The sequence below is a fragment of the Kogia breviceps genome, chromosome 9 (assembly GCF_026419965.1).
Source record: "Kogia breviceps isolate mKogBre1 chromosome 9, mKogBre1 haplotype 1, whole genome shotgun sequence".
Taxonomy (NCBI): Eukaryota; Metazoa; Chordata; class Mammalia; order Artiodactyla; family Physeteridae; genus Kogia; species Kogia breviceps.
The window spans coordinates 112166247-112308133 of NC_081318.1; the positions used below are offsets into that span (position 1 = coordinate 112166247).

General features: G+C 48.2%; 3 protein-coding genes and 2 long non-coding RNA genes across 17 annotated transcripts in view; 4 read left to right on the forward strand and 1 right to left on the reverse strand.

Annotated features, from left to right (window-relative positions):
• Nucleotides 1-204: 204 nt before the first annotated feature.
• Nucleotides 205-91362, forward strand: DDC (dopa decarboxylase). Of its 4 annotated transcripts, XR_010842350.1 has the most exons (16): nt 205-370; nt 23574-23802; nt 26188-26301; nt 28400-28519; nt 43786-43920; nt 45746-45889; nt 57030-57096; nt 62283-62377; nt 67170-67237; nt 75066-75142; nt 78595-78614; nt 80009-80107; nt 82280-82381; nt 85623-85830; nt 89918-90090; nt 91331-91362. XR_010842350.1 is itself a non-coding variant. In XM_067042958.1 (15 exons), the coding sequence occupies exons 1-15, from the start codon at nt 216-218 to the stop codon at nt 89929-89931; spliced, it is 1647 nt and encodes a 548-aa protein (XP_066899059.1). In that variant the 5' UTR covers nt 205-215; the 3' UTR covers nt 89932-90319. The 4 variants fall into 4 exon arrangements, 3 of the variants coding, with proteins under 3 accessions (XP_066899059.1, XP_066899060.1, XP_058930687.1); XM_067042958.1 differs by lacking the exon at nt 91331-91362 and having other exon boundaries at nt 89918-90319; XM_067042959.1 differs by lacking the exons at nt 205-370; nt 91331-91362 and adding an exon at nt 11635-11642 and having other exon boundaries at nt 89918-90319.
• Nucleotides 91363-98238: 6876 nt separating this feature from the next.
• On the forward strand, nt 98239-105686 carry FIGNL1 (fidgetin like 1). Of its 2 annotated transcripts, XM_067042960.1 has the most exons (4): nt 98239-98486; nt 99030-99060; nt 99831-99910; nt 100633-105686. In XM_067042960.1, exon 4 carries the CDS (start codon nt 100643-100645, stop codon nt 102674-102676), a length of 2034 nt encoding a protein of 677 aa, XP_066899061.1. In that variant the 5' UTR covers nt 98239-98486; nt 99030-99060; nt 99831-99910; nt 100633-100642; the 3' UTR covers nt 102677-105686. The 2 variants fall into 2 exon arrangements, with proteins under 2 accessions (XP_066899061.1, XP_066899063.1); XM_067042962.1 differs by lacking the exon at nt 99030-99060.
• Nucleotides 105687-113908: 8222 nt separating this feature from the next.
• LOC136794881 (uncharacterized) lies at nt 113909-131555 on the forward strand. 2 transcript variants are annotated; one of them, XR_010842352.1, is made up of 7 exons: nt 113909-114271; nt 115284-115432; nt 118219-118281; nt 122898-123603; nt 123728-123802; nt 127297-127509; nt 129014-131555. It is a non-coding gene; the product is annotated as an uncharacterized lncRNA (long non-coding RNA). The 2 variants fall into 2 exon arrangements; XR_010842353.1 differs by lacking the exons at nt 113909-114271; nt 115284-115432; nt 118219-118281 and adding an exon at nt 119738-119806.
• Nucleotides 131556-133909: 2354 nt separating this feature from the next.
• Nucleotides 133910-141887, forward strand: part of LOC136794880 (uncharacterized) — a 12049-nt gene continuing 4071 nt past the window's right edge. Inside the window, exons 1-5 of the long non-coding RNA XR_010842351.1 lie at nt 133910-134044; nt 134822-134895; nt 135439-135700; nt 139709-139887; nt 140999-141094. This is a non-coding gene — a long non-coding RNA (uncharacterized lncRNA). The remainder of the gene's footprint in view (nt 134045-134821; nt 134896-135438; nt 135701-139708; nt 139888-140998; nt 141095-141887) is intronic.
• Nucleotides 141228-141887, reverse strand: part of IKZF1 (IKAROS family zinc finger 1) — a 90041-nt gene continuing 89381 nt past the window's right edge. For all 8 annotated transcript variants that reach the window (XM_067042965.1, XM_067042964.1, XM_067042963.1 and 5 more), the window contains one exon: nt 141228-141887. This exon is cut by the window's right edge and continues 3651 nt beyond it. The gene's annotated coding sequence lies outside the window, so the exon portion shown is untranslated.

Sequence of the window (141887 nt, forward strand, 5' to 3'; positions counted from 1 at the left end):
AATATTTTATTATTGCACTATTTCTATCGGACATAAAATATGACTGCACTGCACTTTCTGGGATAATCGAGGTATTTTCTAAGGTCATTTGGAACATTGACAGTTTTCTGCTGCAGTGCTGAGTTGACAGCTGAGCCCTGCTGTCAGGGTGGACTGCACGGGCTGTACCAAACCTGTGTTTCTGACACTTCCTCTCCAGAATGGACACCTTCAAGATGATGCCGGGCAGGTGTACTCCTGGCCTTACTCCCAGGGGTCCTCATTCGGAAGGTTGCGTCGGAGACAGAAACGTGCCTCTGTACCAGGCCCAGCATGATCCGATGCAGCTCCCACCGGGAAGGAGAATTCCAGAAGCTGCCCAGAGAACCAGGTGCGTCTTCTGCCCGCTCGTAGCGGCGTGTCCTGGGGAAATCACTTAACACGCTTGTGAAAGGACACTACTGGCTCAGAGCAATGGGTTTCACCCCATCCATTCATCAGAGTCCCCTGTAGGGCTTTGAACCTGCATATCTTCAGGCCCCTCATAACCCTACAGAATTAAAACCTCCGACTTGGCAATAAAAGCATTTGCCCGTAGACCGGCACAGGTGGACGAGACAGTCCCCGACTTACCGTGCGCCCCGGGAATGTAGGGTCCGTGCACCTGCTGTGTTTTGATCCCTCCCAAGCCACCAGGGACTTTTTAGCTTCTACGGTAGTGGTCTTGGTAGAATGTGGTGGGAAAGGCCTGAGCTGTCCCGTGGAGTACCAGTGAGCAAACGGCCAGCCTACCTGGGAAGGTTGTGGCGAACGCTGGCCCTGGGAGGACGCGGGTGCCTCCGGCCCCTCACTGCCCGCTGACAGGCTCTGTTTGGCCTCACGTGGTAGAGGTGGTGCAGCCCCTGCTGTGCCCTTTCCCGGCACCCCACATGCCAGCCCGATCGCCACCCAGGTGGGCTTGTTCAGGTGTACATGGCCGGTCCCGGCACGGCCAGGCCTGGCCTCCCACCTCTTGATTCTCTGACTGGGGTTCCTCCGGCGCCCTCCGGCCACTCTCTTTGTACTGAGTCACTCCAGAGCCGGGCAATGGCCTTCATTACATTGCACGGAATCCACGGCTGGTTCTGTGCTCAGGTAACTGGGCAAAGACAGGGCTTCTCGAAAGACTGAACTGTGCTCTCTCTCCCACCTGCCCACCTGTGCACCAAGCAGGAACCTCTTCCGGCCTCTACCCACCCCTCTTCTCCTTTGCCAAACCAGGCCACTAACACCACATCCGCCCCCCTCCTAGGTGAGGCTCAAAAAGACAATGCGAGTGGTTAAGAATCTGCCTGCTGATGCAGGGGACACGGGTTCGAGCCCTGGTCCGGGAAGATCCCACATGCTGCAGAGCAACTAGGCTTGTGCACCACAGCTACTGAGCCTGCACTCTAGAGCCCATGCGCCACAACTACTGAAGCCCACGCGCCACAACTACTGAAGCCCATGTGCCACAACTACTGAAGCCCACGCGCCTAGAGTCCGTGCTCCGCAACAAGAGAAGCCACCGCAACGAGAAGCCTGTGCGCCGCAACGAAGAGTAGCCCCCGCTCGCTGCAACTAGAGGAAGGCCGCGCAGAGTAACAAAGACCCAACACAGCCAAAAATAACAAATTTGAAAAAAAAAAAAAAAAACACAATACGATAGGGAATTCCCTGGTGTAGTGGTTAGGACTCAGCACTCTCACTGCCGGGCCCAGGCTCGATCCCTGATCTGGGAACTAAGATCCTGCAAGATCCTGCAAGCCACACAGCTCAGCCCCCCAAAAAAAAAAAAGACAACGCAATGAAACCCACTGGACCGTATTAGCTTAATTATAATTAGAGCAGCGAAACTGGTGGCTTTGCCTCCGATCCGCCGAGCTGACTGGCCCCCACAGAGGGCTCCGCCGTGGCCCTCGGGTCCCACCGGCACGCCAGCCCTGGCCCCCTCCCAGGCCCAGTCCTGGTCACTCCCGAGCTACAAATAAATAATACAGTAAACGGAAGCCCAGAATTCCCAGAAGAAAACTGCAAATAGCTAAGGAACATATGAACATCAATTTTTAAGTGAAATGAACAACAATGACAGGAATAGCTGCTTCCTCCTGCTTGTGTGGTCACTGTTGAATCCTCACCTGCACATATGTTACAAATCTCGATCTCCTTTATTTCTCCAGAGAGAGCGTATGATCTTTAGTGGCATCTGCTGTCTTTGATCGTAACCTACGGTAAGAAACGCTGTCATCTTGCGGCCCAGCACACATACGCCCATACATCATCGAAACAGACATTTCAGGAAACACGATTTCTCTCGTTAGGTGCAATGGCCCCTCTTTCCTAGTCTATTCTGTTCTGTTCTGTTGGCTTTCCTTTTTAAAAATGCTGCTCACGAGATCTCTAAACTGGTTTCATGACCCAGCGAGAGGTTGATCCCAGTGATTGGAAAAACAGATGAACTGGAGAAGAACTGAGCTGGAGGTGTGACACCCCAGATTTCAGACCTTCTCTGAAGCTGCAGTAACCAAGGCCGAGTGGAATTGATGAAAGCAGAGAGAAATGGATCAGCGGAACAGAGCGGAGAGGCCAGAAACAGACCCACACAAATAGAGTCAACTCTCTCTGACAAAGGAGCAAATGCAACACAACAGAGCAGAGACAGTCTTTCCAACAAACGGTGCTGAAACGACTGACATCCCCATGCAAAAGACAGGCCTCACACCTGCACAAAAACTAACTCAAAATGGATCACAGACCTGAACGTAAATGCAAAACTATAAAACCCCCAGAATATGACCCAGGAGACAATCTAGATGAATAGAGGGTTTGGTGATGACTTCTTAGCTACAACACCAAAGGCGTGATCCACAGAAGAAAAGCTAAGCTGGACTTCATTAAAATTTCAAAACACTGCTCTCTGAGTGGCAGGGACATATACACACTACCAAATGTAAATTAGATGGCTAGTGGGAAGCTGCCGCGTAGCACAGGGAATTCACCTCTGTGCTTTGTGACCACCTAGAGGGGTGGGAGAGAGGGTGACGAAAGAGGGAAGAGATATGGGAACATATGTGTATGTATAACTGATTCACTTTGTTGTAAAGGAAAAACTAAGACACTATTGTAAAACAGTTATACTCCAATAAAGATGTTTAAAAAAAAAATTTCAAAACACTGCTCTGCAAATAGGATGGAATTGACATTCTCATCTGCTCCTAAGCAAAGTGGCTTTTCCAAGAAAATTTGATTCCGAGGACATTTCTCCGCTGCAGATCCGGTCACAGGGCAGGCCTAAGCAGGTGTGTGCCTCATGGCTTTTCACCCCCGACTTCACCGCAGTCTCCGGGGCTCCACTTTGCTTCAATCTCCACAAAGTGGGAATACCGAAGTCCCTGCACCTGTCTCCAGACCAGATGATGTGGCTTTGACACTGTAGAGATTTGCTCAGTGTAACCGAGATGTACGACTCACTGGGAGAGGAAGAGGCTTTCGGAGACCCATGGGGTAGGGCGGCTTCACTGGCTCTGCCCACCAGACAGACCCAGATCCTCCTCCCCAGGGAGGCCTGGGTGTCCACATGTGACATCGCTACAAGGGGTTCTTTAACTCCAAGCTGCATTCGGTTGAAAATGTAATGTGTTCTGTTGAAAAGCTCGAGTCCACATGGTCTAGTGAAAGGTACCCAGAACTTCTACTCTTGCGTCAACGAGCCTCCAACGCAGACCTGCCGACGCAGGACTTGGTTAAGCGGCCTCGGCCGACGCCATCCACGATCCATCGCTTCTTTGCACCAGCCGCGGGGTCTGGTGACTCTGCCCGCAGCCGTCCCCGGGCACCAGAGCTTGCTGTGTCCGAGTGAGGGCGAATTACCAGCCCTCTCAGGTGGACCCCCCCCATCCCAGCTCCCAAAGTCCTGCCGCAGGGTCCCTGCCCACCAGGCCACCAGGCGGGTAACTGGCTTGGAAACAAGCCTGGTACTGCCTAACAAAATAACAACGAACAAAATAAGCAACTGGCACGTGAGTCTTTGTCTCAGGAGCAGCTCTGGGGGAACCCAAACTAAGAGGAGGACGTGCCCAGAGTTAGACGGTGGGGTTGTAGACGGGAAAGCTCACTTCCTAAGAGGTCAGCTCCACAGCTTAACTCCGCACCAGTGTGCTTGCAACCCAGACCTCAGTAGAATTTTTGAATGTAGGAACAGATGATTTTAAAGTTCCTCTTGAAAGAGAAACATGTGAAAGCAGCAAGGATTTTTTTTTTTTTTTTTTTTTTTTTTTTTTTTTTTTTTTTTTTTTTTGCGGTACGCGGGCCGCTCACTGCTGTGGCCTCTCCCGTTGCGGAGCACGGGCTCCGGACGCGCAGGCTCAGCGGCCACGGCTCACGGGCCCAGCCGCTCCGCAGCACGTGGGATCCTCCCGGACCGGGGCACGAACCCGCGTCCCCCGCATCGGCAGGCGGACTCTCGACCACTGCGCCACCAGGGAAGCCCAGCAAGGATTTTTATTAAAAGAAAACTGATAAGGGAACCCTTGCCCTTCCAAGTACCGCAATGCATTAGAAAGTGATCAAAGTTTACAGTTTGCTGTACACCTGAAACTAACACAGCATTGTAAATCAAATTTACTTCAATAAGAAAATAACGGAAATATGTTTTTTAAAAAAGGAAAGAGATAAAGTTTAAATGCTGTAGCCCTGGCGCAGAAATGAAAGAACAATTAATTCCACAGGACCACAACAAGCTCAAGAAACAGAAATATTTTTCAAAGATTCTGTTGGAAGAATTAGCTTACTCTATGGGGGATAAATTAGAACTTTACCCTAAAGTAAATTTCAGATGGAGGAAAGCTCTAAAGGTAAATATCTCAAAGTAGAAAATGCAAAGAGGAAATCGAAGTAAATGTGTATACATTTTGAGTAGAGGATAGTTTCCTAAATTCCCCAGAGATGAGCTGTTCTCTGTAGGTTTTCTCAAGATTTCCTCGACCTTTACCACCATTAGAAATTAATATTTAACCAGCGTATGTGACTGAACAAGCTCGGCCTTGTGGATCTGAAGTGGCAAGAAGAGTGCGGGGCTACAGGCTGCCCGACTCCTCAGCGGCTCTCCCACGTCCTCCTCAACCCCCAGAGCTGGCCAATCTCAGAAGGGAGCCCGAGGTCCCAGAAAGTAAGTCCTGACTTTCTACTTAATCAGTGATGATTGTTGGAAACGGCACCGCCTGGACCTTGACTCTGCTGCCCCGGTGCCGGATGTTTTGGTATAAAGGTCAGCTCGCTTGGAGCCTGGAGAAGACAGGGTCTATCTACACGCCGTCTGTGGGGCTACAGGCGCCACGCTGTGGTCGGGGGGTGGGCGGGGATGCCGGTGCCCACAGGTGCTCACAGGCACCCATGTGGGATAAGGCGGGGGCGGGAGCCCATCTCGGGGCCACCGCCAGCACAGCAAACACAGGGCACATGTGTGGATTCCTCTGCTTTCTACCACTTGCCACCCACGTGGTGGGGGCCTCTGAGCCTCTGTTTCTTCCTCTCTAAAATGGGGATTTTAATGGTACCCACCTTGTCAGGTTCTGGTGAGCCCCGACTCTCATAATATATGGAAAATACCCGGCACATGGGAGATGCTGAATGGATATTAACTCTTCCCTTACCTTCACATCTGTGACTCTGCAGAGGCTCTCCCTTCATGACATATGGTGTAGTCTCCCCACAGGTAAATTCAGAGTCTACCTGTGCAGTGGGATTTGAGAGAATTAAAGGATCTCCCCTGCCAATCTAGCAGGCTCATTACAATCCCGTCGGAAGATACAATTCTTGAGAAGGAACGTTTGCTCCTCCATCAGGCTGGAGTTAAACCAGTAACTTTTGGTAGTTTGCTGTGTGTTGGGATTCACATGCTTAGCCTCTATTGTATCCTCATCTCGCAAGGGAGAAAACTGGGACAGAGGAGGTGAGGAAGACGGTCCAAGACCTCACAGCTCGTGACCACGGAGGTAGAACTTGGATCGTTCTTGCTGTACCACCTGGCGCTTTCTGCCCTGCCATTCTGGGAAAGTGGTGCCTATTTAAAGCACTTACCATGTCCCTGGCCCTGTAGTGGGCACCACAGGAAGGGTCTGGAGATCAGGGGGCAGGATCTGGAGGGACCAGACAGGAGATGCAGGGCAGTTGATGGGGTCGAGGGTGGGAGGTGGAAAGTGCAGGGCTGCACACGGGGCGGGGGGGCTCTGGGCTCCGGAGGTGGCTGAGAGCACAGAAGGCGTGGTCTTCTAGGGAAGTCTCCCCACGCTGCACCTGGGGGGTCCGGTGGTCAGTTCTGAGGGCCTCTCCGCGGAGCAGGCAAGCCCCTGGTGGCCTTCTGCCCTGAGGACCTCGGATGGCTCTTGGTCAGCCGAGAGACCCAGCGTGATGGGGCCAGATGACAGGTCTGGAAGGGTTCCTCCCTGGATGGAGGTGTGGGACAGAGATACCCCAGAGAACTGTCTCTCTGCATGTCCTCAGAGTGGATGTGTGACATTTGAAACCAGGAAAATGTTGGTGCTGCTGAAAATTTAAATCGTGACTTCCAGACTTTAAAAAATTCCTAAATAATGTGCCAAGAAATAGAGCCCTGAGCTTCACTGCACCCCCAGCCTCTGACAGCTGAGGGAGAACAGGGGTGATTCACACTGGAACAAGGGCACTAACAAGTAATCTGTTACGTAACATTACTTTATTAAATGATAAAAGGTTCAGTCCACCAAAAAGCAATACAGTTCTAAACACATACAGACCTAACAGAAAAGCCCTAAATGTACAAAGCAAACCTTGGTACGGCTATGTGGAGAAATTGGCAAATTCCCCACCCTAATAAAAGATTTCAACACATCTTCAGCAATGGCGATAGAGCAAGTTAACAGAAACATTAGTGAAGATGTAAAGCACTTCAACAAGTGACAGTCTCGGTTTATTGGATGTATATGGAACCCTCCACCTAGTAATTAGAAAATACACTTTCTTCTCAAGAGCACATGAAATGTTTATAAAAATTCAGGATGTAGCAGGCTGTAATGCAAGTCTCAGTGTCCATCAGAGAACTGCTATAATACTAGCTGCTCTCTGACCACAATTCAATTCAATTAATTAAATTATAATTCAAGAAAAAGATAAGTAAAAATTGCTATATGTGTCTGGAAATTTTTGGAAAGGTACTGCACAACTCACGAATCAATTTAAAAACATAAAAGAAGTTAAGTAATACTTAGAAAAAAATGATAATGAAATATGCTAATTTTAAAACTTGAGCTATGTATTGAAAGAAGTACATAGAAGAAAGTAAATAGTTTTAAATGCTTACATTAGAAAGTAAAAAAGGCCAAAAACTAATGAGACAATCACTCAACTAAAGATGTTAGAAAAAGAACAACAGGCTAAAGATCACTGAATGAAGGCAATAATAAAGACAAAGAGGATAAATTAGTGAAAAAGAAAATACAGGTAGATGAGGGAGGATCAATGAAGCCCAAGGGCTAGTTTTTTTTTAAGACTAATAAAATAGACACAGTTCTGGCAATATTAACTAAAGACAAAAAGAGAGCAGAATAGGTTAAAAAAATATGATAATAAAAGGGGATATAATTAGAGATCCAACAAACTAAAAAGGTAATGAGTATATCATTAAAAAATTCTTGGGGCTTCCCTGGTGGCGCAGTGGTTGAGAGTCCGCCTGCCGATGCAGGGGACGCGAGTTCGTGCTCCGGTCCGGGAGGATCCCACGTGCCGCGGAGCGGCTGGGCCCGTGAGCCGTGGCTGCTGAGCCTGCGCGTCCGGAGCCTGCGCTCCGCAACGGGAGAGGCCACAACGGTGAGAGGCCCGCGTACCACCAAAAAAAAAAAAAAAATTCTTGTCATTAAATCTTTAAAAATTGATGAAATAATATCAAATTGGGTTCCAAGAGAACTAGAAATCTTAAATAGTCCTATAGTAATAAAAAATTGATTTGTTGATCAGCTCGGTGCTTGTGACCACCTAGAGGAGTGGGATAGGGAGGGTGGGAGGGACACGCAAGAGGGAGGAGATATGGGAACATATGTACATGTATAACTGATCCACTTGGTCGTAAAGCAGAAACTAACACACCATTGTAAGACAGTTATACTCCAGTAAAGATGTTAAAAAAGAAAAAAAATTGATTTGTTAATATCAAATATTCCCTCAAAAATAAAAGGGAGGCACAAATGATTTTATGTATGATTTCTTATACTCTTTTAGTGACCGGGCAATTCCAAATTTCAAAATTATACGACTGTTTCAGAGAATCAAAAAAGAAGAAATTACCCTCAGAGCAGTCTATGATACCATAGAATCTGACACTAAAACCAGAGAAAAAATTCTATGCAAAATGTTAATACACCAGACTTTTATCCCAAGAATAAAAGGATACTTGAAAATTAGAAAATTTAATGTGATTCATCACATTAACAGTTCAGAGGAAGAAAACCATAAGATTTTCTCTTTTTTTTTTTTTTTTTTTTTTTTGCGGTACGCGGGCCTCTCACTGTTGTGGCCTCTCCCGTTGCGGAGCACAGGCTCCGGATGCGCAGGCTCAGCGGCCATGCCTCACGGGCCCAGCTGCCCCGCGGCACGTGGGATCCTCCCGGACTGGGGCACAAACCCGTGCCCCCTGCATCGGCAGGCGGACTCTCAACCACTGCGTCACCAGGGAAGCCCCCAGAACAGATATTCTTAACAATAATGTAGTCAGATTTGTCAGTCTCTTATGGTTAGCTGATTAAGTGAATCATTTAAGAAATCCTTCCTCTCCACAGTAATGAAAATATACTTCTCTGTTGTCCTAAGAAGTTTGCCTTTCACAGTTAAGGATTTAATCTATCAGGAATTTATTTTTGTATATGGGGTGAGAAACAGATTCAAGATCATGTATTTTCCAAGTAGCCAACCAGTTGTTCTAGCACCATTTAATAGTTTATTCTTTCTCACGCGTTCTGTGATTCCACATATGTCCATTTTCCAAATCTTTTGTGGGATTTTTTTCTGGGCTGTCTATTCTGTTGGATTGGCCAGATGTCTATCCTTGCATCAGAACTGTTACATTTTTACAGGTTCACCTGTCTCACAAGTATAGAGCAAGACTGCAATATTCTTCTTTCTCAAGCGTATGCTGGTCGTTCTCAGACTTTTGCTTCTGCGTTCATATTTTAGAGTCAAATATCTATGTGGGATTTTGATTGAACTACTACTGAATCTGTTCATCAGTTTGAGGAAAATGGAAATGTTTTGATACTGGGTGTTCTTTATCCATGACTGGACATTTATTTCCATTTATTCAGGTCTTCTTTAATGTCCTCTCGTGAGCTTTTATAAGTCTCTTCATACAAGTCTTGCAGACCTTTTGTAAGGTTTTGTTAGGTCCATTCCTGGTGTCCTGTTCCTAAGTCAGAGCTTGTCACTGTCCCTGGGACGGGGAAGCAGCTGTCCCCAGTCACACAGCAGGTCCTGTGCCGCATCTTCAGACCATTTCACACCTCCTTGTTCTACCTCCGGATAACTCTCAAATCTATCTGTTCTCTCCCCTGCAGTTTGCTCTCCAAGCAGCAGCTGGCGTGACTTTTAAGCCCCCAGGCATGTCAGTGCTCTGCCCCAGACCCTCAAGGACTGGATGTCCCCCCAAGGGCAGTCGGGCCCCGAGCTGCAGGCTCCCCTCTGGGCTACTCCCTCTTCACAGGCTTGGCTCGGCAGCCCTGGTCACAACTGGTCACTGTGGCTTTCTCTCTGCTTATTGTTTCACCATCTGCCTCCGACCCTGGGTGCCACACAGCAAAAGCTCAACTGGCAGTGCCCACATGGGGGCCGGCGGGCCTGGTGAGGGACTCCCTGCTCAGCCATGTGCTAGCTGTGTGACCTTGGGCAAATTTCCTAGCCTCTCTGGGCCTGCGTTTCCTCATCTGTAAACTGCAGATGATGATAATCTACCTTGTGATGAGAGTTGTGAGGGTGTGAGTGATCCTGTGGTAAAAATGCCTGAAAAAGAACCTTTATAAATGCTAATTATTATGACTGTCACTCTTTACAAAACGGAGTTCCATTCTTTTCTCACAGCCCCCTCTCGCAGAGTTCCATCATCACACCTCTACCCCGTCTGCACAGCCTCCACGAAAGATGCAGGGTTCACCTAGGGTCTGCGCTGGGCCGGGCGCTGTGCTGGGTCAGGGGCCCTGCGCCGAGGGCCCCGCGTCCAGAGCCCGCTGGAGCCCTGCGCAGGCACAGCGTCCGGCCCAGCTCCGGCCATCCCTGCAACCTCGCCCCCTCCCTCCCCGGCCTGTCGTCCAGCAGAGCGGTGCTGGGGGCTGAGCGCTCCTCTGCGGCTCCCGGAGACGTGGTGCGGAGCTCGGCGGGCCGGCACGGAAGGGCCTGATCCCCGCACCAGCCTGCGGTCGTCGCTGGGCGGAGGGAGGGAGGAGCTGCGCGGGACTCGCCCGCGGGTCCCCGCAGACCCCGCCCACCCGCCCCACCGGCCCCGCCCACCTGTCGCGAAGGCCTCGGCCCCCGCCAGCTCCACAGATGCTTCAAAGGGCAGAGGCTCCTTTGAAGAGATGCTGCTTCGTTAAAGCCAGGGGGGAATGGCTTTCCGTGGGAAGTTCCCAGCTCGTGGCTGTGCCACAGGCCCTGAAACTGTGTTGTGTGTCTGTGTGTGCCTTGTGTGTACGTGTACGTTTACGATGGTGTGTGCACCTGTGCGTGTGCGCGCGGGCGTGGCGCGTGTGCGTGTGGCGCGTGCGTGCGTGTGTGCGTGTGTCCAGGGTGAGTGTGAATGTTGGAAGCGGGAATCCGCGTGCCCTGCTGGCCTGGGGGCCTCCCCGCAGGTCCCCTTTCCAGGCTCTGAGGCCGCCTTAACTGAGGAAGGGGCACTGCCACATAAGGCCCGGGTCAGCCTGCCCAGCCCGGAGGGTGAGGAGGGAAGGAAGCCCGAGTCCGGGTTTGAGGAAAAATCTGTGTTTTGAATGCTGGTCGGCATCAGGGCTAAAAGAACAGGACTCTGAATCGGGTGAACCTGGTTGCAAATCCTGGCCCGCCTCTGCTTCTCTCTCCGCCTGGGCTCGTGGGCTTGGCACTCGGCGGTCGGCTCAGCCCCCTGCACGGCGGCGGCACAGCAGGTCCCAGTGGCCCCGAGCAGGTACGGGTACTACGTCCGCGGCCCAGCGCTGGCACAGAGCGAGGCTCCTCGCTTGCCTTGCCCGGGCCAGCCCTTCTTCAGCCCTTGAAAGAGCCTGGAGCCTCCCGCCGCTCAGAGGTTACCCGGAGAGACCCCAGGAGAACTGGCCCCAGCCTGGGTGTCGCACAGGGCACTGGGACACACAGCGCCTTTCCCTTTGCCTTCTAGGCCCGCAGCCCTCGCAGGCTCCCCGTCTCTGGGCCCTGCTCTGCCCGGCCGACCCTCCCGTCCTCCACGGAGCAGGAGGCCGGGGGTGGGACGTGCTGCCGGGTAAATAAGCAGAGCAAGCCGCTCTGATTGGCTTTGGGAAGGCGGACGCTCTGTCTACATAAATGGCAATCGCAGCCTCTGTGCCTTTTAACTGTCACCGAGGAGGAGAGAGAGAGAGAGAGAGAGAGAGACACGGACAGAGAACGAACACCTCGGGCTGCCTGTGAGTACCGCTGTTTGTCCTCGGAGCCTGGGGGTCCAGGCTCCTTCCCGGTGGCAGCGCCCCTCCGGTGTGGGGACTTTGGGGACAGGAGGTTCACCTGTTGATTGCAGCTGGGTGGGCCTCCTCAGGCCAGCTGGGAGGGTGGGCGTCCGGCGGGGTGCAGGTATGGTACGCTAGGGGAACTTTCTGAGAAAAGAGGCGTCAACCTAAATCACCCGCTTTTGTGTGTGTCGCGTCTAAGTAACAAGTCAGATGAAGAATCAGAAAGTTCTGAGGGTTTTTTTAGCCCATGATCTCTGAGCCATAATAGCAACATAACAGAGCGAGTGGAAATTCTTTTCCAGGCTGGTTCATGGTGCATCTGGAGCCCACAGAGGCCGGGAGATGGCAGGGGTGGGGGAAGAAGGTGGACCCCTCTGGTCCTCTGCCGTGAAGGACATCCTCCCGCACGATGCTTGTAAAAATCAGTTGGGTCTGAAGTTTACGAAGGCTGAGCACACAGTAGGTGGTCACTAATGGGACCTCTATTATTAATAAGCAAGTAAACTGCAGGTGGCAAAGTGGGAGAGGGGTCCATCTGCCCCGAGTATGTTGTTTTCTCCAGTTTCCAAGGGAAATTCAAGCAGGTGGCTTGGGTTTTTCCCTTCATCCTATTTCTCTGAAAGGCTCCAAGACTTGGTTCTTTACAGTTGGTTTCTCATTTAAATCAGCAGTATTTTCCTTCTGAGACAGAACCACAGCAAAGGGGACAATTGCGGCATAAAAACTGGCCAGGGCAGTGGTCTCCCTGGAACAGTTAACATGTAGGCAAGACAAGGAGCATCTGGGTGTATCTGAAAGAGAGAAAAATCATGACGTTCACAGCAGGCTTTTCTGTCTCTCCTCGGCCCATGGCAGGTGGGCTGCTGCACAACGCCAGTTTGCTTAAAATAATGAAAATAAGAGAAAACCCATTTAAACCTCCACAGATTCAACTAAATAGCTGGGGGGGGGGGTTATTTACATATTTCCCCCTCTTCGAGCAGTTGTTTATTCTGCAGGTTTTACCCTGTTAACTCTCCATCTGAGTCTGGTGGTAAGTCTGGGGAGAGACCCCAGGAAAATTAGACTCCCTTGATATTTTAAAAGAGTGGCCTCGAGGTTTCTCTGGGTCTCGTCGGCATTTCTGGAGGAGGGTGCCCGGGGCGCACAGGGGCGGCGAATTGGCACGCGGCCTCCGAGGAAAAGCTCAAATCCCCCTGCATTCTCCGAGTGGCTGGGCTCCCTGTAAGCGAGGGTCGTGGGGGACCCCAGGCCAGAGGGAAGTGGTCCGGTCTTCCCAGTGCACAGACCCACGTGTGAAACCGGTCGTGAGCTGCGTGGCGTAGTCCGGCCCCCGCTTCCCTGAGCCTGTCTCCTCATCTCTAGAGTGGGGATAATTTCGCTTCTTTGCAGAGCGGCTGTGAAGACAGAGAGAACAGAGATGAAGGGTTCCCCCAGGCCCTGCGGACGGTCACCAGCCGGCATTTGTCAGGCTTTGGAGGAACTGGGGAAGCAGCGCTGCTCCTGGGTTGCTCAGCCTCTGCCTGTTTCCGTTTGCGTTGGGGACCCGCCCAGGCGGGGGCCTGGTGCCCGCACCTGGAGAATCCTCTCCGGGGTGTGGTGATCAGGTGGGACCCCGACCACACTCTGGGAGCCAGGCAATGCCTCCCCAGCCCGGGCAGGGGCCCTGGGGTCTGACCCCTTGGGCCGTGTGAGGGCACAGGTGGCAGGCGGCCCGGGTGTGCCCCGATGCCCGGCCGCGGAGGTTAGGGAGAGGCTGGCTTCAGAGTCAGAAATGCCGGCACCGCTGTTCGCATTACTGGTTCTCTGGCCTCCGTCAGGGCACCAGCCCCTCAGAGCCTTGGTGAAACAGCAGTAATCATACTGGCAGGGGTGATGAGGGTGTTAAGGGAATAAGGCATACGGCAAGCTTAGCAGAATGTCAGGCGACGCAGAGTTGTTGGGTTTCTTGGACCGTCGGATGTGGCCACCAGGGTCCAAGAGTTCTCAGGATTTGGCTTGGGGGGAGCCTCAGATGCGGGCCTCTTAGCCATGCGGGTGACAGGCCTGCAGCCATGCCCAGGGGGTCGTGTTCACCGTGAATCCAGGAGTCAGTATTTACTGCTGACCTGACCGGTGAAGAAGAGCGGAGACTCCCCAGAGCATGTGCTAGAGATGTTGCCTAGGCGCCCAGCGGCAGGTGTCCCGTGTTGACTCTCGCTGTGTCGTATGTGTCGTCGTCAAGGGGCATCCGGCTGTCGTGGAAAGAAGCAACCAACTAGGACATCGCTTAATAGTCTCAAGTCTATAGGAAAAGCAGATGGTTGTGAGCTTTTATCAACGATTATGTGACTTCATGAGAGAAGGCGTTTGGAAAGGATTGAGGAAAAGAAAGAGGAAAAAAAGTAAGGGGCAGGAGGTCTAGTGTGACACCAAATTAAAAAGGAAACAGGGGAGGAAAGTTCAAATTAAAATTACTGATCATTCTTAGGTAAATGTTTTAGGAGAGCAAACGTGAGTGAAAATGATAAAATTTCAAGCTTAAACTGAAACTGTGAGTGAATGATACAAGCTAGCAGAGAGGGGGTGTTGGTCACGCCTACCCAGCCTGACGGTGGGTGACATTTTTGTATCATTCTGGTTTTTCTGGAAAGAAATTTGCCAACATGCAAAAGAACCGTGAAACTCACACCTCTGGATCCCACTGGGGACTTAGTATATTTGAGGGACAAAGTCAATAGGGGGATAAAGTGACAAGCGCCGTGACAGGTAGCACGCGGCCACTTTCCCGTCGGCAGTGCTGTTCGCAGCAGCCAGTGGCCCTCAATCCACGCGGGAGATGACACTGCGAAATTGGCGGGTATTGGTAAGGGTACGTATGCGCACGGTATTAACGTAATTATGCACAGTGTAATTAGGCTTATGGGGAAAATAAGTGAAAAGAGGCTACCGAATGATACACATAGCCTGATGCCAGCTGTTGGAATGGTCTGAGCTCAGGGGCAAATTGGAATAATATCAACCAGTTTATTGTCACTGATATTTATCAACTTTTGAAATTGCCTCAGTTGTGAATTTTTCCGCCAGCTTTATAGTCCAGCACAATCCGTTTGCAGGGATGTGAGTGGAAACAGTAGTATCTTCCCACGAGAGTAAAATTGAAAATCATGGTATACATGTCTTCATGGCTGCATCCCATAGAGAACTGTTGGCCAGGAAAATACTGAGATGGCGATTGTCTATTAATCAGGGACCGGATCGGAAACAGACGCAGAGTCCCTCTCACGTCAGAGGAGCGAGGCTTTCCCCTTGAAGTTTGATCTGGGTGGAGGGTGGGGGCCCACCCTGGAGAGCATCCCCCGATGCTCTCCTGCTGCCCTGGTGCTCTGTCTGACCCCATGATGATCCGACCTGCCTCTTCCCTAACATCAGGATCCACAGATGCCAGACACAGACAGCTTTACCGTCCTGAGTGGCTCCTGCCTGCAGCAGCTCGCCGCCCCGTTACGAGGGGCTAAACCGAGACTCCAGAGGCCACCGGAGCCGGCCGACGGCAGCCCAGCCTCTTGCAGCAGAGCCAGGGCTCAAGCCTGTTCGCTCTGACCTTAACCCCTGTTCTTTCTAGGCTGCTGGGAGGAACAGCCCTCACTGGCTGAGGGTTGCAGTGTGGAAGAATCTCATTTTGAAAGTGTAGCAGGGAACCTCTGTCATCCAGACCCAGCCGGCCGGAGAGGAGGTGCTTCCTGGGTGTCCAACCCTGACCGGGGAAAACCCACTGCCTGTCTGCTCAGGCTTCTGTGGGATTTCCCCCCTGACAGCAAACTCCCTAGAGGTGCCGCCATGGCGTGGACCACCGGCCATATAAGTGATTTTGTACCCTGTTTAGAATTCTCTGTAGTCACCTCACAAAATGTTGCGAGCTCCTGGTCTCCCTGGTTACCATTTGTCAGGAGCGAGAGAGGCGCCCATGGAGGTTGCCTGGCCCCTCATGGCCTCTAGGGAGCATCTGGGAAATCACTCCTGCAAGCTCAGGGAGAAGCTTGTTTTTCAAGTTTCTAATCTGGAGGGTTAGTCATACTTTTTTTTGCAGGAAACCCCAAAGCTGTCGGAGATGCACTGCACCTGTGTTTGAGTCCAGTGCATTCAGGATGAGGCAGGTCGGAGGTCAGAGCGCTGGGTCCTGCTTCTCTGAGCCTCAGCCTTTTTCATTTGTTCAGGGGGGTGATAATAGTCCTGATAAGGTTGTTATGAAGATTAACTAGAGCATATGCAAAGAGTTGGCGTAGCACTTGGTGCATGTAAGTGAATATAAAGGTTGACCATGAAAAAAAAATTGTATTGAGCTATAGTTGATTTACGATGTTGTATTAATTTCTGCTGTACAGCAAAGTGACTCAGTTATACACATATATACATTCCTTCTAAAAAATATTCTTTTCCATTACGGTTTATTACAGGGTATCGAATAGAGTTCCCTATGCCGTACGGTAGGCCCTGCTGTTCATCCATTCTGTATATAATAGTTTGCACCTGCTAATCCCAAACTCCCAGTCCTTCCCTCCCGCACCCCTCCGCCTTGGCTACCACAGGTCTGTCCTCTATGTCTGTGAGTCTGTTTCTGTTTGATAGATAAGTTTATTTGTGTCGTTTTTTAAGATTCCACATACAAGTGACATTGAAATGGAACAGGACCCTACGGTCCTTGGCCCATGTCCTCAGCCTGACTTTCGTCTGGGGAAAATCTCTAGCCAAAGAATAAGTTTAATCAGAGAAGTGAGAAAATGCGGAAACAGAGGAGACCAAATCATAATAGTTTAGTCATTAAGCAAAGTCAAGGACTTTTAGCTCCTCCTTAAGGGCTAAAAGGGCCATCTACAGTTCTGAGCCATGTCCTGTGAGCCGTCTTACAGATACTGAAACCTCTGCCAGGTGGAAGAAGTGAACTACGTAATGACCAGGCTGTAGCCATGACATAAGCTGCCACAACTCCGAGAACTGGCCTCAAAGAAATGGGAACAAAAAGACCCTGGAACTACAGATTAACTGTACCTAAAACAGTCAAGATGATGCTTGTCAGACCACTGATGACCAAGTTCAAGATGCCTGTCAGAGCGGACCGTGCTGTTTCTGCACGGAGCCCGCTCCCTCAACCTATAAAAGCTCTTGCCCACTGGTTGTAGGAGGGAGGGAGTCAGCCTTTGGACAGGTGACTTTCCACCCCCGCCCCCAGTCCCCCGGTTGCTGGCATGCTAAATGAAGCAAACTTTGCTTTCCACCAGCCTGACCTCTTTATCGTCTTTTGAGTGGCAAGCAGCCTGCCCCCACTTTCAGTTACGAACTCGTATGATGTTTGTCTTTCTCTGTGCGACTTACTTCACTTAGTATGATCATCTCCAGGTCCATCCATGATGCTGCAAATGACACTATTTCGTTCTTTTTCATGGCTGAGTAGTATTCCATCGTATCTGTGTACCACATCTTCTTTATCCTTTCATCTGTCGACGGACACTTAGGTTATTTCCATGTCTTGGATATTGTAAATAGTGCTGCTAGGAACATAGGGGTGCATGTATCTTTTTGAATTAGAGATTTGTCTGGGTATATGTCCAGGAGTGGAATTGCTGGATCATATGGAAGTTCTAGTTTTCGTTTTCTGAGGAACCTCCATACTGTTCTCCATAGTGGCTGCAGCAATTTACACTCCCACCAACAGTATAGGAGGGCTCCCTTTTCCCCACACCCTCTCCAGCACTTATTATTCGTAACGCTGACCATCTTTTAAACCAGTGAGAGAGCCTGTATTTCAACGAGAACACCCCAGTTTAGGTAAAGCAATTGTATGAGCGGAAGAAAGTGGTAAGTGTGCGTGTGCGTGCACGTGTGTTCGACGAGGTACCGGGCTAACGATTTGCAGGGACAAGTGGGGGCCCCTTGGCTTAAGGAACAGACTGCTCGGTGGGACACATGGGCTGTGCCTCAGCTCTGCCACCCCTGGCTTCACACCTGGGAAGAGCCTAACACCTCTTCCTCCTGTAAGATGAGGGTAGCAATAGCGCAGACGTCATAACGCATGCAGTGAGTTAGGGTAGCCCGTTTGGGTCTCGATTCCTATCTCTCCCTGCCCCACCCTCAGACCCCCACAGGCTGTGTTTCCCCGGCTCCCAGGACACCTGGATCCTGGTAGCCTTTTGCCACCGGGAGGCTCTGGTGGGAGGCCGAAGAGCAGAGGTATCCACCTCCGCTGTGACGCCGGCTGTCTCCTCTGCGGTGCCAGCTCCTTCCGGGCAAGCCTGACCAAGTTGCGGCTTTGCACAAATGACCCGGGTACCCCTGCCCCTAAGGCTCCTAAATACCTCGCTGTTAACTAGAGTCTTAAGAGGGACGAAAGATCTTCGAGGGGTGGGGGTTTCTTTTGTTTTGTTTTGTTTTGAGGCAAGTTAATAGACCGCCATCCTTACTGTTAGAAAGCTCTCATTGTTAGAAACTTCCTGAGCATCCCGGTTAGAAACATTTCTCCTGTTGGGTTGATTTACACCCTTTGTGCCCACAGAGAAGATGTTCATCAAGAAACCAGTCGATTCAGAGGAAAATCAGCCAATTTAGTTTTGCGCCTAGATTGATACTTATGTGTTTGAGGTTAAAAAAAGAGACAAGGCCTCAGAGTCCCAGAGGGAGAAGTGTTTTTTGAAACATAAATTGCGGTTTATTTTTCCTGGAATAGTGTAAAAAGAAAATGTAAACACTTTTCTTTTTATCCAGATAGAGAAGGAAAACCAGGAAATGTTGAGTGAAGGGCCCAGCATCCCAGGGTTTGAAACAAAACCAGCGCTTGTCTGTATCGATAGGCAGGACCATGGACAGACACAAAGCATCTTGATCCTGGCCCTCTGTGCCCCCAGAGGGGTGGCCTCGCTCCGACCCTCGTGCATTGGGCGTGGCTGGCCCTGTGCTGCCGTGCAAGTCACCACACAAGCGTCTGCACCAGTCCCACCCGCCTCCACTGCCGGGAAAGCATCAGCTAGAGCCTGGGTGGGGTTCTTGTCAAACACCTGTGGCAAAGGTAGGGTTCCAGGGGTCCGGAGAGGGGGATATTTCCAGCCAGGACCACAGGGACTGCTGGGGCCAGAGCAGAGGGAAGCCCAAATCCAAGATGAACTTCCGGGGCCAAGACTGGGGAAACCGAGTCGGTTCTGAGCCTGCAGGGTTAGAGGCTAGGCATGAACTGAACGCCAGAGGCCCGGGGGTGGGGGGTGGGGAGCGGGTCAGGATTCCCTGGGGAAGGGGCCCGTCGTTTCTGAGCCGCGGTCGTCCCCTGTGGCCTTTTTGTGGCGGGTATGTGATGGGCTGTTGCCTTAAAGGTAGAGAGTAGGATCTAATATGCCCTATGTCAGAAGCAAAATGTTCCGAGGGCAAAAAGATTTTCTGCTCGTTCGCTGGTTCATGAGCTCATTCATTTATTCATTCCCCATTCAGCAAACATTCATGGTGCTAACTGGGGCCCAGGGTCTGATTGGTCCTGAGAAAGCAAAATAAAGAGTCGAGGACTCTGCTTGGAGAAGCCAACAGTTAGCAAAGGATGTCGGTGGAATGATAAAGTTCAAAAATGAATGACCCCCCCCCAGGTCAGCCAGGAGGTCCAAGGGCCTGCAGTGGGGTTCATACCTCCCCGAGCAGGTGGGGTTCACCAGGCACTTGCGTGTCCCACAGGGGCTGCAGCTGCTGGCGGGGGCTACGATCAGATTATATCAACAGGCGCCGTTTCAAGGCCTGGAAAGACATCAGTCATAACCTTTATCATCATCTACATCTTTCAGCCAATATTTGCCCAGCTTGGAGGCATGAAATATCAAACAGCTCCAAAATGAACACAAGATTCTCCGTGGCTTTGCACCAAAAGCCTTCTGGAAAGGTCTCTGTGGGAAAGAATTGACAAATAAGTGACAGAATATTCGAAAATAATAATTAGGTCTTATCTTACAATTTGGTAGTGTTTCTTTGGGGGGGGGGCAAGTTGGTGTGTCTGTCAGTTTATTTTTTTCACGAGGCATCCCGTTTTGGCCATCGTACTCTTGCATTCTCATTAGAAGGAAGCAGCTGATACTCAAGGAACCCAAGCAACTTGCTTAATTTTTGCACAGCTCCTCCCCTGAGGCTTCAGCTTGTGCAGTGCAGGTGCTGCCCTTTAATAGGGCAGACAGAGGTCGCGCAAATATTTACTCTAAAAGGCATTTTAAATAGTCATACACAAGGAACAAAGAAACAGATCCTGAGATGTGACTGCATAAAAATTAAAATTCTTATAGGTCGGAATAAAATTAAAAGCAAAACTAGGTCAAATAACAATGAGGAAAATGTCTGCAAAATATATCACACACTTAGGGTGCAAGTATTTATGATATTAGAGCTCTTGCAGTTAAATAAGAAAACATCTAACACCCTAGCAGAAAAGAAGGCAATTAACAAGCAATTCATGAAAAAAGAAATACAGAGAAGTGTGAGAAAACTATTTGACTTCATTAATCAAAGCAAAATGAATTCATGAATGCCTGCCAGACTGGCACATCTTAAAATGTATCTCAAACCCTAGTATAAAACTAGGGTTCTCTCACACTCTCTGTGGAAGGGTAATTTGGTAAAAATATGTTCTGGGGACAAGTTTGGCCATATAATCTTAACCCGCTAAAATACATGTCTCTATAATAATTTGTTCTAAAGAAATTATAAGATAAATGCTTTTTAAAGAAAATTTTAACACAAAATAAAGTGTGCAGAAATAAAAGTATGAGGTTGTATATTTCAGTGCTTTATAGAAAATCTAACAACTATCGTGTTGAACGCTTATTTTGTGCCTCTACTCCTTAGCTGTTCCCACGTACTTACCTAATTATCACACAAAACATTATTTGAGGTAGAACTTTATTACGGTGTTTGTTTTCAGTTGAGGAAAATGAGGTTTTTACTGCAGTGGCATCCATGTCAGGCTGTGCAGAGTCTTTCAGTTCTTGATCATGAAGTGTTGGCCATTGGGCTACACCAACTCTTCCCACTAACATAGGTGAGAACCGAGAATGATGTACATGGTCAACAGTAGTGATGCACATCCTGAATATAGCACATTCGCCCTGTGACACACCACGCAATCGGGAAAAATCACGCAAGAGAAAAGTATCTATCAACGTGGGAAATGTTCTCGTGATTGCTTTGTGAAAAAAACAAGCTAGCAAAACGATCTGCCATTTGATGCAGTTTTGGTTGAACTTGAATCAAGTCAACTAAAAATACTTCAATTTGAGGTAAGACCCAGTTTCACTCTATGTGCGACATTTGACATAATCAGAGTCATTCCAAATGAAAAACTAATTTAGAAGCCTGCAGACCCAGGGAATTATAAACCTGAAGCTTGCAGACCCAGGGAATTATAAACCTGAAGCTATATGTATAAAGCTTCATAGCTTTGCACTAAGAGCCTTTGGAAAATCTGGGCATGATATTTTGAATGATAAGCTTCCTTGGCCTGCAGCTTACGAAACACAAAGGTGCAATGGAAACTCAAAGACTCACTTTGGTTTTTCTCATGCTGTTATTTTAGCATTCGCTGTTGCTATGATTTAGAATTGTATCCTATATTGTATCCAGTCCCTGTCACTGGTGCATTCACTACCCCCAAACAATAATATGGAAATGGGGGTTTGGTCCAGTCACTGAGCTTGAAGAAACCTGGAACCTTCCATGGGATGACTTCTATGCTGTTCAAAGAGAACATCTGAACAAAGAACATTGGAGAGAATTCTGAGAGAGGAAACAAATTGTCAAGCTGATTCCCTCTGATGAAGACTCCCTCCTTGGTCAAACCCAGTCAGGCTCCAATGAACCCTCTTCCTGACTAGGTACCGACTTCAGTGAGTTGAGCCCAGCTGTAACAGAGAATAAGTCAGTTTCTCGAGGAAGCCTCTACCCTTGGGATACAGTCCAGCTCATCTTCCTCCGCCTGGACACCCAGCCAAGCTGCACTTAGTAATGTCCCATCTGTTCCCTAACCCTACCTGTCGGCTATACATCCCCACTGGCCCTTGTGATATTGGGAGACAGTCTCCCTCCTCTATTGCAATAGTCTTGAATAAAACCTGTCTTGGTGTGTTTAACATTAAAATTGTCAAAAAGCAAAGCAAAGCAAAGCAAAGCAACAAGAAAAGAAAAGAAAGCAAAACGAAGTAGTACAGAAAGTGGGAAGCAATGGAAGAAGTATTGGGAACATGATATCAAGATCAAGGTTTATGCTAATGACAGTGGAGGTAGAATCACCCCCCAGCACTTTCTCCCATAGGAAAATTACTCTTGACTTATGAAGTTTTGAACTATGGGAGGAATTCAGAAATGCATTCCTGGCTTAGCACACAATTGACTCATAAATGTAAGAAACAATCTGGAAGGGCGTGTGCCAGAATGTTGAGTGGTGGGATTCTTGATGAATATTCTTCTGTGTGTTGTCCAAGTTTCCTGTTTTGAAAATACAGTCTGTGCTTATTGTTCACAGATTTTCTGTATTCAGGTGTCACTCTGCTACAATTCATTCGTAATCCGCACATCAGTACTCGTGGTGGTTTCGTGATCACTCACGGATGAAACATCTGAGTTGCCCAAGTGCACTTGTTCCCAGCAGAACCTAACAAGGCAATGCTCTGCCTAGTTGTTTCAACAAGTGGGTCTATTTAGTGCCACATTTTTGTGTTATTCTTGGCTATTTGACTATTTAAAATGGCCCCCAAATATGGTGCTAATATAGCGCTGAAGTGCCTTCTAGGGGTCCTACATGCAAGAAGGCTGTGATGTGCCTTAGGAAGAAATCACGTGTGTCTGATAAGCTTCATTCATGAGTCAGAGAGCTGTTGGCCAGGAGTCCGAAGTTCATGAGTCAGTGCATATTAAATAAAGTGTCTTTAACAAGAAACACATAAAAAAGATTGTGTATTGATTGATTGACAAAAACGTGACCAGGGGCTTCCCTGGTGGCGCAGTGGTTGAGAGTCCGCCTGCCGATGCAGGGGGCGCGTGTTCGTGCCCCGGTCCGGGAAGATCCCACGTGCCGCGGAGCGGCTGGGCCCGTGAGCCGTGGCCGCTGGGCCTGCGCGTCCGGAGCCTGTGCTCCGCAACGGGAGAGGCCACGACAGTGAGAAGCCCATGTACCGCAAGAAAAAAAAAAGTGACCAGAAACGCACAGGAATGTAACCTCGCATTTCCCCGGGAAAGGCCCAGTGTTTTGCTAATTCATGGAGACTTTATGGAATGTTACTACCACAGAGGACCAGTATCACCTGTACATTGTTATGTGATGAGGAAAGAAAGCATGATTTTTGAAAAGCAGGTTGTATGCAGGGGTGCAGTTCCATCTGGTGATGGAGTCAAGATAACAGAAGAAGACTCACTGATGGGGGTTATGCTGCCTGGGCTCTGGTCTGAGGGCTGTACTCATGCCACGTGACTGCTGTCATAGCTTCCGGAGAGATCAGCACTGTCATATGCTTTTCTCAGATAAAGAGAGAGGCTCAGAGAGCCCCTGTCCCACAGCTGGTGAAGAGCAAGGCAGGACCTGGGCCAAGGCTTGTTATTAAAGTTGGGATGGACCATAGAAATTAACGTGTGCCCTGGTCCATTTCACAGTTGCACGTAGAAAACAACGAGGCATGGCACTGTCTTCAGCCGAGTAGCTGGTGAGTAGCGTAACAAGCACTTTGCTGCAGTCTCCAAATCCAGAGAAGGAAGGAAAGTGCTGCTGACTTGGGGTCTGGTGGACGCCGGGGTGTTTGGGTCTCCACCCAGGCAGCCCCAGCTGCTGTCAGCTTGCTTGGAACTGCCCCGCTCCAAGTGAAACCTCATCAGGTTTGTAAACTGGTTTCTTCTCTCTTTGCGCAGGTTTTGCCTCCGAGGAGACCCGGTCACTATGAATGCGCATGAGTTCCGCAGGAGGGGGAAGGAGATGGTGGATTACGTGGCTGAGTACTTGGAGGGCATCGAGGGGCGCCAGGTGTACCCCGACGTGGAGCCTGGCTACCTGCGCCCCCTGCTCCCCACCGCTGCCCCGCAGGAGCCAGAAACGTTTGAGGACGTCATTAAGGACGTCGAGAAGATCATAATGCCAGGGGTAAGCCTGCATCCAAGATCGGAAAACAGCAGGGCTGGTGCTCATTTAATATTGATACTTACTGGGCGTCAGGCAATTCACATGAATTATTTCACCTAATCCTCACAACCATTTCCTTGGATAGAAACTTTTTTATTTCTATTTTATAACTGGGGCAACTGAAGCCCAGAGAGGTTGGGTGATCAGCCTAAGGTCACACAGCTAGTAAGTGATGGAGCCAGGATTACAACCCAGATCGTGTGGGCTCCAAAGGCAGTGACTGTGCTTTCCCCCCAGCCCCACAGTTTGTCACCGAACCAACTTGGGTCCGCTCACCCACATGCAGTAAAGCCGATCTACTGACACCAGGTTGTGGTGAAGAAAAGTGCAGCGTTCATTGCAGGTGCCAAGCAAGGAGTCGTAGACAGCTAATGCTCAAAAACCCCGAGCTCCCCAATGGGTTTCAACAGAGCATTTTTTTTTTTTTTTTTTTTTTTTGTGGTACGCGGGCCTCTCACTGCTGCGGCTTCTCCCGTTGCGGAGCACAGGCTCCGGACGCGCAGGCTCAGCGGCCACGGCTCCCGGGCCCAGCGGCATGTGGGATCTTCCCGAACCGGGGCACGAACCCGCCTCCCCTGCATCGGCAGGTGGACTCGCAACCACTGCGCCACCAGGGAAGCCCATCAGCAGAGCATTTTTAAGGCCAGGTGAGGGAGGGGAGTCCCGGGTTAAGTCATCAGCTAGTGCACAGTTCTCTGATTCATTTGATGGTGAGGTAATGGGGCAGGGTCACAGGGGTTAACATCATCAATTCTCAGGCGCCAGTAGGTCTGGGGGCTACGTGCTCATGGTCATCAGGTAGTTAATTTTTTCCACCTGGTGAGGGTTTTAGCATTGGTAAAACAACTCAGGAAATATGTGCATCAGATACTGTTATCTGGGTACTTTAGAGAGGAGCCACAGCAGAGGACATGGAGGAGGGGTCTGTCCCCGGAAGGCCCCATGGGGTCCTGCTCTCTTACAAGGTCAGACCCCTACCCCGAGACCCTGGGAGGGGAGAGGGTCGTCACGTGACTGTTGAGGAAATGACCCCCTGGAGGCTGGTTTCAAGTTAGTTAATTGCTCCAAATAAAGCACACTCTTACTATCCTGTGCTCAGCAGAGGGGAGATCACGCGTGTGGAAGAAACGTGTCCTTTATTTTCTTTGAGAATATGGGCTGCGTGCTGCCGCGTCCTCTGAGGTCAGCGTGCCTCCGTGTGGGGTGCGCCAGGGGCCGCAGACAGGAGTGGGGAGGACACGGGACATTTTTCCCCCCGAGAGTCACTTGGAGGGGAGCAGAGAGCTCCAGTTCAAAGGAAACTCCCCGGCGGCTTCATGTTTGCGCGGTGAGATGTTCCCTGCCCAGGACTCGCCTGAGATCACGTTCACTGCTGTGGCAGGAGGGCTCCCAGACCCACAGCCTTACCCTCTCATCTGCAGTCAGGACCCCGGGGCCTGGGATCTCAGGACCCGGGGCTCAGGGCACAGAGCCCCCGCCCACGGGGTACTGGGCCTCCGGCCTCAGCTCCCTGATAGGTCCCTCAAGCCCAGGGCGTCTCCCCTCTCTCGTCCTCCCTGGAGTTCCCGTGACATTTGTGCTTTGAGCGGAGCACGGGATTCCGCTTCTCGCCTGCCAGAGGTTGTCTGTGCAAACACGAGAAGCCGCGCAGCATCAACTCCCTCCCGGGAGTGTGGTTAAATGTCAGGCCCCGGGCTGTCCTGGCTGTTCTGCGGCTGCAAACACCACTGCTAGCGTCTTGGATAGCGCGTCCACTTCTCACGGGGCCGAGGCTGGGCGTCCGAGGTCAGGGTTTCTGCAGATTCCCCTCCTGGGAGGTTCTCATCCTGGCCTCTCCTCCCTGTGGCGGTGAGGTTAGGGGCGCCCACCCTCACCATCTCATCCTACCCACCACCTCCCAAAGGCCCCAGCCCCGGGCACATCACACAGGGTTAGGGCTTCAACACAGGGATTTGGGGACACACACTACAGACCGTGACGGGGTCGCAGGGAGGCTGTGGAACCCGGAGGCTCTGCTCGGTTAGCAAGGAAGGGATTGTACGGGAGGGTGAGGGGGCAGCAGTAAGGCGGCTAAAGACACCTCGAAAATCAGACCTCTTTTTTTTTTTTTTTTTGATATAGCCTATTTTTTTGGAGTACTTTCAGGAAAAACAATCTCATAACAGGGAGAGATGGGGCCTCAGGGGCACAGTCCCCCCCCCCCCCGCTGGCATGTGCTCCTGGCCAGGGTTTAAAGCAAGGTTGTTCTGAGAGACTTGGTTGGCCTTGGCAAACCCAGCGCCCTGGTTCCCCTGCTTGTGGGGCCGGCCTCCCTGGCCCCGAGTGACCCCGCCATGTCCCGTACAGGTGACCCACTGGCACAGCCCGTACTTCTTCGCCTACTTCCCCACGGCCAGCTCGTACCCGGCCATGCTTGCGGACATGCTGTGTGGGGCCATCGGCTGCATCGGCTTCTCCTGGGTGAGTGTTGTCAGGGGCGCCCTGGGGGTCCTGCACGGGGACGTGGAGCCGGGACTCAGCCGGCGAGCAGGTGGCAGTGCCCCCGCGGGAGGGAGGTGGACTCAGGCCTGGAGGCGGGGCCTCATGAGGGCATCTGGGGAGACAGAGGGGGAGTGAGGTCCACGTGCCAAAGCCGATTCTGCACAGCGGCGTGTTTAGAGGTACCTGGCTTTGCCTTCAAACCGCAGCCACGGCCCTGGAGCTTCTGCAGCCCCAGCGTGTCTCCCAAGCAGAGCAGGGATCTCTGTACAATCTGCAGTTTGAGAAACACCGCTGCCCTCGTCCCATGGCCTCTGTTCTGGGCCACGCCTGCCGTCCCGAGAGAGAGACCCCAGCCCAGCATAACGGGAAAGAGTGCTGCCTTCCCAAATGCAGAGCGCTCGGAAGGAGGGCTGCTGGCTGGCTGTGCCGGGACCCCGGGGCTGCCCACACGCTGGGGCTGCTCCCCGGGCCGGGGTCTGCTCTTGGCCTTTTGGGCTCAGTGCCTGCCTGCTTCCTTGTGCCTTGGAGCCGAGCGGACTCATGACTCCTGCCCGAGGCCTGCAGCAGATGTGGGTCCCCGAACGCACGAGCAGGGCTGCCCGCTGCCCCTGCCACCTTCTCCTCGCGCCCAGCTCCCCACCTCCGCCCCCCACCGCTCCTCTTTTGCTGGGGGACTGGGCCTCGGCGCCCCAAAGGAGCGGGGTTGGAGGGTCACCCCTGGGTCCTGCTGCAGTTCTCAGTGGAGAGCGGCCTGGGGCCGCCCTGCATGGCCTCGGGGACCTTCCTTTGTCTGGGCTGAGCGCACCCTCCCCTAAAGGAGTTCCTAACATCAGACACCACGGCAGATTCCACTCAGCCCGCCCCTGCAGAGCCATCCAGGGTGACGATAGCATCTTTCCAGCTATGCCTGTTCTTCCCGAGGACAGTCTGACGGTCTGGGGCCTTGGAGGGCTTCCTTGCTGTCTCTAAGGTGTGCTGGCCGAGCCCCGGGTTCTGGACAGCGAGGGAGGAGGTCCCCGTGCCCGGAGCCGGGCTCGGCCAGGATGCAGTGGGACCCTCCGCGTGGGGCTGACCAGCAGTGCGTGGGGAGCTGGAGAGCTCTCGGACCACCGCAGTGAGACCCACGTGGACGGGAGGTCCGTCCGCCCTCAGGCAGAGTCTGGGGCCAAGCCGCCCCCTCCTGAGCGCTAGGAGAACCCTCCCCAGAGCGTGGAAGGCAGGATCCGAGGCCTGCGGGGGCTCCCGGGGCCGCACCTCCTCTACTCAGCGCATCTTACTCCTCCCGCTGTGGCAGCAGGCCAGGGTCCACCAGGGAGCCCTTCTGGCTCCTTCTGTAAACAGGTGGCTGAATGAGCTCCCGTGTGCGTCCAGAGTGGCTGGGGAACAGGTCATCGCGATGGGCAGCGCCTTCCTGCCCAACCGTCCTCCTCGAGTCACCGTCAAAGAGCATGTTGGACGCTTTTGGGGGGCATTTGAACAGCATCTTGGATTGGGAGATTTCAGTCTGGGTGGCATTCGGTGGAAGATTTTCAGCAAGACCTGGGCCCTTGCTATGGCCCCACAGCCCTTAGAGGTTTCTGTTGGAGAAGCGTGGGGTGACGTCAGAGTCAGAGGTGACGTCACCAGGGACCCGTGCCTACGGGTGAGGCATGTAGAGACATGCAAACCCCTGCAGGCAGTGACCTTGGACTTCCAGCGCCGACCTGGGCCCCGGGGATGGTGGCTCCTTCCGTGCTTCTCCAGGTGCCGGGGTCGGGGGGCGGAGCTGAAGGTCACGGGTGCCGCTCTCAGCACCAAGTCCCCCGCAGTGGCCCTCGGTGATGCCTTGGGGTTGCTGGGGGGAGGGGTCCAGCCTCTGCCACTGCTTCTCCGGGAAATCTGTGATGGGAGAGCCCACCTTCAAAGGGGTTCCCACCCAGGGATAGGCCTTTTGAAAATGTTGAAAGCTTTTTGCTAAACCGATCCATCAAAGGGAGGGGAGTAAGGAAGCCTCCCTGTTTGTCACTCCGCTGGACCCCAAGCTGGTGGGGAGCTGAGGGCAGCCAGCCTACGGCTCACCCTCACCTCCCGCCCGCAGGCCGCCAGCCCGGCGTGCACAGAGCTGGAGACGGTGATGATGGACTGGCTGGGGAAGATGCTGCAGCTGCCTGGGGTGTTCTTGGCTGGAGAAGCTGGAGAAGGGGGCGGGGTGATCCAGGTAAGGCACAGAGGGCGGGGGTCCCACCTCTGGGGTGCGCGGGCTCCCAGAAGGCGGACAGCAGCAGGTAGGCAAGAGGCCCTCAAGCTTCCTGTGTCCTCATGTTTCTTCTGGAGAATAAGCAGCGCTGAGCCTTAGGAAAGCTCTGGATCTGGGTCTGGATCCCCGAGCCAGGCCCCTCTTTAGGGTGGACAGAATAGTGGCTATCGCTTGGCTGGTGCAGAGCGGTAAAAACCACAGTGGAGATCTGCGTGGTTCCCCATTGCCCGCCAATGTGCTGGAGCACCTCCCGGGCCCGGACTCACTTAATTCTCACAACGCTAGGATTAGGGGCCATTTTAAGATTCCCATTTTACAGGTGAGGAAACTAAGGCTCAGAGCAGTCAGGGAACTTGCCCATCGGTTCCCAGCTGGTAAGTTCTAGAGCCCGGGTCTGAGCCTACACCCGTGTGACCACCCCTCAGGGCCATCCTCAGTGGCAGCTGTGACCACCTGCTGCAGAGGCTACTAGAAACGGCTGCATCTATGGGAACCCACCGTTCACCTAAAGATGCTGCCTTTTCTATGCGCTGATTTACTTCATTCTTCACCTGACGTGTACCTTTGAGCGCGATTACGTGCCAGAGGGCCCATCAGGGGACAGGACACGCACAAAGACAGTCATAGTGGAACATCTGCGGCACAAATGCCGCTAAGAACACTTGGACTTCTTGGCTTTCTTCTTCTCCAGCAGGGAAGAGGGATATGCTCCTAAACCCACCGCCCTCCCAGGGAAAGCAACCTTTACTTGGGAGAAAAAGGAATTTCCTTTTTCAGACGCCATCTTCTCTCTAAGAACCTGTCACGGCGGTTGATTGATTCTGTCCACTCGACGATGAGAACCGAGGTCCCGATGCCTCAGCGTGAGGTCACCTGCTGGAGTGGCCCAGTGGGACAGGATGTGAGCCCCAGCCTCCAGGCCCGAGGCTGCTCAACCGACCAGGGTTTTTTAACTCCCACGTGTTTATTTTCTGACAAACCTATTATCTTACAGTTGTGTAGGTCGGGAGTCTGATGTGGATCTTACTGGGCTACGATCAGAGTGGACAGCTTGCAGCTTCTGTCCTTGCCTTTTCTAGTTTCTAGAAGTTTCCCGCATTCCTGGGCCATGGCACCTCCTCCATCTTCGAGGTGGCTGTGTTGCATCTCTCTGGCCCTTCTTTCGTGGCCACCTCTCTCTGACCACAGATGAGGAAGGTTCTTCATGTTTCGGGATGCATGAGATTAGATCAGGTGCATGCAGGTAATCCAAGATAATCCCCCTCCCCTCCTGTCGAGGTTCTTAAATTAATCACGTTGGCAAGGTCCCTCTTCTTTGTAAGGTAGAGAGTCACAGCTTCCAGGATGAAAGCATGACATCTTTGGGAGGCCCTTATTCTCCCAAACACAGCCAGTACGGCTCAGGGTCGGGGTGGGGAGGGGAGTCTTCCTCTACCCTCACAGATTCAGATTCAACAAGTCTTAGGCGGGCCCAGGAATTAGCATCCTAACCTGCACGTCAGGTGATTCTGATGCAGAGACGCTGACACGCACTTTGATAAATACGCCTTGTGCTGTGACCCACGGCTGAGTTCTCTGTGACCCACGGCCTATTGACTCTCTCACAGTAAATCTTTTGTCAGAGTTCTTCTGTTTATGGCGGGATGCCTGAGGTGATGAAGGGTTGTGAGTCACAGGGCAGGTGTTAGTGGTAGACAGGCTTCTCATAAGAGGTATGATATAGGTAAGTTCAGCTGGAGTCCTGGCTAGCGTGCTTGGATTCATAAAAGCAATGGTCAGGAGGAGGCCTTTGAGAATGAGGTTGGCTGTGTATCATTCTGGCATGTAGGGATTATGGAATGCTCCCAGGATTAGGATGGTTGTGAAGATGTTTATGATGATGATATTGGCAGATTCTCTGGGAAAACCAGGGCAAGTGGGCCTGCTGCATGGTCCCCGCTGAAGCCGGAGAAGAATTCTCCCTCTGGCAGATCGACTGGGGCCCGGTGGTTTCTGCCCGCGTGGAGATAAATCACATCATGGCTCCAGGTCGGGCTGGGAAGGTCAGTCACAGATGCTCTTGTGTAACTAACGATTATGCTTGAGAGCGTCCCCGATCCGTTTATCAGTAGGACTGGTAAGAGGATAACTGCTGTGTCACCTCTTAGGAATCAGCCCCACTCACTCTGTCCCCTCCTACCTCACCTCTTCGGTTGCAGCACTTTCCCTCCTACATCAGCGATTCTGAGTGGGGCTGATGAAAATGAAGCATTAGCCAAGTTTCCATGAGATGCTGTGAACGGGACTTAGACGTAGCGGCAACAATGATTCTTCTCACAACTGCAAACATTTCAGCCACCCCGGACAGTTTTCTGCTGGTCAGAGGTGATGCAGCCTGGGCAACCTTGGAAAAAACCACACACAAAGATCTGAGTTCTCAGCTGCTTCCAGCCTTAGGGAGGGGACTGCTGTACATGGCCCCCTTCCACCCCTCCGCCCCCACCCCGCATCAGTCAGCTGCGTCTCACCTTGCAGTGGGGAGGGGTTCCGGTCCCCAGCACGTGGGTCCTGACGCTCTGGGGCTCCACTGCCAATGGAGAGCAGAGCCCGGCTGAGGGCAGAACAGCAAGTGGCCATAGTAAGAGCAAGAGAGGGGCTGAGATGGGGGCCTTGGTGCTGAATTCTATTCGACTCAGTTCCGGGCCTGGGGGGGTGATCTGATAGTTCATGACAACCTGGACCCTTGCGGTAGACTTACTTTTTCTTTGTAATTCCACACGTTTTGCCGAGATCTACTTTTTCCATTTGTGTGGTTCATCTTGACCCCCACCCCCAGCATCTGGGAAGCCCTATTAATCCGAGACTCAGCTCTTCTCTCACCTGGGGACATTTTAGTCACTGCCTCTGGGCCACTTCACTCGGTTTTTCAGGAGCTTCCATTTTCCACGGATTGGGTACCTCTTCCATAATTTCTAACTTTCTTTTGTCATTTTCTCTTATGTATTTTTGGGGGACTTTCTCATGGGTTTTTCTACATCATCGTCTCCATTTTCCACACGGCCAAATGATTGCCTTCGATGTCCATTTTGGTTCCGTTTTTCCGCTTAAAAGTATCATCCCCTTTCTACCTATGAAAGCTAGACATCCATTAGCAAAATGGAAGAGATGCAGAAACATTTAGGGACAGCTTCCTTCCGGTGTTATTTGAATACCTGTGTGTGTGTGTGTGTGTGTCCATATATGTGTACATAATATAAACAAAACTGGGATAATGCAACACATCATACAGATTTTCTGTGTGGTGTTTTACTTGCTGTTTTATTGTGAGCATTTCCCATTGTTTAAATAGTCTTTGAGAATATTATCATTGCATGATTTTCTATGATGTGTCACAATGTATATAAATAGGAGATACAGTATATATATTGTGTCACATCTTCCACTCTTATAAATCATATTTCAAAGGACACCCTTTAGGATGAAGGTTAATAATCTCCTAAGAAGATCCGCAGCTTTCTGCTGGGACGGCCCTGGTTGAGTCCATGCTCACCACACATGCTCCGCCAAAAATCAAAACCGAACAGAAATAAAAAGTGTTTCTGGGTCACTGGAGATTATAACTAAAATAATTTCACATTCAGTTCTTTTCAGCAGCCCAAGCTGATTCCTCTAGTTTGATGCTTCTCAAAAATCTTAACAGCTACCCCGTCAGTCGAGGTGTGTGTATTATAATCATAGCTACTTTGTATTGCACACCCACTCTGAGCAAGGCTGTGCTTTAGCTTTATTTCTTGTGTTTAATATGCTCATTTTTCAACCTCCAAATATTTATCAGGCTTGCTTGGACTGTCAACAACCTTTTTCATAGATGAGGAAACCGAGGCCCAGGAACGTCACGCATGGGACCCAAGGGCAGGAGCTATTTAGAGGCAAGGCTGGTGCACGTGTGAGCTGGACCCACGAGTGTTCCACCAGCCTGTCCTTGACCCTTTGCTTGGGTGAGGGTGCAGAGGTGGGCATGCTGCCGTGGGCTCGTATCTCTTCTTGGAAAGACAATCCCATTTTCCAGAAACAGCAGAAGCCCCGGCATTTGGTTATAGGAAGAATTCTGACATCACTCAGCCCAGGATTCAATTCAGTTCCCCTTGGAGCCCACCCACCCAGTATGAGGCAGGAGTCCCGCCCTTCCCACCGACAAGGCTGATTGTCTGTAATTTGTGAGGTCCTGGAGCGCCTGAGCCTGCGGACAGACTGGGGGCCCGGATGCGGGGGATGCGCGGGCGGGGGGGCGGGGCGGTGCCTCAGAGGCATAATCACAGCTGCTGGGCGCCTGCATCAAACGGCAAATCATCCTTTGATCTGGACAAACGGGGCCCTGAAAATGGTCTCTTAATTGGGTTTGAAAGCTCTCTTGGAAGAAAAGCCCATTTCCCGCCGCGTATGGGGTGACACTTGAAAACCCAGAAGATGAAAGGACATTTCTGCTCGCAGCATTCACAGCGCAGCGGCCGCGCTCACCGCATTTCTTTCTGCCTCTTAGAGGCTTTGCCATGGCAACCTTTGTCTGAGGCAGGAAAGCAAAGGTATCATCACTGCTCTCGGAGCAAAGGCAGCTGCCCCTGCCCCTACCTCGGCCCAGATCTGCTGCCAGCAGAGGCCCGGAGAACCGCGCATTCTTCTGTCCCGGTCACCAAGCCACACTGGCCTCCCCGAGCCATGACACTCACGGGTGCCTGGCTGACAAGGATTTCACTGGGCAATTTTCTGTTTGTTCGTTTCGAGTTTTATTTTCAGTTCTTCTGTCGACACATCTCCTTAATGCTGACTATATTTAGTGAAACTTCCTTTAGAAGTGTGTAATGACCCTTTCAGCTCTAACCATCGCTGTTAATATAATTTTTAAATTCCACATATATGTGATACCCTGCGGTATTGGTTTTGCTCTGTCTACCGTATTTCACGTAGCGTAATGCCCTCTAGGTCTATCCATGTTCGGGTTTATCCATGACAAGGTTTCCTCTTTTTTTGTTAAGGCTGAAAAATATATATGAATATATATATATAATGTATATATATATGTCACAATTTCTTTACTCTTTTTTATTTTTAAATTTTTATTGGAGGATAGTTGATTTATAATGTTGTGTTAGTTTCTGCTGTACAGCAAACTGAATCAGTTATACATACACCTATATCCCCTCTTTTTTAGATTCTTTTCTCGTACAGGTCATCACAGAGTAGTGAGTAGAGTTTATTTACAGTAGGTCCTTATCAGTTATCTATTCTATATATAGTAGTGTATGTGTCAATCGCAATCTCTCAGTTTACCCCCCCCTCCCTTCCCCCCCTGGTGACCATAGGTTTGTTTTCTACCTCTGTGACTCTACTTCTGTTTTGTAAATAAGTTCATTCGTACCCTCCTTATTTGGATTCCACATATAAGTGATCACTGGGCATTTTTTTTCAAAAAGCACTTTTTGTTGCCTGGAGAAGGGGAGTTTTCTTGCAAGACATGGACAGGGCCCAGAGGAAAACCCGCAATGAGCTGCCGTGGTGATCCAAACCTTTCCTCAGAGTGTGGTTCAGAGGAGCGCGGACACTGGGGGGGTGATGAGAGATCCAAGCCTTCAGGCAGAGGGTGGCATTGAGGGGGGGCTGCACTCACACAGGAGTCGGGGGTGGGGGGCAGGGGGTGTCGGGGATTCCCCTCCCTGGAGCCATGCCTTCCAATGGGCTTTGCACATGCCCCGTCCAGGGAGGAGGAGGGAGACAGTGGACAGGCCCTGACACACAAGATGGGGACACAGGAGGAAAGCAGCCACGCGGGGGGATGTGTGAGTTCCAGTGCCTGCCCTCCGGGAGCTCGGATCTCCTGCCGTAGCTGCTTTAGCTTTGCCAGCTGCTTCTTTAACCGGATCTAAAACCTCACGGTCTAAATCTGTATCTAAAATCATTGCCATGAGCATTTTGGTGCATGACTCTTTTTGAATTGTGGTTTTCTCAGGGTATATGCCCAGTAGTGGAATTGCTGAGTCATACGGTAGTTCTATTTGTAGTTTTTTAAGGAACCTCCATACTGTTCTCCACAGTGGCTGTATCCATTTACATTCCCACCAACATCCCTTTTCTCCACACCCTCTCCAGCATTTACTGTTTGTAGATTTTTTGATGATGGCCATTCTGACCAGTGTGAGATGATATCTCATTGTAGTTTTGATTTGCATTTCTCTAATGATTAATGATGCTGAGCATTCTTTCATGTGTTTGTTGGCTATCTGTATCCAGGACATGGAAGCAACCTAAGTGTCCATCGACAGAGGAATGGATAAAGAAGATGTAGCACATATATACAATGGAATATTACCCAGCCATAAAACGAAATGAAACTGAGTTATTTGTAGTGAGGTGGATGGACCTGGAGTCTGTCATAGAGAGTGAAGTAAGTCAGAAAGAGAAAAACAAATACCGTATGCTAACACATATATATGGAATCTAAGAAAAAAAAATGTCATCAAGAGACTAGGGGTAGGATGGGAATAAAACACAGACCTACTAGAGCATGGACTTGAGGATATGGGGAGGGGGAAGGCTAAGCTGTGACGAAGTGAGAGAGTGGCATGGACATATATACACTACCAAATGCAGGGTGGATAGCTAGTGGGAAGCAGCCGCATAGCACAGGGAGATCAGCTCGGTGCTTTGTGACCACCTAGAGGGGTGGGATAGGGAGGGTGGGAGGGAGACGCAAGAGGGAAGAGATATGGGGATACATGTATATGTATAACTGACTCACTTTGTTATAAAGCAGAAACTAACACACCACTGCAAAGCAATTATACTCCAATAAAGATGTTAAAATAAATAAATAAATAAAATAAAATCATTGCCAGTGAAAGTGCGACCTGAAGAAAATGTAAAACCCATTTTAAAGGCTGAATTGAGAAGATCACATATGTGTATATATGAGTCCATGCATTAGAGCTACACAGCTGTACAGAACTGTGAGTGAATGTCTGTATCTTCCTGAAGGATATAAGTTGGCTTAAAAGAAAAAGTAAAATCATCGAAACAGTAAAAGTAAATAAATAGTAGGAAATCAGGATCAATGAAAGGGGGAGAAAATATTAACGAGACGTTAACCTCTTGATTTTATTGTATATTTCTCTGTAAAACTCTAAAATCTTTATTTTTAATAGATCTTTATTGGAGTATAATTGCTTCACAGTACTGTGTTAGTTTCAGTTGCACAACAAAATGAATCAGCCATATGCATACACGTGTCCCCATATCCCCTCCCTCTTGTGTCTCCCTCCCACCCTTCCTATCCCACCCCACTAGGTCAACGCAAAGCACCGAGCTGACCTCCCTGTGCTATGCGGCCGCTTCCCACTAGCTATTGTACGTTTGGTGGCGTCTATATGTCCCTGACACTCTCACTTTACCTCAGCTTCTGCCTCTCCCTGCACCCGTGTCCTCAAGTCCATTCTCTATGTCTACGTCTTTATTCCTGCCCTGCCACTAGGTTCATCAGTACTATTTTTTTTTTTTTTTTAGATTCCATATATATGTGTTAGCATATGGTATCTGTTTTTCTCTCTCTGACTTACTTCACTCTGTATGACAGACTCTAGGTCCATCCACTTCACTACAAATAGTTCAGTTTCGTTCCTTTTTATGGCTGAGTAATATTCCATTGTATATATGTGCCGCATCTTCTTTATCCATTCATCTGTTGATGCACACTTAGGTTGCTTCCATGTCCTGGCTATCGTAAATAGAGCTTCAATGAACATTGGGGTACATGTGTCTTTTTGAATTCTGGTTTTCTCAGGGTATATGCCCAGGAGTGGGATAGCTGGGTCATATGGTAGTTCTATTTTTAGTTTTTAAAGGAACCTCCATAATGTGCTCCATAGTGGCTGTATCAATTTACATTCACCTCATTGTACTTTTGACTTGCATTTCTCTAATAATTAGTGATGTTGAGCAGCTTTTCATGTGCCTCTTGGCCATCTGTATGTCTTCTTTGGTAAAATGTCTGTTTAGATCTCTTGCCCATTTTTAAATTGAATAGTTTGTTTTATTTATATTGAGTTCCTTGAGCTGTTTGTATATTTTGGAGATTAATCCTCTGTCCATTTTTTCATTTGAAGATATTTTCTCCCATTCTGAGGGTAGTCTTTTCATCTTGTTTATGGTTTTCTTTGCTGTGCAAAAGCTTTTAAGTTTAATTAGGTCACATTTGTTTATTTTTGTTTTTATTTCCATTACTCTAGGAGGTGGGTCAAAAAAGGTCTTGCTGTGGTTTATGTCAGAGTGTTTTTCCTATGTTTTCCTCTAAGAGTTTTATAGAGTCTGGTCTTACATTTAGGTATTTAATCCATTTTGAATTTTTTTTTTTTTTTTTTTTTGGTACGCAGGCCTCTCACTGTTGTGGCCTCTCCCATTGTGGAGCACAGGCTCCGGACGTGCAGGCTCAGCGGCCATGGCTCATGGGCCCGGCTGCTCTGCAGCATGTGGGATCTTCCCAGACCAGGGCATGAACCCGTGTCCCCTGCATCAGCAGGCGGACTCTCAACCACTGCTCCACCAGGGAAGCCCTTGAATTTATTTTTGTGTATGGTGTTAGGTAGTGTTCTAATTTCTTTTTTTTAACATGTAGCTGTCCAGTTTTCCCAGCACCACTTATTAAAGAGGTTGTCTTTTCTCCATTGTATGTTCTTGCGTCCTTTGTTGTAAATTAGGTGACCAAATGTGTGTGGGTTTATCTCTGGGCTTTCTAACCTGTACCATTGATCTATAGTTCTGTTTTTGTGCCAGTACCATACTGTCTTGATTATTATACCTTTGTATTATAGTTTGAAGTCAGGGAGCCTGATTCCTCCAGCTCCATTTTTCTTTATCAAGATTGCTTTGGCTATTTGGGATCTATTGTGTTTCCATACAAATTGTAAAATTTTTGTTCTAATTCTGTGAAGAATGCCACTGGTACTTTGATAGGGATTTCATTGAATCTGTAGATTGCTTTGGGTAGTATAGTCATTTTCACAAAACTGATTCTTCCAATCCAAGAACATGGTATATTTCTCCATCTGTTTATGTCACCTTTGATTTCTTTCATCAATGTTTTATAGTTTTCTGAGTACAAGTCTTTCGCCTCCTTAAGTAGGTTTATTCCTGGGTATTTTATTCTTTTTGTTGCAGTGGTAAATGGGATTGTGTCCTTAATTTCTCTTTCAGATTTATCATTGTTAGTTGTTATAGGAATGCCAGAGATTTCTGTGCATTAATTTTGTATCCTGCAACCTTACCAAATTCATTGGTTACTTCTAGGTGTTTTCTGGTGGCATCTTTAGGATTCTCTATGTATAGTATCATGTCACCTGCAAACAGTGACAGTTTTGCTTCTTCTTTTCCAATTTGTATGCCTTCTATTTCTTTTTCTTCTCTGATAGCTATGGCTAGGACTTCCAAAACTATGTTGAATAAGAGTGGTTAGAGTGGACATCCTTGTCTTGTTCCTGATCTTAGTGGAAATACTTTCAACTTTTCACCATGAGTATGATGTTTGATGTGGGTATGTCATATATGGCCTTTATTATGTTGAGGTATGTTCCCTCTATGCCCATTTTCTGGAGAGTTTTTATCATAAATGAGTGTTGAATTTTGTCAAAAGCTTTTTCTGCATCTATTGAGATGATCATATGGTTTTTATTCCTTACTTTGTTAATATGGTGTATCACACTGATTGATTTGCATATATTGAAGAATGCTTGCATCTCTGCGATAAATCCCACTTGATCATGGTGTGTGATCCTTTTAATACATTGTTGGATTCTGTTTGCTGATATTTTGTTCAGTGTTTTTGCATCTATGTTCATCAGTGATATTGGTCTATAATTTTCTTTTTCTGTGATATCTTTTCCTGGTTTTGGTATCAGGGTGATTGTGGCTTCGTGGAATGAATTTGGGTGTGTTCCTCCCTCTGCAATTTTTTGAATGAGTTTGAGAAGGATAGGTTTTAGCTCCTCTTTAAATATTTGATAGATTTCACCTGTGAAGCCATCTGGTCCTGGACTTTTGTTTGTTGGCAGATTTTTTTTTTTTTTTTTTTTTTTTTTTTTTTTTTTGCGGTATGCGGGCCTCTCACTGTTGTGGCCTCTCCCGTTGCAGAGCACAGGCTCCGGACACGCAGGCCCAGCGGCCATGGCTCACGGGCTTAGTTGCTCCGCGGCACGTGGGATCCTCCCGGACCAGGGCACGAACCCGTGTCTCCTGCATCGGCAGGCGGACTCTCAACCACTGCGTGTTGGCAGATTTTTAATTACAGTTTTAATTTCATTACTTGTGATAGATCTGTTTATATTTTCTAATTCTTCCTGGTTCAGTCTTAGAAAATTGGACCTTTATAAGAATTTGTGCATTTCTTTGTGGTTGTCCATTTTATTGACATATAGTGGTTTGTAATAGTCTCGTATAATCCTTTGTATTTCTGCAGTTTCAGTTGTGATTTCTCCTTTTTCATTTCTACTTTTATTGATTTGTGTCATCTCCCTTTTTTTCTTGATGAGTCTGGCTAAGGGTTTATAAATTTTGTTAATTTTCTCAAAGAACCAGCTTTTAGTTTTATTGATCTATGCTATTGTTTTCTTCGTTTCTATTTCATTTACTCCTGCTCTGATCTTTATGATTTCTTTCCTTCTACTGACTTTGGGGTTTCTTTGTGCTTCTTTCTCTAGTTGCTTTAGGTGTAGGGTTAGATTGTTTATTTGCAAGTTTTCTTGTTTCTAGAGGTGAGATTGAATTGATATAAACTTGTCTCTTAGAACTGTTTTTGCTGCATCCCATAGGTTTGGGGTCATTGTGTTTTCACTGTCATTTGTTTCTAAGTATTTTTTTATTTCTTCTTTGATTTCTTCAGTGATCTCTCAGTTATTTAGTAGCGCACTGTTTGGCTTCCATGTATTTGTGGTTTTTACAATTTCTTTCTTGTGATCGATTTCCAATCTCATAGCATTGTGATCAGAAAAGGTGCTTGATATGATTTCAATTTTTAAAATTTTCCGAGGCTTGATTTGTGACCCAAGATGTGATCTATCCTGGAGAATGTTCCCTGTGCACTTGAGAAGAAAGTGCATTCTGCCACTTTAGGTGCAATGTTCTATAAATATCAATTAAATCTATCTCGTCTATTGTCATTTAAAGCTTGTGTTTCCTTATTTATTTTCTGTTTGGATGATCCGTCCATTGGTGTAAGTGGGGTGTTAAAGTCCCCTACAATTATTGTGTTACTGTTGATTTCCCCTTTCATGATTGTTAGCATTTGCCTTATGTATTGAGGTGCTCCTTTGTTGGGTGCATAAACATTTATAATTGTTATAACATCTTCTTGGATTGATCCCTTGATCATTATATAGTGTCCTTCCTTATCTCTTGTAACTGTCTTCATTTTAAAGTCTATTTTATCTGATACGAGTATTGCTACTCCAGTTTTCTTTTGATTTCCATTTGCATGGAACATCGTTTTCCATCCCCTCACTTTCAGTCTATATGTCTCTAGGTCTGAAGTGGGTCTCTTGTAGACAGCATATATATATATAGGTCTTGTTTTTGTATCCATTCAGCCAGTCTGTGTCTTTTGGTTGGGGCATTTAATCCATTTACATTCAAGGTTACTATTGATATGTATGTTCGTATTATGATTTTCTTAATTGTTTTCAGTTTGTTTTTGTGGGTCTTTTTCTTCTCTTGTGTTTTCTGCCCAGAGAAGTTTCTTTAGCATTTGCTGTAGAGTTGGTTTAGTGGTGCTGAATTCTCTTAGCTTTTGCTTGTCTGAAAAGCTTTTGATTTTTCCGTCGAATCTGAATGAGATACTTGCTCGGTACAGTAATCTTGGTTGTAGGTTTTTCTCTTTCACTACTTTAAGTATATCCTGCCACTCTCTTCTGGCCTGCAGAGTTTCTGCTGCAAAATCAGCTGATAACCTATGGGGATTCCTTTGTGTGTTATGTTTTGTTTTCCCCTTCCTGCTTTTACTATTTTTTCTTTGAATTTAATTTTTGTTGGTTTGATTAATATGTGTCTTGGTGTGTTTCTCCTAGGGTTTATCCTGTATGGGACCCTCTGTGCCTCCAGGACTTGGGTGACTATTTCCTTTCCCAGGTTTGGGAAGTTTTCCACTATAATCCTTCAAATATTTTCTCAGACCCTTTTTTTTTTCTCTTCTTCTTCTGGGACCTCTATAATTTGAATGTTGGTGCATTTAGTATTGTCTGAGAGGTCTCTGAGATTGTCTTCAATTCTTTTCATTCTTTTTTCTTTATTCTGCTCCTTGGAAGTTATTTCCACCATTTTATCTTCCAGCTCACTTATTCATTCTTCTGCCTCAGTTATTCTGTTATTGATTCCTTCTAGTATATTTTTCATTTCAGTTATTGTGTTGTTCATCTCTGTTTGTTTGTTCTTTAGTTCTTCTAGATCTTTGTTAAACATTTCTTGTATTTTCTCAATCCGTGCCTCCATTCTATTTCCGAGATTCTGGGTCAACTTTACTATCATTACTCTGAATTCTTTTTCAGATGGATTGCCTATTTCCTCTTCACTTTTTTTTGGTCTTGTAGGTTTTTACTTTGCTCCTTCATCTGTGACATATTTTTTGCTGTCTCATTTTTTTTCCCCTTTTTTTTATGAGTGGGGTTGTGTTCCTGTCTTACTGGTTGTTTGGCCTGAGGCTTCCAACACTGAATTTTGTAGGCTGTTGGGTAGAGCCGGGTCTCGGTGCTGAGATGAGGACCTCCTGGAGACCTCACTCTGATGAATATTCCCTGGGGTCTGAGGTTCTCTTTTAGTCCAGTGGTTCGGACTCGGAGCTCCCACCGCAGGAGCTTCAGCCCGACCCCTGGCTCATGAACCAAGATCCCATAAGCTGTGCAAGGGTGGCCAAAAAAAAAAAAAAAAAAGAGAATGATAACAAAGTAAAAAATAAAATTCGACTAGGAAACTAACAGGTATGTTAGAAAAAATAAAAATATAGATGAAACAACAACTGAAGGTAAAACAGAACCACAATAGTAAAAAAGAGGAGAATAAAAGGTGGAAAAGGCCTTGGCTGTGGAGGGCGGGGCCTAAGCAGGGGCGAGGTTTAGGCAGTGGGCAGGGCCTATGCTTAGGACCCACAGGGCTGGAAAAGGCCCCAGGGGGGATGGGGGCTTAGGCTCAACAGAACAGAAGGGGCCCAGGCGTGCCTCCAGCCTCTGGTCTCAGGGGGCGGGGGACCCCACCTGGGAGCCCAGCAGGCTTCCTGGGTTCGAGTGGACATGGCGATCACCCTCCACTCCTGCTCCTCTGGTCCTGGAGGGCCCCTCCGGCCTGCCTCTCCTGATCTTCCTGGCCTTCCTCCTATGCCCCCAGGACCCACATGGCCTGGAGGGGGCTTTGGAGGGCAGGGGACCAGCCTGGGAGCTCAGCAGGCTCCCTGAGTCCGAGTGGGCGGGGCAAACGCCCTCTGCTCCTCTCCCGCTCCTCCTGGTGGGCCCCTCCCCCCTGCCTCTCCTGGCCTCCCTCCTACGTCCCCAGGACCAACCCAGCCCGGAGGGGACCTCGGAGGGCGTAGGACCTGGTCCGAGAGCCAGGCAGACTTCCCCGGCCGATTGGGCAGGGAAAAAGTTGGGTGCACTCCCCCCTGATCTGAGCTCCCGCGAGGGTCCCTCCGGGCATGGGAACCCCTCCCCCCTCTCAGCCACCCCTCAGGGGCACTGGTCCTGTCCAGCCTCCACTTCTCCTCCGCCCTCAGTCCCCCCACGTCCTACTGGTTCCCTTGGGGGTTCTGCCCATCTCCTTGGGCGTCGGGGTCCCCCACCAGCGTCCAGCAGCCACCCTAGTTGTGGGGAGACTTGAACTCTGCATCTTCCTACACCGCCATCTTGACTCCATCCCCGCAAAATCTTATAAATCTTCTCATAGTCAACAAAACTCTACCTTTTATTTGCTTTCTTTCTAATGGTAATACTGTTCAGCTCCTGGTTTCTCCCAGGATTTACTAAGTTTCCGTGATCAAGAGCAGGGGACACAGGAAAGTTGATTATAAATGCGGGGAGGCTCCCGCCGGGCAGATGTGGGCTCACTGGTAACCATGCTACTCCCTAGCTGCTGCTGTGGGGCAAGTTACCCTCTCTGAGCATAGTTTCCCACCCTAAGATGATAACATTTAAAAATGGGATTATTTTGCAGGTTAGCTGGGCTAACACGATGGGTGCTGAATCCATATTCTCTTTAACCTCCTCCCACCCTCAGAAGAGTGAATTTTGCATCCTTCTTGACTACTTTGCCAACATAAGTTGTTGACATTCGTTGTGTTAGCTTGCTAAGGCTACCACAACAAACAACCACAGACGGGGCGGCTTAAACAACAGACATTGATTGTCTCACAGTCCGGAGGCTGGACATCTGAGGTCGAGGTGGCAACAGGGCTGATTTCCCAGAGGCCTCTGCCCTTGGCTGGCAGGCGGGCATCTCCTCCCTGTGTCCTCATGCGGCCTCTCCTCTCTGTGTGTGTGTGTGTGTGTGTGTGTGTGTGTATACGCGTGTCCTCAGCTCATCTTCTTACAAGGACATCAGCCAGGCTGGATCAGGCCCCCTCTAAAGAGCTCATTTTAACTTAGTGATCACTTTACAGGTCTTGTCTCCAAATACGGTCATGTCCTGAGGTACTAGGAGTTAGGACTTCCACATATGAAATGTGGGGGGACACACTTCAGCCCGTACCATTAGTGACTGAGGAAAATCCTGCAAGGCAATTTTTGAGTCTCAAAGAAGATGGATCCCATTTATAGAGACATACAGATTTATCTGTCCAAGTTGCTGTGCACACAGAGCCGGGCTGAGAGCTGAGCCCTGGGCCCCATCGCCTCCTCTTCTGGGGGAAATGGACCAGCACCTCCTCGCTAGACCAGGAGGCGTCCGTGGGAAAGTGCCCGTGAAGTGGGCCCGGTGATGCCTGGTTCACGCTGAGTGTTCAGACATGCTGGAGGTTATCTTATGAAAAACAGACAAAGCAACCTTGAATTGATAATAAGAGCTGCAGTGGCAGTCACAGGTGTGCAGCCTTTTCCCGTTGAAAGGAGAGTGAACTTGGCAATTTCAGATGCATCTTTTAGGAAAATATGGGGACCCCAAATTGCATCTCCCAAGTTTAGAGATGATTCCCTAGCTGCACTTGGAAGCCCATTTCCACCTTTTCTTTGATTTAGGGAAGTGCCAGTGAAGCCACCCTGGTGGCCCTGCTGGCCGCTCGGACCAAAGTGATACGATGCCTGCAGGCTGCCTCCCCGGGGCTGACGCAGGCCGCCATCATGGAGAAGCTGGTGGCCTACGCATCTGACCAGGTGGGTGTGGTTGCCCAGAGCCCCACGGAGCCTCACAGAACAGAATGATTAGTGTGGTAACAAGTCAAAACCCAACCAAGCCGTGCAGCATCATTTCCAGTCCAAGAACAGCTCCCCAGGGAGACCTATGCTAAAGACAAGGTGTGGGCTGCAGGTGGGAACTTAGTAGATCAAGTGGAAAAGAAAATAAATGTACCACGAGGTCACTGTGACCGCACTTGCACCTGCTCGTGTTGAGGTCATCTGGCTGCCTTCAGAGCAGGGCTGTGGAGGTACATGTGGGACGTGGGCTCAGAGACCTGGGCTCACATCCCAGCTCTGCTGTTTTGAATTCTGTGATCTCAGGCTCATCACGTCAATTCTCTGAGCCATTATTTTTAACCATCAAACAGGGACAAAAGCACCTGTCCCCTGATACTGCTGCTCTGCCAGCTAGCGGCTAAACTAAGATGAAGGATACAGCGGTGCTCTGGAAGGTTTAGAGAACTCTGCAAATAGGGGCATCTAGCCTATGGTTAATTCCAGTGACCAGCCCACTTAAAAACAGTTAAGAACAAAAACAAAACCGAATTGTGTGAGAAGGAGCAGGAGGAAAGAGCATTGAGCCGTAGCTCCATGAGTGAAAGTGTAGTCAAGAGGGCACCGAAAAACGGTACCACTGAAGGATTCGCTTCCACAAGGAATAGCTGATTTAGCTCTGCTGGCGTAATATTTGTAACGAATATCTTAAGCCAGGCATTTCAACTGTGACAACTTGGGTCTAGTTAATAACTACATGTAGCCTGAAATCAACACAACACCCATATTTTGATGCTTGCTCAGGAGTACTGTCTCTCTGTGTGTGTGTGTATTCTAACTCTAGGCACTAGAGCTCCCTGCACATCAAGAAAACTATTCACTTCTATTTCTATCTCCCTGGTTTCCCAGAAAGACACGAGGAGACTTGAAAAAAATGTACGTGTAGGTGTTCAGTGAATCCAGGCTGAGATCAGTTACTATGAATGTTAGGGTGTAGCCTTTCCCAGCAGGGTTTCCATGAGGGAATTTCGCCCTCCGGAAGTGATCTGTGATGCTTCTAGATCCTCCCAAGGATGGTGCATGGCTAGTGGCATCCTAGGTGATGGCGGTCGGGTGGGTTCCTGACATCCACCGGACGGCCACGGGCTCTAGGGTGCAATTCTTCTGCAGCCCTCAGGCAGGTTCCCCAGGAGCAGGGCCTGACGCGAGGCTTTAGGGGTTCACCGTTTATTGAGTGGTGCTCTCCGGGGAATCCTGTAGGAGTTAGGGAAGCAGAACGGGCAGCGAAGGAACAAGCAAGGATGTGGCCTCTGAGACAGTCACCGCCCGTCCCCTCCTCCTGAATGCAATCTACACTTCAGGAGAGCCTTAGCCCCCGGGAGCACGGGGTCAAGGCGCTGGTTGTCAACGAATAACCCGATCACCTCACTCCTCACCTGAGGTTAAAGAGGACACACAAACCACGAGGAGAACTATGTCCGAGAAAATCGTCTTACGTTTCACAGACGATTTTAGAGCCTCAGAGGAAGAGAGTAGGAACCGGAGCTTATCAAGTGCCCTTGTTAAGGGCACATCATTACATGTCATTATCCCAACTATGCTTTCCAACGGGCATTCACTGCTTCACTAGAATTCAAACCGATGGATGAAAACACCCCCAGTGCTGCTGAGCGCGTCTCGCTCTAAGAGTCTGAATCGTCAAACCGGGAGGTAGATTCCTCAGGACCTGAAAGGGCTCCAGGCCGGAAGGTGGGGGGCAGGAGGGCCCGTGAGCTGCTGCAGACTCTACCCCCGCGCTCTCTTGCAGGCACACTCCTCCGTGGAAAGAGCCGGCTTGATTGGTGGAGTGAAGTTAAAAGCGATCCCTTCCGATGGCAAGTTTGCCATGCGCGCTTCCGCGCTGCAGGAGGCCCTGGAGAGAGACAAGGCCGAGGGCCTGATCCCATTCTTCGTAAGTTCGTGTGGCTCCACGGGGGGTGTCGGGGCCCTGCAGGGGTGGGTCCGGGGTGGCAGGGCCACTCTCCAGGCTGCCGCGGTGGTCACAGGCCAGGTGGTACTCAGATCAGCCCGCGTCTCCTTGAGGGTGGCTGGAGCGAAACTGCGTTTATGTTTCCTAACACTTGTGTGAATCTCAGAAACGAGTAACACCAGGGAGACCAGCCTGGAGGTTGCTGCTGAGCCGAGAAGGCTTGGTTCTGCTTCCTGTTAAAAATGGCACCATAGCGTGGCCCCTTGACTTGGTAGACGCACGGCGGACATCCGAGTGAGCTGAATTAAAAATAAAGCGCACTTTCCACCTAGATCGGTGTCCTCAGTAGATACTGAGAGGCGTTATTTGCGAGAGGTGTGTTGCAAGCAAGCAGTGACTAATTAAAATACAAATTAATAGGATATAATTAAAACATCTAACTAGCCAAATAGCAGCTAGTTTTCTTGTGCACGGATGGGCTTTTTCCAGTGGGGAAGAAACACTTGCTGTTACAACTGGAGGCTGGGAGCTGTCACGCCTGGTGTGATCATGGCATCAACTGGTGTCTGGACTGGGACGTCAGGCGTGATGGCAGCTGCAAGGCTGTGATTGTGGCACTAGCCCCGTGAGGTCATCTGGCTGCACTCTGGGGTCATCTGGGGAGCTATGAAGAATGCTGATGCCCAGACCCCGCTCCAGCCTCTCTGGGGATGGGACCAGGCATTGGAGATGCTTCCCAGCAACTTCCAGATTCTCCTGTGTACCCAGGATTCCATGCTCTGAGGCACACCTGTCGGTATCTGGGTATTCCCTAGTTGTAGAGCAATCTAGATTCAACAGACTCTAGGGACCATGTAGTAATACCTTCCACTACTTTTTAAGACTTAATCTGTGAGACGAGCTTTTTTATCCAAAAAATTGTTTTGATCAATTCAAATTTAGCGCCATTTATTGAATATCTAACGTGTAGGCTGGGAGAGGCACAGAGGGTACGATTTTATACACAATTTGATCCTGATTCGAGGAATTCCCAGAGGAATCAGGAGCATAAACAAATAATTGTAGAGACATCAACAAGATTCAGATTGTTGAGTTTTAAGATTTCTTTGTATATTTTGGATACCAGTGCTTTATCAAAAGATATGATTTGCAAATGTTTTCTCCAAGTCAGTGACCTGTCCTTTCATTCTCTGAAGTATCTATCACAAAGAATAAGTTTTTATTTTTAATGAAGTCCATCTCATCAATTTTATTTTCATGAAATATGTCATTGGTACCTAAAAACTCATCACAAAACCCAAGTTGTTCTAGATCTTCTCCAGTGTTATCTTCTAGGAGTTTTATAGTTTTACATTTTACATTTAGGTCTCTGATCCATTTTGCTCTGGTTTCTGTAAAAGGTGTAATGTCTGTTTCCAAATCGATTTTTTTTTTTTGCGTGTGGGTGTCCAGTTGTTCTAGCACCATTTGTTGAAAAGACCATCCTCTCCCCATTAAATTGCCTTTGCTCCTTTGTCAAAGATCAAGTGACCATATTTGTGTGTGTCTATTTCTGGGCTCTCTATTCTGTTCCATTGATCTCTTTGTCTATTCTTTCCCCGATTTTACACTGCCTTGAATTGCAGTAGCTTTCTAGTAAGACTTGAAGTCGGGTAGTGTCAGTCCTCTGACTTTGTTCTTCTCCCTCAGTGTTGCGTTGGGTAGGGAATTCCCTGGTGGTCCGGTGGTTAGAACTCGGCACTTTCACTGCCAGGGCCCAGGGCCTGGTTCAATCCCTGGTTGGGGAACTGAGATCCCGCAAGCCGCACGGCAAAATATATACGTATATCTTGTGTTGGATATTCTGGGTCTTTTGCTTCTCTTTTTAAACTTTAGACTTTGTTTGTCAATAGCCATAACATGATTGGCTGGAATTTTGAATGGAAGTTTATAGATCAAGTTAGGAAGTACCAAAATCTTGACAATACTGAATCTTCCTATCCATGTACATAGAATATTTGTCCCTTTATTTAGATTTATTTTTTACTTCTTTCCTCAGAATTTTATAGGTTTCCTCATATAGATCTTATATATATTTTGTTAGATTTTTACCTAAGCATTTCTCTCTCTATCTCTAGTTTGGTGTTAATATACATGGTATTGTGTTTTTAATTTCAAACGCAAATTTTTCATTGCTGGAATATAAGAAAGCAATTGACTTTTGTATATTATCCTTTATTCTGTATCTTCTCATAATTGCTGATTAGTTTCAGGAGGCTTTAGGTTTGATTTTGATCTTGGTTTTTTGGGGGGGTGAGGGGGTAGGATATCTATATAGACAACCATGTCATCTTCAAACCAAGGTAGTTTCATTTTTCCCTCCCAATCTGTATATCTTTTAGTCCCTTTTCTTGTCTTATTGTAATAGGTAGAATTCCCAGCATCGTGTTGAATAGGAGTGGTGAAAGCAAATATCCTTGCCTTGTTTCTGACCTTATCAGGAAATCCTGTAGTTTCTCACTGTTAAGTATGCTGTCAGGTTTTTAATAGATGTTCTTTATCAAGTTGAGGAAATTCCACTCTAATCCTAAATTCACTAAGAATTTTTTATTATAAATGGATGCTGGATTTTGTTAAATACCTCTTCTGTATCTATTGATACGATTGTGTGATTTATTTTTCTTGTTTAGCCTTTTGATATGATAGGTTATATTAATTGATTTTCAATGCTGAATCAGCCATGCATACCTAGAATAAATCCCACCTGGTTGTTATTTTTTATATATTATTGAATTCAATTTGCTAATATTTTGTTGAGAATTTTCACATCTATATCCATGAGATATTTGTCTACAGTTCTTTCTTGTAATGTGTTTATCTGATTTTGGAACTAGGGTAAGGCTGGCCTCACAGAATGAGTTAGGAAACATTCCCTTTTCTTCAATTTTCTGGAAGAGATTATAGCGAATTTGTTTAATTTCTTTTTTTAACTGAAATATAGCTGATTTACAGTATTATATTAGTTTCAGCTGTACAACATAGTGATTCAGCATTTTTACGGGTTATATTCCATTAAAATTTATTACCATATAATGGGTATAATTCCCTGTGTACAGTATATCCTTGTTGCTTATCTATTTTATACGTAGTAGTTTTTACCTCTTAATCCCCTTCCCTCTCCCCACTGGTAATCACTAGCTTGTTTTCTTTTTTTTAAAATTAATTTATTTTTGGCTGCATTGGATCTTCGTTGCTGCATGCGGGCTTTCTCTAGTTGCTACTAGTGGGTTCTATTCTTTGTTGCAGTGCCGTGGGCTTCTCATTGCGGTGGCTTCTCTTGTTGCAGAGCACGGGCTCTAGGTACGCGGCCTCAGTAGTTGTGGCTCAAGGGCTCTAGAGCACAGGCTCAGTAGCTGTGGCGCACGGGCTTAGTGGCTCCGCGGCATGTGGGATCTTCCTGGACCAGGGCTTGAACCCAGGTTCCCTGCATTGGCAAGCGGATTCTTAACCACTGCGCCACCGGGGAAGCCCTAGTTTGTTTTCTATATCTAGTTTAATTCCTTTCTTAAATATTTGGTAGATTTTTACCTATGAACAAAACTGGGCCTGCTGCTTTCTGTTATGGAAGGCTATTAATTTACTGGCTTTTATTTCTTTAATAGATATAGGCCATCTTAGTCTGTTCAGGCTGCTATAATAAAATACCACAGACTAGGTGCCTTATGAACAACAGAAATTTATTTCCCACAGTTCTGGAGGAAGGAAGTCTGAGATCAGGGTGCCAGGGTGGGCTCTGGTGAGGACCCTCTCCTGGGTGCAGACAGTTGACTTCTTGCCATGTCCTTATATGGAAGAAGGGGCAAGGGAGCTCTGTGTGGTGTCTTTTACAGGAGCACCAATCCAGTTGTCAAGGGCCCCACCCTCATGACCTAAGCACCTGCCAAAGGCCCAGCCTCTGAATACAAACAACTCTGCCTCAAGGGTTTCAAGGGTTTTGCAGAGGTGAGGGGGGAACAGAAATGTTCAAGCCATGGTATAGGCCAATTGAGAGGATCTATTTTTCTTTATGTGAGTTTTTGTAGATTACATCTTTCAAGGAATTGATCCATTTCATTCAGGTTTTCAAATTTGTGGGCATAAAGTTACTCATAATATTCTTTACTATCCTTTTACCATCCATGGGATCAGTAGTGATGGTCCTTCTTTTATTTCTAATATTAGTAATTTGTGTCCTCTCTTTTTTCTTAGTTGACTTAGTTAGATGTTTATCAATTTTATCGATCTTTTCAAAGTACCAGCATTTGGTTTCGTTGATTCTCTCTATTGATTTCCTGTTCCTAATTTCACTGGTGTCTACTCTAATTCTTATTATTTCTTTTCTTTTATTTCCTTTGGATTTAATTTGCTCTTTGTTTTCTAGTTTCCTAAGGTGGAAGCTTACATTATAGATTTAAAATGTCCTTTCTTCTCTAGTATATGTATGCATTTAATGCTATAAATTTCCCTCTAAGCATTATTTTTACTGCATTCCACACATTTTGATAAGTTGTATTTTCATTTTGATTGAGTTAAAAATATTTTAAAAATTTCTGTTGAGACTTTCCCTTTGCCCTATATGGTAATTAAAATCTTTACTATCTTGTCTTTCAAGCCATGAACATGATATGTCTCTTCATTTATTTAAATCTTCTTTAATTTTTTTCATCATATAAGACTGTACGTGTTTTGCTAGATTTATACCTACAGAATTATTATTTTTGAACAACTTTAAATGGTATTGAATGTTTAATTTTGATGTCCATGTGTTTATTGTAGCTTATAGAAATAGAATTAATTTTTGTATGTTGATCTTGTATCCTGTAACCCTGCTAAACTAGGAGGGTTTTTTTTAATGGATTTCTTGGGGGTTTTCTATCTAGATAATCATGCTATATGCAAATAGGTATAGTTTTACTTCTTCCTTTCTGACCTGTATGCCTTTTATTTCTTCTTCTTGCCTTTTTGCACTGGATAGAATTTCCAGTACTATTTGTATAGCAGTGATGAGACTGGGTATTCTTACCTTGTTCCCAATGTTGAGTGAAATGTATTTAGTTTTTCACCATTAAGTAAGATGTTATCTTTAGGTTTTTGTAGGTGTTCATTGCCAGGTTAAGAAAGTTTTTCTCTATTCCTAGAGTTCTGAGAATTTTTATCATTAATTCGTGTTGAATTTTGTCAGATGATTTTTCTGCATTGATTGATATGGTCATGTGGTTTTCTTCTTTAGTCTGTTAGCAAGGTGGGTTACATTGAATGTCAAATATTAAACCAGCCTTGCATTCTTGGAATAAATCTCACTTGTTCATAGCGTGTAATTCCTTTTATATATTGCTGGATTCTAGTTACTAATATTTTTAGGATTTTTGCTTCTCTGTTCATGAGTAATATTGGTTTGTAGTTTTCCTTTTTTATAGTCTTGTTCTGGTTTTGATGTTAGGGTAATACTGGCTTCATAAAAAGACTGGAGAAGTGGTTCCTCCCTCTTCTATTTTTCTAGAAGAGATTGTATCGACTGTACTTTAAACATGTGGTTTTGAATTTAGCACTCTTCTATGTATGAGAAGATGCAAGAGTCTGGGCTCACTGAAATCAGTCCTTTGATATGCACCTTAACTATCTAGGCTTTTCTCCATCCTGAATCCCCTCAGGGTGCACAGCTGGGGGAGGCTGCAGTGCTGATGGCTTGATGGCCACAACATCCTTTGTTTACTGATGTGGCAGGTGACATTCTTGTCCACACTCTCATAATCTTGTGGTGGGACTTCAGAGGTAGTGCCATGTTTCACTTTGGCTGCTGCTCTGTGCCTTTGTGTTTATGAGGACTTTGAAATAAGCATCATTTGTGAGCTCTTCAGGGTGGCCAAGACCTCTGTTGGAACATTTTGTGTGTGTCCTTTAAGAGGCACCTACAGTTCCATCGACTGCATTGTACGATCTTCATGGTGGGCTCTCAAGCAAAAGGTGACAAGTTCATGGCCTTAGGAGCCAGATACTTCCACTGATTGCATTTCAAAACTTCTCGAGGGCTTCCCTGGTGGCGCAGTGGTTGAGAATCCGCCTGCCGATGCAGGAGACACGGGTTCGTGCCCTGGTCCGGGAAGATCCCACATGCCGCGGAGCAACTAAGCCCGTGAGCCATGGCCGCTAGGCCTGCGCGTCCGGAGCCTGTGCTCCGCAACGGGAGAGGCCACAACAGTGAGAGGCCCGCATACCGCAAAAAAAAAAAAAAAAAAAAAAAAACTTCTCGAATAGGCAACAATTCCATGTTAATTCACTAAGTCATTCACTTGTTTGACAAATGAACACCCTCCACGATGTACTGGGCCTGTGGGCGCTGAGATTAAGTGGGGCAGGGCGCTCAAGGATCTTATTTGCTAAAGTGGAGACTTTAAGGGAACAATCCTTGCGCCAAGGTAAATGTGAGCTGCGTTCGAAGTCCCGTGATTCAGAGCAGAGGGTTTCACAGCTCATCAGAACTCACAGTCTGACCTGCGTAACGTGCCTGCTTCCTTAGAGCACTTCCTGTACCAGCCCATGGCATCTGTGGAGAGGCGTGGTCACGTTCCTCCTGAAATGTTCCTGGAGGGAGACAGATGTATCCCTGATCTTTGGGCCATTCGATGAGGACTTTGCATGTGGACAAGGGGGTAGAGGGTACAATGAGTTTCGTAGGGGGTGTCAATGAAGCCTTTGCTAAGACGTAACGCATAAGCCCAGTGTCCTGGAGCACATGCGGGCACGTGCCTGTCTTGTGAAAGAAAACTGTGCTGTAAGGCACAGAGATGTGAAAAATCACAGGATACAGGAGGAGATGCAGCTGTTTGTTATCGTAAAGGGGCAGTCAGGGCCTGTGAAGCTGCAGAGAGAAGTCCGCCTGGAAGGGGCAGGAGGCAGCTTGAGCTTGGACATGTTGCTGCCTTATTCCCACTGAAACGAACGCCTGGTGGTTAACATCCTGTACATGCGTCACTCTGTGCCCGATCCTGAGTTGCAGACCCTGATGCCTCGATGTCTTAGGGAACTGGCTGACCCTGGAGCTCTAGCCAGTTTCCGGAGGTCTGAAAGGCAAGTGAGGCGTTCCTCAGCAAACCAGCCCCTCGGAGCCCACAAGCGCTGCCCACCTCCTTCATGATTTCGCAAAGAGGCTGCCGCCCCTTCAACGTCAAGACCCCCTGCTCAGCTCAGGGGTACGTTGGGCAGGTTTGAACTGGGAAATCAGAATCACTGTCCCTCCACAAACTCGCTGTGGCTTATAATAAATTTCCCTTTCTCATCTCGGTGGTGTGCCTTCCTGACTTGATAAGGTCAGGCCCCGAGGGAGAGGGCGGAGCCTGCAGGGCTTGTATCAGAGCAGATCGGGCCCATGGTGAGGACGGCAGCGGAGGAGGAGGGGAGGGGACTGCCGCGAGAAGCAGGACCGCCCCGGGCTCTCGGAGATGGGGCGCCCACACAGGCCCCGCCCGTCTCCCCCCCCCCCCCCCCCCCCGCCCACACAAACGTGATTAGGCCCCTGCAGAGCGCCTGAAATCAGGTTAGCATCACTGAGCTGAGCCGGGGTAATAATCAGAGCCCGGAGCGGAGCAGGTGCTGGGCTTTAAATAGGTGTCTGAGCCTGAGGACAAGCCGACTCACAGCCACTAGAACACCAGGCACGCAGGGCCCGCCCCCCACGGCCAGCCTGGAAACAGCCTCCCGAGGGGCTGGGGTCGGTTGGAAGGGCCTCGGGCACCGTCCAGCATGCTGCATCCTCCCGGCGGCAGGACCAGAGTTCACACACCCGGGCTCACCTTGTGGTCTGCTCGTGCCTGCGTGTCCCTGGGCCACCCCCCGGCGCACCGCCACAGGAAACTCACTTAAACCAACTGTGAAGTAGGGGTCCCTGAAGGCGTCCAGCTCAGGAGGGTCGTGGTGACCGAATATAATCTCTGCAAAGCTCCCAGGCCTGGCTGAGACGTGTTCTCTCCTGAGGCCACTCCGAGGACCCGGCAGCATTTTCTTGTTGTTTTTGCAGAATGCTCCATGCTCAGAACAAAAACATCAGTAACTGCATAAAAAGCTAAGAATATAGGGTTGATATGAACCAAATCTCATCATAAGAGACAAGCCGCACTAATAATATTTGGTGGAATCGTTCTAGACACACTCCTGTGTACACATTAATAGAAAATAATTTTAACAACAATTTAATAATTTTTAATGTTTAGGTGTAAGTTTACAAACAGAAGGTGTGGCATTTATTTCCATTAGAATCTAGCTGAGGAGAATGAGGTGAAACGGAAGGAATTGCTGAACTACAGAAACGTCATTCCTAAGAGACTCTTAAAATTGAGAAAATAAATTACAAGTGAGATTAAGAAGATTTAATCATCCTTTGGTTTTTTGAAGCTACATGGTTTATGACATAGGCAAAGCATTTTAAGAGTTGCATGCTCTACCTACCAAACTAGGCCCCTTAGACAAACCGTTTTAGTATTCAGTTATATATTGCAAACACCAGAGAAAGATGGCTCACTGACCTGGATTCCCACTAAGTCGTTTATCTTGTGAAGATGAAGCAGACTTGGAGCCTGCTTGGTGCTTGAGCCAGGGAGGGGGTGGGCACAGAGGCAAGGAGGAAAGGGGCTGAGAAGCCACAGGAAACGCTGAGGCTGGAAGGTCTACACCCACAGACCTTAGGGTCTGGGCAGGTCCTGGTCTAGGGCATTTGTGTGGTAAGTGAGAAAACAAAAACCCAGCAGGTGCCAATGTGATGCAGCCTCCAACCCCGGCCTTTTGTGCCCCAAATGCTCAGCTTCTATGTCTGTGTATCCATCTTGCCTTTTTCTTTTCTGTGTTGCTGACCCTGGAGCTCTAGCCAGTTCCTGGAGAGCTGAAAGGCAAGTGAGCAAACCAGCCACTCTGAGCCCACAAGCCCCGCCCACCTCCCCTTTATGAGTCTCTCACAGTCCAGGCCACACTTCTCCTTCCCTGATCCCCCCAGAGCCAAGGACCAGACAACCAGGGCACGCAGTCCCTGGGCCTCACAGCCTGCTGAAATAATCTGAAATGATTCACCCTTGCCCGTCCTAAGCCCGCCTGCTCCGTCACCTGTTCCTTTCTGCAGGGAACCCGTAGCTCCTGCCCACCTCTTCCCTTCCGTCTGCCTCCTGACTGACCCTGATGCTTCCCTGTGTGGCTCTGCATGGCACGGCGTACCCTCTCCCCATGGGTATAACGAGCAAAGCAACACTCTCTCCGGCCCAGGTGGCTGTGTCAGCTGAGCCATCACAGAGCAGAACCCAGGCCTCCCTGGCCAGAGCACTTTGACTCTCTCTGAAAGACACATTTGTTTTTCTTTCTTTTTTTTTTAACATCTTTATTGGAGTATAATTACTTTGCAGTAGTGTGTTAGTTTCTGCTTTATAACAAAGTGAATCAGTTATACATATACATATGTTCCCATATCTCTTCCCTCTTGCATCTCCCTCCCTCCCACCCTCCCTATCCCACCCCTCTAGGTGGTCACAAACCATCTAGCTGATCTCCCTGTGCTATGCGGCTGCTTCCCACTAGCTATCCACCCTACGTTTGGTAGTGTCTGTATGTCCATGCCACGCTCTCACTTCGTCACAGCTTACCCCTCCCCCTCCCCATATCTCAAGTCCATTCTCTAGTAGGTCTGTGTCTTTATTCCCATCTTACCCCTAGGTTCTTCATGACCTTTTTTCTTTTTCTTAGATTCCATATATATGTGTTAGCATATGGTATTTGTTTTTCTCTTTCTTACTTCACTCTGTAGGACAGACTCCAGGTCCATCCACCTCACTACAAATAACTCAATTTCGTTTCTTTTTATGGCTGAGTAATATTCCATTGTATTATATACAATGCGTTTTCAGGTCAAACGCAGGTGGCTGCCGGCGGAAAGCACCAGAGAGGCCTCCAACTGGGTTCTCAGGTTTCCTAGCTTGTGTGTTTCTGACCCCTGTGTCACTCTTCTCAGGGCACAGAGCATTGCTGGAGGCTCCATAAAGGCCACACAGATTGAATGAAATTTCACAGCCTTATCACATCAAAAGAGAAATTTCATTATCCAGACTGCACCAGCCATTGTAAATCAATTAGGCTCTTTGGCTTTGGAAACATAAGATGCTTTTTGATCACTTGGAGAGCGTTTGCATGCAGCAAATGTTTCAGCTCCTCTTCTGTGCCAGCAAAGTGTGAGTTCCTAGCAACACAAAGAAGTAAGACACCGCAGACCCTGGTTTCAAGAGTTTCATGGGTCAGGAGGGAGAGACGGAATTTACAAGTCAGGCGGGGCGCTCAGGGAGCAGCAGTGAGAGGGCCGAGAATTCCCAGCCACATCTCCCAGCTGGGTGACCAGCTGTTCTCAAAGCTTTCTCGGGACACCCTTTAAGAATTATTTTCAGGGTGGGTAGGGCTTTCTCGTGAATTTCCTTAGGAGAGCAAAGCTTCATCTTTTGAGGGTTGAAGTTCATCTTTGGGAACAGTATCATTCAGAGAGAAGGGCAGCAGATGAAAACCAGTGAGTGATGCTCTTGGCCCAGCTCTGAGCTGACCCGGAGGCTGATCCAGGAGAAGCATCCCACGAGGTCTGGAGCAGCCCCAGCCAGGCCGATGACGTCCGCAGCATTCTTTGTGTGCTTGCTCTGCATACACACACACACACACACACACACACACACACACACACACACACGCTCAGCTAAGAAAATCCAGACTCCCCACTTCATGGCGGGAATGATATCCTTACAGTCAATATATACACTTCTCTCCATAAGGCAGAACACAGGGAATGCTGTTCACATGGTCCAGGCCTTCATTCCCGTCCCTCGGCATCCTGGGAAATCTGTGCCAGTGCCCTTTGTAATCTCACAGCCTAGTTTTCTGTTACCAGCTCTGTTTCTCTCAACCTGTTATGATGCTTCCGTGCACAGATTAAATAGTATCCACAGACTCAGCTCTCCATCCAGCACACGTTCAGCCAGCGTGTGTATTCAGGCTCTGGGCCCCACCCGGGTCGGGGCGGTGGCTGTGTGTGTGTAGGGTACGGCAGTGAGTACGATGCAGGCTGAAAGGACCTCTGCTTCCTACTCTCCAGGTGGTGGCCACGCTGGGGACCACGTCCTGCTGTTCCTTTGACAACCTCTTGGAAGTGGGTCCCATCTGTAAGTATCTGATTAGAATTTTCTTTTGGAAAATGTTCTCAGTATCCGGGGACTTCAGCAGACTGCCTCTTCGGTCTCTCCTTCATCATATTAACTTCATATCATAATGTAGTATATAAAATGTAATGTAATTATATAGTAATAAGATAGAGTAATATAATATTAACATCGTTAAACTTATCGCAGGATAGTCTGCCAGACCCTTCTCGTGTTTACGGCGACACAAACCTCCTTAGCTGGAACCCCATAAACTCAGGATTCGGGCTAGTTGGACAAAAGCTAAGCTTAGCTGTACCAGCACGCTATTGGTAAGAAAACTATAACAGCGATGTCAGATTACAAAGGCTGTTGCCCCCGGTCAAGAAGAATCAGCTCTTCAGACTCTCAGAGGGTCCTGTGTGTGATGGCAGGAGAATTTTCTGTCCTTGGAGTAGGTCTTCCAGCATCTTTTTTTTTGCCTTTTTGGAATTCCTGAACATAATTGAGCAAATTAAAGTGATTGAGCAAGTCAATGTCAAGAAACTGGATTTCTCCCAAGAAGAGTGCGTGCTTCGTGTGTTTGCTGGGCTCCCTCACCTCCCCCTCCCTGGAGCGCTGAGGTTTTTCTCCAAGAGACAAGAATTCAGAGAATTCAAAGGTGAGCCGTGAATAAGCGGCTTCTTTAAGCGGAGGCCCTGGGAACTCAGCAGGCCCAGGAGGTTTTCTGGGGCCAGAAAGCCTTTCCTCGGGCAGGGGTTCCGGCGGCTTGTGACCCACCCCTCCTCTGTCCTCCGGGCAGGAGGGCCAGTCCTACAGCTGCAGGTGGAGCTGCTGCCCCGGGAAGGGGAGGGCGGGAGGCAGGGGTCATGGGAAGGGTCTGGCTGTTTCACGGCCGAGCTGTGGCTTGTGCCACTGGGACCTGGCCCACTGCCCGTCTGTGGAACCCCAGCAGTCTCTCGCCTCTCCTCACGTGGGTCTGCCTGGGGACCACACTCGGGGCGCGGGAGTGGATCCTCTCTCCCGTGGTGTGAGTGAAGTCTGATGGAGTGCGCTGGGCAGGCCTCCGTCACGGACAGCCGTGGTGCAGCCCGGGCCACCCTTGAAGCCACGTGCCTCAATTCTGAGCTGCGTCCCCATCTGCGGAGGAGAGATGGAAACGCCACTTATTGTAAAGCGATGGGATTCGGAGTGGACGAGTTCATGCACGGAGAGGGCGCGAGACAAGAGCGAGAGAGGAGCCTTCACGCTTTGGGGGACGTGGAGCCGGTGGCCGGTTGGTCAAGTGGCCGCTGGTGTGGCCTGGCCCGTTCCCATGGGCTCCCCCACTGTGACCGTGGCAGATGTCTGTCCGAGCAGCTGGCCGGAGGCGGGGCTGCAGGGCCGGGGGGCTGGGAGCCGCGGACGAGGGACAAGCCAGGCGTGGCTGCCGCGGTGGCCTCACGAGCTGCAAACCCGGGTCCCAGGCCAAGGCGCGGAGGCCCTGGACTCAGATGTCAGGCCGGGAACTGGACGTCCTGGCCCGCGGCCGGCTGATGCCACTCCAGGGCCATCAGATTAGAGGGCCGGGTCCCCTGCCGGGCACAGCCCACACGGCCCCGCCACCCAGCGCTGGCTGTCCTGATGTCCTGGGGCTCCCCGCTCCCGGGTCTGGGGCCGTGGGAAGGACCGGATCGGTGGTGGGTACGGTGCCAGATGCCGGGGCTGCTCTGGGTGGGCGTGGCGGGTGCCACAACGCCCGGCTCGCCGCCGAGCTTTATCCACCAAGTCGATTTGGACAATTCCATTCATTCATTACCAGCCGTGCTCTTACTCATCATCGGTGGTGACTTCACGGTGAATGAGTGCCTTCCACCTGCTTCCCTTCTGCTGATGCCATTTACTTGAGTCGTCAAATATTTAGCGTCCTTTGACTTCAGACAGGACCAGGCCCGCCTTGTTCTACCGTGTGGTTGGACTAAACCCTTAAAACAATTCAGATTGTTTATTTGCGCGCCACTGCGTGACCAAGAGGACACGTCAAAACTCGGCTTTCTCCCACCTGCTGCTTTAGGAAAGACACTTTCTGCTTAGCTCCTTTCCAAACAATTTGCCGGAGAGACGGTTTCAGTTGGTCCTCTGGGACCGGCCAGTGGAATTTCCTGGCAGATATTTTTGAGAACAGGATGAGAAGCAGAAAGCCGAGAGTTGCAGGTAGACAGGCAGGCGGTGTGACAGTGGGAGGCGGGGGTCCCAGGGGTGTGGCAGGGGGAGGGGTGCCTGGGGGGTCTGTAGCCGATGGTGCCGGAGGCCTGGCTGCTCCTGTCCACGGGGGCCTCAGAAGGGAACAGGCAAGGCAGTGGGGGCCCGACAGGAACGGGGGCTGCCCCTTCCCTCTCGGACGCCTCAGAAACCTCCCTGTCGAGGCGGCCTTGCCTGCGTGCTGGGTGGGCCTCGTCCTGGGGCGCGCGACTCCTGTGCTCTGGCCTTGGGGTCTCCGTGACCCCTGACCCCTACAGATACCCGCCGTATTCGGTGGGCACGGAAGGCAGGTTGTGCTGTCGGCGGATCACACGTGAGACTTGGGGTGCAGAGCTGGTGCTCGAGGCTCTTCCCCTCCCCGTGGAGAGAAGAGAAGCCCATTGGCAATCCACTCCCCACGGGCGTCTGGGAGTTCCTCCTGCAGGGGTTTGAGGCCAGCGACACGGTTAGAGGGAATCCAGTCCCTCAAAGGCTGTCCCTGGTCCTGACACCAGCTCCAAGGTCAGGTTTGATGCTCCACGCCTGAGAGCATGCTCGTGGTTACGGCAGGTTATGGCAGGACGAGGTCCCTGGCACAGGGTGGGGAAGGGTCCACACTTGGGGCTTCGGGTCGTCCTCTCCTGTGAAGTCACCCTGGGTCCCCCCCGCCAGCCCTGATGTGTGACGGTAGGCCCAGAGAGCGGGCCCTCCCTGCCAGGGAAGCCTGCCGAGCCTTCGGTGTCAGGGTTTGTACTGGGCTGTGTTACACGCCGGCCGGGAGGCTGCCCTCCTTCCCCAGCCCCTCCCGGACGTGCAGCTCATACCTTTAGTTCCCAGTCCTCCAGGACTCAGAACTGACGTGGAATGGCCGTCTGGGGGCCGCAACTCCTCTCAGGCCAGGCCTTCCGGGGGCTAGAGGTCCCTCCCTGGGGCCGAGGGCAAAGGCCAGAGCTCTTCTGGGGTAAAGCGAGTTCTCTCTGCCACCTTCTTTCCGGTGCCCCGCTTTCGAAACCCTGAGCGGCTCCCCCATCATTCCCCACCCAGTGCCCCTCCTGGATCTCCCGTACCCTCTGCAGTGACAGAGCCTTGGGGGCTGGCATCGTTACAGCCCCGTCCTAGGGGTTCAGGGTCAGATCTCCTCTCCTCCGTCTGTCCTGGGGTAGGCCCCGCTAAGGTAAGGGGTTGTGGGTTTTACTGTGCTACAAGCATCCCTCTCGCAGGGGGAGGGCCGAGGGGGAAGGAGAGCCCGTCTGCAGCTCCCAGGCTCCGTCCCCTCCTCCAGCCCTCACGGCTGCGTCCCTCCTGCCTTGTCTGCTTGACCCTTCGCTGCTCAGTCCTGAGCCGGACGCAGTCAAACTCCACCCAGGTGCCTCCATCAGAAAGTGCAGCTTCCCTTAGCAGCTCCCACGGCCCCAAGGAGAGCACAGACCTGCCTTGAGATTTTGTGTCTCTCCTGCACGTGTGTCTGAAGCGTCTCCCTCCCCTCAGCGGGTCTGGCCGTCCTGTCCTTTCCCGATCCCCTTTCTCCCTTCCTGGCTCACGGCCACATCCATCGGGGGCTCCACGGGCGCCTGGGGCGGCTGGTCTGAGTGCAGCGATGAACCCGTAAAACGTGCTTTAGGCTCACTCAGCGTGATCCTCTGTGGCAATATCACCACCCCCCGGACACATTTGATCTTGATCCAACCGAAGCCTTCATCCCTTCCATCCTGAAGATCAAACTGAATCGAGGCTTTGAGTTGCCTCTTCTGTCTTTTATCGGCAGAGCTCAGAACCACTCCTCACTCCCCGTAGCGTCGCGTGTGATGAATCAGCCTCAAGAACGCAAAAGTGAACCGTGAATCCATCCACCAGCACGAGGGCAGGTGCCGATGGACCCCTGCCAGGGTGCCCGGGCCTGGCGCTCCTGGGGCAGCTCCGCCCCCGTAAGGGAAGGACGCCCACCCCTTGCTGCAGACCCACAACCTCTCCCGATCACGCATTTCACGGCCGTGGGAAGTGTGCAGCGCGGAGGCAGGAAAAAATCACGGGGATCCCGTCACTTCTCACTGAGTCTGTCCTAGTGTCGTGACGAGCACATACGAGTGTTACCTAGTTTGTCCCTCGAGGTCTGGGTGCTGTTTCATCTCCGTTTGCTGAGAGGGGAACGAGCTTGCAGGAGGGAAGTAAGACCGCTCGGCGGCTGGGTGGCTGGAGATGGGAGTTGAGCCCAGATACGCTCGAATTGAGGGAGCACGTTTATTTTTTATTTTACTTTTTTTTGGCCGCGCCGTGTAGCATGTGGGATCTTAGATCCCCGACCAGGGCTCGAACCCGTGTCCCCTGCGGGGGACGCTCGGAGCCCTAACCACTGGACCGCCAGGGAAGTCCCGAGGAACCACATTTAGACAGGACTCCATCCCAGCTCAAAGTCAGGCAGGTGCTCTTCCCGCGAGACTTCTCCAGTACGGCCGGAACACAGAAATCACATTCATGAAGGGAGCCGAGAACGATTTCTGGAAGCGTAAAGCGGGTGACTGAACTTCCTGTGGGGGTGGAGAGACCAGTGTGGACTGCGTGGTGCCAGCCGTAAGAGATGCTTGTGGGAAGGACTTCAGAGCCAAGAGAATCGAGGAGACAGTTCCCCGAGGGTGAGGTGGGGGGGGGGGGCAGAGCACGCCACCTCCCTGGAGTAGATGTGGGTGGACGGGCTGCTGGTGTGGGGTAGGCTGCTCCCTTGGAGCTCTGCTGGGAGTGAGGGTCAACGCCGAGAGTCAGGGGTTCCCCTCACCGCCACGGGTTCTCTGAGTTCTGGTCCCCGTGCCGGGCACCGTCGGGGCCAGTAGCACACGGCCTCTGCCTCAGCATCGCTGCTTGTCAGGGATGCAGACACCGGGCCAACAAACGCTCTTGACAGACTGTATTCGAGAAGACGCTGGGCTGGGACAGGTGCTCTGGCCCCGGGATGAGGGCGGCCCTCTGAGTGCTCACAGGTCGCTTCTGGGCTTCAGGTCACGAGGAGGACGTGTGGCTGCACGTGGACGCTGCCTATGCGGGCAGCGCCTTCATCTGCCCCGAGTTCCGGCATCTTCTGAATGGAGTGGAGGTGAGTACGCTCTTCCACAAGAGCGTTTTTATTTGTTTTGTTTTGTTTTTTTTTTATGGTACGCGGGCCTCTCACTGTTGTGGCCTCTCCCGTCGCGGAGCACAGGCTCCGGACGCGCAGGCGCAGCGGCCACGGCTCACGGGCCCAGCCGCTCCGCGGCACGTGGGATCCTCCCGGACCCGGGCACGAACCCGTGTCCCCCGCATCGGCAGGCGGACTCTCCACCGCTGCGCCACCAGGGAAGCCCCACAAGAGCGTTTTTAAAAGGTATCCTGTGACCAGTGACTTCTCCTTACAAGGATGTGACATTTATAATTTTTACTACTGTGGTTCGTTTCAGCAAATGACTTCCAAAGCACTTTCTGTGATGAGTGGAGGTTTACACTTCCCTGGGACAAGGGGTGAGAACCTTCCCGATCATACAGCCTTGTCTTCTCGAAATACACCTGACGTTTACGCTATTTCTCCGTCTGCAAATCCTGGGCAGAGCTGTCATGATGGGATAGAGTTTAGCTTACAAATGGTGGGAAACCGTTTAGGAAGAAACTAAAATCCGAATGCGTTTCAGATCAAGGGATATTTTTTTAAAAAACAACCTGCAATTCCACTTGGTCTGGATCAATAGTCATGTTCTGATCATGCAGCTGAACATGATGTTCCCTTTCATTGAGCTGGAAAAAACAGCCACCAGTGCGTTTACATGTCCTGAGCGTTTTCAGCATTTGGAAAACGTGGCCTGTAATTCCAGCTAAAGCATCTGCTTCTTTTGAGAAACAGCAACTGAAACGATTGACAGATGCTCTGCTTCTCCAGGGTGCAGACTTGACACTAAGTGATGGCCTTAGGGGCGGGCCCTGATGAGTTGTTTCAGGCTGGAGCCGGCTTTCACTGTCGGCAGCTCACGGGGCAGGAAGCTCCTCCTTGCCAGGGACTCAGATGTCCATGCAGTGCAGGGTCCAGGGCGGCAGACTTCGTCAGTGAGCAGGGGAAGAGGGTAGTACATCAAAGGAGGCCAGTAGTGGCTTCGTGCTCAGAGGCAGGGGTTTCTCGAGACCTTGACCTCCCGGGGTGCAGGGGCCAAGGGCGTGGTCTTGGCCCTTGGACAACCTGTTTGCATCCTGGCTTTGCCCTAGGACCAGCCCTGTCCCCTCCGGCAGGCTAGTATCCTCTCCCCACCTCACAAGGTGGATTTCGTAATCATGCCTCCTGTGAGGGGTTGTTTTAAGGATCAGAGGAGTTCACCATATTTAAAGGGCTAAGAAGCAGCGTCTGCATACAGCAAGCTATGCACCCATTCCACACCATTATCATCTTCTTCACCACGACCCGGAGAGGCCATCCCTCCAAACCCCTCTCTACTCTCCTGCCACCCATCAGTTTTTCTAGTGACTAATTTGGATTCTCATAACCCCATAATACCAGCAAAGTGGGTGTCAGAGGTAGAGAATTCAAGATTCCCGTCTTGGGGATGAATAATGCCTGTATCACTAATGAATGAAGGCGCATTCTGGTTTATATCTCCCCCACATCCATCCATTTATTCACTCATTCGTTCAATAATTACTTATTGATCACTGAATGTGTGGGAGGGCTTAGATCAATCCTCGGTGGGTAAATAGAGCTTCCAGAGACCTCTGGAAATATTGGGAAGGGCTGTAGTACATGAGAAGTTCTGGTAACGGGAAGCTCACCCTGGCCTCTATAGTTCATGGCTGGTAGCTAGTTAGGTGGGTGTTTCGTGCTAGGACGTGAAGAATAAATCTCTGTACCATGTAAACACCTTTTGTTGTGGGCCTGTGGTCTCGTGTGTGATGATACTCATGCCTGGGAATGTCTGTCCCTGTGGTCTCCAAGGACCAAGGGCAAAGTATTCCTCCGGGATGGATGTGCCAAGGCCTGGTCTTTTCGAAGTCTGAGCATCAGGTGTCGCATTTCACGATCTGTCCCCCTTATACACTTCTCTTCCCCACGAGCCCACAACTCGAGGTTTCACTCTCATGGGGGTGTCCAACTGTCAGACCACCCCAGTGGCGGGGCTGCAGTGAGATCCTATCAGAAGCAGACAGGATTTCATACACAATAATGAGTCATTGCCATGAGTCCTCCTGTGGCCCCGGTCCCTGGGCTGGGAGGGCCTGCTTCTCAGCTGGCAGATAAGGGGTGCAATATCCTGTCTGGCCCGGCCCTTCCCTGCAGATAAGAACCTTCCTCTCCATCAGCAGGAAGAAAAGGTCACAGTGGGTAATGAAAGACGTTTCCGCAGATCAGCCCCCAGGAGGGAACTAATAAAATGCCTAGCACAGAAAGCCCCTTCTTTCACCTTCTGTTTCCCTGTTATCAACAAATGAAACTTGTCATTTCCTGTCTCTCTCAATATTGCTTTTATTGGAACCTCGAGGGAAATGAATCTGCTTCCCCCAGAGCAGGCGGACAGGTGAGGTTGCCATTGGTGACCACGCGTCTCCCTGTTGGCCCCTCCTGGCTACCCCCTCTCCCTTCCCTCGTTGGGATGGAGAAGGGGTGTCCCACAGCCTTGGGGAGACTTCGAAGCTTCCCCCTACGAGGTTCCTCCCAGCTGGGGCCTTGCCATGGCCGCTGCCGTCATTCTGCTTCAATTATAGATGCAGCCATGTGGCCTCCAGGTGGACCCAGGTCCTGTTCATGAGCCAGAGGATAAGCCAAGAGTCGGCGCTCTGATAATCGTCAGAGCTCGCCGCTTGTGAGGGCTCAGTGAAAACGCAGACTGCCCTCGCCGGCCAGTCTTGGTGGTTGAAATCTCTCATTTTTCTACTTGGAAATAGGATGACACTTGAACTTGAACCCAGGGCCAGCTGTTGGCAATTGTTACCACCGGCATCCAGGAAGGGACCCTGTTACTGTTATGAGTACGATGAATGCGGATGGTGTCTTTAGAAATAAAGAAGAAAACATTTAGATAAATGGGAACAGTTGTTGATCTATTACGTCAATGTTGGTAAAAGAACCAACCCATTAAATGAAAAATATGGGCTGATTACTGTGGATTAGCTGTGAAATGTTCACTTTCCCATTGCTGATCATGATACATATATTCTGAGAGCTTTGCTAGTTCATAAACTTGAGGAAACTTATGCATAAAGTATTTCCCAGGCCAAATTGGTCCAATTGTCTGACGTAGCACCTGTGAATTAAAATTTTGACTATTCCGAATTGTCCAGTAGTTTGAAATGTGGATACGTTTTATGTGACTTCAGACTATGCAAATTTGAAAGCATGCAGTATAAGCCGTGAATAACATCTCGTTTTATGTGGAAAAGTAGAACTGTGAATCTCCCCAATTAAAAATGAATTGGGACTCACAGTTTCAAAGCAGGCAAGCCCCCCCAGATATGAACTGTGTCAGTGTTGCTGCCAGGGTGGGTCTCCTCAGGATGATAGAAACTCCCCATGACCTTTGTCAGGGTCGGGCTCCGATTATGCTTTGAAATTCTGCATATTTTAAATGATCCAAGGTCCTCGAAATGCATCCCTTGATCCGAATATGATACCCCTCCACCAAATTAGGATGAACACATACATAATAGGAAGGCTGTAGATACTATCTCATACCAATCCCTCACTTGTAAATTCCTGCAGAAAAATGCTGCCGCCATATCAGTAAACAAAGGATGTTGCAGCCATCACGCCATCACATTATGGCCGCCTTGAAAGTGAGCCCTGAGGGAACTCAGGATGAGAAAGCACAGGACACTGGCCCCGGGTAGCTGAGGTGCACATCAAAGGGATGATTTCAGGCCCCAGACTCACGCATCTTCCCATAGATGCACAGAAAAGAGCTAAATTCCTTAACTTGAGACGTCTGGTTTTCTTTAATTAACAGTCATCTTTTGATGTTCCCACTACCTGGTCTTTGTTGCAATAACCCCTCTATATCCTGGCTCCCCCCTTGCCTCTTCAGAGCTACCTGAGATGCTGTCTTCCGGGCTTGAAGTTCTCAGAAAGTCCACCAAACAAAGCATAACTCAACTTCTAGGTTGTGCATTTTTTCCAGTCGGCAACCTGGTACCCTTCACGTCCAGCGGACCTCAGCGCCGCTCCGGTTCTGCGGGTGTCTCTGCAGGGCACACCCTCCCCTGAGGCACATCCCAGGCCGGCCTAGCCAGTCCCTTCCCTCCGCCTCTGAGCGGGGAGCCAGCTTGAGGGCTACCTGGCGGTCGTTTTCATATGGCCCAGGGACTGTTCTCTTGCCAGGTCTCCCCGCTCAACCAGAGCTGCAGGAGGTCAGTAGCCATTTTCTCATCACGTGGTTCCCTGGGCCACCACCTGGCTGGCTTTACAACCACGGAGCAGCGACAGTCTCAGTGTTTTGCACGGGACGGTTTCTGCGTCACCCTCGGGAGCTGCACCGAAGAGTTTGTGTCTGTGAGTGCATGCCTTCCCCACGAAGCAGATCTCCCATCCAGGCCCCACGGACAGGCGGTCGTGCCCGGAAGCCAAGCCCGATTCTCTGGCTCCGAAGCTCTCTTCCTCCCCTTGCGCTTCAGCCCAGAATCAGATCTGTATCAGCTTCATGTTTCACGAGATAGGATTTGAAAATGAAAGAAAAGAGGCTCAGGTAGGAGCGGTGGCTGCTCAGAGCTTCCCAAGCGCCCTCGAGCCCCAGACCCCGCGGTTCAGCTGCTTCCCTTCTCTTCTGTCTGGTCACGCTGGTTTTCATCTGAGACTGCAAACTGTTAATTACTATGTACGAGGTCTTGTTTGATAGCTAAACATTAATAACTGAAGTGTTTTCTTTTTGTTATTCCTTTGGCAGTATGCAGATTCATTTAACTTTAATCCCCACAAGTGGCTCTTGGTGAATTTTGACTGCTCTGCCATGTGGTAAGTTGCCCTGTTCATTAGATGTCAATCACCCTGCAATTACACTGTTCCTTAGAATAGTTTATAGGAAAGAAACCTGGCAGGTGAGGTGCCATTGCTGGCGAAGCACATACCGCACTTACTGCTTGCCTGCATTTCTGAGCCACGTGTGGAATTCTTGCTGAATCTTACCCTGTTGTATGCTGTTATCTAGAACATATTGGCACAAGAAAAGAGGATTAACAGAGAAAATCTCTGGTCTAAACTATCTAGCGTTAATAAAAAACAGTGCTTAGTAACCTTAGCACATATTTCTAAATCATTTGCTTCTGTGTTTTTATTCTTAAATGTTTAATAAATCTAAGTCTATATGCTTAAAAGCATTTGCTAAGGAAAAATAAAAGTAATTCTATTTTCTAAGCAGTTCCCTGAAAATTCTTACCAGCAGTACCAGCATCACATCTGTTATCTCTAGAGCAAGAAAAAAGAATTCCAAACTTCCAAAATGAAAGTGGTTGGTATTAAGCTCTCACATAATCCGGCTAAAGTCAGTTCACCCAATAATCAGTTTCCCTTGAACTCTATCTAAAGATAAACTACATGTTCAGTGCTTCACTTCTGTTTAAATCAAATTCTCTTTTTTGTCAGTCTTTGACCCAAACTCTGATACATCATTTAAAAACCCATTCATATTTGGGCTACAGTTTTTCTGAAAGGTTAGTAAGAACTGATAAAAGCTACAGCTTTTATGAATGTTAGTATTCTTGTGGTTGTGTTTGCCTGTTTTACCTGGATTGGAACACTTTCAGGATAGTTTATGCAGCGTGTCCAAGCTCCCTCTTTGCAAACTTTAATTCGGGTTGAGATGTAATTCTGTTTCGCTGGGGTATTGGGTCAGGCGCAAACACTGTCCGAGGGAGTTGACGGGTGGATTGTGGGTCCAGAGCTGGCATGGGGCTGGCGGGGGTCCCCGAGGCCTCTGTTCTGTGAGGAGGGGGCTGGCCTCAGAGCAAGTTAACTGGCAGCTAAGGGGTGCTTAGCTAAGGCGTTTGGCAGAGGAGAGCCACAGAGCCAGCCTGGACAGACCAGCTGACGGCTGATGGGGGATGGAGCGAGGTGACCCCAGAGGGGCTTGTGGTAAGCTGTGATGTTCCATTCATTTCCTGGGTAAAATAATAGCAAAAATGGCTGTGCAAGGAGCCCCCGTAAGGGCAGGCTGCCGTCACCACACGCGATTTAACCGAAGTCACTGCCCCCCCCCCAGGTAGCCTTGCAAGGGGGAAACTGACATCGCGGCCCCCTCTTCCAGATGGGGAGACTGCAGCTGTCAGGGCCCACTGATGTGTGACCCCAAAGCTGAGATGTGATAAGGATGAATGCAATCAATGTAGCGTCTGCCTTTGCATCCAGAAAGCCAGGGAGCAAGTTAAGGATGAGAGAGAACGCGCTTTATCCATGGCCTTTCCCAGAGCCTGGAGTGACGGCCGAGGCTGCTGGAAGATGCAGCCAGAGCTGGGGGCTGTGTGTCCATCTGTCTCAGACGGGTCCCTTCTGGCGTCTTCCGTCCAGGACCAGCCCGTAGAGGGGGATTTGGCAAAGGGGAGGTGATGTATGGGAGGAGACGAGAACATGGAGGGATGCGGCCGCTTCGTTTGGAGATGGAACACGGACCTGGGCGTTATGAGCCTGTACCAGAAACTTACACACGAGCCACGAGGCACGAGAGCAGCCTCCAGGGTTTGAAATTTTGCCACAGAGAAGGGTGATTAGTTATTGCCTCGGAGTGGGGAATTGAGGGGTGGGAGTCAATGCTTCGGAGCCTCCCACCTGCCTGTGGGTTTGAAAGGCTAAATAAATAGAGTAAAAATTTAAATTATAATAGAGGACGTGCCTTCTCTCTCCTGAGCTACTGAGGTCCTGGCCAGAACGATTGTCAAGGGTTTTGAGGTGATTTCACACATCTGGGAGAATCAGGTCTCTCCCAGACCCAGGGGTTGGTCCCATGATAGGGTAATGATGATATGAATAGTGACTGATGGAATTTGATCTTGAAGGATTTGTGTTTTAACATAAAAATCACCCATGTCTACTGTTTTGGGCGCTGTGCTTATATTACCTTGCTAGGGCTGCTGTAACAGAGTAGCAAATACTGGGCGGCTTACAAGACAGAAATCTAATTCTGGAGCCTGGAAGCCTGAGACCAAGGTGTCTGCAGGGCTGGTTCCTCCTCACGCCTCTCTCCTCAGCGTGTAGACAGCCTGCTTCTCCCTGGGTTTTCATATGGTCGTCCCTCTGTGCATGTCTGTGTCCAAATTTCCTCTTCTTAGAAGGACGCCAGTCATATGGATCAGGGCCCAGACATATGACCACATTTTAATTCAATTACCTCTTTGAACACCCTGTCTCCAGATGCAGTCACTTTCTAAGGTACCAGGGGTTAGAACTTCAATGTATAAGTTTGGGGGGTGGTGACACACTTCACCCCAGAATAGTGCTTATAAGAAATAACTAGTTAAAGCCAGAAGGCTAAAATTTAGGGAATTAACCCAGGTCAGCTTACTTTAAACCCTATAATCTTAATTATGCCACCTACTATTTTCTGATTTTTTTTTTTTTTTTTTTTTGCGGTACGCGGGCCTCTCCCTGTTGTGGCCTCTCCCGTTGCGGAGCACAGGCTCCGGACGCGCAGGCTCAGCGGCCGTGGCTCACGGGCCCAGCCGCTCCGTGGCACGTGGGATCCTCCCGGACCGGGGCACGAACCCGCGTCCCCTGCATCGGCAGGCGGACTCTCAACCGCTGCGCCACCAGGGAAGCCCCTGATGTTTTGATTCTTATCAAACGTAGGTTTTCCTTTGACCCCACTGCACCAAGCACCCCTTCCCTGAAAAGAAGTTCTCTCTCCTTGCCCACAGGGCGAGTTGAGCACTTCCCAGCTTGCGGGGTGCTCAGCACAAGGTCCTTCACACACCCGCCCAGACCCCCACCCCTGGGGTTGCCCTGGGTGATGCTAGTGAACCAGCATCTGCAACTGGGGGCGGCCCCGTACAAACCAAGACCGACAAGGAGAAGGGAAGGTCAGGATTGAGTTGGAAAGCATTTTGTTTTGAGCGCTGTGGACTGAAACCAGAGCGCTGTCATTCCTGGACTCGAGGAGTCTCAGCCATGGCATAGAGTTTTCAGTAAATAAAATACAACCAAAGGAAACTGAGAACCTGAATGAAATCAGGTCTAGTCCAGTGCAAACCGAGATCCATGGGGTGAGGAGGTGCAGGGCGGGGAAGGGCTTGGGTAGACAGAGGGGAGAGGTTCAGGGGAGAACCGTGGGGAGCTGGGGGTAGAGAGAGGTGTGCGGGCAAGACCCCTTGATCGGCCCCTTTGTTCATTGCCCAGAAGCCTGTCTGGTGAAGTGGCGTCTGACAGAGGGCACGTGAGGAGGGTCCAGACAATGCGGGTGCGGGCGTGGGGGGCAGCGGCCAGTGCAAAGGCCCTGAGACGCACACGTGCACAACAGCAAACTCAGAACAGGTCACGGCTACTGAAGATGGTTTCCTGTGGTCCGTGTAAGGTTTAAGTTCCTTTTAGATAAGCCGCCCACATTTAAAAGTTGGTGTTTTTACATAAACATGCAATTTTCCAACGTCTCATCAATTACTGAGTGCCTTTAAAGCATCATTTCTGCCGGTCTGGGAGGCTGGGGCATCCTTCCCGCCTGGCACAGCCCCGTGGCCAGCCTGGCTCTGTGCACCTCTGAGCACAGGGCTCCTCGGGCATGCACGCGTGAAAGATTATAGTTGCTCTCCAAATACTTGTGGTTTGAAGAAATGCTGTACCAAGTTAAATCGCAGCACCAGATTCTATGAAGAAGTGAGATGTAAACCTAAGTTCTTGGGCTGTGTGAAGAGAATCCCCCCTGCCTCTGCTGGAATGGGCAAAGCAAATGCACCTAAACCCTCATCCAGGGGTGCCTGATTCTTCCGTTTACAGCAGTAATGATGCTTTGAGTACAAATTTTACACTCAAGATATTACCTGCTAGTAGGTGGCCTTTTACTTTCTCATACACCACCTCACCTAATCCTATTGCCGCCTTACTGGTGTAGGATTTATCATTCTTCATCCAGATGAGGTAACTGGAGTTCTGAGATGTGCATGGGTTTGCTAATGGCACACAGCCATCCATGCTAGAGCCATGTGTCTGATGCAATAGGCGTGAAGGTTCAAAAACTATAACTGAGTAAAAAGAGTCAGATACAGAATTATGTATCTCCCAGGATGCAAACGAAGACGTGCCCACAAAGCAATATCCATTTCACAAACACACAGGTAAACCAAAGGATGGACAGAGAACACGCTGGAATTGTCCCGGATGGATACAGAAGAAACTGGAGAATGAGAGCTGTTTTTAGTGTGAATGAAAAATTGGGCCCTGATTCTATGTCCACTTTTATTCAATCTGACTCTGATTCCACTTTCTCTCTGAATACTGAAAATAATCCTGGATTTTAGCCCTGGCACATACAGCCTGAAGTCCAAAGGAGAGTGAATGGACCATAGCATTCCTCTCCTGTTTCAAGGCAGCTACCCCTTTGCCTACCTGAGCTGCGGGCCCACTGAACAAGCTGGGCCCAGGTTGGGGACCCCTGCGTGTTTGCAGGGGATGTAGGCGAGCCTTGCGGCCTGGTGACAGGGAGCAGGGAGAGGAGGATGGCTAAGAGTCTACTCAGAGGCTTTGTTGCCCTGTTGTGAAAATCCAGGGAAGCACGTACATATATTTTGCTATTCTAAGAGGTTATTGCAGTAAAAAAGGAGGTGTCCCAACACAGTAGAACACAGATAATAAGGATGCTCGTAAGAACAGGATTTCAGAAAAGGCCAGGCATCCTTCAGCTCTGCAGAGTTGCAGACAAGCAAACAAACAGTCCTAAGTTGTGAATTTTTTATAGATGTGTTTACAGGTTTTGCTAATACAACAAACAAGATGTAAATGGATTTTTTTTCTCTCACTGGCTTTTTTGTATTCCTCAGAATCAGAAGGGTCTCTCTTCTGTTTAATGAAATTTTATCAATGGTTAGTCCATAATTTAAACTCAATTTGTTGGCAATATTCTATACATATTAAAACGGACAAGATAATGGAAGTTTTAAAAACTTGACCTCATTACAAGCCCAGTAAATACGTTTTATAATGATTTCATTATTCTCTTCATAAGTCCTTTATTGTTCCTTTGGGTATTTTGAATCTTTTATATGTAAATATGAACCATTTTGCTCTGACCTCAATGTCCCTTAGTATCAGATCTTCTCCAAAGAAAGCCTCAAATTCCACCAAGGGCATGTTTTACTCTGCCTTTAAAAAAGAGGGTTAATTTGTTTCCAAATAAAATTAAATTTTTTAGTTTTATAGCTTTTGTACACCCCTGTTGTATTGGATTTTTTGAAAAATTCAGTTACTTGGGAGGATTTTAAATCCCTCTGGTTATGGTAAGATGTGATTCTAGAACCTGTGCATGACAGCACACTTTTCTCTGAATCTCCTTTGTTTCTTTGCACTTTGGTCCTGGTGCTTTTGGCATCTTGAATTCTTTATACTGTTTCTGGCACCAAGAGGTAACAGGAGCTCTCATTCAGGGAGCCCTTCACACACTGTGTTGTAGATTTCTTAAAAAGACAACTTAAGAAGCCACGCTTTCTGCACGGGACCGGCGTCCCCTACCCCCCTCCTCCGTCAGGACCATCCCTCAGGAATGTGTCCGGTGACAGGGAGAGGCTTTCCTCACCGTGAGGCCCATCAGGGGTGAGATGACATTGATGCCTAGAGAGGGTGTTTCTGTGCACGTGTGCGTGTGTGTGTGTGTGTGTGTGTGTGTGCACGCGTGCGTGCGTGTGTCTGCGTACGTGCATGCCCACGTCCATTTGCTTGTTTAAATAAAGTTTTCTCGTTTGTAGTATCATTAAACTTCACAAGGAAAAGCAAAGCTGGTACCTAAACTTTGAAGAGCAAACCACCACAGACCCACTGGAGCCACGGATCAATGAACAAAGGGAAACTGGAAGTCCTGGGACCTGAATGAATGTGAAGATGTGACAGAATTCATGGACATGCAGTACAGCAGGACTTGGAGAACAGACTTAAACAGAAAACATGAAAGCCAGAAAATAATTAGCTAAGGGCCCAAAGGAAGCCAGAAAACAGCGACAGAATAAACCCTCAAAACTAGGAGGAGGGAAATGATGAAGATGAAGAGACAGACATGAAATAGGAAATAAGGAAACAGGAGCACAGATCAAGAGAGCCACGAGCTGGTCCTTGACCTGCCTAATAAAATAGATGATCTCCAGAAAGAAGGACCAGAAATAGAGGAGAAGGCACAGTAAACTGTACTGGAAATACAAGAAAGACAAAACCACAGACACAGCAGGCATTTAAAAAAATAGAGCGCTATGAATTACATCATTCCAGAATTGCCTACAAATGTGCATATTCAATAACCACAAAAAATATGTCATCGAAACTGACTCAAGAATAAATAGAAAACCTGAAACGTCTCATAGCTGTAAAGGCTATGTGCCAATAGTTACATTTCACACAACAGAAACATCCAAAGTCTTCTAACAGCGAGTTCTACCAACTGTCAAGGCATCTATAGGTCTAATTATAAATGTAATTCAGAGACCAGCAAGGGGGACATATGTCATGAGGTCAGTGTCACTTTGACCCCAAAACCAGATGCGAAGCTGAGAAAGAAAAGCTACGAGACAAGCTCACAAAATTACATGTGGAAATTCCAAGTAAATTTTAGCAAATAAAATTCAATAATGTTTAAGGGGAAAATAAAGATGGTATATTGTGACTAAAATGTGTTCATTCCAGACGTCCCAGGGTGGTTTAAAAATATTTAAAGATTTTAAAATGTTATGACCATGTTTAATAGTAAAGGAGAAAAAAAGGTTATCATCTCATTAGATACGGAAAAAGCATCAGATAAAATTCTAACCCAAGCAAAACAAAAGCTCTAGTAAAAGAGGAACAGAAGAGAACTTTCCAAATCTGATAAAAAAAAATATCGTCCAAAGAATACAGCAAACCTATTCTTCGTGGTGAAATATTAGAAAAACTGCCTTTAACATGGGGGAAAAAATTTACAATTCCCTTAATACACACCCTATTCAGCGTTGTGCTTTCCTAACCTGTGCAGTAAGACATGACAGAGAAGTAAAAGTAAGGATTACAGTGGAAGCCACAAAACTCATGATTCTCATGTGGTGTGAGTGTCTTCAATGAGAACAGAATCTTCCGAGAGAGTATTAATAAGAGAACACAGCAAGATTTCTAGATACACAGCACTTTTAAGGTTGCATTTATTTGCATATACGATAAGTAGCACGTGTAAAATTTTTAAAAGAAATATTCTTTTATAATAGCAAGAAAAGATGTAAGGTTACTATGAATAAATACATCAAGACCTGTGTGGATTTTTATGAAGGAAAGGGTACAATTTTTTGGAAGCCATTCCAGAAGTCCTAACTAAGTGAACATGGAGGCTCAATGTCAGGTCTCAGCGCAATTCTAGTCGGACCAGGAATAAAGACCAAAGCCTTATTTTTATTATACCGCGTAGCCCCAGCCTCAGGGGCCCAGAGCTCTGGAGGTTAATGCTGTGCTACAGCCGAGCCAGGGGGCGGGGGGGGGGGGGCAGATGAGGGGCATGCGTGCCGAGCGGGCGAGCGGGGTGTCAGGGAGGGCACTGGGGAGCAGGGGAGCCTGAACCCGGCGGGAGAAGGGCCAGGAGACGTGCAGGCCCACCTGAGACGCCTCCTCGTTAAGCCTCTTGGTGTGTTCTCTAAAACAGGGTGAAAAAGAGAACCGACCTGACCGGAGCCTTTAAACTTGACCCCGTGTACCTAAAGCACAGCCACCAGGACTCAGGTAAGCCGCTGGCCTTGCTTTCTGCAGTCTGTTCCCATCAGAGCCGCATCCGTGGCGCCCAGGGGCCAAGGTGAAGGGTCATGTCCGCAGACTGGTCCTCGGGGGCCGGGGGCAGAGCCAGGGAGAGGCTGCTTCCTGAGGCGGGTTCGGGCTGCGGATGTTGACGCGGTCCTGCCTCTTCTCCTTACTGTTTGGGGCAGGGTTGGGGGAGGCACCCGTAGGGCCGGAGGGGCCACACGGCCCTCAGCACGGCCGTGGACACCTCCTGCGCTGAGCCTTTGAAGTGATGACTGCCCTAGAGAGAGTTTGCATCGCTTAGACCGGTAGCACCAGGGGGAGAAACATCTGGGCCGGGGGCCTGGGGATGGAAGAGACAATTGGGCAAGGCTGAGGCAGGAACCACACACAAATGCGGATCTCTAAAAATTAAGTCTTCCAGTAAAAAAACAGATCTTACGGATTACCTGACATCCTGATCAGGTAAAATGCATGAGGCGACCTGCACAGACGCCCCGTCCCTCTGTACCCGCTCGCTGTAATCCACGCGCTGGGGACGGTGATTTGCATGCTTGTCTGTCCCTATAGGACTCGGCCTCCGGGCGGGGGAGGGTTCTCTCATTCTCCGAGGCCCTCACGGCCACCGGCAGGTGCCATGCCGGCCACCGTGGGGTCCGGGGACCCCCGGGAGGGAAGGACAGGCCGAGTCTTTGGGAACTTCTGCCACTGTCTCGTTGAGTTTCCTTAGACAACAGTGGGTGTTAGTGACGGCAGGGACGCCGGAGATCACGTGCCCCCACCCTCCACGTGCTGAGCAGGAGTCGGGCCGGACGGAAGATGAGGCAGTTTTGATTACTGTGGCAGGAGCACTGAACAGTAGTGACACAGGTCAAGGCACAGCCCCTTCCCTCCCACGCGGACCCCAGCCCGCGCGGTCTCCACGGAAAGATCCGACCAGGGTTTTGCCTCCTTAAACTTACCCACCGTCCCATGGGGCGCATTGGATGAAAGCACCCCCCCCCCTGCTCAGTTGTGCTCAGAATCTAAAACTGCTCTAAAAAATAAAGTCTAGTTTTTTAAAATGGCGTTGGCATAAAGCCATGAGAAATTAGAAACCAGCTGCCAAAGCTCTTCTTTTTAAAAATGCATTTCACGTTTGAATAATGAAAACCACAGTCACCAGGACAGCGAAATGCTTCTCTTAAACAATGAAGGAATTCTCGGGACTTCCCTGGCAGTCCAGGGCTTAGGACCCAGCGCTTTCACTACCAGGGCCTGGATTCAGTCCCCAATGACCCGGAACTAGGATCCCGCAGCCATGTGGCATGGCCAAAAAACCAAAAAACAAGAAGGAATTCTTAGAATGAGTTTAAGCCATCTCAGTAAAGTTCATTGCTCCAGGAATTTTTAAAAAGTGTAATTTTATTCCACTTTTGTAGAAAGGCAGTTTCTGATCGAAATATTGGCTATGGCTGTTAAAGATGAACAATCTTAGTTATTTGTACTTTTTCCCTAAAAAAATCTATGAGTCAACAAAAACAATGACCCATGACCCATTTTGTGTTTACCAAGTAAATCACCCAAAATCAACTTTAAACTGATATGGCCACTGGATATAAGGGCATATTATCTGGATGGATCTCACTTTCCTGCTAAGCCTGCTGTAATTTGAAATGAAATATGTTTAGAGTGTTTTTTTATTTTATTTTATTATTATTATTATTATTATTATTATTATTTTGTGTTACGCGGGCCTCTCACTGCCGTGGCCTCTCCCGCTGCGGAGCACAGGTTCCAGACGCGCAGGCTCAGCGGCCACGGCTCACGGGCCCAGCCGCTCCACAGCACGTGGGATCTTCCCGGACCGGGGCATGAACCCGCGTCTCCCGCATCGGCAGGCAGACTCTCAACCACTGCGCCACCAGGGAAGCCCTAGAGTGTTTTTTTAAACGATCCTTTCTATTCAATAAAGAAATCTCTTCCTTACTGAGCTATTAAAAAACCCACTCAGGACTGCCCACGTGGACCGCCCCTCACCCCACACCCCGCAGCTCCTCAGGCTGCAGCCCAGTCCCTTCTGTGGGTCACTGGGATGCCTCCCTCTCATCACTGGGATCCAGGACCAAAGTCTCCCGCTCAGGGGTCCTCCCAGGCCTCTCAATGTGAGCAGGTGCCCTCTGCCTGCTGTCTGCCCCTAACCCACATCTCCCCACGACTCCTTCACTGCATGTGAAGCCATCACGCTCACTGGTCATGGGTCTCCTTCTAGAACCTGAGACCCCTGGAGTTGGGGGCACTCTCCCTGCTGTTCCCCTGATGGGTCAACACTGTGGCAGCAACATTAGAGCAGCAACAGTGGGAGTGATTACGGCTCCCGTACACCCCTATGTTTGCTTTGCACTTTTACATATGTTGTCTCGTAGGACGTGTGCCAAAGAGTGACCCACAAAAGTGGGATTTTTTTTTCTATGACAGAAATTTCTGTCACAATGCAGATGATAGGAAAAGAGCGGCCGCACCTGGTATATAGATTTTTCAGATGAATTATTTCATTATAAAGACTGTACATTTGGAAGATAGGAAAGAGGTGAGCCAGAACCCTAACCCTAACTCTAAACTTAACCCCTAACCCTAATCCTAACACTTAACCCTAAATCCTAAACCCTAACCCTAACGCTGTGCCCAGTGGACCCAATGCAGCCCATCAGAGTGGGTGGCGGATTGCGGTAGGTGGACGGCTCATGCCAGATAACCTTGGTGAGGGCCCGCCAGGCCATGCCACAGCGAGCCTCCTCTGGACGATATTGGAGGATCAGGTGTCCAAAACGCACCTCTCTAAATCCCCACCTGATTCTGTGCCCAAGATTACCACGTAGAAACTTCTGTCTACGAAATTCTTTGTCCAGCGTTCTTTCCTCCGTACCATCTTTGGCTTTACAGCTTTTGGCACAAGGGGAGACTAAAATACAAACTAGTTCATAACCCCTGTGAAGCCATTTGAATCCCAGATAGTGAAACTGACTCGAAGAATACCCACTGGGTATTTGCTCACACCCATCAAAAGTTTGATTCTTTTTTACATTCTAATTGCTCTTTATACCACAAATTCACCTTCCCATGCATGAATGAATGCATGATGAAGGCTGTATATGATCTGAATGCCAATTTACCACCAGGCACAAGGAGAAAGCTCAGATTTTCATGCTTATGTAAGTGCGGAAAGGGAAATGAGTGGGAATCCATTCATAATTCGGCACTTCCATCTATGCTTTGCTCTCTGGAATCCCCCCCACCGCCCTTGAATCTGTTACCTTGGGAAGTGGCTCAGAGAACACCCAGCCCTGCCCTCGGTGATTTTATGTCTGGTTCAGGAGATGTTGGAAAAGACTTGGACAGGAAATCAACTAATGTGTCTAATGGTTCCTTTTGGTTTCCTTTTTCTTTCTCTTTTCCAGGGCTTATCACTGACTACAGGGTAAGTGGAGATTTGTCTCCCTGAGTCCAGGTCCGTGGTAATCCAAAATGTGAATGCAGTGCGGGGTACTGTCATGGGCCGTAGCTCCTGCAGCCTCCCGGTCCTCTCAGGATCAGGGTCCCACAAGAGGACACCCTCTAACTGGGTCCTGACTAGCGACTGGGCCTGGCAGTGGGCGGCTCTGCTGAGCCCACGGATGGCAGGTCTCAGGTTAGGAGGAAGTGATGCTGCCCGTGCTTTTCGGGAGATTCCTCTGCAAGGTGGGACGGTCCCTCCACTGTGTGCTCAGGCTGTGTGCCAGGAGCCAGCAGCCCCGGGACAGTGGGCGAGCAAAGGGTCAGAGGGCATAAGAAGCGCTCAGACGACAGCCTCTTAACTGGCTGCTCTGGTGACAAGCCTCCTTCCCCAGGCAGGAGCCGTGCACGGCTCTGGCAGCTGCGGTGAGCCGGGAGATGGGCTGGGAATCAAATGGCAAACAAGCCTTGGGCCCCCTCCTCTCCGAACTCACGCCTGGTCGGGGGTGAGGGGCGAAGGCTGGGTGCACGGGGCACCTCTGCCCCAGGGGAACCTACCCCACTCCAGAGAGGTGGTGACAGCATTTTAGGGTGACAGTGGAATGAACACTCAAACTGTGTGCCTTTTTACTCCGGTAAACAAAGATGGAGGAAAGTCAGCCCCGGCACCTCCTTTATAAGTTCCAGTAGGACGTGCCTATGTGTAAAATCGCAACGAAGTGCCACTATTGTATCTTCCCAGATGTCCCCTCAGTTCTCTCCCTTCTGTGTCCTCTCTTGCTTTGGTACATTTACAACCATTGGAGGGTGTCACAGCCAGGCAGCTGACAAATTCAGGAAGCACTAGGGAAAGCTCACAAGACGCCCCGCATGTTGACGGATGTGTTTTCTGGTGATAGCGTCCGGCAGGTCGTTGAACGGCGGCCTGCGGGGCAGGAAGAGGATGCGTGTTGCTCTGGAGAATGGCGCTGGGACGTCACGGGGAGCGCGCGGCAGAGGGTGTGGGCTTTTGCTGCCCCCGTCCTCTTTCCTGTAGGCAGAGACACCGGTGAACAGCCCCCCTCCCAGCCCCACTGGGTCGTAAGCCCCGTGGGGCAGGCCCGTACCTCCCCCCGTCCGCTCACGATGGCTCCTGAGCCTAGCAGCGCGGCCTGGCCCCCGCGTGCCCTGCACGAGCACCTCGGAGCTCTGTAAAGAGAGCCTCCGGCGGCCGGACCGCTTACTCTGCTGCTGTCAGCTTTGCCATCCAGGATGGGGCATGGCAGCCGGAGGGTCTGGCCTCCAGGGCCTTCAGGACAAACGGACAAGGCCATGAGTCAAAAAGGAAACCAGCCCCTTCGCATAGCCCTCACGGATGTGCCGTGTTGTATCTTATTTCAGCACTGGCAGCTGCCGCTGGGCCGGAGGTTCCGCTCTTTGAAGATGTGGTTTGTTTTTAGGATGTACGGAGTCAAGGGACTGCAGGCCTATATCCGCAAGGTGAGTTTGTTTTCATTATTTATCCGGGTGACATTAGGGAGGTCTTAGACTTTAGAAAGGAAGTCAGATGTCTTCATAAACCACTATAAGGGAAAGTTTGGGCTGTTGAGAGTAGGGCATCTATAAGACGCTCAACGCACGATTCTGGGTCTTTTAGACACTTTCACGGGGACTGGAGGGTATCACTCCAGGAGACTGTCGAAGGGACAAACGCTCTTAGCTGCCACTGGAGCCACCGCTGGCCCACAGTGAGGTCCAGTCCACAATGGCGGTAATGAGGATGTAGTGGGTTTTCCTCCAGAAAACTGCCAGAATGGGAGAGATTGGGCTGCGTGGGCTACATGTCCTCAAACACACCCCCGGCCAGAAGCACATGCGCGACCTTGGTCTCTCGGAGTGGGTTTCAGTAACCTCTATTTAACAAGCAAACAGGTGGCTGTGATGTATGCTAAAATGTGAGAACCGTGGATCGACTCTAAGCCGCATGACCCTGCTCTGTTTTTTAAAATTTTATTGAAATAAAGGTCGTTTACAATGTTGTGTTAGTTTCAGGTGCACAGCAAAGTGATTCAGTTATACATACATATCTCTCTTCTTTTTTCAGATTCTCTTCAATTATAGATTATTACAAGATATTGAGTAGAGTTCCCTGTGCTATACAGTAGGATCTTCTTGTTTATTTTATATAGAGTAGTGTGTATACCCTGCTTTTTTTTTTTTTTTTTTTTTTTTTTAACAATTGAGGACACTGGGTCCAGAGGAGTCCTGCTCCCTTAACTGGCTGCAGAAAGCCTGCCGATTTCCAGCTGGGAGCTCCCATCCTGCTGTCCTTCCTCACCTGAGGGCCCACCTTGATGGACAGAGGTCCTCAGACATCACGGGGACGGGGCACCCTGCAATGTCTCATTCTGGTGACGGTGCAGCTTCGGGCGGGGGGACGGCCCCAGGCCCCTCCCCTGTGACAGGGCACGTGGCAGCGGGCAGTGGCCCCGGGCCCCTGCGGTGCCACACACACACGAGCATCCGTCTTACGAGGCTGCTCTGGGGGCTGTCAAGCGCCTGGAGGCTGTCTGTGGGGAAAAGAACAAGGAGGGCCGTGTGCATGAGTTCACGAGGTCTCCCCCACTGCAGGACCTGTGCTCAAAAGTAATGAGGACACAGCTGCTCTGGGGAAAGAGGGCAAAACACAGGTGGTTTATCTCGCCACAGTGATTCAGGGGAAGCTGGGTGTGATCACATCGCTGCTTCCTGAAAAGCCCCGCAAGCCTCCCTCAGAGGGACCGGCCCTGCCTTCCCAGGAGGGGACTGAGTGGCCGGAGCCGGATACACCCCGGCAGGCGGGCAGCTCCTCAGGACCCGGCTCGAGGGCGCCCCCGCCAGCACAGTCTCTGGAGCCCTCTAGTTCGTCCCGGGCCCGGGGACCCGGGACTCATTCAAACGGTGTCTGTCCCGACACCTGGAGCAGCACGATCTCTGCTCAGATGCTCCCGGGGCCCCTGCCAGGGACCCTGTGCTGGATACCGGGGTTTAGGACGTGCTCCGTGTGTGCCGAGCCCCGGGCCAGCTGGCTCTCAGATCACATACTGTGTGAATCAGCTTTTGGTTTCTGTAAACATCGAGACGTCTAGTAAGGGGGTGGGTTCAGGGAGAGCAGGCAGCCCTGGACGGATGAGGTTCTCAGCTCCGGTGGCAGATGCTGTGGCGTGACAGACCGCGGCAGACCCGGAGCTCTGGTATCAGAATCAGCTTCGGTCTCCTGGTCTGCAGAAGGGGCGTGATTGTGGGGTCCGCGGGTCAGCACGACAGCACGATGGGGAGGTGCTCCGCTCCCCAGCCAACGTCGGCCACTGTTTCTCTTCTGGAATGTTTAAATCCCTCTTGACAGCATTTGTCCTAAAATTATAAGAGATCATTTGGTGGGATGAAAACAGCCCCCTGAGCAGAAGATGACAAGGGGTGTTTTTCTGAAAACTTCCGCCCTTTTCTCCTGGTAGCCAGTTTCTCAAGCTGCATGGGGAAAGCTGGCGAGTGGGTGACATCAGTGCTGAAGAAAATGGCTAAAGCTTATCAATGAATTATATTAGACGTGTGGTCTAATATGGTTTTCTAGGTGGCTGAGCTCTGAACCAAGTGGTGATGAGAAACTCAGACAGATGTCCCTTCCCTTTGCAGCACGTCCAGCTGTCCCACGAATTCGAGGCCTTGGTGCACCAGGACCCGCGCTTTGAAATCTGTGCGGAAGTCACTCTGGGGCTGGTCTGTTTCCGGCTAAAGGTACGTCTAAGTCGACTTAGCCGTCTGAATTTTCTTTGAGTATGACAGAGAGGAGACTCTCTTTCATTATGTCCATGTTCCAAAACTCGCCCGAGCTCCCCCAGAGACCGTGGATTCCCCCCGAATTTTCCAGCCTGCTGTTCCCACCTCCCTGCCTTGACTTCCGGGGACACCTACCCTTCTCGCTGGTGCTCAGACTTCTTGCCTGTGTAGACCCGGCCCGAGGATGCTTGCCATCTTCTCTACGCCTCCCTCCCTGCCACTGGAACCCTGCAAGGACTGACCCGCCCACGGGCTCACGGGTCCGAGCGTGGTCCCCAGACAAGCACGGGCATCACCTGGGAGCCTGTGAGAAGCCAGTCTTGGGCCCCCCCGGGACCCGCTGACCCCTACATGACCCCTACATGGTCTTTGCTCCAAAGACCCCAAGAGGAGCTGCACGCACAGGCCCCTCAGTAACCTGCCCTGTGTGAAAGGAAGCCGGTTGGGGCCTAACGCCCTGCCTGCTCTCCGGCTAGCTTTCTGTTTGCAGAATTGACACCACCCACAGGCCTTCTTGTCCGAGTCCACAAAGCGCAGCAGGAGAAGGAGCCATGGACTTGGCAGGGCGCTGCCCATCCAAACATGGCCCCTCACGCCCCCCTTCCCTTCCCCTCAGTGATTCTTGGGGCTTTGAAGGCCGGCAGGAACCAGCCATGGAAAAGCCTGGAAGCAGGAGAGAGAGAGCAGAGTCCCGACACAAGAGCTGGCAGGGAGACGTGAGGTCCCTGCAGCGCGTCACTCAGAGACACCTGAGCGCAGGTGTACAGAGCCTGGCGCAAGGTCCCGGGGGTGACCGGAGGGGGCAGTTCAGTCCGCGCTGGCGTTGGCGGCAAGTGTGCTTGGACTTGCTCGCCATCTATCAGTTGTTTTTGCTTTTACTGACACTGTTCCTGAAGGATTTAAATTCTTTCCTTTTTAGCCGTTTTATTGAGATATAATCCACGTGCCATACCCTTTGTCCATATAAAGTACACATTTCAATGATTTGTAGCCTGTCCACGGGGTTGCACAGCCTTCACAACAATCTAACTTCAGAACATCTTCATTTCCCCCCAAAGAGAGCCCACACCCACCAGCACTCGCCCCAGGCCCCATCCTTCGGGCCACGGACCCGCTTCCTGTCCCTATGGACCTGTCTGCTCTGGACGGTCACATCCGTGGCATCGTCAGTGTGCTGCCTCTTGCGACTGGCTTCTTTCACTGAGCGTAATGTTGTCAGAGTCAAGGCTTTTATTTTCTCCTGCTCATTTACGAGGGCACCAAAGCCACCTGTGTGTGCCCTGCCCACTCTTCCCCCCGGGCAGCACGGTGTGTCCTCCCGCCCAGGAAGCCCGGGGGCTTTTCAGAAAGCAAAACATGTCTTTGGGGAAACTTGTGACTTCCATTCCACGAACCCAGTTTCTCCTCAGGGAGGGAGTTATCCGGGCGTCGTGGCTCGCTCTCTGGCCCCCACATCTGCTCTCTTGTTATTCTATTCCTCGCCCCATGGCTGCCCATTCTGGATGTCAAGTCCTCTCCATCGTCCATGGCTCACCGTGTGCGTGCTCTTTATTTGACCTGAAGTGGGTAAGCTGTTGCCATGGCACCAATTTCCTTCCCCCGCCTCCTCTCAGCCAGCCTCCCTGATACCAATCTGCACCCGCTCAGTCCGTCTTCGCTGTTGCTTCTGTTGTTACATCTCAGACGGATTTCTCTGTTTGGCTCTTTGCCTCTATCTCGTAGAAAATACATCTTGTCCAATCCTTTCGAAAATGGCAAGCAGATTTTTCCTAAGTGACTTGCGTTTACTTCCTACACACGTAATTTTCAGGTGTTTGCTCTTCTGTGATGTCTTCCTGGTGAAATTCCATCCTTTCGTACCATCGTTTCTTCCTTCTCATCCTCATCCTCGAGCAGGTCCAGCTCTGTCTGGACCTGGTGCACGTCAGCAGTTTCTGAGTGGCCTTTGGCCCATGCACTGTCCACGGGGCATCAGCTGGAGCCCCGTGCAGGCCATCAGCCAGCGGCCGGGAGGCCCTGCAGGGACGCAAGGCCTCTGTCTGGCGTCCGGCCAACCAGGACACTTCCCTTCCCACCATCCTCCCTGCCCTTGAGATGGAATAAGAACAGGAACAGTGTAATCCACTGAGGGTCCCGTGACCCAGGACTCTGGGCCCCACTTCCAGACCCTTCTGCAACAACTATAAGGCGCATGGGGGTGGAGTCATTGCCTGGAAACAGAACGAAGACCGAGAGGGCTGGGGGCGGCTAGAGGAGTAACGGGACTGACCAGGCAGGAGAGGGACGGCTCCCAGGTCTGTGCGACACGCGCCTCCCATCCGGTTAGTGTGAGGCGTGGGCCCCCAGTCTCCCTGCCCGAGGCTGCTGGGCTGCTCCTTTCCCGAGGGAGGTCCACCAGTGGTCCCTCGGCCCATAGTTCATGGACAGTTTTCCCAGATCCTAGCAAGAAGTTGACTATTACGCTTCATTTGCTATACAGTGAAGTTCCCCTACGATAGGAACAAGTTCTGTTCAGAGAGCACATCCGTAAGTCCAACTTGATTGTAAGTCCAATTTGATCGTAAGTCCAACGAAGCTAGCCTAGGTACCCAACTAACACAGTTGGCTGTATACCGCTGCTCTTACGCTTGCTTGTAGACAGCCTGGGCTTGAAATAAAGATACCGTACTGCTGTACACTGTACAGTCCTGTACAGTAAAGTACACAGACACACAACTGCTTGTAGAGGATGCACGCACTCGACGGCGTACGCGAGACACACGAACTAGCTTACATGACTGGACGTGCACGTTTGCATCTTTGACAGTTCGTACGTAGGGGACTTACTGTATTGTTGAGAATTCTCCTGAACGTTTCTCTTCACTGGTGCCCTTAAACAGTTCTGCTCTTTAAGCTCATCGATTTGTAGATAACATGTCTAGGAATCTTCATTATTTTCTTTAAAAACCTGGATCACGGGAGGCTCATCTTTTGACAGCACGCTAGAACATGAAGAAGTTGCCTTGTGGGAGGGCTGCCGTCTTTCAGGGCCACGTAACGATCACTTAGTTGAATTTTCTACCATTGCAGACGAAAGGCCAGTGGTGAGGTGACTCCCTCGCTGATCTGGGGCCGCGTCACCCAACGCTGGCCTCACTTGGTGGTGAGTGTTTGGATCCCCACAGGTCTGAGCACTGCCCCTCTCTCTCGATCCCTGCAGGGCTCCAACAAACTGAACGAAGCTCTTCTGGACAGAATAAACAGTGCCAAGAAAATCCACTTGGTTCCCTGCCACCTGAGAGACCAGTTCGTGCTGCGTTTTGCTATCTGCTCGCGGACGGTGGAGTCGGCCCACGTGCAGCTGGCCTGGGAGCACATCCGAGCGCTGGCGACCGACCTGCTGGGAGCACAGAAGGAGGAAAAGGCGGGTAAGCTGTGCTGCGGGGGCCGGATTTCCTCCACCATATAAAGAGGGGGCTAAACCCAGGCCCTATCGGGACTTCCCTGGTGGTCCAGCGGTTAGGACTCCGCTCTTCCAATTCAGTGAGCACGGGTTCCATCCCTGGTTGGGGAACTCAGATCCCACGTGCCGCGCAGTGCGGCCAAAAACTAAATAAAATAAAATACTCTCCATTAAAAAAAGAAAGAACAGCAACCAGGCCCTCTCTGGTCCGGAGAAGTGGAGGGAACATAGCCTGTAGTGAATCGTTAGTAACTTTGATAGATTTCTGCTTTGTATTCTTTTATTCGAGACCATCAATCACATATGCCTGTGATCTCCCCTCAGCTTTCTTGAGTTTGCATTGAGGCAACTTACGATCACAACCAGCTTATACATTAAACTGGCAAATGGTAGATAACTGAAAATGAATGAAAACATTCAAAAAGGAATTTGACATGACTGCTGGTTTGCTGTCAGGAAGGACCAAATTCATGATGGTTCAGAGAAAGGAAATGTCTAGAATACTGGGCGTCAGTTACAGGAACCCTGAAGACAGCGGGCAGGTGACTTCTAAGGAAAATATCTGCACAAACGCAGTGTTGGCAACAGGTTGGAATGATGTCTATTGAACCATAAGAGTCTTCAGAGCCTCGGCATTAAGCTATTTTAGGAATCGTTCCACTAGAGTTTGTCCACCGCCTTGCTTTCTGTCTCTGCCGTGTGCCCCACTTGGAGGAGGCAGGTAGTGGGAGCTTCTGCTTTTCTTTCTCTCTCTTCCTGCTCACTGCCCATCTGTCGTCACCCGCGGGGGATGCAGAACCTAAGTGTGCAATGGGATTTGTCTACTGACTGCATACAACTTGATCTTCTGGGCTCTTAATTTTAACTGTGAATATCTGAGATACTACAGTGCTCAAAAAGATCAAAAGCTAAATACTGTTACATTTATGTGAGAGGTCCATCCAGGCTTCTGACCTGTGAGGTCAGAGACCTACCTCCTCTGTCAGGACATGTCCTGAAACACCAGGTCCTCCTCCTGGCTCGGCAAAGCCCTTTCCTAAAGGTCAGATGCTCGGAAGCTGAGGGTCCACCCTTCCCAGAGCAATGCCACAGTTACAGCTTGAGCATCTCTGAAAGGTGTTGGGAAGAGGCCCATAGGTCCAGATTATTCCACTCCTCCGCAATAAGCATGGGTGTGTGTGGTGGGTGTGTGTGTGGGGGGAGGGGAATAAGATATATACAAAACAAAATCACAGCAAGATCCTTTTTGACCCACCTCCTAGAGAAATGGAAATAAAAACAAAAATAAACAAATGGCACCTAATGAAACTTAAAAGCTTTTGCACAGCAAAGGAAACCATAAACAAGACCAAAAGACAACCCTCAGAATGGGAAAAAATATTTGCAAATGAAGCAACGGACAAAAGATTAATCTCCAAAATTTACAAGCAGCTCATGCAGCTCAATAACAAAAAAACAAACAGCCCAATCCAAAAATGGGCAGAAGACCTAAATAGACATTTCTCCAAAGAAGATATACAGATTGCCAACAAACACATGAAAGAATGCTCAACATCATTAATCATTAGAGAAATTCAAATCAAAACTACAATGAGATATCATCTCACACTGGTCAGAATGGCCATCATCAAAAAATCTAGAAACAATAAATGCTGGAGAGGGTGTGGAGAAAAGGGAACCCTCTTGCACTGCTGGTGGGAATGTAAATGGATACAGCCACTATGGAGAACAGTATGGAGGTTCCTTAAAAAACTACAGATAGAACTACCATACAACCCAGCAAAGCAATCCCACTACTGGGCATATACCCTGAGAAAACCATAATTCAAAAAGAGTCATGTACCAAAATGTTCATTGCAGCTCTATTTACAGTAGACAGAAGATGGAAGCAACCTAAGTGTCCATCGATAGATGAATGGATAAAGAAGATGTGGCACATATATACAATGGAATATTACTCAGCCATAAAAAGAAACGAAATTGAGTTATTTGTAGTGAGGTGGACTGACCTGGAGTCTGTCATACAGAGTAAAGTAAGTCAGAAGGAGAAAAACAAATACCGAATGCTAACACACATATATGGAATCTAAGAAAAAAATGTCATGAAGAACCTAGGGGTAAGACAGGAATAAAGACACAGACCTACTAGAGAATGGACTTGAGGACATGGGGAGGGGGAAGGGTAAGCTGGGATGAAGTGAGAGAGTGGCATGGACATATAGACACTAGCAAAGGTAAAATAGCTAGTTAGTGGGAAGCAGCCGCATAGCACAGGGAGATCAGCTCGGTGCTCTGTGACCACCTAGAGGGGTGGGATAGGGAGGGTGGGAGGGAGGGAGACGCAAGAGGGAAGAGATATGGGAACATATGTATATGCATAACTGATCCACTTTGTTATACAGCAGAAACTAACACACCATTGTAAAGCAATTATACTCCAATAAAGATGTTAAAAAACAAACAAAAACAAAAGCAAAAGAACAAAAAAAAAAGACAAAAAAACAAAATCACATCAGGCAAAAACTCCAGAGGAACATTTCTGCAGCCCTATGTTTGTGTATCTCGTCATATCTTATTCCCATATGCCCCAAACAACACAGAAAGAGACTGTAGCTCAGAAAAATGATGAGAAACAGAGGCATGTTTCCAACAGAAGTCACAATTACTGTGGAGTCATTATACTTACTATCAATTCCAAAGCTAAAAACAAAAGGATTTAATTTTTTTAAAATGTAGGATACAGCAGGAAATCACAATGCATGTTTTGGTCAGATTAATTAGAGTGATGAAAATCTTAATACCTTGGTTTTACTTGTGCTTTCGTAAGGTTATATCAAATCCAGTGGTCATAGTTTGGCGAGAAAGAAGGAACTATTTCTATTTGACAAAAGGTAGGAAATTGGACCAAGATTCTAGTTGATATTAATAAAATGTATCATAGAGACGCCAGATTGGCAATAAAAACTCATTTCTTCCAGTTCAAACTCTTTTCCATTGTACAGTTGGAGAAAGAGTATATTCATTCTTTGTGTTCAAATGAGGAGTATACAAAGTTCTAATTTTTACATTTTGTGTGTGTGTGTGTGTGTGTGTGCAACTACACTATTTTATTTAGTATTTTAAAATTAGGTGTTACTTGCTTCATTGTTAAAGGTACACGCTCGGAGAAAACGAAAAAGATGGTAATGAGTATTTTGGCCAAGTTTACCCACAGTAACCTGACTCAATCAACCAGTCAGTTGAATCCTTTAAAAATCACTTTTTTAATGTGATATATAACCTATTGTATATTTATTACCTTATTACAGCATGATCAAACTAATCTATTCAATCACTTAGCCAATAAGCATCCATTCTGCCAGGAATTGTACAAAATCTGGGGGAAATAAAGATGAATAAGAGTCTGATGGAGATGGAGGTGGTCGCAGTAGCCACTGCTACAGCTTTGATGAATGCAGTGACAAACGCTTTCTCTCCACATCCTCTGGACACGGTCTAAGCTGTTCTCTCATTTAGCAGCCTGTCCTCTTCTAGCAGTACATTATACAGTGCCTAAAAGAGACATAAGCACAGGGCTTCCCTGGTGGCGCAGTGGTTGAGAGTCCGCCTGCCGATGCAGGGGTCACGGGTTCGTGCCCTGGTCCGGGAGGATCCCACATGCCGCGGAGCAACTGAGCCCGTGAGCCATGGCCGCTGGGCCTGCGCGTCCGGAGCCTGTGCTCCGCAACGGGAGAGGCCACAGCAGTGAGAGGCCCGCATACCGCAAAAAAAAAAAAAAAAAAAAAAAAAAAAAAAAAAAAAGAGACATAAGCACATATTAAGAGCTCAGTAAACAATTAAAAATATTTAACTTAATTTTCGTTTTATTTTGTGTTACGTACAGTGCTAAGTCTTCCGAATGTCTATTGCGTGTAATCAGTGTTGTACTGGTAAAAGCCTCTCCCGGGGGAAGAGAGCCTGATTTGTAGTGTTTGCTGAACTCAGTGGCAGAAATGATTTTTACATTTTTTTGAATACAGCCATATATATTCATGTTCTTTTTTTTCCTGTAGAGATCAAAAGTTGAAGTGATCTGAATACTGGAATGAGAGGAGAAGATGTATCATTCCAGCTCCATGGAACCACGTCTGAATGTGGCCCACCCATGCTTCTTTCTCCAAAGTTATCCAGAAAGAACCTCGTGATTACATCTGTTCAGCCTCTCATCAATGAAGAAATATTTGCTGTAAGTTAACCCCAGTGGATATAGCTTTTATTCATTATTTGGCTGTGACTTTTGTTGATGAAAAAATCATCAGTTTCTGTGCCCCTGAAGTTGTCAGTGGTGGTAAAGGCTTATTGAAATATCTTCCGGGGCGATCTATATTTATGGGACTTGTGATTATATCCATTGTCTTTAAATTGTTCTGTCATGTGACTTAATGCTTAATAAACAACGAGAAGTGTAACCGTAATTGTATCTGGAAGGCATCCTGTTCTACATTGTAGCTAATTGACTGTTTCAAAACAGCCAACAATGCGGCATTCTTTAAACGGTATTCAATCAGCAAATGTTTATGGAGTGCCTAGTATATGTCAGGCACTCTTCTTGATGCAATAACAACACACAAGTTTTATTTGGAGATGACTCCAACTTCTAAAGAAATGAATTCGGAACCAAGACATAGCCAGAGACCAAGTTCTGCTGGCGTGATGGGAAAGACTTCTGGAGCCTTGGTTTCTTCATCTGATCACTACCCGTCAGTGGAGCAGACCTGGCCTCCAGCACGGCGCGGGGGTGTGGGACGGGCCACGGGGACCCACTGGGGCCACCGCGTTAGGAGCTGTAAGAGGCCGAGCGATCAGGCCGCTGTGTCGGGGCTGAGGTGCCTGCATTTTACAGCGAGGCTGTCTGCACCCGAGTGTGCTCTTGAGTTGAGATTGCTGCAGGGCTCCCAGGTGGGGTCACTGAGTCACCAATGCAGCCCTCAGCCTTTTGGGGGCAGCTCCACCCAGCCCGTCCACAAATGCACTTTGTGACGACTGAGATTTAGTTCGAGGCAGGAGACCAGGCGGCAGATGACAGTAGGTTTGCTGCTGGGAGATGTGCACAGACAGGGGGCAGGAAGTTAGCTGAATGATGAAAAGCCCCCTTCTGAACGGGCTGGGTGACTTCGTCGGGGGTTCTCAGACATCAGCTCAGGTGCAGAGCCAGCAGGCATAGAAGCTTGCCCGACTTCTGGCTCATTTCTAGGTGACGCATGACAATTCACTCCACCTCCAGACCTCTCTCCAGGCATCTCCATAACATAGCGATCAGACCCCAAACCACCCAGCCTAGAAACAGGAGGACATACTTCCCCCCAGTTTATTTAACACACATCCTCATGCCATGTGCTCTATGCCAGGCACCGTTGTAAATATTTATAATATTAACTTATTTAATACTTATTTTAAGGTCCTCAACTATTATTCCCATTTTATAGATGAGGAAACTGAGACACCAAGAGGCCTAGTGACTTGTCCGCATGAGGACTGGAACGCGGCACCCTTCCCCACCCCACCCTCCGCTGTCAAGTGTGCTGTCTGCTCCCTGGATGAGCCTTTTCTCAGGAAAACTGGCAGTGAGGACATTCACTCCCTTCTGGGAGAAGCCCGCCTTCACCTCCCAGGGTAGAGTCCTGGACCCTGACCCTAACCAGACAATCCCCAAATAGCCCAATGGGGGGATGTTTTTGGAGGTCTGGATTACAAAGCCTAATCCATCCATACAGCATCTTCATCTAAACCTATATTCAATCTAGTGTCACCACGTAGCACGCAGACCACCGCTGGTACTGGAACCGGATAGCATCTCCTGATAACGGGCACCTCCAGTTAGCGCTGGGAAAATCCCAGATCAATCTCTACACAACTAACCTCTTGATACCAAGAAAACAGTTTTTACTTATGACACTTCTGACACCAAATGAAAAGGTTTTCCCTCCTGGCACCAAAAACATGGAGTCTTTTCTAACATCACTTCTCCATCTGTCTGACAGCACCTTACTGCACGGGTTAAAGGCTTGGTCCCACAAGACACTCTCACCTCACCACAAGCCCGGCACCTCCTGTACTCCTGACTGACCCGCTATAGACTGGGGCTTCCCATCATGCCCTCATCAGGGTCTACAGTTGGCCAGAACAGATCACAGAACTCAGGAAGTCACTTTGCTTACATTTAACAGCTTATGATGAAGGATACAACTCAGGAAGAGCCAGAGAGAAGAGAGGCATAGGGCAGGGCAGGGCAGGGGGAGGGGGTGCGGCGCTCCCATGCCCTCCCAGAGGGCACTGCTCTCCAAGCAGCCTGATGTGCTCACCGACCTGTGCTCCAAACCCTGTCGATGAGGGATGTTTATGGGGTTTCCAGTAAGTCACTGGTTGATTACATCATTGGCCATTGTGATTCTCTCAGTCTCTGGCCCCCTCTCCCCTGCTCCAAGGTTGGGGCTGGGATGGGGCTAAATGTTCCAACCCTCTCACCATGGTGACCGCCTCCATCCTTACCCTCTCTAGGGACCTGCCAAGAGTAGCCTCCTTAGAACAAAAGAGGTTCCTGTTACGCACAGATCCCAAGGGATTTAGGAGCTCTGTGTCAGGAACCAGGACACAGACCAAATACATAGTTCTTATAGTATCAGACCTAAGGGATCTCCTGGAATCACATGCCTCCTCCCTAACGTGCAGCCAACAGCCAAACTTCCTGAAACCAGAGACTGGCATTCGGCTGACTCCATGCCAGTCACAAGAGGAATCTGTAGAACAGCCCAGATAAAACGGAGAAGCAGGAATATTACTCAGCCATTAAAAAGAATGAAATGATGCCATTTGCAGCAACGTGGACGGACCTAGAGATCATCATACCGAGTGACGTAAGTCAGACAGAAAAAGACAGATATCGTATGATATCACTTATATGTGGAATCTAGAAAGAGGATACAAATGAACTTATTTACAAAACAGAAACAGACTCACAGACTTCCAAAACAAACTTGTGGTTAACAAAGGGTAAAAGTGGGGGTCGGGGGAGGATAAATTACGAGTTTGGGAGTAACATACACACACTACTATAGATAAAGTAGATACCCAACAAGCATCAATGGTATAGCACAGGGAACTCTATTCAATACTCTGTAATAACCTATATGGGAAAAGAATCTGAAAAAGAATATAACTTAATATAACTGAATCACTGTGCTGTACACCTGAAAGTAACACAACATTGTACATCAACTATACCCCAATATAAAATAAAAATTAAATTAAAAAATAATAACTTTTAAAAAGGAGAGGCAGTTTGTCACTGGGTGGCCCCTTGAACATCACAGGGGAAACAGAGGAAGACCCCAGAGGAAGCAGGTATCAATCATCCATCGACTTCACACCTGTGCCCCTTAACCTGGGAGTCCAACAGACTCAGCAAATTAGCAACAAATGTTGCTGATGTTTTTTTTCTTTTTTCTTTTTTTTTTTTTTTGCGGTTCGCGGGTGCTCACTGTTGTGTCCTCTCCTGTTGCGGAGCACAGGCTCCGGACGCGCAGGCTCAGCGGCCACGGCTCACGGGCCCAGCAGCTCCGTGGCATGTGGATCCTCCCAGACTGGGGCACGAACCCGTGTCCCCTGCATCGGCAGGCGGACTCTCAACCGCTGTGCCACCAAGGAAGCCCTGTTGCTGATCTTTTATTCAGAAAGCCTGTTTTTGAGGAAAGGAATGGAAATTGCCCAATGGCTTTTTGAGCTAAGGATTGTTTTTTGCTTCTCTGAATCACGTAAATCCTCAAATATCAAATCTTTTTGCTTTTTTTTTTTTTTACTGCATTTGATATTGAAATCTATTTCTTCAGTATCTCTGTGTCATTTGCCGTCACCTATACTTGTAATAAGTAATCGAAAAAATTAATAAGAAAGCAGTGAGAGTCATTTGCTTGCATAAACTGGATAAATTTGGAACTACCACTGTAGAGAAAGTTGAGTGTGATACAGGCAGAGATGCAAATTGGGTGGATCCAAAAACGTCCAGAATGTTGAAGTCAAATCCAGACCCCGCCACAGGTAAGAGATGGCAATATCCCCAGGTGTCACAGAGGAACCAAGTCACATTGGGAGGGTTAAGACGAAGGATGTCTACTGGGAAAGACACAGAGAGGCCTTACTTGGTAGCTGTCTTCAAATTTTACACTCACTCTGACATGAAGGGCCTTCATGCCTCCAAAGAGCAAGTGGTACAGAGGGAGACAGATTTTTCCAACGTGAAAATCAGCCAGTCGTCAAATAGAATGTGTTTTCTTACAGGGCAGTAAATTCTCCACCACTGTGGGTGTTCGTTGGTGACAGGAAAGTCAACGGTTGAGAAATGGTGCAGGAAACATCTCCAAGGGACTGAAAACTACAGTACATGACCATTAAGCTCTCTTCTGTATCTGAGATTCCAACAGTCTATGAAAATAAGGGAATCTGGCTAAGTTACAAAGTAGAAACACCACCATCAGCATGGGTTATTTTTCAGTGACAAGCTCTAACCTGGGCAACCCGTGTTGAGCAAAGGGCTTGCCCTGCGATAACAACGCCCGGCACTTGGGCGGTGTTTCCGGGGCCCAGGCTCTGTTCTGAAAGCCCTTCAGATGTCAAGTCCATTTATCCTCCCAAGGGCCCTTGGAAGTAGATCATGAGTAGTGGAGCCAGGATTTGAACTCTGGAAAGCTGACTCCACCACCCCTCTGCCATAGCAATACATTGTGTTAGTTTCCTAGGGCCGCTTAAAGGAACAGAAATTTGCTCTCTCAGAGTTCTGGAAGCCAGGATCCGGAAGTGAAGGTGTCAGCCCGGCCATGCTCCCTCCAAAGCCTCCACGGAGGATCCCTCTTTTCCTATTCCAGCCTCTGGCACCCCAGATGTTGCTTGGCTTGTGGCTGCATAATTTCCACCTCTGCCTCTGTTTTCACTTGGCTGTCTTCTCTCTGTGTCTCTACTCTTCTTCTTTATAAAAACCTCAGTCACACTGGATTAGAGTTCATCTCAATTCCGTATAACCTCGTGTTAACTCGATGACCTCTGCACAGACCCTGTTTCCAAGCAAGGTGACATTCACAGGTACTGGAGGTTAGGACGTGGACATGTCTTTTGGCGGGATACGATTCAACTCACAACATATGGTATCAAACCGGAAGCACCAGAAGTACGGACTCAGGTTGGCAGTGATGCTCTGGAGGAGAACAACCGAAGCAGAGGGTTCCTTCCCCTCTCTGCCCGTCCCATTTCAGGGGAGGCCCATCTCCCCACTCACCAGCTCTGTTTATGATTGTGATGCCAGGGAGCCCATCAGAGCCCTCACGGGTCATTCAGCGCAGTCAGGGAAAACCTTTTGCTGGCGTTGCACATCTCAGTCACTGCAGGTCCACACACCCCTTACTCCTTCGGTGGAGGCAGGAACCCATCCCCTCGGTCCTCCATCTTCATTCCGCCTTCTTCCTTAACGCTGGACATCAGTCAGAGTCTAGCCACGCTCAGGAGTCCCACCAAGAAGGAATTTACTCTTGTCCTGTCTGCTTCCACATCCCCCCTACCCAGTCCACATCCTTGGACCTACACACACACCTCTTTTAAAATTAAAGTGAGGGCTTCCCTGGTGGCGCAGTGGTTGAGAATCCGCCTGCCGATGCAGGGGACACGGGTTCGTGCCCCGGTCTGGGAAGATCCCACATGCCGCGGAGCGGCTGGGCCCGTGAGCCATGGCCGCTGAGCCTGAGCGTCCGGAGCCTGTGCTCCACAACGGGAGAGGCCACAACAGTGAGGCCCGCATACCACAAAAAAAAAAAAAAAAAAAAAAAAAAAAAATTAAAGTGACTCTCCTTGTACACGGGGATGCACATTATTTGGGGCCATAGTCTCCCTCTGCTCAAAAACAAATGAGATTACTGAAGTGTGCATTGGCATTTGTTGGAGACCGTGTTGATAATATTCATGAATATGGAAATGAGCAGCCAGCTCCCAGAATCCCTTGCGCCAAGAACTGGCACTCTGCTCTAAGTGAAAACTTCTTCCTTTGCAGGTTCAAAAATTTCTCCCCAGGAGAAAACAAAACAAAACAACCTATGGTCTCAGAAGGAAAGTTTAAGACCTGCATAGCTCAAGTGCTAAACTCCTACAAATTATGCTAAAGTATTATAACATTATTCTGAAATATCCCGTTTGTAAAAGACGAAAACGTCTTGCTATGGCTTAAGGGTTTGGATCCCCCAAATAGTATTAATAGTAGCAATAAATATAGCATCACAGCTTCTGTTGAATGTCTGCAATGTGCCAGCTTCTGCTTTGATAATTTAATCATTAGATCTCATATTAATCATAACTCTTATGACAGCATCCTGAGTTAGAGATGCTTATTCCTGTTTCATAGATGAGGAGGAGGTTGAAGTTCAGAGAGGGTACGGAATTGAGTTAGATTTTGCCAGCTATGCAGGAAGAAAAAACTGCCGGATTGGGAAATGCTTTTCTATCAGACACACAAAAGTAAAGTGGCAACGCTAGTGGAAAAAGTTTAATAGTGGCAACAATAAATATACTTCAGTATGTGAACAATACTCTTAGGAGGATAAGACGGTGGTCTACATGAATTCTCCAAAATGCTATCACTAAAATTTTGGTGATAAAAAAACCAAAAATTGCTAATTACCCAAAGATTATTTATATGGTGATTTCTAAACATACAAGTAAAAAAATAGCTAGCAAGCATACAACTGAGCTGGTCTTGAGATAATGGTTTTCATTTTCTTTTATTTTTATTCTGGGTAATTATAATAATTAGCAAATTAGTTAATAAATTATGGAGAATTAGAATAAAAAGGTCTTTTATTACTATCTAAGCCAAGAGATGAATTGTAAGCTGTCATTTTCCCTTGTCTATTTTTAAAAAGGTATGTCCAATCATTCCCTTTTGTTTAGTTTGTGCCCATTTTAAAAAATCTTAAAAGAAAGGTCTTAAGAAATGTTTTGCCTCACACTTCTTAGGTCTTGCACTTCAATGTCATGTGCTGTTAATTGCTCCTGGACAGTCCATTTTCTCCATTCCCGGTGCCTCTCACTTTCCGGGGAAGGGGCACCCACAGGACCCGGGAACCAAGGAGAGGAGAAGGCACTGGGGCTTTCCGAGGAATGGCTCCTTTTCCCAGACAGAAGTACTCAGGGGAAAGGTTCTTCCCCAGTCCGGCCCCTCCTCGCTTTAAACAGGGTTGTGTGAGCTGGTTCCCTGGGTTGTTGGGGGCGCCCTTGGGACACGGAGGCGACCAGCCGGGGAGGAAGACGGCAGGGTGACAAGGTGGGAAGACGGTCCTTCGGGACCCCGTCAGGTCACGCCATCAGACCTCCACATTTCCCAGGTGACGCGGTGACACCAACGACCCGTAGGTCGCTGTGAGGGTTATTCCGTTCCTCGTCCTGCCCCAGGACACAGTCCGCTGGAAGAAGGGCGCGCTTCCCGGTCTTCCAGGACCGTGTCCCCAGGGCAGCAGGGAGGAAAGGGACGCGCCGGCCGGGAGAGGGCGCGAACCGAGATGCAGATTCCAATTCCCAGATTCGGTCTAAAAATGCGTGTGGGGGAGAGGAGCCCCTCCCGAGGGGCAAGTATGCACCTACGTACGCGCCTGTAGGGGCGCTCGGCCGCGGAGCCTCGGGGGCGTGTCTGAGGGCGTATCTGGGGCGTGTCTGGGGCTCGGACCCCTCCCGGGAGAGCAACGCTGCCCCGCCCCTGCGCCCCGCCCACCGGGCGCTCGCGCCCCGCCACGCTCCCCCGCCCCGTCGCACGCTCACGCTCGTACAGGCGTATGAATGCACGCACGCACGCACAGCGGGGCCGAGCCGGCAACAGAGCGCAGGCGCACGCGGCCCGCGCGCTTTTCGGAAGCAAGAGGTCGGCGCGGGGGGCGGCGGAGGGCCGGCGGGGAGGCGGGTGGGGGCTGGCGAGGGGGGGCAGGGGGCGGCGGGCGGGTGTGGGCAGGGGGGCGGCGAGGAGTCTGAGGCCCGGGAGGGGCGCAGGGCTGGAGGGCTGAGGGGCTTCGTTGGCGGGCTAACGGGCAGACCGGCCCGGGAGTGTGTTCTCGCGGCGGGCGCGCTCTCGGTGGCGTCGGTTTCGGAGTCGGCCTGTGGGGAGGGGGCGTCCCGGTGGGCGGGCGCCGCGCTCGCGAAGGCTCCGCGGGGGGCGGCCAGGCGAGCCCTGGGCCGGGAGCCAGGCCGGAGGGGAGGAGCTACACCCGGGGTCCCGGCCGGCGGGCGGTGGGCCGTCCCGCCCCGTGAGCGCCGCAGGGTCCCCAGCCCTGTTAGCGCGGTGACTGCTGCCTCCGGGGGCGCCCCGCTCCGGGGGCGGAGGGACAGTCGGTGTGGCGGGGAGCATGTACTGTCTGGACGAAAGCCACGTCCTACAACAGGCAGGGAAAACCCCAGAAGATGGGAATGCAGCTCGTGCATCGCTGCCGCCGAGAACCTTAGTGATACAGACCTAGGAAGTGGTACTCGGGACCCGGCTGTGCCGCTGACGCGCGTGGCCAAGCCATCCTTGGTTACCTGTGTCGATAGTTTTTGGGTGAATGATTGCGCTGAAAGGACGAAGTAAGACTTGGGAGGTGAACGTTGAGCAAATAGGAGAGGGTGGAAAGGAAAGAGCAGGGTATTTAGGGAACAGTGACTAGAACTCTGTGAGCCTTTGTGATAAAATGGGATGAAGCTGTGGAGAGGAACAGATGTTCGTAGTAACAGGAAAGTTGGTGATAAATGGTTTCCAAGTTACCTCATTTGCAATTTCTCATTTCTTCTGTTGCATAAAAGATTAAAATTGGGTAAAATGGAGTAGTGGAAAGAGGAATGAATTGTTTGTCAGATGTCAGTTCTAGTTTTGACTTTATGGCTTTAAGCAAATTCGGATCTCACTAGGCTTTAAGTTTATTTTTTTCAAAAATAATTACAAAGATTTATGAACACCTACCTACAATGTGACAGATTCTTTGTAGGGTTTATGGGAGAAACAAAGCTGTATTAAGCATGGGTCTTGCACCAAAAGAACTGCTGATGATTAAGCTATATTTATAGGTAATTTGGAAGGTAAATTTTAGCATACACGAGTTCTTGGTTTTTACTTTACTTCAATACCCTTAGGAAGCTTCAAAGTTTTCTTCTGAATTGGCAGGTAAATTCTACACATCTGTCAACATGATACATCCATCTACAGTCCTGTTAAAATCATTTTAACTTAATGTAAGGAGACTTATAAAAGTAACATGAGGAAAAAATCTAAAGTAAACCACTTTAATAACACACTTGTTCTCCTATTTCATTTATCACCACAGCTTCACTTTTTTTTTTTTTTTTTTTTTTGTGGTACGCGGGCCTCTCACTGCTGTGGCCTCTCCCGTTGTGGAGCACAGGCTCCGGACGCGCAGGCGCAGCGGCCACGGCTCACGGGCTTAGTTGCTCCGCGGCATGTGGGATCCTCCCGGACCAGGGCACGAACCCGTGTCCCCTGCATCGGCAGGCGGACTTTCAACCACTGGGCCACCAGGGGAGCCCCAGCTTCACTTTTTAATGCTTCCTGTGAAATTGGGAAATTGTGAGAGATTCTGAGGCATCCTGTTTTAAGTGCTCATTTACAAATCCTTGAAGACATTTAGTATATGACTAAGTAGTATTGTTCGTGTTTGTGTTCCTCCACGTTGCAGTGACCTTCGGTGGCAGTATGAAGGGGCATTTACGTGATGAAGTGCCCACTACATGCAGTGAAACTGCTCATGTGCGAATTCTGGCACCATTGCTCACTGACTGTGTGACCTCAACCAAGCTTCTGAACTCTGTCTGCCTCAGTTTCTACATTTGTGCAGTAGAGATGATAATAGTAATTTTTAGGTATTTTCATGTTCATTATTTGACTTGATTCTCATAATGACTTCTCTCATTTTACAGATAAAACTGAAGGCCCAGCGATGTGAAGAGGCTTGCGTGAGATCATTCATCTAATTTTCCTAGAGACGGAGCTTGGCTTGGTTTGTTTTGCTTTGCTTTTCTCTAGATCCCTTGTTCTTCCATGTTGCCTTTCGTTTGCTGATTAATTTTAAATCCTCTCCATCTAAACCTTTCCCTCATCACAGGGAAAATTATTGTATAACTAAAACAGTTTAACCCATAATAGAGCATTATCATTATTATTTTCTTTGGCTGCTTTGCGTCTTCGTTGCTGTGCACAGGTTTTCTCTAGTTGTGGCGAGCGGGGGCTATTCTTCGTTGTGGTGTGCAGGCTTCTCATTGTGCTGGCTTCTCTTATTATGGAGCACGGGCTCTAGGTGCATGGGCTTCAGTAGTTGCAGCACCCGGGCTCAGTAGTTGTGGCTCGTGGGCTCTAGAGCACAGGCTCAGTAGTTGTGGCACACAGGCTTAGTTGCTCCGTGGCATGTGGGATCTTCCCGGACCAGGGATTGAACCTGTGTCCTCTGCATTGGCAGGCAGATTGTCAACCACTGCGCCACCAGGGAGGTCCTTAGAGCATTATTAAGTCAAGTCTTTAATCTTTTATATCTTGAATGCCTGAAAGCTATGGTTAACTAGATGTTCCCCTATAAACGGTCTTTCCTTATAAATTTACCTGAAAAATGACAAGTGCAGTGTACCTTCCTTCAGATAGGCAGAGATTTTAAAAGTATGTTTAAAGTATTATGTCTTTGTTTCCTTCTGGATACTGAATCTTTTTCGTCTTTGTCATTTGTTATAGAACCTCTAAAATGCAGGTCTCTAGCTCTAGGTCTGTACACTTGAGTGAATGGCAGAAGAATTACTTTGCAATTACGTCTGGCACGTGTACATCAGGAGAGAAGGCAGATGCGTACCGAGCACAGATTCTCCGCATTCAGTATGCATGGGCAAACTCTGAGATCTCCCAGGTCTGTGCTGCCAGACTGTTCAGAATATATGCAGAGAAATATTCTGCAGTTATTGATTCTGATAGTGTTGAAACTGGCTTGAATAACTATGCAGAAAACATTTTAACTCTAGCAAGATCTCGGCAAACTGACAGTGACAAGTGGAAGTCTGGATTGTCAATAAATAATGTGTTCAAAATGAGTAATGTGCAGGAGATGATGCACGCCGGCAGAAAATCCAGAGACTCTCTGTTGGCAGCTGCCGATGAGTCAGTAGTCATCCATAGAGTGGCCGCTGTCTTTGATCTTCCTAAATATAGTATTTGTGGTGGTTCTGGGGAGAGTGACCCATTAACTACCTCAGCCCATGGTGCCGATAGGACCAAAGACTTCCCAGAGGGCAGTCCTTCTTTGAAGTACCCTCAGAATGCCCAGCCACTTCTGGCCACTGACACCACTAAGACGTGTCCTGCAGTCTCAGGACCTTTCGGTGAGTCAGCCACTGCAAAATTCCATGCCACACCATTATTTGGAAATGTCAAAAAGGAAAATTATAACTTTCTGAAAGCCAACATAGGACTAAGTGTGTTCTCATCTAATCAGTCTTGTTTTCCTTCTGGCTTTGAAAATCCACGGGAAATGAAAGCTTTTTATGGTTCTGGCACCATTGATGCACTTTCCACTCCAGTAATGAATAAGGCTTTTAGTAAAACAGAAGATAATGGCCAAAGAGAGGAGAGCAGCCTGCCTACTTTTAAAACTGCAAAAGAACAGCTGTGGGTAGATCAGCAGAAAAAGTACCACCAGCCCCAGCGTGCATCAGGGTCTTCACACGGTGCTGTCAAAAAGTCTCTGGGAGCTAGTAGATCCCGAGGGATATTTGGAAAGTTTGTTCCCCCCGTGCCTAAGCAAGATGCGGGAGGTCAGGGCGGGGGGACACAGTATAAGCCTCATGGCGCAGGAGCTGCAGACCCAGCACATCCCGTGGATGAGCGTCTGAAGAACTTGGAGCCCAAAATGATTGAACTTATTATGCATGAGATTATGGACCAGGGACCACCAGTAAATTGGGAGGATATCGCAGGAGTGGAATTTGCCAAAACCACAATAAAGGAGATAGTCGTGTGGCCCATGTTGCGGCCAGACATCTTCACTGGCTTACGAGGACCCCCTAAAGGAATTCTGCTCTTTGGTCCTCCTGGGACTGGTAAAACTCTGATTGGCAAGTGCATCGCTAGTCAGTCTGGGGCAACATTCTTTAGTATCTCTGCTTCCTCCTTGACTTCTAAGTGGGTGGGCGAGGGAGAGAAAATGGTCCGAGCATTGTTTGCTGTTGCACGATGTCAGCAGCCAGCTGTGATATTTATTGATGAAATTGATTCCCTGTTATCTCAGCGGGGAGATGGTGAGCATGAATCTTCTAGAAGGATAAAAACCGAATTTCTAGTTCAGTTGGATGGAGCAGCCACATCTTCTGAAGATCGTATTCTAGTGGTAGGAGCAACCAATCGGCCACAGGAGATTGACGAGGCTGCCCGGAGAAGGTTGGTGAAAAGGCTGTATATTCCCCTCCCAGAGGCTTCAGCCAGGAAACAGATAGTCATTAATCTGATGTCCGAGGAGCACTGCTGCCTCAGTGAGGAGGAGGTCGACCTGGTGGTGCGGCAGTCTGGTGGGTTCTCGGGGGCTGACATGACGCAGCTGTGCAGGGAGGCGTCTCTGGGTCCTATTCGCAGTTTACAGGCTGCCGACATTGCCACGGTAACGCCGGATCAAGTTCGACCAATAGCTTACAGTGACTTTGAAGATGCGTTCAGAACTGTGCGACCTAGTGTGTCTCCAGAAGATTTAGAACTTTATGAAAACTGGAACAGGACTTTTGGTTGTGGAAAGTAAATGGGACGCTTGAAATTAAAAGGTGGCATCTCTGTAGCCCAGTCTTCCCATTTTTTTAGCATAGGAAATTGATTAAGTGTACATCAAATGTATATTCTGAATTCTGTGCCTCAAATAAAATAGAATAACAATAGCTCAACTTTTACAATTGATTGACTTAGACTATGTTAATATAAGCTCAATTTTCCTTCCAGTTACCACCTGATACGTAAGCCTATTCGTGCAAAATGGGAATGCACTTTTTTTGTTTTGTTCCTAAGAGGTCTTTTCAAGATGTGTACGATGAACAGTGAACTCAAATTGAAACTTAAAATCTGATTGGTACGTGAGGATGTATCTCTGACTTAACGTGTATCTGTTATTGAAGAAAGTTTCTTTTGAGGATCACATAATTTTTAGTATTGGCTAGTGTAGTGGTTTACATTTGAAACCGAGTGTTGCTTACTGTTGTTTAATAGATTTTAAATCTCAACCAAAGCTAAAGTGGAAGTTCCCATTTTTACTTTGCTCTGGCTTGTAACTGCTTATGGTTTTCTTTCCTTCCCAAGACTAATTAATCAAAACATGTTCAGAAATAGCAAAGTGTAATCTAACATCAGAGACAGGTCCACAGAACTGAAAGGGGAAGAATGTTGTGTTTCTCCACGGGGTAGGTGATGTTTGAAAGTAGTATTTTACTTGGCACCACTTCACAACCTGTAGGGTTGGTCTCTTTCAAAAATAAATGTTTTCAGATTTTTAAAACGGACTTTTCTAAATAGTGCATGTTCTATGTAGAAACATTGGAAAATAGAGGTGAACAAAAGGAAGAAAGTAAAAGTCAGTTACCCTACCGCTTTGAGGACCACAGTGTTAACATTTCAGTGTTACTTCTTCCAGATGTTTTATACAGGAGTGGGGTTGTGCTGTGCCTTCTCGTTTGCAGCTGTTTTCTTTAAAGTCCCTCATCATCATCTTCCACATTGACATACTTCTGCATCTTCCCGTACGTGAGTGCCTGGGATTCCGTGATATGAGGGGGCCTGTAATTTAGTTAGCCCTCTGTTATAGGGCATTCAGGGCATTTCCTTAGGTTCACCTTTTGTATATAGTAAATAAAATATGTTAAATGCCTTAGTTATCTTTTTAAAAAACATATACATTTCTTGAGTAAAATTCTTGGATTAACAATTTTTAATGCTTTTGTCATGTGTTCTAAATTGTCTTCTGGAACAGTGGTACTTGTGTAGAATTCCTATCTGCACTGAGTCAGAGTGCCTGTTTACTTAGACCTGGTGGTCATGGACACTGTCCAGATGCCAATTCAACAGTACGCAGGTTTTGCATCCATCCATCCATTCAAAAAATACTTATTAAATGCCAGGCAGTGTTCCAGGTGCTGAAAGCAGACCAGTGAACAACAGACAAAAGTCCTTGGTTTCATGGAGATTACGTTCAAGTTCTGATGTTTTGAGAACAATTCAACTTAAGAAACGGAATTTGAAACTTCTAGTAGATGAATTTAGGCAATTTATGTATTGTTTTAATTTTTATTCTTGGTCTGTCTGCTATTTTTATGCTCTTTTAAAAGCTTTATATCTCCAACTTTTAGTTTTTCCCTTTGAAATATGTAGTTGTCTTTTATTAGAATTTGGATGTTAAATCTCTTGTTTTAATCTTTTGTTGTATCTTTTAAAATCTTAAAGCATTTCACCATGTTCATTACTATCTTCTTTACAGATCACTTCCACCCCCTTGGATCTAACAATTACTGTAGTTATTTAGATTTATCATCAATTGCCCAGGAGGTGTTAGTGTTTTATTTAACTTTGTAACCTGGCCTTAATGTTTATTATCAGTTTTTTCTCGACAGCAACTTCTACCAGTTCTGACTTTCAACTCCATTGATCACCAACTATGGGGCCACATCCCTCGGTAGAACTTTTTTTTTTCTTTTTTAAAAAAACCTTTATTGGAGTGTAGTTGCTTTACAATATTGTGTTAGTTTATACTGTACTGTACAGCAAAGTGAATCAGCTGTACTTCTTTTAGATTTTGTCCAAGAGAAAAAAAATCTCATTGGCCCAGCTTATCTTGGACTAGGCAGAGCTATGTCCCTGTTAGATTGTGAGATGGCCCCTCCTGAATGAAGGTCTTCTCTGTTCAAGTGAGACTCTAAACCTGAAAGGAATAAGCAAGTAGGATATTTTAAATAGGAGATAGGGAGTCACTTGGCAGTTTTTTCTATGTTATACCACATTAGAAGCATCCTTTCTCTCAGCGTTTTGTGATTTACAGTATGTTTCTGAGGCATTTGGGTAGGAAATTTCCTGAAACCTAGACTTGAGATTTCTTTCTATTTCTACATTATGAATATTCTCTTGATCGAATATGATAATTTTGTGTTGAATTCTTTCCTCCCAAGTGTTTTGTGCTGCACTGTCTTTAGCCATTGTTTTTGAGAAGGGAACATTTACCTGTTTTTTTTTTTTTTTTAATGTCATTGAAAGATACACTTCCTTTGTAGAAATACACACATTTTACCAACACATGTAACTTGTTTATATATTAATGCTTAAAAATGTTGGTAGGAATACAGAAATTTATCTGAGTTTTTAATGTCAGGACTTTTAAAATGTTTTTGTTATACATCTAATTATAGTTTCTGGTTCTTTTGATGTGTATTCTTTGGGAAATTCTATTCCAGTTTATGGTATTTGCTGTTCTTTTGAAATTCTAATTCATTTTCTCAATTCCAAAATATCAAGTCTGCCTCTACATCGACAAGTTGTTAGGGTGGAATCCGTGTGAAGGGCATGGACTTCGGCACCAAATGGACATGTTAGACTCTGTCATTTACTAGTTGGGACTGTAGCCTATCTCTTTGTTCAGTCTCAGTTATGAAATTAGAGTAGTCTGTACCTATCTTGTTGGAGAATGAGAATGACACAGTAAAATACAGGTTTGAAAAGTCTGACTGCTCAGCAATTGTGCACCCTCCTCTGTCCATCCAGCTCGATTCTGCCTTCATTGCTTTGAAGAATCATTTGCTTTTCAACTGTTTCATGTGATTGTCTATTCCATCTTATTATTCTTTTTTTTTTTTTTTTTTTTTGATTTGGCTAAACCTCCTTTTATTTATTTATTTATTTATTTATTTATTTATTTATTTATTTTTTTTAACATCTTTATTGGAGTATAATTGTTTTACAATAGTGTGTTAGTTTTCCCTCTACAACAAACTAAATCAGTTATACATACACACATGCTCCCACATCTCCTCCCTCTTGCATCACCCTCTCTCCCACCCTCCCTATCCCACCCCCCCAGGCGGTCACACAGCACAGAGGTGATCTCCCTGTGCTATGCAGCAGCTTCCCACCAGCTATCTAATTTACATTTGATAGTGTATATATGTCTCTGCCACTCCCCCACTTCGTCACAGCCCACCCCTCCCCCTCCCCATATCCTCAAGTCCATGCTCGAGTGAGTCTGTGTTTTATTCCCGTCCTACCACTAACCTCTTCATGACATTTTTTTCCCTTAGAGTCCATATATATGTGTTAGCATACGGTATTTGTTTTTCTCCTTCTGACTTACTTCACTCTGTATGACAGACTCCAGGTCCATCCACCTCATTATAAATAACTCAGTTTCATTTCTTTTTATGGCTGAGTAATATTCCATTGTATATATGTGCCACATCTTCTTGATCCATTCATCTGTTGATGGACACTTAGGTTGCTTCCATGTCCTGGCTATTGTAAATAGAGCTGCAATGAACATTTTGGTACATGAGTCTTTCTGAATTATAGTTTTCTCAGGGTATATTCCCAGTAGTGGGATTGCTGGGTCGTATGGTAGTTCTATTTGTAGTTTTTTAAGGAACCTCCATACTGTTCTCCATAGCGGCTGTATCAATTTACATTCCCACCAGCAGTGCAAGAGGGTTCCCTTTTCTCCACATCCTCTCCAGCATTTATTGTTTCTAGAGTTTTTGATGATGGCCAATCTGACCGGTGTGAGATGATATCTCATTGTAGTTTTGATTTGCATTTCTCTAATGATTAATGAGGTTGAGCATTCTTTCATGTGTTTGTTAGCAATCTGTATATCTTCTTTGGAGAAATGTCTATTTAGTTCTTCTGCCCATTTTTGGATTGGGTTGTTTGTTTTTTTGTTATTGAGCTGCATGAGTTGCTTATAAATTTTGGAAATTAATCCTTTGTCAGTTGCTTCATTTGCAAATATTTTCTCCCATTCTGAGGGTTGTCTTTTGGTCTTGTTTATGGTATCCTTTGCTGTGCAAAAGCTTTTAAGTTTCATTAGGTCCCATTTGTTTATTTGTGTTTTTATTTCCATTTCTCTAGGAGATGGGTCAAAAAGGATCTTGCTGTGATTTATGTCGTATAGTGTTCTGCCTATGTTTTCCTCTAAGAGTTTGATAGTGTCTGGCCTTACATTTAGGTCTTTAACCCATTTTGAGTTTATTTTTGTGTGTGGTGTTAGGGATTGTTCTAATTTCATACTTTTACATGTAGCTGTCCAGTTTTCCCAGCACCACTTATTGAAGAGGCTGTCTTTTCTCCACTGTATATCCTTCCCTCCTTTATCAAAGATAAGGTGACCATATGTGTGTGGGTTTATCTCTGGGCTCTCTATCCTGTTCCATTGATCTATATTTCTGTTTTTGTGCCAGTACCATATTGTCTTGATTACTGTAGCCTTGTAGTAGAGTCTGAAGTCAGGGAGCCTAATTCCTCCAGCTCCATTTCTCGTTCTCAAGATTGCTTTGGCTATTCGGGGTCTTTTGTGTTTCCATACAAATTGTGAAATTTTTTGTTCTAGTTCTGTAAAAACTGCCAGTGGTAATTTGATAGGGATTGCATTGAATCGGTAGATTGCTTTGGGTAGTATAGTCATTTTCACAATGTTGATTCTTCCAATCCAAGAACATGGTATATTTCTCCACCTATTTGTATCATCTTTAATTTCTTTCATCAGTGTCTTATAGTTTTCTTCATACAAGTCTTTTGTCTCCTTAGGTAGGTTTATTCCTAGATATTTTATTCTTTTTGTTGCAATGGTAAATGGGAGCGTTTTCTTAATTTCACTCTCAGATTTTTCATCATTAGTGTATAAGAATGCCAGAGATTTCTGTGCATTAATTTTGTATCCTGCAACTTTACCAAATTCATTGATTAGCTGTAGTAGTTTTCTGGTAGCATCCTTAGGATTCTCTATGTATAGTATCATGTCATCTGCAAACAGTGACAGCTTTACTTCTTCTTTTCCTATTTGGATTCCTTTTATTTCTTTTTCTTCTCTGATTGCTGTGGCTAGAACTTCCAAAACTATGTTGAATAAGAGTGGTGAGAGTGGGCAACCTTGTCTTGTTCCTGATCTTAGTGGAAATGGTTTCAGTTTTTCACCATTGAGAACGATGCTAGCTGTGGGTTTGTCATATATGGCCTTTATTATGTTGAGGAAAGTTCCCTCTATGCCCACTTTCTGCAAGGTTTTTATCATAAATGAATGTTGAATTTTGTCAAAAGCTTTCTCTGCATCTATTGAGATGATCATATGGTTTTTCTCCTTCAGTTTGTTGATATGGTGTATCACATTGATTGATTTGCGTATATTGAAGAATCCTTGCATTCCTGGGATAAACCCCACTTGATCATGGTGTATGATCCTTTTAATGTGCTGTTGGATTCTGTTTGCTAATATTTTGTTGAGGATTTTTGCATCTATGTTCATCAGTGATATTGGCCTGTAGTTTTCTTTCTTTGTGACGTCTTTGTCTGGTTTTGGTATCAGGGTGATGTTGGCCTCATAGAATGAGTTTGGGAGTGTTCCTCCCTCTGCTATCTGTTGGAAGAGTTTGAGAAGGATAGGTGTTAGCTCTTCTCTAAATGTTTGATAGAATTCGCCTGTGAAGCCATCTGGTCCTGGACTTTTGTTTGCTGGAAGATTTTTAATCACAGTTTCAATTTCAGTGCTTGTGATTGGTCTGTTCATATTTTCTATTTCTTCCTGGTTCAGTCTCGGCAGGTTGTGCATTTCTAAGAATTTGTCCATTTCTTCCAGGTTGTCCATTTTATTGGCATACAGTTGCTTGTAGTAATCTCTAATAATCTTTTGTATTTCTGCAGTGTCAGTTGTTATATCTCCTTTTTCATTTCTAATTCTATTGATTTGAGTCTTCTCCCTTTTATTCTTGATGAGTCTGGCTAATGGTTTATCAATTTTATTTATCTTCTCAAAGAACCAGCTTTTAGTTTTATTGATCTTTGCTATTGTTTCCTTCACTTCTTTTTCATTTATTTCTGATCTGATCTTTATGATTTCTTTCCTTCTGCTAAATTTGGGGGTTTTTTGTTCTTCTTTCTCTAATTGCTTTAAGTGCAAAGTTAGGTTGTTTATTCGAGATGTTTCCTGTTTCTTAAGGTATGATTGTATTGCTATAAACTTGCCTCTTAGAACTGCTTTTGCTGTATCCCATAGGTTTTGGGTCGTTGTGTCTCCATTGTCATTTGTTTCTAAGTATTTTTTGATTTCCTCTTTGATTTCTTCAGTGATCACTTCGTTATTAAGTAGTGTATTGTTTAGCCTCCATGTGTTTGTATTTTTTACAGATCTTTTCCTATAATTGATATCTAGTCTCATAGCGTTGTGGTCGGAAAAGATACTTGATACGATTTCAATTTTCTTAAATTTGCCAAGGCTAGATTTGTGACCCAATATATGATCAATCCTGGAGAATGTTCCATGAGCACTTGAGAAAAATGTGTATTCTGTTGTTTTTGGATGGAATGTCCTATAAATATCAATTAAGTCCATCTTGTGTAATGTATCATTTAAAGCTTGTGTTTCCTTATTTATTTTCATTTTGGATGATCTGTCCATTGGTGAAAGTGGGGTGTTAAAGTCCCCCATTATAATTGTGTTGCTGTCGATTTCCCCTTTTAAGGCTGTTAGTATTTGCCTTATGTATTGAGGTGCTCCTATGTTGGGTGCATAAATATTTACAATTGTTATATCTTCTTCATGGATCGATCCCTTGATCATTATGTAGTGTCCTTCTTTGTCTCTTGTAATAGTCTTTATTTTAAAGTCTATTTTGTCTGATATGAGAATTGCTACTCCAGCTTTCTTCTGATTTCCATTTGCATGGAATATCTTTTTCCATCCCCTTACTTTCAGTCTGTATGTGTCCCTAGGTCTGAAGTGGGTCTCTTGTAGACAGCATATATATGGGTCTTGTTTTTGTATCCATTCAGCCAGTCTATGTCTTTTGGTGGGAGCATTTAATCCATTTACATTTAAGGTAATTATCGATATGTATGTTCCTATTACCATTTACTTGTTTCGGGTTGTTCTTGTAGGTCTTTTCCTTCTCTTGTGTTTCTTGCCTAGAGAAGTTCCTTTAGGATTTGTTGTAGAGCTGGTTTGGTGGTGCTGAACTCTCTCAGTTTTTGCTTGTCTGTAAAGGTTTTAATTTCTCCATCAAATCTGAATGAGATCCTTGCTGGGTAGAGTAATCTTGGTTGTAGGTTTTTTTCCTTCATCACTTTAAATATGTCCTGCCACTCCCTTCTGGCTTGTAGAGTTTCTGCTGAAAGATCAGATGTTAATCTTATGGGGATTCCCTTGTGTGTTACTTGTTGTTTTTCCCTTGCTGCTTTTAATATGTTTTCTTTGTATTTAATTTTTGACAGTTTGATTATTATGTGTCTTGGCGTGTTTCTCTTTGGGTTTATCCTGTATGGAACTCTCTGTGCTTCCTGGACTTGATTGACTATTTCCTTTCCTATATTAGGGAAGTTTTCAACTATAATCTCTTCAAATATTTTCTCAGTCCCTTTCTTTTTCTCTTCTTCTTCTGGGACCCCTATAATTCGAATGTTGGTGCGTTTAATGTTGTCCCAGAGGTCTCTGAGACTGTCCTCAGTTCTTTTCATTCTTTTTTCTTTCTTCTGCTCTGCAGTAGTTATTTCCACTATTTTATCTTCCAGGTCACTTATCCGTCCTTCTGCCTCAGTTATTCTGCTATTGATCCCATCTAGAGTATTTTTAATTTCATTTATTGTGTTGCTCATCGTTGCTTGCTTCCTCTTTATTTCTTCTAGGTCCCTGTTAACTGTTTCTTGCAAATTGTCTATTCTATTTCCAAGATTTTGCATCATCTTCACCATCATTATTCTAAATTCTCTTTCAGGTAGATTGGCTATTACCTCTTCATCTGTTAGGTCTGGTGTGTTTTTATCTTGCTCCTTCATCTGTTGTGTGTTTTTCTGTCTTCTCATTTCGCTTACCTTACTGTGTTTGGGGTCTCCTTTTTGCACGCTGCAGGTTCGTAGTTCCTGTTGTTTTTGGTGGCTGTCGCCAGTGGCGAAGGTTGGTTCAGTGGGTTGAGTAGATTCCCTGGTTGGGGGAACTAGTGCCTCTGTTCTGGTGGATGAGGCTGGATCTTGTCCTTCTGGTGGGCAGGTCCTTGTCTGGTGGTGTGTTTGGGGATGTTGGTAACCTTATTATGATTTTAGGCAGTCTCTCTGCTAATGGATGGGGCTGTAGACCTGTCTTGCTCTTTGTTGGGGATAGGGTGTCCAGCACTGTTCTTTGCTGGTCCTTGAGTGCAGCTGGGTCTTGGTGTTGAGATGGAGGTCTCTGGGAGATTTTCACCGTCTGATATTACGTGGAGCTCGGAGGTCTCTTGTGGACTAGTGTCTTGAGGTTGGTTCTCCCACCTCAGGGACACCGCCCTGGTGCCTGGCTGGGGCGCCAAGAACCTTTAATCCACACGGCTCAAAATAAAAGGTAGAATAAATAGAGAGGAAAGAAAAGGAAGGAAGGAGGGAGGGAGGGAAGGAAGGAAGAAAGGAAGGAAGAAATGAAGGAAGGAAGCAAGAAAGCAAGGACGGAAGGTGCAGAGGAAGAAAGGGAGGAAGGAAGAGAGGAAGGGAGGAAAGAAGGGGGAAGGAAGGAAGAAAGGAGGGAAGGAGGGAAGAAAGGAAGAAAGAAAGGGAGAAGACAGAGTAGTATAAAGTATAGTTATTAAAATAAAAAATAATTATTAAGAAGAAAAATTTCCTTTTAAAAAACAAAAAACAAAACAAAACAAAAAACAAACAAAAGAAAACCAAACAAACAAACAAAAAACAGAAAAATGGGTCGGTCTAACCCTAGGACAAATGGTGCAAGCAAAGCTATACAGACAAAATCTCACACAGCAGCACACACATACACACCCACAAAAAGAGAAAAAAGGGGAAAATAATAGTATATCTTGCTCCCAAAGTCCACCTCCTCAACTTGGAATGATTCGTTGTCTATTCAGGTTTTCAACAGATGCAGGGCACTTCAAGTTGATTGTGGAGCTTTAATCCGCCGCTTCTGAGGCTGTTGGGAGAGATCTCCCCCTCTCCTCTCTGTTCGCCCAGCTCCTGGGGTTCAGCTTTGGACTTGGTCCCGCCTCTGCGTGTAGGTTGTCCGAGGGCGACTGCCCTTCGCTCAGACAGGACGATGTTAAAGGAGCAGTTGATTCAGGGGCTCCAGCTCACTCAGGCTGGGGGGAGGGAGTGGCACGGGGGCGGGGCGAGTCCGCGACGTCAGAGGCCGACGTGACGCTGCACAGGCCCAAGGCGCGCCGTGCGTTCTCCCGGGGAAGCTGTCCCTGGATCCCGGGACCCCGGCAGTGGCGGACTGCACAGGCTCCCGGGAGGGCTGGTGTGGAGAGTGACCTGTGCTCACACACAGGCCTCTTGGTGGTGGCAGCAGCAACCTTAGCGTCCGACACCCGTCTCTACTGTCCGTGCCGACAGCCGCGGCTCGCGCCCGTTTCTGGAGCTCCTCTACGCGGTGCTCTTAATCCCCTCACCTCACACCCGAGGAAGCAAAGAAGCAAGAAAAAGTCTCTTGTCTCTTCGGCAGCTCCGCGCCCGGTTCTAGGGCTCCTTTAAGCGGCGCACTTAATCCCCTCTCCTCGCGCCCAGGCAGCAAAGAGGGAGGAAAAGGTCTCTTGCCTCTTCGGCAGCTCCAGACTTCTCCCGAACTCCCTCCCGGCCAGCCGTGGCGCACTATCCCCCTTCAAGCTGTCTTCACTCTGCCAACTCCAGCCCTTTCCCCGGGATCCGACTGAAGCCCGAGCCTCAGCTCCCGGCCCCGCCCGCCCCGGCGGGCGAGCAGACAAGCCTCTCGGGCTGGTGAGCGCCGGTCGGCACCGATCCTCTGCGGGAATCTCTCCGCTTTGCCCTCCGCACCCCTGTGCCTGAGCTGTCCTCCGCGGCTCCGGAGCTTCCCCCTCCGGCGCCCGCAGTCTCCGCCCGCGAAGGGGCCTCTAGTGTGTGGGAGTCTTTCCTCCTTCTCGGCTCCCTCCCACTGGCGTAGGTCCCGTCCCTATTCTTTTGTCCCTGTTTATTCTTTTTTCTTTTGCCCTACCCAGATATGTGGGGAGTTTCTTGCCTTTTTGGAGGTCCGAGGTCCTCTGCCAGCGTTCGGTGGGTGCTCTACAGGAGAAGCTCCACGTGTAGATGTATTTCTGATGTCTCTGTGAGGAGGAAGGAGATCCATCTTATTATTCTTAATTCTACCTTAATCCAGTGTGGTGCTGGCACAAAAACAGACACATAGATCAATGGAACAGAATAGAGAGCCCAGAAAGAAACCCACACATCTATGGTCAATTAATCTTTGACAGAGGAGGCAAGGATATACAATGGAAAAAAGATAATCTCTTCAGCAGGTGGTGCTGGGAAAACTGGACAGCTACTTGTAAAAGAGTGAAATTACAACATTTCCTCACACCGTATACAAAAATAAACTCAAAATGATTAAAGATTTAAACATTAAGACATGACACCATAAAACTCCTAGAAGAGAACATAGGCAAAACATTCTCTGACACAAGTCGTACAGAGGTTTTCTTAGGTCAGTCTCCCAAGGCAATAGAAATAAAAACAAAAATAAACCAATGGGACCTAATTAAACTTAAAAGCTTTTGCACAGCAAAGGAAACCATCAACAAAACAAAAAGACAACCTACAGAATGGGAGAAAATACTTGCAAATGATGTGACTGAGAAGGGCTTCTGAAATACACAAACAGCTCATACAGCTCATGGCTGACAGGCACATGAAAAAAATGCTCAACATCGCTAATTATTGGAGAAATGCAAATGAGAAAACTGCAATGAGGTATCGCACCAGTTAGAATGGCCATCATCCAAAAGTCAACAAATAATGCTGGAGAGGGTGTGGAGAAAAAGGAACCCTCCTGACACTGTTGATGGGAATGTAAATTGGTGCAGCTACTGTGGAGAACAGTATGGAGGTCTCTTTAAAAATAGAGCTACCATATGATCCAGGAATCCCACTCCAGGGCATATATCCAGAAAAGACAAAAACTAAGTTGAAAAGATACATGCACTCCTATGTTCATAGCAGCACTGTTTACAGTAGCCAAGACATGGAAGCAACGTAATGTCCATCATCAGAGGAATGGATAAAGAAGATGTGCTACATGTATACAATGGAATATTACTCAGCTATAAAAAGAGAATGAAATAATGCCATTTGCATCAACATGGATGGACTAGAGATTATCATACTAAGTGAAGTAAGTCAGAAAAAGATATGATATCACTTATATGTGGAATCTAAAATAAGTGATACAAATGAACTCATTTACAAAAGAGAAACAGACTCACAGACATAGAAAACAAACTTCTGGTACCAAAGGGGAAAGGGAGGAGGGGTACATTAGGAGTATGGGATTAACAGATACATACTATTGTATATAAAACATAACACGGACCTACTGTCAATATTTTGTAATAACCTTTAAGGGAAAAGATTCATATATATATGAATCTCTGTGCTATATACAACATTGTAAATCAAGTATACTTCAATCAAAAAAAAAAAAAGATAGGATTAACATAGTGCAAAACTGAAATGAATCCAGAGTCAGAAGCTCAGCCACTGGTCCCTTTCCTGGGCCACATTATGAATTTGGGACCTAAGCTAATAGACTGAATAAAGGCAGCTCCACCTTTGCTAGGAAGATCATGTCAGTAGACATTTGTCTCATTAAAGAGAGGAAACTGTTTCCTGTGTTTTCAGAGAATCCCTGCTGAAATTCCTGCTGAAATCTTTGGGATGGAAGTAAAACTAAGCAGGCCTGAAACAATCACAGCTGTTGCCAAAGCAGAATTATTGGTGTTTTTAATAAACTGATAACCAACCCACCAATTCCAGGCAGAGCAGACACGATTCAGTAAAGCAACACGTGGGGCTGAAAAGCGCCTACTGTAAATGAGCCAGGAGCCCTACCAAGAACTGATGCTCTTCCTGCAATCCCTATGTCAGCAGCTCATGGGAATAGTTTTTCCTTTGTAATCACACTTTTCCCAGCCTTTCATCTGTTGAATGGGTGCAGGACATCTAGAACAGGGCTGTTCAATATATATATATAATGAGAACCACATATGTAACTTAAAATGTTCCAGTAACAATGGTTAAAAAGAAAAAGAACCAGGTGGAATTAATATCTAATTATTGTCATTCCAACATGCAATCAATGTAAGAATTATTCATGATATATTTTTCTTTCTTTTTCTCGTACTGAGTCTTTGAAATCAGTGAGTGTTTTTAATTCACATCAAGTCTCGATCTAAGTGACCACATGCAAATACGAGATGGCCACGTGACCGGTGGCTGCCACACTGGACAGGGCAGGTCCAGATATGATATATTCAGCCCCATATTTGTAATTAAGGTAAGTAGTTCTCTTAAACTCTGTGTTGTATATGTGCAATCAACCTTTTTTTTTTTTTAACATCTTTATTGGAGTATAATTGCTTTACGTTGTGTTAGTCAGCCTTGTAGGAAGTAATTTCTGTACCATTAAAGCTAACGTTAAGAATCTGGCTTCAGGAATTGGTGAACTTCATACAATGTCGGCTTCTGGGCAAACAGCTTCTCATCATGTTACCTCAGTGCTGCAGCAAATGTGACAGTGATCTTTAAACTCTCCCAGGCTTCCTTGTCAGGCATTCTGTTGCAGCCCAGGCTCATTCTGTCATCCAAAATCACTGTCAGAGGAAAAATTAAGTGATTTTATCTATAAGTAATTTAGAAGTACTTACTATAAAAAAGAGAAGGCATATAAAAATAGAAATGCTTAAAAACAATAATGCTTTTATTGACATAAATTTTCATTTAAAAACGTCCCTAAAATTGTTGATATTTAAGTTCAGAACTCACAGTGTAGTGTGTATTTAATATTGCATTTAACTTCTTGTATCATGTTCTTATGTTCTCTTTAATACTTGGAGTAGATGACTGAATATTGATGAATGTTTCATATTAAATCACTCCTTTAGAATAAATGGCAAATTACTATTCAATCAGCACTGATTAAACATCTATGTAATATATGAATTTATATGCATATTTAAATATATATCCCATTTAAATTAAGGTGAAAACAAAACTAATATATATATGATATATGTGTATATGTTTGTATATATATTTTAAATACATCTGTCTAAAATGTAAGTGAAAATGATAGTAAGAAATAGGACAGAGATAAGAAATGAGATATAAAACCTCCAAATCACCAGAGAAAAATAAAAGCAAGGAAAACATGATCAATCCAATGAAAGAGAAAAAGAATACTTTTTTAAAAAGGATGAAGAAAAAAAAAGAATCAAAGCTTAATAACAGAACATTTTAATAAGATGTCAGAAAAAAATTAAATACTTCAGGTTCAAAATAAATGGGAAGAACTTGATTAATAAACAAAGCCTCATAGATTAGGTAAAAAAGGCAAAGTTCAATGATATTATCTTTATGAAGTTAAACAGGAACAGTGACAATAAAGGGGTGGAGAGAGATGCAAGCAGGAAAGTGCTGGCGCCAGCAGGAACTGAACCCTTAATCCCACGGAGAGAGGAATCGGGGTCAAAAGCAGTAAACTTGGTGAGGAAAAATGTCTCATGTTGATAAAAGTTTCCTACCTTTCACACCATTCGTGAACCTTTATACGTGGAGCCAAAAGCATCAACATAAACAATTAACGGCTGCACATGATGAAAGCACCAGCAACAATGTGAAATACCCGTGGTGCTCCGCGCTGGTAAAGCTTTGGAGAGCAGGCATTGTGCGCACTGCTGCGGGAGAGTAGAGGTGAGTCCAGCCAGCCCTGCGCGAAGGCGGTCTGACCACAGCTGCCTAGAAATGCCTCCACTGCTAGGTACATATTACATAGATACGTTCATGGAAGCATTTTAAGATGTGAAAACTAGTGCAGACATCTGTCAGTGGAGAATCGTTAATCTGGCCCACGGGGTTTTAGTAGTGGTTTTTAAGAATCAAGTAGATGTCTGCATACACACTGATGGGGAGAGAGCGCCAGGCTCCATTGTTCACTGAAACGAGCAAGTTGCACGGTAATTCTCGTGTCTCTGTGTAAGCAAGGGAATGCAAAAACGCTCCAGAAGGGTATGCAGTGACCATTGAGACTGCTTACCTCTTGGGGTGAGGCTGGAGGAGGCGGCCAATTTCCGTATCTGACAGCAGTAATGCACTCTTCTTGAGATTTTTTAAAACGCAGTGAAACAGTATTTTTAAGGTGTTGAACATGGCTTTGTTGAATGAATAAAGTTTTTGTTTTAAATTAGAGGAGCCATGAAGTTTGCTAGTAAGGAAGAGGCAAGGGATGAGAACTGAAAACCCTATTATAAATTCCTTTTAGAAAATATGCACTTCATATGGAAAATGAGGCTGAAAAGATGATGACCAAACAAAATAAATCTTTAAAAACCAGGGTGGAAGTCTCCCCGTTTTGCACATACATATGATTGTATTTAGAAGTAAACCTCTCAGAATCAGAATTTGTAGCAAATAGTCATTCATCCAACTCCAAATTGAGCAAAACCATCAGAATTGCTTTAAAAAGTAGCTGTGAGACAAATACAGATTTCTTCTGCATTTTAAGAAACTGAATGCTCAGAAACCCATTATACAAAGGAATCTTTGAGAAAGCAACATACATGCATAACATCACAACAATGACCACAGAAGTGGTTAAATTCTATTTTATCAGAGTTTGGGGTGCAGGTAATGTTGGGTCTTCACATCTGGAAGAAACGGCATGGCCATATATATGCTTCTGACCCTGTGGGACATGGCAGCCTGAATGTATGAAATTTTGAGACATAATTTCACAAAATATAGAAAATTGCTGTGAAACTAGGGCACGATTGCAATTTAAGAGAAATGGTGCAGATAAATCTATTTTAGTGGATAAGCTTAGGAGATGCAAAATAAATATGTCAGTACTTCATTATTTATTTCTCTCAACTGGCCTAAATTAGAGTGGAAAATGCACACAATATCCAGCCTGCAATTGTACACAGAAATGAAAAAAATTTGTTTTCCCTAAGCCGTTTTTGTATTTTGGAGAAACTTAATCCTACTGTATAACTAATTTCAAAGGCTCTTTCTGACTCCACTACATGATCTATTATGTATCTTTTTGTGTCACACATTACCTAGGCTCACCACTGAACGAAGTTCACAAATGCCCTTTGGATCAAATGAGTCTCTCTGGACCTTAAGGTATTTTCATTCAGCAAAATTTAGGTTAGTGACTTGGACAGAAAGAGCTGCCTGTCATCACTACCAGACAAAAGGGCAAATGGGGATGAGCCCAACACAAAAGGCTGTGATACCTTCCAGTTCGGTAACTCTCGGTTTATTGAGCAATGTGATTAAGTCATGAGCAAGGCTTGTCTTTCTTGCAGCCAACACAACAGATAGATTAAGAAGGGGACCTAAAAGTCTAAGTAAACTTTTACGACTCCAGACTCTCCTAAAATTCTACCTAAGTTGAGAAATCAATTCATAGATATTTATCCTAAGAAATGGGGAATTCAGTATAGTATTTCCTTTATTATATTAAATTTGCTAATTTATTTAAAAAATAGTACACATTTTATTATGTCCTAGAGAAAATAAGACTTTTTTTTTAAAGGCAAAGAAACAAATTCCCTGGTAAAATTCTATAAGTAGTGTTATCCACTTAAGATAAATGAACTCTTCTAAGTTTAGTTATCAACTTGAAACAGGAGAAAGTATATTAAAAAGACAAAGCTGAATTTTGCCTGAGAAATAAAGCCCAACACATTTTCTAAGGAAACCATAAAAGTATGTACAGGTCCAGGGTCAAAAAGTGAAACAACTGAAATTGGGTCTTTCAAGCATAAAACTCAAGAATATAAAATTCTAGGTACTGGGATTTAAGAATATTTGCTTTCCTTGTCTCTTCTTGATGTTTTATGTTTTATTTTTCCTAAGGATAATCAGAGACATGCTCAGTAGACACTAAAACATTTTTTTCTTTTCTTTCTTCCATTTCCCCCCATTCTTTATTTTTTTCTTCAGGTATTAATTTAAGGTTTCTGATTAGTATTTTGATGTGTAAGCGCACGGGCTTCAGTGGTTGTGGCACGTGGGCTTCAGTAGTTGTGGCTCGCGGGCTCTAGAGCGCAGGCTCAGTAGTTGTGGTGCATGGGCTTAGGTGCTCCATGGCATCTGGGATCTTCCCGGACCAGGGCTCGAACCCATGTCCCCTGCATTGGCAGGCGGATTCTTAACCACTGTGCCACCAAGGAAGCCCTATTGTGTCATTTAAAGCTTTTGTTTGCTTATTAATTTTCTGTCTGCATGATCTGTCCATTGGTGTAAGTGAGGTGTTAAAGTCCCCCACTATTATTGTGTTACTGTCGATTTCCTCTTTTAGAGCTGTTAGCATTTGCCTTATGTATTGAAGTGCTTCCTATGTTGGATGCATATATATTTATAATTGTTATATCTTCTTCTTGGATTGGTCCCTTGATCATTATGTAGTGTCCTTCCTTGTCTCTTGTAACATTCTGTATTTTAAAGTATATTTTATCTGATACAAGTATTGCTACTCCAGCTTTCTTTTGATTTTCATTTGCATGGAGTACCTTTTTCTGTCTCCTAACTTTGAGTCTTTATGTGTCCCTAGGTCTGAAGTGGGTCTCTTGTAGACAGTGTATATATCCATTCAGCGAGCCTGTGTGTTTTGGTTGGAGCATTTAATCCATTCATATTTAAGGTAATTGTCGATATGTATGTTCCTATTACCATTTTCTTAATTGTTTTGGGTTTGTTTTTGTAGGTCCTTTTCTTCTCTTGTGTTTTCCACCTAGAGAAGTTCCTTTAGCATTTGTTGTAGAGCTGGTTTGGTGGTGCTGAATTCTCTTAGCTTCTGCTTGTCTGTAAAGCTTTTGATTTCTCCATCGAATCTGAATGAGATCCTTGCCGGGTAGAGTAATCTTGGTTGTAGGTTCTTGCCTTGCATTACTTTAAATATAAAATGCCACTCCCTTCCGGCATGTAGAGTTTCTGCTGAGAAGTCAGCTGTTAACCTTATGGGAGTTCCCTTGTATGTTATTTGTCATTTTTCCTTTTGCTTTTAATAATTTTTGTTGCTTTTAATAATTTTTCATTGTCTTTCATTTTTGTCAGTTTGCTTACTATGTGTCTTGACATGTTTCTCCTTGGGTGTATCCTGCCTGGGACTCTGCGCTTCCTGGACTTGGGTGGCTATTTCCTTTCCCATGTTAGGGAAGTTTTTGACTATAATCTCTTCAAATATTTCCTCAGGTCCTTTCTCTCTCTCTTCTCCTTCTGGAACCCCATAATGTGAGTGTTGGTGTGTTTAATGTTGTCCCAGAGGTCTCTTAGATGGTCTTCATTTCCTTTCATTCTTTTTTTTTGATTCTGTTCCGTGTCAGTGATTTCCACCATTCTGTCTTCCAGGTCACTTATCCGTTCTTCTGCCTCAGTTATTCTGCTATTGATTCCTTCTAGTGTAGTTTTCATTTCAGTTATTGTATTGTTCATCTGTTTGTTTGTTCTTTAATTCTTCTAGGTCTTTATTAAACATTTCTTGTATCTTCTCAATCTTTGCCTCCATTCTTTTTCCAAGGTCCTGGATCATCTTCACTATCATTCTGAATGATTTTTCTGCAAGGTTGCCTATCTCCACTTCATTTAGTTGTTTTTCTGGTGTTTTATCTTGTTCCTTCATCTGGTACGTAGTCCTCTGCCTTTTCATTTTGTCTATCTTTCTGTGAATGTGGTTTTCATTCCACAGGCTGCAGGATTGTAGTTTTTCTTGCTTCTGCTTTCTGCCCTCTGGTGGATGAGGCTATCTCACATAAGGAGCTTTTAATGTCTTTTTAAAACAAACAACTGCAGCTCAGAAAATTTAGCTTTGCAAATATCTCCTCTTGAAACTCGAGTTAAAGTTTTCTGTATGGATCCTAGTGATAAATTCCCAGCTGGAATTGCCACCACAGATTCTACCACTTCAGACCATTAGAGCAATCTTAATTTTTAGAAACATTTCAGTGCATATAACAAATTTAATTATTGTAATATACGCTCACTGAAGAAAATTTGAAAAGTACAGAATGTAAAGGGAAACAAAACATACACAATTCTACAACCCTGAATGTTTTGGTCATTCTCTCCATGATGTACACAGTATAATTAATTTTTATATAGCTAGAATTGTACTGCAGACACAGCATAAACCTTAACAGTACATTGTAAGTGGGCCTCTCTATTCCTACAAATTATTCAGGGTTGGATAGTATTCCACCAAATGGATGAACCAAGCTTTACTCAACTCAGCCCCTGATGTTGGCCTGTTGTCTAGGACAAGATTGTTAAATGCTGAGAAAATTCTTATAAGGACAACAGAAAACGATATGGGCTTGGGAGGAATAGGAGGTGACAACCTTAACAATGCAGCTGCAGAACCAGCCCCAAACTGGTCCTGTCCGGTTTCTAACATGATGTTGAACTGTTGTTTAGAGACAACAGAACAAAATCACAAGTCATGCAGCCAAAACATGAACAGAGAGGAGATTTTGACCTCGGATAACACGCAGAGCCCAAGTGTCTCCCCGCATGGACCAGAGAACCGGGACATGACCAGAACCTGAACACCAGAGCCCTTTCAGACGTGAACGTTCTGCTGTCCAGGAAATCTGGTGCTGAAGCCCCTTCACACACCTTACCTAAACGGCCACTTCCAAAGCCCTCCCACTGACACCTGCCCCACCCCTCACAGTGCTTCTGCACAGCGCCCCTCCTTCCCTAGCTCATACAGGTGTGGCCCAGATCAAGGACACACATGTGAGCTTTGTCTTCCTCCCAGTTGACCTTGAAGTAAAGCTCTTTCTCTCCTCAAGAGGTGGTGCCATAGTTCTGGCTTCTGTATGCATCGGGCAGCGATCCCCTTGGCTCAGTAACAACCAGAGACCCCCACATTTCACTTCTCCAGCCCCTGAGTCAGTGGAGAATGGGATATGTTTCCATGGATCACGGCCAAGCATCCCCTGGGCCCCACCCCAGCCCCATTCATAGTTTAAGAACCTTCGCTTTATGCGACAGAGGAAATTATGTAATTGGTGATGCTGAGTGCTATTTTCAAAGCGTATAAACAGCCGCCTTTGGATAGTATTCTTGAAATCATTCCCAGCGGTGATGCTGTTTCCCAGTATTTTAGGCTAGACATAGGAAATGGGAGTTGAGGTTTGGACTATCTCAGAGAAAAGTTGGATTGAGATAGAAGGTAACTGTCATGGAAATGGATTTTTTTGGGGGAATTCTAATAAATTTTATTTTTTCTTAGTTTTTAAAAATTTTTAAACGTTACTTTCCATTTACAGTTAGAAATGGATTTTTTATTAGCCAAATTTTCAAATCTGTATTCTGTGATTTCTGCTCTAGCTTTCAGTTCAGAAAGCCTCTTTCCAGACAGAGATGAGAATCTCTGCAGAGATCTTATAGTCACATTTACATTCTGGGTCAGAGGACGCAGCTGCCCTGTGTCTACACTCTGTACCCACAGACACTGTGTCATTTAGAGCCAAGTTTGTGGTAGTTTGTTATGCAGCAGACAGATGTCATGATGGTTTTGGAAGCAGGCCATGGGGAGGCTGAGAGAATTTGGGGGCGTATAAGAGAGAAATCCTGTACTACCTTGAGCAACAGTTATTAGAGACATGGCCTTGGACCCTGTTGTTGAGGACCTAACAGAAGTGAGGAGGTGTGTTATTGTAGACTAGAAGAAGGGGCATCCTTGTACGTAGGGACAGAAAGCTTAGCAGAACTGTCTCCTGTCATTGCAGGGGAAGCAGGACTTGTAAGTGACGAACTCGTCATTGTGGCCAGACACGGGGCTTCCAAGCAAAGTGTGGAAGGTGCTAACTGGTTCCTGCTCATAGTGAAACACAGGAGAAGAACCATCAGACCAAACAGAACCAGGGCTTGATGATTCTGAAAATCCTCAGCCTCTCCAGATGGCAAAGGTGCTAAAATTAAGAGATTTATTGTCAGGAAAATGTCTCGAGGAGAAGCAGAGGGTGTGACTTCAGAAGGACGAAAAGTTCAGAAAGACACTTTGGTGCCCCACAGACCCTCCCCGTTCAGCTGGCTGCCCTCTGTCCTTTGGCCGTGCTCAGGGGCCATGGAACGGGAGGAGGATCTGAGGGCGTGAACATCCCTCAGGTGTCTGATGGGGTGAACCCACCAAAGTCCACAGAAGGCTCATACAGTATCTGAGCAAACCTGTTTTAGTGGAAACACTGTCAGCTTAGACTAACAGGGACAAAGAATAAAAATGAAGGTGGATGGCAGACTCTCGAACACTTCTGGCAGAAAACAGGCTGATGAAACTGCTCACCTGCCAGTACCTTCCATGAGAAAGGAAGGATGGCTCAGAGGGCAGAACCTGAGACTCCGAAGGCAGAGCCAGGACCACAGGATCTCGTACTCAGGCCTTGCAACTGAAGCCCCTCCCAACGTTAGCCTGGTGGAATTTCAGAACCTCTCGAGGTCAGTGCCACCCACCTGTGTGCCTCTCCCATGTCCCCATTTGGAGTGAGGGTGTGTGTAGCAGCTGTCCTGCCATTGTACTCAGGGTGTGATGGGGTAGACAGCTTGTCTCTTTCATCTGCAGGCTCTCAGATCAAGAGATTTTGAACCCCAGGAACTTGCTCAGGGGCCACATCTGGACCTGGACTTGACTTAGGTGGTAAGAGTTTGGACTTTTGAGTTGAATGGGATGAGACTTTTCAAGGGGTGACTGTATCTTACAGGTGTCAGGATAGAATCCCGGGCCAGTGGGAGGGTTCTGGTGGATGGGCTACAGGGCGGTTCCCAGGATCCTGGCTTCTTTTGCTCATGGTTTCCTGTAATCCCCTCTCCTTGAGGGGATTACAGGAAACCATGAATACAATACAGAAAGTCCAGTACGTACAAACCTTCAAGTTGCGAACTTTCAAAGATGCGAACGTGCGTTCCATCAATGTCAGGTGTGAGTGACATTGCAGCTGGCCCTCCGTCTCCTGTTGCTGACGATCCTTCAGCTCTACCATCTCCCACCCCCTCTCCCTCCTCAGTCAGTAACTCTTCTGCCTGTTCACTCGATGCCGGCCCCTGTGTGCCAGCTGTTGTGCTGGACCACTGTACTTTTCAAGGTACTGTGCGGTAAGACTAAAAATGTTTATCTTTTGTGTTTTTTTATGTACATATTATTTGTGTGAAAAGTATTATACACCTATGACAGTACAGTACTGTATAGCACTGTTAGTGTGTACCTAGCCTCACTGTGTTAGTTGGGTACCTAGGCTAACTGTGTTGGACTTGTGGACAAATCGGACTTACGAACGCGCTCTCAGAATGGAACTCGTTCACATGTAGGGGACTTACTGTATAGCAAAAGTGGTCAGATGTCACCTCCATGATTAGTTCTCCAAGGCCGGTTTCTAGCTCACTCACCCTCTCTTGCTGCCTCACTCTGTGGGTGGACGGCTGCCATGTGTGAGCTGCCCTGTGGAGGCCCACACAGCAAGGACAGAGGCCTTTAGCCCATGGTCAGCAAGGGGCTGGGGTTCTCCATCCAACATCCTGAGAGGAATTGCATCTTGATGATCCCATAAATGAACTTGAGTGAATCTCCTGCATTTGAGCCTTCAGGCAAGACCTCAGCCCAGGCAAACCTTGTTTGCAGTCTTGTTGGATGCCTTGAACCAGAAAACCCAGCTAAGCTGCACCTGCATTCCTGACCTCCAGAAACTGTTAGAGAACAGATGTTTCCCGTTTGAAGCTGCTAGTTTTGGGATAAGGTGTGTGTAGCAATAGATAACCAGTAAGGCCTGTAAAATGATATTTCTTGCACACTTGAATTTGTGGCCTGAAATTCAAACATATTATAGTATGCATAATTTCACTGCTAACCATATATGTTTACCTCTAAAACGCTTTCAGTAAAAGGAAGACTTATGATTTGCTTTCATAGATTCCGTGGTGTCTTTCCCATAGCTACTATTTTTTAAAAAAACTCAGGGGTCCCACTCCTTATTTGAAACTTGCTAGCTCACCCACTTTCTTTTGTTCTGATTAAAACATCTCCTATTTTATTCACTTAAAAATACTTCCTATTAAAAAATTTCAGACTTACAAGAAGTTGCAAAAATAGTACAGGTTTTGTACCCTCTCCCAGTTTTTCCCCTGTGGTAACATCATACATAACTGTAATTCATCATAAACATCATCTGCCCTATTTTTTGAATAGGAGAATAAGTCTATTCGGCAGGTTTATGAGTAGGAGTTCACCCTCCGTGCAAAGTCTCTCTGTCACTGGAGCCTTCCCCCAAATGTGGCTCCAGATCATCATTTTTCTCTTGTTTAACAGAAATCATTCCAAAGGGAACCAGTACCTCTGTGCAGGCCTTACACTAGGCTGAATCCTACAAAATTGCCCACCTTGGACCACTTTTTACCTAAACCGTGGAACTTCACAGGGTACAAGCTGATCGGAAGATGATTCTACTGCTTCCCAGGCCTCGGGTCATCACTGGTCAGTGGTGCTAGACGTGCCCACATCCTCAGCCTCCAGCCTGCGCTCAGGTCTCGCCCACGCCCTTGACCCTCACAACCAGGATGCTTCTTGGAGGCGACCGGGCGTGGATGGCGTTCCCAGCAGTTTCTCCGTCTTGGGCTCTCTGGTTCATGTGCCCAGTGAAAGGGGCACTTCCTGGCACTGGGTCCTTCCAGGCTGAAGGGAGAACGACTTTGCTGCTCCAGGTCAGGGCTTATGCTGAGGCTCTAGCGCAGAGTTCCCGGGTTCTTCACAATTTTACTGACTTTCAGTCCTCTGTCAGCCTTGGCTTTCCAGCCGTAGATCCAGACTCAGTGTGTCTCTTATTCGGCATCCTGATTGCTTTGGGTGCTTTTGTACAGGGAGCAGAGTTGTGTGAAGATTTTGCATAGTTAAAGGAGAGAGACAGAGACAGCAGAGAGAGCTGGGGAGGGGGTGAGGGACAGAGACAGAGACAGGAGAGAGAGCTGGGGAGGGAGTGAGAGACAGAGAGACAGAGATAGAGACAGGAGAGAGCTGGGGAGGGGGAGAGAGACAGAGACAGGAGAGAGCTGGGGATGGGGTGAGAGACAGACAGGAGAGAGAGTTGGGGAAAGGGTGAGAGAGAGACACGGAGACGCAGAGAGAGACTCCTACGTGTCCACCTTACAAGAAAAAGTCTGTTCCCAGATGCCCAGCAAATGGGTCTCCTTGCCCTCTTCCTCTCCAGTCTTGGTTCCTATCTGTTTATGTACCAGACCGTGCAAACTTCGGTGATTTAATGGACTTTTCTCTTGTTTCGCTATATAACAGCTCTTTCCTGTAAACGTAGGGTTAGACCTGCTGCTCTCAGATCACTCTGTCATTCATGCACGCGGAGGGAACTGACCTAGGAGTGAGTCTTTGCACCGGATTGCAAGTTCTGAAATTGCACAACCGAATTTCACCACCACATTTTGTGCGGCAAAATGTTGCACTTTGGGGAAGATCTGCATCTTAATGAACTAAAAATTTGCCTTTTTAAAGATAAAGTTTTAAAGTGGCAACTTGCATCTCAGTGGGGCTTTGGAATGAGTCTAGGGCTTTAACCCCGACTCGGTCCCAATGATGCCTTTGGATGTGACCTAACTGCTCTGAACCAAGTCTCCTTACCTGTAAAATGGGTCTGATTGTACCCACTGTGTGTGCCTCACTCGTAGCACTGTGATAAAAACAACTGAAATTACATATTTTAAAGTACACAGTACCAGTTACATGTGAAACATTAGAAAAAATTCTATAACTGAATTTCACTTACTAATATAAATTATAATGTAGTATTTAAACTTGATGAAGTAATATTTGTAATGGGCTGGTGAAAGGAAACGATTGTAAAGGTTTATAAAGTATTTTGCTGAGGTGAAATGCAACGCTTTGCCATCAAGACAGATGATGGAGTAGAAAAGTATATTCACTGCTGTGGAGAGGGTCTCAGGACGGGCAGGGATGGAGTGAGGGGGGCCTCAGGCTTCCTGGTTCCACCCAGAGGCACGTCACAGGGTGGGAGCAGGAAGAGACGCTCTCTGTCCTCAGAGAGCAGGACGGAGAAGTGAAGACCGTCTCTTGCTTTTTATTTTATCTTGCTTTACCTTATTTTATCTTTATTCTGTTCTATTCTTGCTATACAGAGAGTGCTTCTTGTGAAGATAAGGACCCAAGCTCGCAGGGCCATGCTTTCCTAGGGCAGCTTTCCAAGTCCATCTTTTCTTCAAGGAAGAAAGGCATTCCCATGGTGAATGGCCAAGAGTCCACTTGCCCAAAGTCTCCTGAGACTGGAAAAGGAGGAATTAGAAATATCAGTGGGGAAGAAATATTACTCAGAAATTTTGCAGAGATACTTGGTGAGTTATTTGGAAACATCCATGTAAGTACCCTATGACATGTAACAGCATCAAAGGACCATGCTGCAGTTCACATGCCACGTCACATCTGGTCTCACATGCCACGTTCTCTTGTCTTCCGGATCCTTGCATTGTCTAGACCCGCTGTCCCAGAGAGCTTTCTGTGATGCTGGAAATGTTCTGTGTCTACACTGTCCCGGGCAAAATCCGTTGGCCACATGTGCTGCTGAGCACTTGAAATGTGGCCAGTGTAACTAAGGACCTGAGTGTTTCATTTCAATTAATTTAAAGTTAAAGCCACATGTGGATGGCGCCTACTGTTTGAGACAGCGCAGGTCTACACGGCCCTGGAAAAACTGTTTGTTACCCTGTGTCTCCTGAGCGGATCATTTCCTAAATGGTCTCTACTGATTTAATGGCTCTGCCACGTTAGTGTTCTGAGTTTTTGCTGGGGCTGCACTGTGAGGCTGGTTCCACACTTACTCTTAAATGAAACACCTACGGGGTTTTAAACTTGGAAATGGTTGACAAGAGCCCTTGGCTATCCTGAGAGGCGTGAATCAAGAACAAGTCTGTCATTTAGCTGAAAGGGTCCTGGGCAGTCTCACGCTTAGGTGCCCAGAGCCACGACTGAAGTGACGCTTGCTCTTGCCTGAATCCAAATAGCAGTGCCCCCTTCCTCCTGGAATCTGTTGTGTATGTCACCATGCTGCTGCTGCTGTTACTTTGGTGGTGTGGCTTTGCCCTGAAGCCCGGGGCTGTTGGGCCCCTCCAGGAGCTCTCCTGAGAGCCCAGCGCCTTCTGTGGGGCAGGCTCATCAGGGCTGCAGCAGGTAGGCCAGGTTGATGCTGCTCTACCTTTGCTGACGAGCACAGATGCCATGGGGTCTGCGCTCTGCTCCCTGTACAAGGGCACGAAAAGCAGTCGGAGGCTGGACACGATGCACAAGTGGACAAACAACTTCCCAGAGCCTGGGCTGAATCCACAGCAATAGCATAAATAATAAGTTAAACACAAATAGTCTCTCCTAGAGCATTAAGCGATCCTTGGTGGATCTGTGCGCCTGGGCCCTGGTGTGATCCTCCAAAGACGCACCATCCTTTGCTTCTCCCCACGTTTTGGATCATTTTCCCGACTAGTCATTGTCACTGCCTTGCACACGGGGGAGCGCACTTAGCGAGATGAGGTCGCCTCACTGCCGTGATCACACCGGCGACTCAGCCAGTGAATCCAAGCCCATTTCAAGGTGAGTCTGAATTTAGAGCCAGCACCTTGGCTAAATCTCTTCCTTCAGTTCTTCAGTTTTCAGACTTCTCACAATAGCGGTTTATTATTTATTGTTGCCTGTGCCATTAACAGAGTGAGCCAGAATGAATTAAATAAGTTGGAGGGCTATCATTTCCCTTTCGTCTTTAGAATGACTACTAAATACAAGGAATGTGACGGTGTCTCCAGCAAATCCTACATATGGGGTTAAATATTTGTGATTTTGACAATTTGCAAGGGTCCCAGATGTCAGGACGGGCGGTGATGTTATCTGCACTGGATCCTAACGGATGCGTTGTGTGAGGAGGCCGGTCTCCCGGCCCCAAGGTGAGCCTGGGGTGAAGGACCCCACGGGCTCATCAGCCTTCCCTCCTCACTCCTCATGCATGTTGGGAGGACCCTTGTGAAGCTGGGGACCCACGAGTCTCCTGAGGCAACGTTGCTTGTCAATGTCAAGGGTCCGATCTGCTCTAGGACATGGCTGCCCGCCAGCATCAGAGCTCACTGGTTTGCTCTGACGTTCACACTTTCCCAAATAGACCATCCTAGCATAGACCGAGGATCCGTAAGCGTCAGGGAGCCTCCCGGTTTCCAGGGCTCTGGGGATCCCCGATAGTCTCCAAGGACCAGAATGCAGTCAGTTCCCAGGCAGTCCGGCACAACCCTCAGCAGTCAGGCTCCCGCTGTCGGCAGGTTTTCTCCCCCCCTCGGCTTTCCGTGCGTTGTTGCAGCCTCCTGTCTGGCCTCAGCCCTTCTTCACGGACGTTTATTCAGTAAACACATCGGGACAATTGCTGGTGGCAGTGGGGTTACAAGTATGAACAGGACGTGAGGCCTGACCTGAAGGAGCCCGCCGTCCGGAGGCCAACAGACCTCATGCATGAGGGCTAGAGCTCCAGGGCCGGGACCTCCCGAGCACTTCGTCCCATCCCTCCTCGCATGGCGGGATTGGCCTTTCTGAAGCGCGTGGGCAGCTCCGTGAAGAGCCTGGACCCAACTCCAGCGTGTGTGGGGCAGGGGAGTTCCCACAGCACCAGGCACTTCTCGGACGCCAGCTGGGGGTCCTACAGTTTAACTCAGTTCTGACGCTGTCTACCTGGAGGCAGGACCAGATGCCACAGGTGAAGGGCTCAGCCCCACAAGACCGCCCTCCACTTCGGGGGCCAGCCCCAAACCCAGACTATTTATGACCCGCGCTTCCAGCCAACTGGCTAGAAATCAGAGGTTCCCACAGCCCCTCCTTGGGCTCCATTCGTTGGTTAGAAGAGCTCACAAAACTCAGAGAGGCACTTTACTGACTGAGTTACTGACTTATTATAAAAGGATATAAGGGATACAGGTGGGCACCAAGCTGGAGGAGGTGCACAGGACAAGGTTGGGGAAAGGTGGTGAGGCTCCCAGGCTTTTTCTGGGCGCTGCCATCCTCTTAACCTCCGCGTGGTCACCAACCCAGAAGCTCTCTGAACCCCGTTTTCTTGGGATTTTATGGAAGCTTCATGGCACAGGCAGGATGGAGTCAATCACTGGCCATTGTGATAGATTCAACCTCCAGCCCCTCTTTCTTCCTGGGAAATCGGGGTGGGGGGTGAGGGGTAGGACGGAAAGTTCCAACTGTCTGATCACATGGTTGGTTCTCCTGGCAACCAGCCCCATCCTTAGGTGGCACTCCAAAATTCACCTTCCCTGAAGGGTTTTCTGGAGCTGGTCACATTTGCTTTTATCACTCAGGACAGCCCAGGGGTTTCGGGATCTGTGAGCCAGGGATGGTGCGTGAAGACCAATTATATATGAGAAACGTGCGTCGTGATTCAGGTGAATGAGCAAAAGTATCTATGTGTTTCTTATGAATCCCAATATCACAGTTCCCGCACCAAACTTACTAGCCAACCCTTATGTACCGTTGCCTTCCCACAGACTGCCAGCCCTGGACGTTAAGCCCCTTTCCTCGGTCTCGGCCCTTCTCATTAAATTGATCTTTCTTTGTCTCGATGGTTCAACAGCCCCCAAGCCTCACTGTTTCTTGCGGGGGGGGGGGGTGTTTCTCTCCTTTCTATGATGTCCCTTGCGCCACGTAAAACTTTTAACACCAAATAAAATTGTGTGCCTTTTCTCCTGTTGACCTATTGTTAGCTTATTTCTCAGACTCAGCCACTGAACTTACGTGGGTAGAGGCCAATTTTTCCTTGCCTGCAGACATCAGGCCTCTTGGTTCCAGGGACCCGAGGCTCCGGGTTCAGGGCCAGGGGAAAGAAGACTCTCTCCTGAACAGGTGAGCTCCCGGGACCCCCTGCTCAGGCCGGGGGGCAGCTCCACGGAGGTCGAGGTGGGACCCCAGGTCGGGGCCGGACAGGAGCGCCCATCAAGTTAGAAGGGTTCTGGGCTCGAGTGAGGACCCCCTCTGGGTGGCGGAGGGCCCTGCGCTTGGTGTTGACAGAGCTTACGCCAGAGCTGATTTCAGGGGGCGTAACAGCTGAATAACAGATTTTAAGGGTATTGAACATCAAACTATAATGATAGAGAATACATTTACAGCCTTAACATGCCAAGTGACCAGTTCAGTTTTCACTGCCTCAGGGCTCCGTTTGTCCTTGTCGCAGTGGCGAGCTGGGCTCAGGGTGCAGAAACGCTCTCCCCTGGTAGGTGCTGTGAGACCCGGTCCTGGAAGCACGTGGTCGGCGGGTGCACTCTCTGCCTTCACCACTAGGCGGCGCGCGTCTCCCGCTTTCCCTGGGGCTCTGGGTGGGCTCTGGAGTTGCCTGTATCCAGCCTGCCCTTTGACATTTTTTTTAAAAAAAATTTCATTTGTGAGCTCTTTTTTGTTTTATTTTACTTTTTAATTTTTATTGGAGTATAGTTGATTTACAATGTTGTGTTAGTTTCAGGTGTACAGCATAGTACTTCAGTTATAGGTATACAATGTATCTATGCTTTTTCAGATTCTTTTCCCATATAAGTTGTTACAGAGTATTGAGCAGAGCTCCCCGTGCTGTACAGCAGCAGGTCCTTATTAGGTGTCTAATTTATACATAGCAGTGTGTGTATGTGTCAACCCCAATCTCCTAATTTATCCCTCCCCCCCCACCCCGCCACATTTCCCTTTTGGTAACCATCAGTTTGATTTTGAGATCTGTGAGTCCATTTCTGTTTTGTAAATAAGTTCCTTGGTATCATTTTTAAAATTAGATTCCACATATAAGCAATATCATATGGTATTTGTCTTTCCATTTGAAGTTTGATACTATTTTAAGGAATTCCAACTCAGATGTTAGAGAATGTTCAGCTAGTTTGCCACAAAACTCAAATATTGAGTTTCTTCACTTTTGTATTTAAATTAAAAACAAATTATGCTTACTGAATTGGCTTTTAAAAATGCTCTGGCCTATAGTGTTACTGGGAGATTTCCAGCTGAATTGCTTTAGTGATGCTGGCTTCTGAGTACACAGGAAGCGCCTCGAGTCCCTTCCAAGGGACCTGTTCTTTCCTGGGCCGAGCAGACGTGTGAACCGGTGGAGATGGGGGAGTAGGGCAGTCGGTTCCTTCCACCCTTCCAGCCTCTGTGCTTTCCCAGCTCGGTCGCCTGCCAGAGTGTCCCCAGGTCCTCAGCCCAGACACTGCACACACACACACACACACACACACACACACACACACACACACACCACACACACACACACACACCCCCACACACACCCCCCCCCCCCCCCCACACACACACCACACACTGCACACACACACCACACACACACCACACACACACACACACGGAATGGCTCCCTGGGAGGGCAGTGCACACACTCTCTTGACGTCTAGCGTCTTCCTGAGCCCCTCCCTCAGCTCTCAGGACGAATATTTTCAATCTTGATTGTTCCAGAGGAGGCAGGTTAGAGTGAGTTGCTAACCAAGGGGTCCCCTCAGCCCCCCAGCACACACAGAGGCCTTGACTTTGTCCATTTGCAGCAGGGCCACAGAGAGGCCTGGGCCTTTGGGAGGCTGCTGCTGGCTGACGAGGTCACGGTCCACCCTGGGAGGCCCCCAGTTCTCGGGTGAAACCTCCCAGAGCTGCATCCCGTCCCACCCTGGAGTCCAGTGGAGATGAGCACACACCATCAGAGGAAGAGCTGGATGGTTCGAGCTGGCGTTTGTCTTCCAACAGAGGTGCAAGGACTTCAGCCAAAGTCCAGGGATTGGGGAGCCAGGCCCAGGGAGGAAAGAGTGCCATGCAAATCCCTCCTGGAGGCCTGGGCGGCACAGCGTGTGGATGTGTGGAAATCGCTTTCACGAGGGACGTTTCTCTAACTGCAAAGGAAATGAGACAAGCAGTTTACTGAGGAGAAGCAGGAACAAGAGGAAAGTGATTTGCCTTTTTTTCCTCTTTTTCTCCTGAGAGGGGAATCTGGGTCTGCCAGAGCCGAGCAGCAGGGCGTCCGAGCCCTTCCCTATTTGCTGGGCATCGCACCCTCCAGTGGCTGCTCAGCCGGCCGCCGCTGCCAGGAGGGGTCTGGAGCTCACAGGAGGGGCCGCCGGGCACAGACCCAGGGGAAGCAGGCGGAGAGTCTGCGAGGTACCCGTGGGGCATCGGGGAAGAGCGGCCCTACCCCAGAGACACCTCGAAGGGCCCGTGAGCCTTCTTTATTAAAGGCACATGGCCTCGGGCAAATGTGGTGGCCCTGCTGGAAGAGTGCAAGGCCTGATTCCCCAAGGGGAAGTGAAAGTTGCTGCATCGTTTGAATATTGACGGCAGCCTTCAGGATTCGGTACCCCAGGGCAGGCTTCCTCAGGAACAAGCTGGGAGCCCATGGTTTTCTGGGGGGAGGGAGTTAAGGTGTCCCCGTGCAGGCGCTGGACGCTGAGGGGCTGCTCGGCACCCTGGGACAGAGCTGGCCCTGCGATGGAAAGCTTTCCTATCTGCTCTGTCCAGCGTGGCAGCCACAAGCCCCACGTGGCTTATGGAGCACGAAGAATGAGGCTATTGCAATGGACAGGCGGAATTTTCTCATTTGTCTAGTTCCGATGATTTTAAGTTTAAGTCACGGGGGGTGGCTGGCGGCTAACGTGTGGAACAGCATTGTTCTGCGTAGAACCTCTCTTGGGGGGAAGGATATCAATACTCTGTTCTGGCATTTCCATGCTGCAGGTGTGGAAAAGGATGCCGTTTCTCGAAGCAAACAGGCGAGAAGCAGAATTGCTCTTTGTTTCCGTGCGCCTTTTCCGCTGCTCTGTGTTTAGTCTCTCGGTCCAGCCCGCACCCAGAGTGTGTAGCAGCGACCAGGTAATCCTCAGAGTAAGACACTGTTACCGGTTTTCCTTTCTGCTGGTCTAACATGATCCCGTTGTGCGCGAGTTCCTGCCCAGGTCACCAGGAGTCTGAGCTGCCCCACGGCCTCGTAGTGTAGTGACGGCTCCCCACCCCGAGCTGCGGGACCCCAGGCCAGGTGGGGCCCCTCTAAGCCTCTTTCACGTCGTCTCTAGGGCACGGGGATAGCGACACCTTTGTTTCAGGATTGCTATCCACATTGCCCTGCAGTGTTATTCTTTTTCCTATGTGTCTGACCCAGAGAAATATTCCTTCAGGGACTGTGTATCTAGGGCATACGGGGCGTCAGGAAGTGTGGTTCAGGGGTGACTCGCTGTCACCTTGAAGAAGTCTCTCTGCTTCCCTGGCCTTCGTTTCCCTACCTGAAGCTGCTGCCCACCCCCCTCCCCGCCCTTCCTCCAAAGTCCCTCGACAGCCGGGCAGTTCCGGGACCAGCATGGGGGCTCGTTTCCTGCTTCTTTCCCCAAGCCTCTGCTCAGCACTGAGAAGGCCCTTCTCGGGCTCAGTGTGGATGCCCCACTTTCTGCTGGGCCCCCCAGCGGGCTGGCCCCCCAGCACCACGGAGGCTGCAGACCCCAAAAGCCCTTCCGGCTCCCTCTGGCCAGACTCAATGACATGGCCGTCCCCAAACACATGGCCGTGTTCTGGCCTCTGAACTTGTGCTCACCTGTCCCTTGGCCCCAGGTTCCTTCACACCTTGCTTCTTCACCCAAACACCTTCTGTCTTTCCAGTCAGCCCCGTCCTTCCTGGTTTTCTGTCTGCTGGATCTGTCTGTTTCTGACGGAGGGTGTTGACATCTCCAGCGGTGAGTGGATTTGTCTATTTCTCCTGTGGCTCTACGGCATATTTGGATGCTCTGTTTTTAGGTGCATACATGTTAAGAATTGTTGTGTCCTCCCAGAGAACTGACCCCTTTATCATGACACAAGGGCCCTCTTTACCCCTGGTCATTTCCCTGGCTCTGAAGTCCACTGTGTCTGAACATAATAGAGGCTCCTCCTGCTTTCTTCCCACTGGTGTTAGCAGGGTGTGTCCTCTTCTTCATCCCTTCACCGCAATCTATGTGTCTTGTGTTTAAAGTGAATTTCTCACGGACGATGTGTAGTTGGGTCTTGCCTGTGGATCCACCCTGACAGTCGCTGTGTTTTAATTGGTGCATTTAGATCAATGACATTTAAAATGAGGATTGAGACAGTTGGATTAGTATCCATCACATTTGTTGCTGTGCTGTTTGTTGCCCTTGTGCCTCTTCTTTTTTAAAAATGCAATTGTCTTCCACTCCTGCCTTCTCTGGTTTTAATTGCGTGTTTCTGTCTCTTCTCTCTCTGCCTGTGTCTCCCCGACTCAGCTGAGACGCACTTGGTCAGCGGAGCCTGGCTGCCCTGCCTCCGGCCCGTCCTGCTCCCTGACAGCAGCGTCCCCCCAGGGCTGCTCAGCCTGTGCCCTGGACGAGACGCCCCTGCCAGGGCCTGAACACCAGGACCCGCGAGAGAGGACCCTCCTGGAGACCCCAGGAGCAGGGGAGGAGAGCCCGTCCTACGTGCCACACGCCGTTCCTGGGACCACAGGGGCATGACCCCAGCCTGGATTGGAGGTTTGGGGGTGATGAGGCAAGACCTCTGGCTCAGAGTCCGACAGGGGAGGTTGGCACTTAACACAGCACTGTGAGGGCCTGACACAGACTTAAACACGCTGCTCCAGGAGCCCAGACAACTGGCCTTGAGAAAACTCCAAAAATTAGCCAGGGACAAGGGTTCAGCCTTGTCACACGCCTAGTTCAGCCGCCGGCGAGGCTTGGGGGGCATCCCAGGGCCAGTGGGCCCGTGGTGAGAGGGGCCCTGGGTACCAGGCTGCCTTGAAGGTTGGAAGGAGCCTGGAGAGATGCTGGGGCTCGGGTCTTGATCAGGCTGGATGCCATTCTGGAGGGGGTGGACTTGAGCCCCAGACCCGTCTCCCTGACCCCCAGGCCCTCGGTGATGGCAACAGACCCCTGAGCTCATACCCGTGCCTGTTTTATTTTTGTAGCAGCGGATATACACGTGTGACTGCTTTCTCGTAAGATGGTACAAAGGCAACTTAGAAAAGGAATTGCGATGCCTCAAGGGGTGGGGTCTGGGTGTGGGCAGGGGGGGCCACGGCGGGTTTTGTGGAGGGCAGTGCCCAGAAGGGAGGAGGGCCCTGAAAGGGGAATCGAACTGAGGGCCTGAAACCGCACGCCCCCCTTGCTGTGGGGCCTCGCCTGCCCTTGCCCACAGGAAGCGGCACGGGTGATGCAGCCGCAGGTGTGGGGAGGGGGTGAGGTGTCCGGGAGGAGCTGCTGCCAGGAGCCCGGGAGCGAGGCTCTGGGTGGGCACGGGGGCACTGCTGGTTGCCCGCGGGCGCCGTGGACCAGCCGGGGAGGGGACCCTGGGAGCGTACGTGGGGAGAGGCAGGAGGCCTGACCCTCGCAGGGAGAAAGAAGACAGCTTTGGACAATTCACACAATGTCATAGCTAGTTGGCTTGACAAAACATGGGAAAGAAGAAGTGAAATTTGTTAACTGTACTGAGATCCAGGCAGTTCACTTCAGGGGACAGCTTTGGTACCAAATTATCCTTATTATGCAAATGTCCTCCCCGAGAGGCTGGGCCCCAGTTGTGCACAGGGGACCACGGTGGCCGCATCTGCTTCCGGTCCTGCGATCCCCCGGCAGCCACAGCCCATCTGCTCTGCTGGGGCGGCACCCCGCTGCCGGGGCAGGGGGCACGGGCTGCTCGAGTTGGGGAGGGCTGTGGCCACAGGAGACGTCGCGCAGGGATGGTGCCTTGTTCCTGTCCTTGGCTTTGCCGAAAAGCAGAAAAAGTGAGGGGACTTCACACTGGGGTTTTTGCCTTCCTCCTTAGGAAAGTTCAGCCCAGTACTTGGCTTTTTTGGAGCGTCAGGTCCCAGCTGAGGCCTGAGGCCCGTGCTTCAGGGAGTCCCCATTTCTTCTCTGCCAGCGTCTCGGGTCCCAGCCGTCCTCTGCCTATTCCTGGCCTCTTGAGCCCACCTGCCCGACCTGCCACGTGTCACTGCAAACGTCCTGGACGCTCAGCCTCCTCCTCATCTCAGCTGCTTTATTGCACCTGCTTTTTGGCCTCTTCTTCGTAGAGGAGACCCAGGTGCTGGACGCAGCGGGCTTTCCTTCTGTCTGGAACAATCGCCCTCGACCCTGTGCAGTTCCAAAGCATCTCCCGCCCTCGCTCCGGCTCTCCCCTCGGGCCCTTCCTGTGTCTGTCCCGCTTTCCTCTCTGTTGTCCACATGACCCTCAGACTCTGACCTGTCTTCACAGCTGACCTACTCTTGTCATCCAATGGCTTTGATTAAACAAAACCGAGCTTCCTTCCCCAATTCTTCTGCCCAGCCCCCCCACTAACTGCTCATAAAGGACTGGAGACTTGGGGTCAACGCCTCATGATTCCTTCATGTGCAATTGCTTTAATCATCTTCAGTAGATGATTATGCACACGTTTATTGACCTCCGTCTCAGTCTGTGAGCTGCTATAACAAAATGCCAAAGACTGAATGGTTTATAAAAAACAGCAATTTATTTCCCCCAGTTCTGGAAGCTGGACGTCTGAGATCAGGGTCGGGTGAGGACCCCCTCCCGGGTGGCAGACTTCTCACTGTGTCCTCACATTCGAAAGGGTGAGGGAGCTCCTTGAAGCCTCTTTATAAGGGTGCTAACCCCATCACAAGGGCATCACCCGTATGACCTCATCACCCGCCAAAGGTCCACATTCAAATACCATCATCTTTGGGGGCATAGGATTTCTGCGTCTGAATTCTGGGGGGACACAAACATTCAGACAATAGCAAGCACCTACTATGTGCCAGGTACTCTTCTTGACACTGAGGATATGACAGTAAATTACACAAAATTGTCCCTGTTGCTGGCAATTGCATTCCAGGGGCAGAGCTCCACGTCCTTCCCTCTCCGCTTCTGCCCCAGCCCCACTGCTGTACAGGTTGCAGCCGTGTCTCTCCTGCCAGGACTGCTGCCTGGCCCTCCCATCGCCCTCCCTGGTTCCCACGACGTCACTCTCCTCTCTGCCTCCAGCGGCTCCCCGGAACCTGCTTCTCTACCTTTCCACACCTGTCTGGCTGCAGGAACTGAGCTTGCTTTCTGCTGCTTTCCTGGGGTCTGCTGCCTGCGGGGTGTGGGCTCTGGTCCCCCTCCCCTTTCTTGCAGGGGAGGAGCTGAGCCTCTTCAGGGGGTGCCCGAGTTTAAGTCCTGCCTGCATTCAGCAGAGCAAGTCTGCCTGAGGTTTGCAAGCCCGCTGTGGTCCATGCATTGAAGCCGTGTCCTCTAATCTAGGTTTCTATGGGTAGCACGGAAAGGATTTTGACTTCCTACTCCCTGACTCTCTTGTCTATATCTGAGTTGTTTCAAACGTAAGAGGGGGAAGAGAGAGACATTGTTAATTGTTAATAATTATTCATTTTTATTATTAATTTTCTTCCTTGGTCAAAAATAGGGGGGTGATTGAGCTGGAAGAGAGGGTGAAAGCTGTACCTGCCTTGAGGGGCAGAGGGCTGGGGGGAGTCAGCTTATCCGGACTTGGGGAGCTGGTCCCACACCTGGTGGGTGGGCTCCACACAGACCTCCAGCTCCAGAACGGTCAGGAATGGGTCTCTGGAAACTGCATTTTAAAGAAACAGCCAGGTGATTCTGAGATGCTTGTGAGAGCCAGGGTCATGGGGGATTTTTGGAAGCCCTGGGGCCTGGGGAAGGTGGCGTGGTTTAGGGAGTCCAGAGGCAGCCTTGAGCCAGGAATCTGGGTTGATGATGGGAGAGGCCAGTGGGGGCAACGGCAGCCTGGCTGTGAGGCAGAATTGTTATTCCAGGAGCCAAGGGAATCCATTTCCCCCCCGTTCCTGGGTTCTCTGGGGAAAGGCAGAGAAGATCAGTGCTATGTAGGCAGCACTCGGGCTCCACCCCTGCTCAACGGCTGTGCCAGGGTTACTGCTCTGGTTCTGGTGGCAGAGAAAGGCCAGCGGGGTTCAGAGCGATGCCCTGGGCTTTGGAGGAATATTGAGCTCCTGTGTCAGGGGTCTGAGAACTTCTTCCGAGTCTCCAACAGATTGCCCAGCTCCTAGATGTCTGTTCTGAGGTCTGCTCCGTGTTTGGAGTTGAGAGGTGGCCATACGAAAAAAACCAGACTTTTGGCAACGTCCAAGGGATCCTCTTCCTTGAGAATGCGTGTGTCTCTAATGAGAATGCACAGCGTCAGCAAGGAGCCAGAGAACCGCCAAGGTGTTTTATTTTGATAGCAGGTATGAACAATTAATTGGAAATGGAATCAGAAATCTTTGTTTGTTTGGCATCCGAACCCCGAATTCTGATGTTTAGCTCCCCAGATTCCCCACTAATAGTTAAAATATAGCACGGCACTCATCAGGAATTGAACTGGACTGCAGATGAGCAGCTGTTTTCGGGGTGGGGGGGGGATGATAAGCCGCACGCAGGCAACTTCCAGGGCTGCCCCGGGGGGATCATCAGAGAGGGAGCTGTGCAGCACGCGCCGGGCTGTTCCGGGGGCGCCGGGAACGGTGTCAGGCGTGAGAGCTGTGTCCATACCTCGCTTCTTCCACTCAGCTGCTTCCGGGCCCTCCGTGCCGGCCGCCGGCTCTTCGGACCTTGCTGCATCCGCCCGGGGGCAGGTGGAGTCCTCCTGGGGCCAACCAGGCAGACCGATGCTGACTCCGCTCCCTCCCACGTGTGGAGGTGAAATGCTGTGGTCCTCACCGTCACCCCAAGAAGGGGACACCTTCCAGGTCAGACTCCCCAGAGTGGGGCCCACCGGGTTGGGTGCATGGAGGGGATATACCACTGACTCACTGCAAGTTCCCAGGGGCCCAGAGGAAGGTTAATGGGAATGATGGTTTACAGCATCAGAAAGACATGCTGAGAATCATCATTCTTAGGAGGCCTCAAATAGAATAAGAGGTAGTGAAAACCCAGAAACGAGGTCTCGTCTTGCTAGTGGCTCTTGAAGTGGGTGTTTGTAAGCTCACCCTCACTCATCAGCACGTCCCGGGATCCAGGACGGATGCCCCCCCCCCGCCCCCCATGCTCAGTCGATGGGCACCAGAGAGGCTGGAGAGGGGAGGGCAGGCAGCTGCTCTCCTCAGATCCCTTCCGCACACACTCACCAAGCTTCGTAAGGTGCACACAAACACGCCGATGACCCTCACTCTCACGGTCAAACCCCACACTTTTGAGTCACTTTTTCTCCTTAGGTTGAGCCTAGGTCATTTCTGAGTTAACGCAAGCCTTCTTTATTTTTTGGACCCGTGATCACCGAGAAATGACAGGACATAGCTGTGAAACGGTGGGGTGGATCTGGCAATGGGTGTGTCGTCACGTCTCTCTAAGCCACACGCTCTTTCAGAACTCAGGCGCGCTGTCAGTGCTGTAACCTAAGGAGGCGCTCCCTGTGAGAGCTTCCTTTGAAGGACGCTGCCTCAGCCAGCAGCACTTATGAGAAGCCCTGATGCCAGAGCCTGATGTGCAACGGCACAGTCTGGAGTCCATTAAAGTTTTGCCCCATTTGGGTCAAATGTTGGACCATGGAAACTTGGTCACTTCACCTTGTTTAGTAGATCTGAACCCATAGGGTGTCTGGCTAGTTGTCCAAAAGGACCAGAGGGTTTTCACCACCGAGAGTGTCTGCGGCAGTGCGGGTCTGCAGCAGAGCTGAAGCGCCCCTGCCCTAAGTGTGCAGCCGTGCAGGGAGAGTGCCACCAGGCGGCCACTGCGCTCGGTCACTGCCTCTGGGCTCCCCGGGCCACGGGCCTGCTGTTCGCGGCATTAAGCACTGCACTATGAAGAGCCAAGGATGTATGTCTTGTTGCTCACGACTTCTACCTACCCTCAAACCCACAGGTACCCTAAGCCCAAGCACAGCTAGGCCCGGGGCGGGGTGTCAGTCTGCTGAAGTGAACTGATGCACTGGCAGCAACGTCGTATGCAGACGATCAGGTATGATTCCAACTTGTATTGCACCCGCCCCCAGGCCCACCTCTGTCTCCTCCGACCCGGAGGGGGTCTGTAGCAGGCGGCAGCTCTGCAGGACCTTCTCTCAGACTAGCGTGGGCTTCACAGGATAGGGCAGACAGAGTGTTTGTTGCATTTATTTGTTCTATCACTACAGAGGAAGCATTTCAAAATGTGTACAAAAGGATACTCTAGTCCTCCAGGGGTACACCCCTTGTTCACAGCAAAACAAATAATTTAACATCGTCATAGAGGCAGATTGGAAATACAACTGCATTTTCCCATTTACAGTCCTGTACATGTAACTGCCAGAATGGCAGCCGAACACCTCAAGCTGCGTTAGATACAAACAAATTGAACCCTGAACAGTCATCACACACAACATTGTAAAAAAGTGTATTAGAAAGTATCGGAAACAAGATTGCATATTCTATCTTGTTACATGGGTTCACAGTGAATGCTATGGCACCAACAGCCTATGTGCTTTTTTTTTTCTGATGTCTGTATATCTTAAATAACTCTAATTTTGGTTCATTTTAAAGTAAAACACACACACACACACACACACACACTCACACACACACACACACTGAACTGAAGGAGCAGGATCTGGATTTTGAGTAGTGGTGACCATTATTGCTGGAACTTAAGAAGTGCAAGAGAGAGAAATACATTTGCTTCATGACTTGTCTACAGCAGTTCATTCCATCTCGCTTTTGTTTTGGCAAGAAGATGACACTATTGAGAGTCACAAAACAAAACAAGAAAAAAGCACAAA

Coding starts and splice junctions, on each gene's coding strand:
- DDC (XM_067042958.1), top strand. CDS start 216: ATGATGCCGGGCAGGTGTACTCCTGGCCTTACTCCCAGGGGTCCTCAT. Junction 62,378..67,169: donor ATCTTCTGAATGGAGTGGAG/GTGAGTACGCTC, acceptor TTCCTTTGGCAG/TATGCAGATTCATTTAACTT. Junction 80,108..82,279: donor TGCAGGCCTATATCCGCAAG/GTGAGTTTGTTT, acceptor TTCCCTTTGCAG/CACGTCCAGCTGTCCCACGA.
- FIGNL1 (XM_067042960.1), top strand. CDS start 100,643: ATGCAGGTCTCTAGCTCTAGGTCTGTACACTTGAGTGAATGGCAGAAG.